The 144179-nt window shown below is 44.7% G+C and overlaps 3 protein-coding genes, 2 long non-coding RNA genes and 1 other non-coding gene across 8 annotated transcripts in view; 3 read left to right on the top strand and 3 right to left on the bottom strand.

Moving 5' to 3' along the window:
• The window catches only part of SIAH2 (siah E3 ubiquitin protein ligase 2), a 16424-nt gene extending 5874 nt beyond the window's left edge, over positions 1–10550 (top strand). The window contains exon 2 of the mRNA XM_014731540.3: positions 9932–10550. Coding sequence (XP_014587026.2) covers positions 9932–10489 — 558 coding nt within the window. The 3' untranslated portion in view covers positions 10490–10550. The remainder of the gene's footprint in view (positions 1–9931) is intronic.
• LOC111768452 (uncharacterized) overlaps positions 1–47515 on the bottom strand; it is a 47677-nt gene extending 162 nt beyond the window's left edge. Inside the window, exons 1-2 of the long non-coding RNA XR_002800848.2 lie at positions 47259–47515; positions 1–306 (exon numbers count right to left, since the gene is read on the bottom strand). The exon at positions 1–306 is cut by the window's left edge and continues 162 nt beyond it. This is a non-coding gene — a long non-coding RNA (uncharacterized lncRNA). The remainder of the gene's footprint in view (positions 307–47258) is intronic.
• A 3998-nt stretch (positions 47516–51513) lies between these two features.
• ERICH6 (glutamate rich 6) lies at positions 51514–81657 on the top strand. Of its 2 annotated transcripts, XM_023621107.2 has the most exons (14): positions 51514–51823; positions 52352–52409; positions 56492–56583; positions 59294–59356; positions 59660–59715; positions 59822–59938; positions 62634–62747; positions 63682–63839; positions 64484–64554; positions 65428–65573; positions 71468–71553; positions 72983–73138; positions 75581–75809; positions 81328–81657. In XM_023621107.2, the coding sequence occupies exons 1-14, from the start codon at positions 51553–51555 to the stop codon at positions 81589–81591; spliced, it is 1881 nt and encodes a 626-aa protein (XP_023476875.2). In that variant the 5' UTR covers positions 51514–51552; the 3' UTR covers positions 81592–81657. The 2 variants fall into 2 exon arrangements, with proteins under 2 accessions (XP_023476875.2, XP_014587025.2); XM_014731539.3 differs by lacking the exon at positions 51514–51823 and having other exon boundaries at positions 52352–56390; positions 81328–81653.
• Positions 81658–96730: 15073 nt separating this feature from the next.
• Positions 96731–118261, bottom strand: SELENOT (selenoprotein T). 2 transcript variants are annotated; one of them, XR_011427089.1, is made up of 6 exons: positions 118008–118248; positions 104706–104816; positions 103796–103922; positions 101887–101974; positions 99767–99867; positions 96731–99264 (listed from the first exon to the last, which is right to left on the bottom strand). XR_011427089.1 is itself a non-coding variant. In XM_023621106.2 (6 exons), exons 1-5 carry the CDS (start codon positions 118142–118144, stop codon positions 99796–99798), a joined length of 588 nt encoding a protein of 195 aa, XP_023476874.1. In that variant the 5' UTR covers positions 118145–118261; the 3' UTR covers positions 96731–99264; positions 99767–99795. The 2 variants fall into 2 exon arrangements, 1 of the variants encoding a protein (XP_023476874.1); XM_023621106.2 differs by having other exon boundaries at positions 99767–99920; positions 118008–118261.
• An 842-nt stretch (positions 118262–119103) lies between these two features.
• Positions 119104–133886, bottom strand: LOC138918100 (uncharacterized). Its single transcript, XR_011427088.1, has 2 exons — positions 133692–133886; positions 119104–122348 (listed from the first exon to the last, which is right to left on the bottom strand). It is a non-coding gene; the product is annotated as an uncharacterized lncRNA (long non-coding RNA).
• Positions 133887–139815: 5929 nt separating this feature from the next.
• Positions 139816–139888, top strand: TRNAK-UUU (transfer RNA lysine (anticodon UUU)). Its single transcript has one exon. It is a non-coding gene; the product is annotated as a tRNA-Lys (tRNA).
• Positions 139889–144179: the final 4291 nt, after the last annotated feature.

Genomic DNA, 144179 nt, shown 5'->3' with positions numbered 1-144179 from the left:
GTCCCCAGTCTGAGACTGATTAAATTCTCCTGTTCTGTGTGAGAGCCCTCCAGAAGCCCCATATGAAGTGTGACGTACTAGGACCATAGTAAGACCTCCTGCAAAATGTCTGTAGAACCAGACTTGCACATCTGACAAAATTTGTGAATGGCATTTCTCCTTTAAACCCATAATGTCACCACTCCTTGAAAGGCGCACATAGTAGGTACACATTTGCTGAAGTGAGTGCCGGCATGTGTATTGCGGTGAGTTGTGCAGAGCGTGGTCATACACGGGGCGTTGGAGTGTGACTCCACTCCGGACATCCTGAAAAGGAAAATAAGAAAGCTAAGACGTTTTCCTGATCAAATGTATCTTTACATTAAATCTTAGAGTGTGCTTTCTAAGGCTTAGGAGAGATACTGAAAATTCTCTAGCAGAATTTCATCAACTTTCCCCAGATGCCCATCTTTCTCCATTAATTTCTTAAAAATTGGGAAACTTGTCATTCTCGTTTCCAGTTGGGTAAAGACTGTAGGTGATGAATATTAGACTGTATGTTGTCTGTGAGACAAAAGGTTACCCTCCCAGTGTTAGCCACAGACGCTGTGGAGATGGGTGGAAGGTACACCTGTGTTAAGTGTGTGGGCCTGGGCCCAATGTCACAACCTTGAGTCAACAAAGGAAGTGTCTTTGGGTCACTCCTCCCCCAGATTACCTCTTCCTCAGCTAGTGTTGAGGGCAGGCCTTTCTCAAGTCTCCTGGTCAGATCCCCATCTGTCCCCACTGTGACAAACTGGTGACCTCTCCCAGCCTCAGTGGCTCATTGGTAAAATGGGGAGATGATTAGCTTGTTCAGAGGATCAAACTCAGCATTAATTCATGTGAAGCGCCACACACAGCCCAGCACAGAGTGAACCCTGAATAAATGTCACGGCGAGAGGCTGACAGAGAGCACATGGCCAATGTCTGAGGTCAGGCCCAGGCATTAACTTTAAAAAGAAAAACTGGAATCTTGCTAATTTTCTTCCGTGGATTCCCTCTCCGAGATTCTCTTCCCCGCTCCCGATGGGGGAGGGTTTCCTCGAGCCGGCTGAGGTGGCCCCGGCATTGGTGTCCAGTGCTGAGACGTTTTATCGTTTCTTCAATGCTTTTAGAAGGGAAAGCCAGTTAGACTAGGCAGCACTTTTTAATTGTGTATTTTATTTTACACATTATAAAATATATTTTTTAAAGTCATGATCTTTAGTTTTAAATGTCGAACATATAGAAAGTAATAAAAAATTAAGATCTCCTGTAATCCCCCACCTGGAAATAACCCCTATACCATTTTTGTGTATGTCCTTGCAAACTTACCTCTACATCAATGGAGTTTTCACTCAAAACAAAGCAGGTAGGACAGGAAATCCACAGGCTATTTCATAACCTGCTTTTTCATCTGACACATCATGACTGCTTCTCCACATTGTTAAATAGTCTTTAAGGTCATGTTTAAGAACTGTGTAGTCTTAAAATTCCACAATGGTATCAGAGTTATTTATTCAAGCTCCTGTTTGTGGTCATTTAAGTCATTCTGTCTTCTTAGTGTGATTAAAAAAAAAAAGGTACTGCTAAACTGAATCCTTGTGCATAAGAAAATAATTATTTCCTAATGACAGATTCCTAGCAGTTGAGTGGTGGGGCCACAGGGTGTATGCAGAAGTGCAGAGCTTCTGATAGTAGAGCCAGATTGCCTTCTCCCTGGGAGTCATTGACAAGTGCGGCCCACTCTCTCAGCACCCCACAGTGGGTGTTGGCATGCTTGTTTCTTGTGCTCCTGCCTGCTGCTTCTCCCCGAAGTAACCTCAGGCCACAGTTGGCTCCTCCTCATTACCCACTCACTTTTCATCTGCCTTGGATCTCCGGCAGCCCCGAGCCCGCTCCTTCCTACACACCATCTGCCTAGCCAGCCATTGCCTCCCGTCCGCCCTCATCCTTCTGAAACTCTGAGTCTCTCGGTGGAGAGAGAGGTGCCAGTAGAGCCCTTCTGAAGTCGGGGGAGCAGAGCGGCCTGGAGACCTGCTTGCAGAGGTGGTGTTGGAGCGGCATTATGAAGGATGAGCGGCAGGTTGCTGGTGAAGAAGGATGATCCCGATGGGATGAGGTGGGGAGGCCAGTGGAGCTGCTCAAGAGGACGTTGTTTACCTGTCTGAACTAGGTGTACTATCTCATGTTATCCTGCTAATTACTCTGAACAGGAAATAGGACACGGTTGGTATCCCTCCCCAAGAGACTGGCCCACACTCATGCAGCTTGTGAGTGTGGGGAGCAGAAGCTCCAGAATGGCCTTGTAATGACATGTACGGTGTCTCCCACCTCGGCCTCCCACCGTGTCTGCTGCCCACTCCACCCTGCTGAGGAACAGTGAGCCCCAGACTCACGTGGTGGCTTTGGCAGGGACAGCAGTGGTACCAGAAGAGCACTCTTTATTAGGATTGCCAGGTAGAATACAGGATGCCCAGTTAAATTTGAATTTCAGATAAACAAATAATTTTTTTGGTGTAAGTGTAACCCAAATATTGCCTGGGACACACTGGGCATCTTGTATTTTTATTTGCTAAATCTGGCAACCCTACCACTTAAGTCTTCTGGGGAATTGGACTGCTTCAGTTGAGGAATAAAGACTGCTGAGGGATGTGGCACTGTGAAGAGTGGTCAGGGCCGTCAGTGTGATGACGCAGGTGGAGGCCTGGCATGGACGGGTGAGGGCAAATCGAGAAGGTGGCCAGGGTGCTGGTAGCATGGCATAAAGCCACTCACTCTGAAGGGACTTAGAACTGGTTCTCCAAGACAGTGTGTGGCCACCTGCTAACTCTGGCTATGGTCAGATGAGAAGCAGACTTGGTCAACTCAACTTTTGTTTAAAGTTTCTAAGATTTAAAATAAAGCCTTGCCAGCTCAGGGGGTCTTCATAAGGCCACACGCCACCACCCCCAACAGCAGGATGTTCTCAGATCACTGCAAAGTGGGGTTTGTCAACTTTCTCTTAAGCAAAAAGGAGGAATTTTTGAGCCTGAGATTTTCATTGGAATTGCCTTCTCCAGAACAAAGTTGATAAAGTCCAGTGTCAGTATTTTTTTAGTCTCACCACTGTTGGACAGTCCTGGTACTGAGTGACATTGTCTTCTCATTTAATTATCTGTGGAACCCTTACTGCACTATTGGTTGATAAATATCTCTTTGCGCTACTTCACAGCATACGTGAGGAATCTGCCATTTGAGTTAAGTGAAAATTCGCTAAGATTCTGAGAGGAAAGATACTAGACAGATACAGGTTAAGTACGAGTCACAAGAAGAGCTTTCACTTTGTCCTGTTGTCCAAGCCTGAACTTCTCCATGGCTCATGATACTCAAGGCATGAGTTGTAGGCAGTTTTACAGACCCACTCAGAAGTGACATGGTAGGCTCAGTTCAAGGTCACACAGGACACTGGGCACTTGAGTTCTAATCATAGCTATTCGACCAGTGATCATAAACACATTTTTAGCAAGAGGGACATAGAGCTGTCAAAATGACAACAGTGTCATCATTTCCCCATCTGTGTAAGGTTTCAGAAAAGCTATAAACACCCCCACCCCAAATAGTTTATGTAAATAAAATGTGTGAAATGCCTTTATCAAAAATTATAAAACAAACCCATAGTGACTGAAGTCTAAAATAAGCATTTTGCCTTGCATGATCTCAAGGTGTATTGAATCTTTTTTTTTTAATTCTAAGTTCCACAGTAAAACTTTTAATTACAGTAAAATTAACATGGTGGAGAACAATCATCCTCTGCAGATAAACCTCATATTTATTCATTTACCAACAAATATTGGGTGGGTGGGAAGCAGACAATAAATCAATAAACCAATTAACAAACTTAATAGGCCCATAAATTAACTGGAAAATAACCTGCGATCATTCAGTGATATTTTGAGGGCAGATAAACACATTTTTAGTAACAAAAGAGCTAACTTGAATTGCTAGAAGTCCTTTTAAGAAGTGGTAAAATTTAACTGCTGGTTAAAATGTAAGCTTTGCCCTGATTTTGGGTCTAAACCAGGTATAGCTACAACTCCTATTTGAACAAGTCTAAAGAATGTTGAGGAGAGAGCCTCCAACCAGTAGGTCCCTATTGTACATAAAAAGTTATCCAGCCAGGAAGTCATCCTTCCAGCTGGACTCACAAGCTCTGATTCCATCTCTGGGTTCACCTCTACCCGTGTAGAGGACAGAGGCGTGGGCAAGTCATTGCTGGAGCTCCTCTTCAGATGTGGTCCGCCGTCAAATAGGAGTTCTCCTTGGACCACTCAGGGTGGTGGGTGAGGAAACCGCGGAGCCTGGAAACCATAGTCCAGGGCCCCAGATTTGTCAGGTGCCCACAGACCTTCAGAAGGATCAGAGGAGCAGTGGAGAAGACTTTGTCTTCTGTGGAGGTGAAAGAAGAGTTGGTTATTGCACCAACTGACGTCTGCACTGCACAGCTATTGGTTCACTAAAATGTGTCCCAAGAGCTAGAAAAAGAAAAACTACTAACTTAGTTGTATTTCCATGTGGATGTGGAGTTGAAAGTAGGTTTTCTTTAAAAAAAAACAAAACACTATTATAATAAAACTTAATTCATTCAACCAACTTTGCAAAAGGAATCTCTGTCCCATAAGGATAAATATGCCAACTCAACCCCTGGATTCTTTAATGTTTTTATTTTTATATGATTTCAAATTTACATAACAACTGCAATAATAGTACCAAAAATACCCATATACGCTCTATCCAGATTCACCATTGTCTCCTTTTTGTCCCATTTGCCTTACCACTTGTGTGCTCTCCATTAGTACGAGTGTTTTTTAAACCATTTGAATGTAAATTGCAGGCATGCTGCCCCTTGACCCACTGTGTTTCTCCTAACAACGACAAGGACATTTTCTTACTCATTATGGTACAGGAAGTGCGACCTGCAGGAGACACTATTGCCTAATCCTCAGGCCATATGCAGATTTCGGTGGTTGCCCCAGTAACGCCCTTTGTAGCCACTTTGGTTTCCAGTCCAGGGTCCTGCGTTGCCTACCGACCGGTGCGCATTTTGGATCTTGACAGCTCATGCAGACTGAAGGAAAGTGCGGTTTGCTTTTTTGCTTACTCCAAGACCAGGGCATTTCTTGGATCTAATTCAAAAGTTTATGAGCATCAACAACAAAATATCAATTGTGCTTTGTTTTTCTTGAGACATTCTCACTTGGGGCGCTGGCAGACACTTAGCTAACACTTTTCACTGTTTCCCGGGAGGTGAGCAGGTGGCAGCGGGAGGTGACCTCAGTCCCCCGAGGGACCTGCTTCTGCACGGAGCTCACAGCGCCCCCATGGGGCGGGGTTTGGCAAATTGTTCTTGAATCACAGAGAGTCAAATTTAATTAAATAGGTTAAGTGACTTGTTCTAAACCAGTCACAGGACCCATGACCTTCACAGCACCGTGGCTAAGAAGGGTTATTCTGTTTATATGGTCATACATAAACAAGTATAATGTGACTGTGGTTGTTAGGTAACTAACAGCTGTGTAGTATTTGACTGTGTTTCTGACCTATCTTGTCATGTTTATTTGTGAGTAAAGGGGTTTCTGTGTCAAAAAGGGAAAAACCCTGTCCAAATTCCAGCTTAAATATAGCCTTCAAACCCCATGCCGAGGAAAAGCACTGGCACTATTTACTGCTCTCTTCAAGGACTTAGAATGAGGCCCCAGGTCACACATTGCCTTTCGTGGCAGGACACGTTTGCACAAGACTTCTGAGCCCCTGCAACGCGGAAAGCTTCCAGAGAGAAGTCACAAATGTTATTTCAACCTTTCTTTGTTTCTCCTTCTGCTGGGCCATCTTCCCTGCCCTCCTTTCATTAGCTTTGGGCTTCTGTGTGTGGTTGTGTCCCTCTCACCAGCTGCCCTCCCCCCCAGAGGTTTACTTACAGCGAATTCCCATTGCGCCCCACCCCGGGGACAGGAGCAGAATTTCCCTGCGGAGAAGCTCGTCCGCGGCTGTGGGCCATCCCGGAGACAAGGCAGCCCTCCTCGAACAGCCCGAGGAAGAGTGGGCAGCGGAGGGCCGGGCGGCTCCTTGGCCCCTGCACGCCTGGTGGCGAGCCCTTTCAGGCTGTGCAAAGTGGAGCCTCAGGACCTCCTTCGAGAAGCCAGAGAAGGCGGGGAGGGCTCCCTGGGGGTTATTTATTTGTGAGGCGCTGCTGCCCCGTTCCTGAGGGAGAGGCTGTTTTTCTCGTGGCAAACCCAGGAAGAAGTTAATATTAGAAGGCTGTGGGCCCTGGGTTTTCCAGGCGCTGGGTTGGGGTCAGGGGGTCACGGCAGATGTAAATTGTTTCTTTTTCTCAAAACATTGATTCTTTGTTTGACTCTTAAGCAGTTGGTGCAGTGAGGGAGCCCGAGGAGGAGCGGGGACGGCCGCAGGCTCTACCCCTGGCGTGGCCACGAGTGACCTGTCACTCTGTAAAACTGGCCGAACCAGCTCCCTGGCCACCTCCGTGCTCCAGTGTCTTGGGCCATCCTGGGAGTGCACATGGGGTGGCAGTGACCGGCCGGGGGAGGGGGGCAGGACGGCGCTCCGCCAGCTGTGGTTGTATGGCCTGGCCAGGTTTTGTCATTCATTGAAAAACTAGTGGCTCTCCACCAGGGTGATTTTGCCCCCCCAGGAGACGTTCAGCCATGCCTGGTGACATTTCTGGTTGTCATAACGGGGGGTGGGGGGTTGGCACTTGCTACTGGCATCTAGCGGGTAGAGGCCAGATATGCTGCTAAACATCCTACAGTGCACAGCAGAGCCCCCAGCACACAGAATTATCTGGTCTAAAATGTCAGTAGTGTCACTGTGGAGAAGCTCTGACGTAAACTAAACTGTCAGTCAAGGCCCTGGCAGTCTAGGCCTGCCTTCCCAGTTAGGTCTTATCCCCACCCAGCCTGTGCTAGACAGAGAGAACCACTCCACCCACACTCCACTCCGTCCAGTGAAAGCTTCCTTCCCCTCCTCACTGTCCCCACTGTGAAATCACCTGTGCCCCTGGTCTTTTGCTGTATTTGAGCTGTCTGTGGTTGCACACAGGCAACACAAGGGTGGGATCTCGGGCTGATCTGGAATCTCTGTGTCCTAGGATGGAGAGTCACAGCCCTTAGTAACCCCTGGAGCTTGTCAGGACAACACCGGCCCAGGGGCCAGCGCAGTCTGTGTCGCTGCTCAGAGGCCCCTGGCCATACGGTCTCAGGGAATTCACAGGCCCCGAAGCCTGCCCTCTGATCTCTCCGATGACAGCCCCTATTGTAGGCGACAAGAACACCCACCATGCTGTGGAATGTCATTCCAGGAATGCTGAGACTGTTACCAGTTTGAAGTGTGGCAGCAGCGTGTGTGTGTGTGTGCATGCACGTGTGTAAAGTCTAGATCTTTTCAGAGATCATCTCTAGTCCAGCCGTCATAAAGCGGCCCCAGTAGTGATGAAGACACGCCCTCCCTCAGGATGGACAAGGGAAGGAACAGATTGACGTTAAAGTTCAGCTTTAGAACAAGCAGAGCAAAGCAGTCACCTGGCACTGCAACAGTATGTTTGTTTGAGCTCACAGAGGCTCGGCAAGGTCTCTTTCACAAGGTCGCCGTCCACACAGACGCTAGGTGATCCCTTTCCTATTGGTGTAGTCTGCGACGGTTCCCTGCCCTCTAGACTTGAGTTGAAGGGAGAGGGTGTGACTTCTAAGGCAAACCAAATACAACTCAGAATCTAAATATTCTACTGGAGTTACTCAAGGAAAAGTTCTAAAATGACTGCTAGACGATAAATATTTGCATACGCTGGAGCTCGTGAACGTGGAGTGGTCGGGAGACGGGGGTGGTGCTCCTCCGGCCTCGCTGCCAAAGTTCATCTCGTTCCCGGAACTATCCCTGGGCAGCTGTGGGAAGCAGCCCATTCTGAGAGGTCCTCAGATCCAAATACTGATGGCCTGTTTCAGCCAGAGGATCTGCCAGGCTCTGGGCTAATTCTTGCTATTTTTATGGTGCATGTGTGTGTTTTTAAACTCTGGGCAGAAATGCCTCACCGTCACTCACAGAAGAACATCGGGAGGCTCTGTGTTCTTAGCTGCGCCCGAGACTTCAAACACAGTTAACAAGAATGAGTGTTTTAGGGCCTTATTCTTGTCAGGAACACAAAGCATCAATATATATGGATAAATAAATAAATTTGTTTTGCCTTCTGATTAAGTTTTTTACACCTATGCTTTTAAAATTAGTCCATGGTTAAAAAAGATGAATAAGCAATTCCTTTGGGCAAAGTAAGTAACAGTGAGATGGTTCTGCCAGTTTCTGTTGAAGATTACTGTGACCCGCTTTAGGTACGGGCGAGGAGCGAGCTGCATTTCCTTCTCTAAGCCACTCTCTTCTTCCTTATTAGGGAGACTCATCTCCCTAGGAGTGGAGACCGGCTTCGTTGCTCCCGCCCTCTCAGAGACTCGAGCTTCGGGTCTCCTATGGAGAAGGTGCTCGGCGCCTGCACATTGCTAGTGATAAATTCAGCCGCACAGGTTAGAATTGGACCCGCTGGAAGTCCGTAAGGGGTTTATCCCCGAAGGCAGGGTAGGGAGAAGCAACAAGAGCTGTGGGGTTGCTTGGTTTTGTTAGTAATTGGACACTGCATCTTAGAAAAATGACCTGGCCCTGCTCTCCTTTGGTGTCCTCATGTCTCAGGAGGGGGTGGGAGAGTCCAGGTGGGGCACGCAGACAGCAGTTTACCTGCCACTGTGTGCTCGAGGGGATGAGGCTGACATCTGGTTTCAGCCAAAAAAGGTGATTCAGGTTTCCTTCTTCTTTACAAGACGCCAGCGTTATGCGCTGGGCAAGTGTCTACTTGTGGCCGATTCTCCCCCGGCACCTGGGACTTCACACGGTCGTTCCTGTGGGCTTTCCACGATGGGTGTGATTTATCCACTGGGCACGTCATTCCGGGTGCTAAGGGGAAAAAGGGGTTGTTGCTACCCTGTTAAGGCAGCATTTGAGGGGCTGACTGACCATGTCCGAAAACTCATCTCGGACAGGCGCCCACTGTGGGGCGCACTCTGGTTCCCCTTCCTCCTGGGCCTGCCATGAGGCCCTGACATCCCTGGTCATGAAGCGAGGTGCACTGGACTTGAGGGAGCGGCCTGGGCAACGTCCAGCGGGCTCAGGCCGTTCGCACTTTAACCTCCACTGGCTGGAGGCAAACTGGCCGCAGTCTCCTGAGTTGGTCAAGTAGCTCTTGGATGTGATTTCCTTTTACCCAAAAAGTATGTTTAAAGCCCCTGGTGGGGGAGGGTTTAAAAGGTGAGGAAGCTGAGGTGATACTTTAGCCATGTCAGGGGCCTCCAGCCCTCTTCTTTCCTGGGGGGTCCAGAGGGCAGCCTTCCCCACACTCGGCCTGCCAGTCACCACTTGAAGCCGGGAAGAAGTGCAGAGGACAACCAAGAGGAGTTAGGCTATTTTCAAAATGGTCTTAGGTGAGAACTAGTCTGGAGATAACCCACATTCCTTGCCCAGCCTCAGCCCTAAGCAATTTTAAATTGCTTAAAAAATTCTTTAAACTCACAGAAAATAAGGGGGCAGGTCAGGCTTTCCAGGGCTGGCTCAGCGATGTTGTCTGAAGTGTTTATAGTATGAGCACTTTAGTTCTCACATTTTTAATGCACGAATGGGGGGCATGGAATGCAGTACCTTGCTGGCTCAGGAGATGCCCCTGATTTCATGTCTGGCAATACTGATGGTGAATAGGAACTGAGACTTTTATGTATTTAACTCATCTGGAGCAAAAGTAGCTGACATGAGAATACAGGTTAAGCCCCGGAAGCCTGAGGTCTGCACCTGTGGAGGCTCTGAGGCGGCCCAATGGCTCAGTGTGTCTCTTTCCTCCTTGCAGTATGCCACCACGGGCTGCTCCCTGACCCTGCACCACACGGAGAAGCCGGAACACGAAGACATCTGTGAATACCGGCCCTACTCCTGCCCTTGTCCTGGTGCTTCCTGCAAGTGGCAGGGCTCCCTGGAAGCCGTGATGTCCCATCTCATGCACGCCCACAAGAGCATCACCACCCTCCAGGGAGAAGACATCGTCTTCCTGGCTACAGACATTAACCTGCCGGGGGCCGTCGACTGGGTGATGATGCAGTCGTGCTTCGGCCACCACTTCATGCTGGTGCTGGAGAAGCAGGAGAAGTACGAAGGCCACCAGCAATTCTTCGCCATTGTCCTGCTCATCGGCACCCGCAAGCAGGCCGAGAACTTTGCCTACAGACTGGAGCTGAACGGGAACCGGCGGAGACTGACCTGGGAGGCCACGCCCCGGTCCATCCACGACGGCGTGGCCGCAGCCATCATGAACAGCGACTGCCTTGTGTTTGACACAGCCATAGCACACCTTTTTGCGGATAATGGGAACCTTGGAATCAATGTGACTATTTCTACATGCTGTCCCTGATGCCCTGAAATCATTCGGGCATCGTGCTCTCTGGTTAATAAAGGTTTTTATAGATGTTTTATTCACTATGTCTTCACACCTCGGGATCCAGTTACCCTGTGTTCTGTCTGAACAGCAGCTTCCCGTCTGGCATCGGCCCAACAGAGTTCATTAAACTGGGATGAATGGGGTTGGCCTGTTAGTCATTCGGAGGCTGCCTTGTGAGCTAAAATCAACTTGATTATTCACTTTTATTTACTTGCTGAACAGCACTTGACAGGTTGCTCAGGGCTCCTGTAGACCAGTCTGTCGGGAATCGGAGGCTCCTGCCCCCCTATGTTGGTCCCTCCAAGTTGACAAAAGCACAGTGACTGTCAGCAGATTCTTTAACTTTACTTTTATCTTGTTTTTAGGGGCTAGGGATTGTTTGAATGCATTTTAAACGGTGTTTCTCAAACTGGATGACTAACCAGCGTGCACAGAAGCACCGGAGTACCCATCTTCAATAGGAGGGTTTGTGGGGCCTGTGAATTCGGCAGTCCCATCAGGTGATTCTTTCACAACAGAAGAGTTTGAGAATTGCTGGGTTAAATTGTGGAAAAGGGTCCAGATTTTAAAGGTGCTTAAAGATTGCCCTCTACTGACACTGTCTGTCTACTGTTTGATCCCCCGACCGCCCCCACCCCCACATTAAAACCAGAACTACAGCCCCGGGACACATGCCTGAGGTTGGTCACTCTCTTGTGTTTGGGGCGGATTGCCTAGGAAGGTGAGTCATGTGGCCACTGACAGTGCTCACGTCATGAGGTTTTGCTCCTCACGAGTACCGATGACCTGTTCACACGTGGCTCCCTTGGAGGCCCTCCTTGACTGTAGAGGTTGGGAGAGACTAGATCAGTAGAGTTGAAAACGCTTTATAACCAGTGTCATATGCTTGCTATTTAAAGGTTTGTGTTGGGTTTTTTTTTTTGCCACATTCACTTTAGTTTTTTAATAAATATTTTCCAAAAATGAATGGCGTGCTTCCTTTTGTGACCTGAACGATGTATATTAACTGGGTGCCTACTGTGTGCAGGTGCAGCAAAGCTCCCCCACCACGTGGGCTTGGAGCCTCCCTTTTTCCGCCCGAGCACACAGTCCTTCGTCCAAGCTCGGAGCGCAGGTCAGCGCAGCACTGGGCTCCAGACTCGCTCCTCTGGACGATGGAGTGTCGCTGGTCTCCCTGGAGCTGCCCGTGCTGTCTGAGTGTGCTAGCGCGGGGGAGAGAAGAGTATTTCTCCTGCCCTGCAGACTCAGAAGGAAGAGACTTGGCTAAGCTGATGTCCTGAGTACTGGGTTTGAGCCAGGATGACCCACTCCCTCGGTCCCAACCCCAAACTCTCAAAAGAATTCTGAATATTAGCGCAAATGCTCAGTGAGGACTGAAGACTCGACCTTAGCGGCCGGATGGCACTGGAAGAGTGCCAGGTGGAAGATGGCATTACAGTCGTTTTGGATTTTTAGGTGAGATAATGTGTTGAGGCTGTTTTTGCCTTTTTTTAAGATTGGCACCTGAGCTAACAACTGTTGCCAGTCTTTTTTTTTTTTCTGCTTTTTCTCCCCAAATCCCCCCAGTACATCAGTGTATATTTTAGTTGTGAGTTCTAGTTGTGGCATGTGGGATGCCGCCCCAGCATGGCTTGACGAGTGGTGCCATGTCCGTGCCCAGGATGCGAACCAGCGAAACCCTGGGCCGCCGAAGCCAAGCTCACGAACTTAACCGCTGTGCCACGGGGCCGGCCCCTGTGTTGAGTTTTTAGCCAGGACAGAGTTCTGGCAGTTAAGGAATTGCTAAAGCAACTTATCTTCTAGGATATTCTTCAAATAAAGCTGAAAAATAGTGTCCTAAACAAAAAAAGGTATTTATAATATGTTTGGTAAAAGAAATGAAAACCACAACTCTTGGCACCACAACAGTCACGTGTCAAGCCGGTATCTAGCGGGAGCCATGGGGGTGAAACCAGGATCCAGGAGCAGGTGGACTTGGAGCCCCAGGGGCAGAGCTGGTCCTGTGTGCGCAGGACACCCAGCAATGGGTTGTGTGCATAAAGAAGCCTGTCATCTACCATTCGTGTTATATGTGATGGGGAATCAGGACCCATTAGTACACGAGGTACAAAGGGAAAAGCCATAATCAAAAGACCTTGAAGATGGAGATAGTGGAATCACATTATTCTAAAAGCCCAAAAGGTTCGATTTTCAGCCCCAAGAGGTAAAGCGATGGGCCAGCAGCCATACAGTGCGTGGGTGGCAGCACTGATTCTAGAATTCAGGCTTCCTGACTCTCAATTCAAAAATATTTCTAGAATTTAACAAATGAAAATATAGTTTTAGGCAACAAAACTCTGAACTTTTACTTTCCACAATTATTCAGCTCCCTTTTATCTCTCACTGGAAAATCTGTAAACTTAACTTTTACTCTGTGGCTTTTTTCAAACTAAGCATTTTCTGCCAGAAAACAAATAAAAACCCCCCAGGTTATTCCCTGTTTTAAGAGGAAGTGAAAACAGCAAAAAAAAAAAAAAAAGAAAGAAAGGTTATGTAAATTAAAATGTCTTTTTATGTAGTTCCAGTTGCAAATGCAATTTAAAACACAGCCATAGGCATTTGTCAAAACTCATCCCACAGTCCACTCAGGTACCATATTTTTAATAAAACAAATTTTTCTTTCCTATCCTACTTCTATATTCTGATTTGACAGAAATCTGGCTGATCAAGCAAGACGGTAGATTCCCCCTGTGTCTTACGATGCCTGAGCCATTCTAAAGAAAAAAAGATTCTCAAAATACCTTGGGAGAAAAGATTACTAGTCATTAATTCTGGGTGGCAGGAAGCTACATGGGTGTATGTTCGACTCGTATGTGCATTATTCTGTATTTTCAGAAGTTTTCTAAGCCAATCAACCTTGAGATCAGGGGTTCCCAACCTTTCTGTAAAGAGGAACTGGCCTTGGTTTCCCTGCATCCTTAAGACGGTAGAGGATTAAGAGGGTGGAGTCCTCGCAGCGAATTGTCCGTTGCCAACTACGGGACCTTCAAAGGAGAAGTCACTGAGGCCTCCGTCATCTCACAACTCCTCCCCGAGCAGAACCCGGAACTTCAACAGATTCAAACTCATGGCTGAGTGACTCTGTCTTAGCAGCAGAATCCTGCAACTCCCTTATGAGACCATCCCAAGGACGTTTTCCTTGTACCTAACTGCAGGTTCTTGGGACTTGCCACGCAGCCAGCAGTGTGACCTCAGGTTGATCACTTGACCTCTCTGGTCCCAAGTTTCCTCCCCTGCAATATCTGAAGGTTTATTTTCTAGATGTTTTTACTGGAGTACTAACTTCTGTGAGACAACTGAGCTATCTAAATTTAAAGTCCAGGTAAAGAGGTCATTCCAGCCAGGCTTCGAAGGAGGCGGTTCTGAGAAAGGTGTGGCCCAGCCTGCGTCAGTCGGCGTTAGCAGGTGGATCGTGCTCCGCTGCCTCTCAGATGCCCATGGCTTAGAGCTGCGATGGTGCCTGGGCATCAGCACCAGGTTCGCCCTGTAGTTCTGGCTTGAGGGCCCTGCGGCCTTCGCCTTTCCTGACTCACGCATTCTGTGCTGGAAGGATGATTATAACTTCACTGACCCGTGCTGGCCGGGAAGAAAGGGAGTCAAGAGTTCTTAAAGCTCACTGTATTGTTAAATCTTTGGCTTCTGCTACTAATTTGAAGCTTAAAATTTCTTATCGGCGAATACTTTTAATTTGTGCTGGAGTCCCCAAATAACAGGGCAAAGAAGAATGTTAGACCCTGTTGACACCAACACCGGCTACCACCACCACTATTTTACAGAATGAAGAATGAATGAATGAATGAATGAATGAAAAGGCCAACAGAGGGAACACCATTGGCCCAAAACCACATAGCCGGTTAGAATTTTTGGTGATGATGACATACTGTCTTCTGTATCAAGTAAAAGGGGGGGAATTATACACCCTGACACTTCATGATAATTAAGCAAATGAAGGGCATTTGCTCCCAGTTTTGATTCCACCAACTTCTCCCCAGCTCCCCGCCACCACCCGGGCCCGGGCCACCATGAGAGCCCCTGTCTGTCCTCCTCCGTCTCGCCCTGCTCCAGCCCAGTCCACACAGTGGCATCTGTCAGAAGGCGCTTCTTAATGGAAGTTGATGGTGTCACAAGCTCTTAATATTCTCTTTCAGGGTACCCTGTCGTTTTCCTTCATCGCACTTTCCACAATTGCAATTGTGTCTTTTATTTGTTCAACATTGACCCCCCACTCAACAAACTCCAGGGTGACAGAGACTGAGAAGTTTTTCATCCCTGTGTCCTGGCACCTGGGCACCCGATGAATATCTGATTGAATAAACGACCACCGATGGTCGGTCTGAAAACAGCACTGAAGCCAACACCTTACGAGTTAATGTTCTCTGTTTTTATACCAAAACTCACTGGGGAATCTGCCGCAGGTAGGCAGGGAGGAGCCATGGGGAGATAATGTGACAATCCAGAGAAGGGAGGAAATGAAAAGTTCCTCCATCGCTGTCATTCTCAAGGCAAGGACAGACGCTGGCCTGAAGGCTCTGGGCCCTGAAATTCCTTATGTCGGAGAGTCACCTGACATTCAGACCAAAGGCAGACTTTGCTCTGTGCTTGGTGATCCTTGCAGAGGGCACAGATCAAGGTTCCTCTGACCTGCAGAGAACTGGATGACAAGATGAGATCAGCTGCAAAGTCTACCAGGATGACAGCACTGGCCGTTTATTAGGCACCTTTTGGTTCAAAGTCCTTTGTCTATATTAACCCAGTTCATCCTCCTGATATCCCAAGACACTAAGGGTTTATGATCCTCAATTTGAAGTTGAGGAAATTAAGGCTCAGAGAGATTAAGTAACTTGCCTAAACTCACACAGTTGATAAGCAACAGACCTGGCATATGAACCCACTGCACATCCACGCCCATTCACTCTGTCCCATGATCCACCGTTACTGGCGTTTGGCTTTCACATATTTTGTCCATCAACAGAAATACTGCTTATGCATAGCAGATAAGGATGAAGAGGCTACAGCAATGCGGGACGCTCGGTGGACACAGAACCTGTGCTTCAGAACAGCTTTCTCCATCGTCACCGCATGTTGGAAGGGGACAGAAACCTAGAGATCATTCAGACCCTCGCTACTCAGCATCACCTGGGAGCTCGTTACAAGTGCAGCATCTCAGGCCACACCACAGACGTACTGGATCAGAATCCGCATTTTAGCACAATCCCAGGGGCTGTGGATGCAGTGCAAGCATCAGAAGCCCTGCTCCAGACCAGGGGGCTCTCAACCCACTGCCCTTTCGAATCACCTGGGGAGTTTTAAAGCACACCGGGAGCTGAGTTCGAGTCCTTGGCAGTAGGCCGAGCGTCTGTTCTTTTCAAAGCTCCCCAGGAGAGCTGGACATGCAGCCGGAGCTGAGAAACACTGAGCTAGTCCAAGCCCACTGCCTAATTTTATTTTTCCCTTGTTTTGACCTGCAGTTGAAACAGGTGAAGTGACCTACCAGGTAAGATGAAAAGAGCGTGACTGTAGAGAGGAAACAGATCGAGGTCTGGATCCTGAGGCTGCTGCTTATTAGCAGTGGGGCTCTAGGCGCATCACCAGCCCCACTGGGCCTCAGTTTCCACATTTATCAACTGGGGATGATAACCCCTCCTAGACACTCCCTGGGAGAAACACACAAAGCAGGAGGAAAGCACGTCTGTGCGAGGTGGTACCCTGATAAATGGGGGCTCCCCCATCCTCCTGAGGTGGATCACGTGGGGCAGGTGGCGTGGGAGGCGCAGGCAGCGTGGGAGGCGCAGGACCACAGCATCACAGGGCCTGCCCAGCGTGTTCTCCAAGATGGAGCCTGCGGTTGAGACCATGGCCATGAGATGCAGGAAGAACCAGTTGAGAGCAAGGTCCACAGAGAAGGGAGTCAAAGGGGACTCCTGTTCCATGCCCCACCTCCAGCCCCTGCGCCCCGCCCTGGCTGCTCCGCCGGCCCCAACTTGCTGCCCTGATGGTAGACCCAGCTGGTGACAGTGGTCAAAGATGGATAATCACTGTTAGCATTTTAAAAACATATAAACAAAAAACACTTTCCATACCACATTTTGACTTGCACTTACTAGAACAGCGAAATCAACACAGGCAGAAATAGCCCCTTTGGAGAAATGCCTTCACTATGGCTGAAACTACACAAAAACACAAAATGTGACTTTGCACCTTTACCTGAGAGAGCCCAGGGCTCAGCGGGCTGGGGAGGGAAAGAGGAGTTCTCTCTCTCCTTTTAGCAGGGTTTTTCTTCAACATTTTTTTTTTTTAGTAAAATATACTTAACACACAATTACCATTTTAACCATTTTTAAGTGTATGGTTCAGTGGTTAAGTACATTCACACAGTTGTGCATCCTTGTAATAGTTTTATTCGCATACTTCCTTTTCTTCTTGCACACACGGACACGGATGCGTACACAGCATCTTCAGTATCTTCATAATTTTGCGGCTTTGGAATGTTTCACATTTAAAATTAGAAGTGATCTGCAAAGAGGTCCCAGGGAGCCATGCATTTTCTGCTCATAGGAAGGAAACTGATCTGGCGAGTGACTGTCATGTGTCAGGTGCTTTCCTTTATTTATTCCTTTATTCCTAACAACCCTGTAAGGGAGGGAGGAGGTGTCACACCCCTTCTTTACAGAGAAGGAAGCGGCGTGGACACAGACACAGAAAGGACTGCAGCGAGCCCTCCCACCCGCCTCCGTGAGACTCCAATGGCCATGCTCTTTTTTTCTTAAGAAAATTTTTTTCATATTATAGAAGTAATATATGAGTTATTCTTTAAAAAAAAACTTTTTAATACGGAAAAATGTAAAGAAAAAAATAAAAGCCACTCACAAACTGCTCTCTCAGAAATAGTGACTGATGCCCAGTGAGACAGTGAGGTCTCCTTGTCCAATTCTGCGCATACACCAGTACATTTACTGTACTGTCACAGGGTCCCACTGACAGTGGCACAGGAGAGGGGACGCTGGGGGCATGGGACGCAGAACTTGCATGTGTTTTTTCTCTATATTTGTGTGTTGCTTGAATCTTTTTTTTTTCTTTTAAAGATTGGCACCTGAGCTTACATCTGTTGCCAATCTTCTTTTTTCTTCTTCTTCTTCTCCCCAAAGCCCCCCAGTACATAGTTGCATATTCCAGTTGTAGGTCCTTCTGGTTGTGTTATGTGGGACACCCCCTCAGCATGGCCTGATGAGCGGTGCCAGGTCCACACCCAGGATCCAAACCGGTGAAACCCTGGGCTGCCAAAGCAGAGCGCTCAAACTTAACCACTTGGCCATGGGCCGGCCCCCTGCTTGAATCTTTCACAGCAAAATGTATTCACATATTAGTTGTATGGTCAAAGAATAGAAAATAACTGCAAGTAAAATCCAGAGAGAGAAAAATCATGTGCTGATCAAACAGGGAGAACTGTCAACCCCAGAAACACGGAAAAACGAGAGTCCAACAGGCAGACTGGCTCCTAACCAAGAGCTCTTTAGGATACAGCATAGGCTCAAGCTGACCTGTGTTTCTAATATGAGGACAGGAGCGTGAGGCTTCCAAAGCAGGATGCCATTAAACCTCCCTATCACCTCGTCAGCCTCTCGTAGGTGGGGTCTAATCCTGTGCCTCCTGACAAATTTCTGTATTCAATGTAACTCCCCATGTAGTTTGCTTACAGGGTGCGAATGTTCTGGGCAGACAACTGCAAATGTTCTAACTATCTGATAGTTAGACCTTTCTGCTAATTTTGGTTTTCAAACATTTCTTCATTCTCTAAGAGCTCTGTTGGTCAGTCAGCATCACTAAGTTATGTCGACCCAGGACACTGTCAGTGTAAACTTTCCAAATCTGTAAGTCTGGACTCTGGATTATGGGAAAGGTGAATTTAATGCCATTTCATGGAGTCCGTTCTCGGGTGAGGAGTGAGAGGGCTGAGCAGACACCCCTGGGCTGGCACATCCAAGATGTACCAGAAAATGCCGTCGTCAGCACCACTGCTAACACTCCTCTTGTCATGTGCTGGGACGGGGCCAGCCTTGGGCCATTTAACAGCAATGCAATGTGGTGGTGGGGCGGGGCAGATTCTGAGGCACAGACGCAGCCACAGACGCTGGGGGAAAGCCCATCCAGCAAGCAGACGATGGTATCTGGCTCAGGCAGTAACGGAAGATGCTACCAGTTTTAGCATGTGTGCGGCCTCAGTCAGTGCAGGCAGGAGTGAGGCATCGTGAGGGCTGAGGAGAGCAGTGGTAGAAGAGAATCTAAGAGGTAAGTGACCCGGGCAGGTGTTGACCTCAGGTGAGTCCATCTGCAGGCATCAATACCTGGTACCTGGCCACTAGGCTAGGTTTCTTTCATTCATTCATTCAACAAACATCTACCATACACCTCTTGGGAGACACCCCTCCATGGGACTCTCATGCTCCTACACACCTTGCTGAGTATGCCAAGGATACAAGGCCTGACTGCTCTTTACCTGGGCCATTTCTCAGGGTAGCGTTGTCAGCAAGCAACCTTGAAGGATGAGGTCATGTCTCCTCTGGGGACAAAGAGCAGGCTTGCTTACTGCTTACTAGAAAAGTCGTGGGTTCCCCAGGCTCAGCGTTCCTCACCTGCAGCACGAACTCGCTACACGCACAGCCTCCATGTGGCCTGTCTCCCGCCTCCCCCGTGAGAGCCGGAGGCCAGGGGAACCTGATGCAAACAGCTGATGCTCAGGCTGCTTACTGTCCTGGGAGTAACAACGTCCTTTGTTTCTGACCCTGGGGTCTCACGTCTCTGCCATTATCCATGGAATAGTAATAGACTAACTTACTAGCTTGAAAGTTGGGTGGAATCAAACTCAGACCTGACAGCACCCAGTGTGTGCGAAGCCCCATATAGGGTCTCGAGGATAAAGCAGGGCACAAAGACAGACCCTGGTCTCATGGAACGTACGTTCACGTGGAGGAGACAAACAAACATCAGAGAGTAAGAAGTGCTCTGCAGAGAACATAAATGGGGTCACGTGCTAGAGATGAGCAGGCAGCTACTTTAGACGGCCAGAGAAGGCCAAGGAATGCAAAGAATGCAGACAGCACCTGGAAGGAGGCACTGCGGCAAGAACTGCAAGTGAGGCGGCCTGAGGCGGAACCAGCAGCACGGAGGCGCCCGAGCCGGGACGTGGGGAGGATAGTTGGAGGGGAGGTCAGTAAGGAGCAAGTCCTCTCTCTGTGAGGCCAAAGCAAAGGGTTTGGATTTCTTTTCAGGTGCAAGGGGAAGCGACTGGAGAATTTTTTTTTTTATGTGACTGCAGAATTTTAAGAGGGAACGTGAATGATCTGATCTAGATTTTTTTTTAAGATTTAATTTTTTTCCTTTTTCTCCCCAAAGCCCCCCCACCCCGTACATAGTTGTATATCCTAGTTGTGGGTCCTTCTAGTTGTGGCACGTGGGACGCCACCTCAGCATGGCCCAATGAGCAGTGCCACATCCGTGCCCAGGATCCAAACCAGGAAACCCTGGGCCGCCAAAGTGGAGTGCACGAACTTAACCACTCGGCCATGGGGCCGGCCCCTGATTGAGATTTTTAAAACCAGCTCTAGCTGCTCAGTGGAGAGGGGTGACTGTAGTGGGCACGAGTGGAAGCATGCAGGAGTCTGTCGCATTAGTTCAGCTGAAACATGATCGCGGCTTGGACAAGGACATGTGGAGGAGAGCTACACAGAAGTGGGCAGACTTGGGCTGTGTTTAAAGGCGGCGTTGACCAGAATTGCTAAAGGACTGGATGGGGAGCCGGCGAGGAATGCTGGTTATAGGAGTAAGAAAAAGGAAGAAGCACAGGCGACCATTCCTGGGAGTATACCCAGAGTGACCAGGTCAGTTCCACCTACTGAAGGGAAAGAGAAGAGACAAAGCCGGTTTAGGGGAGAAATCCAGAGAGACACTGGGCTGAAGGCAGCAACCAGACAGTTGTTTGCTTGAGTCCGGAGTCCCAAGGAGAGGCCGGCTGCAGGGCCCTCCCAGGGCCATCACCACATGTGTCAATCTAGGCTGTGGGGTGGGACTCGGCCTGTGTCCCAGGACTGCCAACCTTGTAGGGCCTGGACACGAGGCTGGGGAGGGGCTGTCACGGTGGGGGAGCTCCTCAAGAACGCCCAAGACATCGGGTTCAAGGAGAGAGAGGGTGGGCTGTGACAGCTGCTGAGAAGCCTGTTGGACTCCATTTCCCCAGAGACCAGCCCCGAGCACAGCTCCCAGTCCCCGGACGGGGACACCAGGACAGTGACACCAGGGAAGCAGCAAGCTGCAGCTCAGCAGGCAGTTTCCATTACGCCAGACGAGTGCTGGGGCTGCCGAGTCCTAGAGTTACAGTGGCTTCTGCTGACAACACAGAGAGAGGTCCCGTCCAGCGTGTGGCATGCTGTCGGGCTGTCCATCCCCTAGCCAGCTACACTCTTGCTTGTCCCCTGAGGGATGGGGGCACACCTCCGTGACACACTTTTCTTTCCCTCATCTCTCTGGCTGTGCTAATGCTCCTTGCCAAGACCTAACTCGTTTCTTCTCATTCAACACACATCGCTCTGTGCATGGTCCTATGCTTGTACATCCTTGATATAATCTCAGCCTCAGAAAACACTTTGAGGTGAGTGTTATCATTCCCAGGAACAAATGAAGAAAGTGAGGCTCAGAGAAGCTAAGTAACTTGCTTAAAGACACGCAGCTTGCAAGTGGTGGAAATGGGATTCAAACCCAGGACTGTAGCTCTTCCAATAGCCCTGCTGCCTGCAAACGTGGCTGGGATCCAGACTCTACAGTCTAGCAGAAGTCTGAAAGCATAAGACAAAGAAGCAAATTACAATAACACACAATATGCAACTACGACTACATAAACCATGTCATTACAAAGTAAGGTAAGAAGACAGACAAATTGCTGCGGGGTTCAAAGCGGGATCAGAGGGGGCTGCAGGAGGCGGTGCTGTGTGCAGTGGGCCTTGAGAGGGGGAGAGGATTTTGCAGGCTGAGGCGGTTGGGAGGACGTGCAGAGAGAAAGCAGCAGGCCCTCCCTGACCACCCCTAGTCCACCCGGTGCATGATGCAGCCTTGTCCCCTCACCGTCCCCTTCGCAGCCTCCTCCCTCTCTCACGTTTCCATTCTCCCTACGTCCCAGCGCCCAACCCAAGGTCAGAGACACAGAAGGTGCCTCGTGACCATCTGAGTCCTGCAGTGCCCTGTCTGGCCTCCTAAGGCTGGGGTCTCCTTTCTCGAATCCATCCCTGTAAGAGCTCGGTTTCACGGCCAACCCCGCCCACAATTAAACCTACTCCCAGAGAATCTTCGTGGCCCATAGTTTCTGGAAAACTTCATGCAAACCCCAATAATTCACACACCCCCAAACTCACAAGGCAGGCCATCGCCGATATGACCTAGCTCAAGGCCACCTGTTCAGTGGTGAGCAGCGACCAACCATGGTCTCTTGAGAGAGTGGAAGAATGGTCGCCTGTGCTTCTTCCTTTTTCTTACTCCTATAACCAGCATTCCTCGCCGGCTCCCCATCCAGTCCTTTAGCAATTCTGGTCAACGCCGCCTTTAAACACAGCCCAAGTCTGCCCACTTCTGTGTAGCTCTCCTCCACATGTCCTTGTCCAAGCCGCGATCATGTTTCAGCTGAACTAATGCGACAGACTCCTGCATGCTTCCACTCGTGCCCACTACAGACAGACAGTGGTGGGCACTGGGCCACCTGACCTGCCGCCCCAGGAAGTCAGGACTGTACCAAGATGAGAGAACAAGCGAGCACGGGAAGCAGGGCCGGGGAGCAGGAGGCCTGAGAGGTGCGGGGAGCAGCCGCACTGCCGCCTTCCAGGTCCCAGTCCCACCCACGAGGCCCAGCGACCCTTTTCCAGTTGTGAGGGGTCAGGAGACGGCCTGCTGGGCCCTCCCAATTAATGCCTGTTACTCTTCCCCATTCTCAATTTTAGCCGGTAACTCCACCATCAAAGCTGAAGAAAGTAACACACTTACGCTTTCTCCTTCTTTCTGACTTTAATTCTGTGGTTATAGTTGTCAAGATTTATAATGTTTTTAAAAAATCTTTCATTATGTCAATTCTCAAAAGTAGGAAGGGAAAATAATGTGATGCATTTGACGGGCCATCGCAACTCCCGACAATTATCGGCTCTTGGCCCATCTGCTTCATCTCTGCCTTCACCTCACCACACGTGGATTTCCAAAATCAAGGCCCAGGCATCGTACCATTTCATCTCTATATGTTTCAGTATGGAACATCCAAAGATTAGGACTTTAAAGTATATGACAGTACTGTTATCACACCTATAGAAATTAATACTAACGCCTTAATATAATCAAACATCCAGTCAGTGTCCATATTTCCCTGGTTGATGTATATTCTGTTTGTTTGAATTGGGATTCAGGTAAGATCCTTACAGTATGGGGCCGGCCCCGTGACCAAATGGTTAAGTTTGCACACTCTTCCTTCGCAGCCCAGGGTGCACACCTAGCACTGGTCATTAAGCCATGCTGAGGCGGCGTCCTATAGAGCAGAACTAGAAGGACCTACAACTAGGATATACAACTATGTACTGGGGGGCTTTGGGGAGGAAAAAAAAAGAGGAAGATTGGCAACAGATGTTAGCTCAGGGCCAATCTTCCTCACCAAAAAAAAAAAAAAAAAAACCCCACACACCTACTCTTTGACCCAGAAATTCCATTTAAAAAATAAAAATACGAAAGATCCTTACATTACTACTGATGAAATGGTTACATCTCTGTTAATGTAAAGATTCTCTCTCCATTTCTTTTCTTTCCCTGAAATTATTTATTCAAGAACCCAGGTTTCCAAAGCAGAGTTTCCTATAGTTACACTGCATTCCCAGAAAATCACTTAAAATGCTCCTCTGCCCCTTGTATTTCTTTGAAATTAGTCATTAGGACAAGAGGCTTGATCAGATTTGATTTTCTTTTCTTTCTTCCTAACAAGGCTGCTTCACAGGTGGTGGGGTGTTGTGTCCTTCTGTAACAGGAAGGACAGAATCGTCCCCTCTCTCTCCATTTTGGTGACATAACCAGCCACTCATGTCCGTATTCATTTACTAGTGATTACAGAATGATCTTCCAAACCTATCATTCCTTCTGTATTACCTGGGAAACTTCCATAGTGAGAAACCTCCCCTTTTCAACTATTTGTTACCCTGAGGTACCTTTTACAAGGGAAAAGTAAGAGAAAGGCTTGCTTTTTTCCTTCATCAGTTTACAAAATAATGAGGCGATTTCTTGGGATCCTCCAAAAGTCAGCAATGAAGTCACATTTTTTCAAATATTATTATGAATCATGAATTTAAACATTTTTTATGTATTTCAATCCATTGCAATTATTATCCTTATTGATATTCAGACCATTCCATCCAGGTCTGGTGAATGCTCACTCACTTGGGTCCAGGGTCCTTCGGACGTGACCACAGATAATAGTCTTTGATGGTCCAGGCTCATCTTGTTCTTTTCCTGCCCTCAACCTAGAATCAACTATGTCTCCAAGGAAACTTGGTTTCTTTTAGTTTCTTTTAGGAAATGATGACTCAAGATCACAGTCTAATATTCATTACAGCATTATTTACAACAGCCAATACACAGAAACAACCTAAATGTCCATCGATGGATATGGATAAAGAAAATGTGGTAATATAGTAGAATATTATTCAGCCATAAAAAAGAATGAAATCTTGCCATTTGCAACAACGTGGATGGATCTTGAGGGCATTATGCTAAGTGAAATAAGTCAGACAGAGACAGACAAATACTGTATGACCTCACTTATATGTGGAATCTTAAAAAAAAAATCCTAGCTCATAGATACAGAGAACAGATTGGTGGTTGCCAGAGGTGGAGCTCAAGGGCAGGTCAGCAAAATGGGTGAAGAGAGTCAAAAGGCATACATTTCCAGTTATAAAATAAGTAAGCCCTGGAGATGTAATCTATACCATGGTGACATAGTTAATATTGTATTGCATATTTGAAAGTTATGAATAGAGTAAATCTTAAAAGTTCTCATCACAAAAAAATTTTTGTAACTATGTATGGTGATGGTGTCAACTAGACTTATTGTGGTGATCATTTCACAATGTATACAAATATTGAAACATTACCTTGTACGCCTGAAACTCATGTAATGTTAAATGTCACATAACTCAGTTAAAAAAAAAAAGCTAAATCATAAAAAAAAAAATCACAGTCTAGGCATTAGGAGCATTCTCTTTACTCTTAAACCAGGTGGAATGGATTTCTGCCTTATACGTAAGCAGACTTTGACTAGAATTCTCAATGCTCCCACCAAAATAAATCACAAAGAAGCAAATCTGATCACACAAATCTGATTTAAAATTTCCCCATTTTAGACAAGGGTGCCAAGACAATTCAGTGGGGGAAAGAAGAGCTTTTTCAACAAATGGTGCTGGGACAACTGGATATTTATATGCAAAAGAATGAAGTTGGATCCCTACCTCACACCATATATTACAATTAACTCAAAATTAATCAAAGACCTAAATGTAAGAGCTAAAACTATAAAACTCTTAGAAGAAAACCTAGGCGTAAATCTTTATGGCTTTGGGTTAGGTGATTGTTTCTTAGGTATGACACCAAACGCTTAAGCAACAAAAGAAAACTGAGGTAAATTGGACATCAAAGTTAAAAAGGTTTGTGCTTCAAAGGACACCATCAAGAAAGCTAAACAGCCCACAAAATTTTTTGCAAATTATACATCTACTAAGGGTCTAGTATTTAAAATATATAAAGAATTCTTACAACTAACAAAAAGACAACCCAAATTTAAAAATTGACAAGGGATCCTCCAAAGAAAGATATACATATGGTCAATAAGTGCATGAAAAGATGCTCCACGTCATTAACCAGCAAAGAAATACAAATCAAATTCACAAAGAAATATTTCATACCTCCTAGGATGGCATAAGAAAGAAAGATACAAGAATTGATGAGGATGTGGAGAAACTGGAAATTCATACATTGCTGGTGGGCAGTTCTCCAAAATGTTAAAGATAGAGTGTCATATGACCCAGCAACTCTACTCCTAGGTACATATCCCAGAGAAATGGAGACAGATGCCCACACACACACTGTACACGGACGTTCACAGCAGCATGACTCCTTATAGTCAAAAAGCAGAAACAACCCAAATGTACGTCAACTGATGGATGCATAAAATGTGCTATATCCATATAACGGAGCACGATCCATCAATATAAAGAAATAAAGTACTAATACGTGCTATAACATAGATGAACCTTGAAAACATTCTGCTAAGTGAAAGCAGCCAGATACAAAAGGTCACGTATTGTATGATTCCATTTATATGAAGTGCACAGAACAGGCAAATCTGCAGAGACAGAAAGCAAATGCATGGCTGCCTAGGGCTGGGCTGGGGCGGGGACGCGGGGTGGGAAGCAATGAGAGTGACTGCTAATCGGCACGGGGCTCGTTTTAGAGCAATGGAAATGTGCTAAAATTGGTATTAGTGATGGTGCACAACACCGAGTACACTAAAACTATTGCACTGTACGCTCCAAATGGGTGAGCTGTATGATACATGAATTATATTTCAAAAAGCTGTTTTATACATATATTTAAATCTCCCTGGTAACCTGCTACCTCCAGGACTCGAGGCAACATTCATTCATTCATCCGTTTAGTCAACACGTATTTACTGGGCATCTACTATTCAGTCATTCATTTACTCAACAAAAATATATTGACTACCTACCCTGTGCCAGGCACTGTTCTATACACAGAGGATCCAGCAAAACATACAAAAAAATCTAGCCTTTGTGTCGCTTCCATTCTCATCAATGAAAACATGTAATAAACAAAATACATACAAAGATTCTCTACAGTGTAACACACTGAAAGTGATGGATGCTATGGGGAAAACGAGGCAGGGAAAAGGATGTCGTGGGGTAATGGGGGGGTGCAGTTATAAACAGGGGGGCAGGGAAGGCCTCACTGAGGAGGGGCCATCAAGGCATAGACGTGGAGGAGGCGAGGGAATGAACCACGCAGAACCTGGAGGAAGAGAAAATAGCAAGCGCCAAGGTCCTGAGGTGGACAAGCCTGGTGAGCTCAAGGACTTTCTAAGGAGCAGAGGCAGGAAGAAGGAAAGTGGAGGAGATGGAGTTAGAGAACGAAGGGGAGACACAGACTGCTATTCTGTCGAGGGAGAGCACATCTAAGAACAGCAGAGATCACTCTGGACGCTGGCTCCACGTGGGGCATATGCAGCTTGCCTGGCTCCAAGACGAGGCCACAATCACTGGGGGCTGAGCTCACACGTACAAGTCGTAAGAGAACTGTTGAGGAATCCGGAGATCCAGGGGATAAACACAGCTATTATTAAATATGAAATTATATAAATTTACAATTAAACAAATGGTATGAAATACACCTCCTGGATGATTTTGCCACATTTCACGAGTATCTGGCCGTGCAGGTTATTTATGTCGATCGCATCCATAAGGCGGAAACGCTTTAAAAGGTGAGCTGCTGCACTTCTCTGCCCCACTCTGCATCCCTCTCAGGGACGTCCCCTCGTCCCCTCGGTAACCTGAAACGGGCCAGGGCAGGAGGATTCACCACAGAAACTGGCAAATGCTATAAATTGGGTCTTGACTTACTGTTTTGTTTGTCGTCTGCACTTAAAGTGAAGGAGAAAATGTTAATAGTGCAGCTTTAACTTAAAAGCGTGTCCTATCTCGAATCATTGCATTGCAAACACAACAAAAAAGAGAGGAAATACTTCTCCAGCGCTCAAAAACCATGACCCAGTGCAGCAAAGAAGTCATCACATCACGGATGACACTGACGAACTCGTGAAATCCTGACAAACATCTTTGCTGGTCCACGTGGTTACCTCGCTGGAATCAACCAGCATCCACGTCCCAGCCACACACCTTCCTCAGTTTCCCCCACAGGTGGCTACGGATAGGTGTGTTCACCAAAAGCAACAAAAACGTTCCGAGGGAATCAATGGGCTCTAGAAGTTACAATAAAGAGTACTTCTCGTTTGTAAATTTGTGCCGCAGGTCATGGCATCAGTAAGATTTATATTAAATTTGTGTGTGTGTGTACATCGGGAGCTGGCTGTTAAACCTTGACCAGCCACAATCCAATCTCAAACCAGCTTTTCTAGATCTTAGGGCCCAGGGAGACAGGGGGAGAGAGGCTGCCAGCCCACTGAAAGGGGTGCAGTGAATTCAGAATCGTTCTGCTGGAGAACTCAGAGTCGGCCCGGCTGGAGGCGGGAATCCAGTTTCTACGGATGGCCCCTTACGGATGGCGGGTGAGTCCAGCTCTGCATTCACGGTGCTGATACAGCTTCGTTTCAAACCCAGCTGTTCAAAGTACAAAGAAAGTCTATTTCAAAATAGATAGATAGATAGATATTCGGTAAATGATAATACAGGTAGGTAACACAGAGGCAGCACACTTTCCGATGCCGGCCTGCGATGAGCACGCTCTGGGGACGCCGAGTCAGAGAGCACCGGCCTCGGAAGACGCCCGCGGGGCTGAGTCCACCAGGCCAGGGCCGCTGGCTTGGCCGCAGCTTCCTCTCCCTACAACGGCGCGCCACCCACCCCACGGGCCGCCTGAGGGTCGGGGTCAGGGCACAAACCGGCGGACTATGGAGGGACCTGCGAACAGCCTGGGCCTAGCCTCCTCCCAGCCAGGCACCGCCTCCAACTTCCACCCTCGGACCGTGTCAACTGCAGACTTTCACAGCAGCGGTGACGGTGTGACGGCGACCGTGATGGCAGCCCCACCCCAGCACGGCGCAGCCGCCCCATCCCAGGAGCAGCCGGTTCTGCGGGAGGCTAGCCCTCCCCCGACCTCCCATCCCCCCCATCCCCATCCTCCCCCCACATCCCATCCCCCCTCATCCCCATCCTCCCCCCACATCCCATCCCCCCTCATCCCCATCCTCCTCCCACATCCCATACCCCCCTCATCTCCATCCTCCCCCCACATCCCATCCGCCCTCATCCCCATCCTCCCCCCACATCCCATCCCCCCTCATCCCCATCCTCCCCCCACATCCCATCCCCCCTCATCCCCATCCTCCCCCCACATCCCATACCCCTCACCCCATCCTCGCCCCACATCCCATACTTTCCTCATCCTCCATCCCTCCCCCCACATCCCATCCCCCCTCATCCCCATCCTCCCCCCACATCCCATCCCCCCTCATCCCCATCCTCCCCCCACATCCCATACCCCTCACCCCATCCTCCCCCCACATCCCATCCCCCCTCATCCCCATCCTCCCCCCACATCCCATCCCCCCTCATCCCCATCCTCCCCCCACATCCCATACCCCCTCATCCCCATCCTCCCCCCACATCCCATACTTTCCTCATCCCCATCCTCCCCCCACATCCCATACCCCCTCATCCCCATCCTCCCCCCACATCCCATACCCCCTCATCCCCATCCTCCCCCCACATCCCATACCCCCCTCATCCCCATCCTCCCCCCACATCCCATACCCCCCTCATCCCCATCCTCCCCCCACATCCCATACCCCCTCATCCCCATCCTCCCCCCACATCCCATACTTTCCTCATCCCCATCCTCCTCCCACATCCCATACCCCTCATCCCCATCCTCCCCCCATATCCCATACCCCCTCATCCCCATCCTCCCCCCACATCCCATACTTTCCTCATCCCCATCCTCCCCCCACATCCCATCCCCCCTCATCCCCATCCTCCCCCCACATCCCATACCCCTCACCCCATCCTCCCCCCACATCCCATACCCCCTCATCCCCATCCTCCCCCCACATCCCATACTTTCCTCATCCCCATCCTCCCCCCACATCCCATCCCCCCTCATCCCCATCCTCCCCCCACATCCCATACCCCTCACCCCATCCTCCCCCCACATCCCATACCCCCTCATCCCCATCCTCCCCCATCCCATACTTTCCTCATCCCCATCCTCCCCCCACATCCCATACCCCCTCATCCCCATCCTCCCCCCACATCCCATACCCCCTCATCCCCATCCTCCCCCCACATCCCATACTTTCCTCATCCCCATCCTCCCCCCACATCCCATCCCCCCTCATCCCCATCCTCCCCCCACATCCCATCCCCCCTCATCCCCATCCTCCCCCCACATCCCATACCCCTCACCCCATCCTCCCCCCACATCCCATCCCCCCTCATCCCCATCCTCCCCCCACATCCCATCCCCCCTCATCCCCATCCTCCCCCCACATCCCATACCCCCTCATCCCCATCCTCCCCCCACATCCCATACTTTCCTCATCCCCATCCTCCCCCCACATCCCATACCCCCTCATCCCCATCCTCCCCCCACATCCCATACCCCCTCATCCCCATCCTCCCCCCACATCCCATACCCCCCTCATCCCCATCCTCCTCCCACATCCCATACCCCCCTCATCCCCATCCTCCCCCCACATCCCATACCCCCTCATCCCCATCCTCCCCCCACATCCCATACTTTCCTCATCCCCATCCTCCTCCCACATCCCATACCCCTCATCCCCATCCTCCCCCCATATCCCATACCCCCTCATCCCCATCCTCCCCCCACATCCCATACCCCCTCATCCCCATCCTCCCCCCACATCCCATACTTTCCTCATCCCCATCCTCCTCCCACATCCCATACCCCTCATCCCCATCCTCCTCCCACATCCCATACCCCCCTCATCCCCATCCTCCCCCCACATCCCATACTTTCCTCATCCCCATCCTCCCCCCACATCCCATACCCCCCTCATCCCCATCCTCCCCCCACATCCCATACTTTCCTCATCCCCATCCTCCTCCCACATCCCATCCCCCCTCATCCCCATCCTCCCCCCACATCCCATACCCCCTCATCCCCATCCTCCCCCCACATCCCATACCCCCATCATCCTCCCATCCTCCCCCATCCCACCCCCACACCCCAGCCGACAGCAGAGAGGAAACCCACTCAGCAGAGAGGAAACCCATTGCTTTAGCCACCATTGATTATGTGGGTTTTGCTCTTTTAATCTTTTTTTTACTTCCCCCAGGGGGCTTAAAGGGCACTTTCTGAGGAGGTAAAATAAACTTGCATAGACACATACAGTGAAACATTGGTTGTGAGCGTCTTCACCCCTCTCGATTGGCTTTAGGGCGAACCACACAGTGTGCATTTAAATAAAAAGGCCTGAGCCTCTTGCAGGTTCCTTCAGCTCTGGCCCCACAGAGCCCTGGGGGCCGTTCCTGCTCCTGTGCTGGGCGCTCGGGATACGAAGCAGAAAGGGCCCCTGTCCCTGCCCGCACAGTCTGACCAGCCAGTGAGGGAGAGCAGCGGGCACAGCCCAGGGGGCCCCACGGCTCCCCCCCGTGTCCTCTCTGATTGCTGGCCTCCCTGTTGGGCCACTTTGCTTGTAGGAACGGAGACCAGTCAAATCCTAAGTGGCTGGCATTTACTGTGACAATCACATTGGCAGCAGCCACACCAGCTGGCATTCCTGCTGGGGAGGATCCCCCGTCTGCCCCCCCCCCCCCCCCCACCCGCCCCCCGCACCTGCTCTGGGCCCCAGGCACTGACCTCTGTGCAGGTACCAGCCCCAGGGGCCCCACCATCCTTTGTCAGTGTCCCTGGGTCTTACCCATACCTTTGCAAATGGTCCCTTACTCTCCTCAAGCACCCACCTGAGTGTCCCGTCCAGGCCCAGAGGCTGTGGTTCTAGAGAGCTTACCACGTGCCAGGGGCTTCTCTGCACCTTATATCCACAAACCCACTCGGTCATCACTGCAGCCCTGGGAGGGACACTCCAGAATTAGTCCGGTTTACAAATGAGGAGACCGAAGCACAGAGAGGTCAATTACTTGCCCAAGTTCACACAGTAGTGAGTGGCAGAGCTAGCATTCAGACCCAGGCTGTGCAGCTCCTGGCACTATTCCGTGTTGGATATGTAAGGAACAGGGAAGCGGATGTGTCTCTTTTTGCTTCCTGGGCGCGCAGGCCCAGCCCTGGACATAGGCGCCTGGAGTCTGGACTGCAGTGCGGAAGGATCCTCCAGGCACTCGAGGACCCCTCGCTCTCTCACAGCTCCTGTGCCGCCGCGGCACCGTGGCTCGGCCACCTCCTCTCCACCTGTCCTGGCCCCAGCACCCCGCTTCTCTGCTCTCCTCTCTCGTCCTCAGTGCTTCTGCCTGGTGCCTTCTCGGTGTGTCCTGTAATGTCTACCCTCCACCGACTGTTGCTGACTCAACATCCCCAAGAGACGGTCTGCTTGATTGGGCCGCCCCCAGTTGGTCTGCCCCGCTCTGGAAGTCACTGGACTCAGGTCCCTGAGTCGGGAGCTGCCTGGCTACCACAGGACAGGGGTCAGTGGAAAGACACCAACAGCCCCACTGCTGTGAGTTTGCTTCACAGCAGAGAAAACAGAAACAGACACGGTCTGCTCCAGGGCAGAGGGACAGGTGCTCCCCAGGGGGTGCAGGACAGACCCTCCCCCCGCTTCCCGGCTGTTCCGGAGACCCCAACTGCATGCTGGCCCTCCCCAAGAGCAAGAACCTGATGCAGACCAGTCCTCGCACATCCCTGTGACCTGGATTTCCCAGGAGCACCCGCAGCAGACTCAGGCCTCAGGCCGGTCCCCAGTCCCTCCCCGCAGACATCCACCCTGGGAAGAGCTGCAGCCAGGTGGGAAGGCCACCTAGCACAGAAGGACAGAAGCAGACGGCGACACATAGAAGCCACCGAGGCCCGTCTCTGGCCTCCCGGGGTGTGGCCGGCACCCAGATCTCGCAGACTCCTGCACGCCCACTCCTCGGCGCCCTCCTCTCCAGCCTCCCTGAGCTTCCCACAGTTTCCAAACACTGTGTCCTGGACCGTCTCTGCCCAGGTCATTCTCTCAGCCCACAAAGTCCTTCTCCACTCTCCTCCAGTAAATGGCTTCCCACTCGGAAAGTCCCCGCGATCCCCGCCCAATCAGGTGTCCCGAAGCCCACGTCCCCCTTCTTGGTTCTCTGGGATCATGCTCGCCTCATCCCGGTTCTCAGCTGTCTCCTCGTAAACCACGAGCTCCTCAAGAACGAGGCCTGGGTCGGGTTCCCTTTCACATGTCAGGGCCCTTCCCCAGACCAGGAGCATCCTAGCTGGTCCCCAAGTGAGTCTTCAAGAAATGCACAGATGGAGGGGACCGCCCCGTGGCCGAGCGGTTAAGTTCGCACGCTCTGCTTCGGCGGCCCAGGGTTTCACTGCTTTGGATCCTGGGCGCAGACATGGCACAGCTCATCAGGCCATGCTGAGGTGGCATCCCACATGCCACAACTTGAAGGACCCACAAGTAAAAATGCACAACTATGTACTGGGGGGCTTTGGGGAGAAAAAGAAAAAATAAAATCTTTAAAAAAAAATGCACAGATGGAACATCAGAAAGTGGCAGACAGGACGGGGACAGTTGCTTCCCCGCAGAAGGCGCAGCGTGAGAAGATGCTGAGATGCAGAGTGGGTGGGATGGTGATCCCAGGGGACGGGGTGAGGGAAGGCCAGCACAGGGTGTGTTAGCTGGTCTGGGGGCTTCTGAGGAGCTTGTAGAAGGGCCTCAGAAATGCCCACCTGGCACACAGAACAGGGGGTCTCATCCCTGGTTTGTCAAAGGCTGCCCCATAGCACAGTAAGTCCCGGGCACGTCCAGAAGGCCACCAGGAAGCAAGTGTGTTCACACTGCAGGGTCAGGGAGACGTGAGGCAGAAAGTGAGCGATTCCCAGTACACCTAGAGCGAGAGCTGTCAGGCCACGTACGCATGAAGCTGGTTGCCACAGCAGTGGTGACAGTGGCTGGGCCAAAGGACACAGGTCTGCGTGGGGGGGGGGCGGGTGCTTTAAGGCTGAGACAGCAGAGGGCCTGGACTATCCACCCAAAGCTGGTCACCAGGAGCCACTGCGGACTCCCGTGCAATGCAGCCACATACATGGCAGCACCGGCGGGTGGCCTGAGTTAATTCAGTCCCCTCCCCCATAAACCAATCAGGTCTTCACTAACACCTCTCCAAGGAAAATGCAATCTTAGTAAACCGAGAGCAAGCCCTCTACCCCACTCCCCTCTCCCAACGGCCACGCCGGAGCCCCTCTGTGGAGAAATACGAAGCCCCGGTGGGTACGGCTGTCTCTCTCTCCCCTTCCACAAAGAAATTCCATGAATATATCTTTAAAGGTTTAGTTGTTCCTTAGTGTGTGTCTGTAAGACCTAAAGAAAGAGGAGCTTGGGAACCTTTAAGAAAGATGCCAGTTAAGAGGGACGTCCTTGTTGCAACCCATAAGAGTCTTCAGATGATGGGGAAGCAGTTCCATTCTAATTTCCAAGAAGGCTTTGAAAACTGAGGGGTGAAAGAAAAAAAAAACACCTTCAAATTGGAAAAGAATCCAGAGGGATGGCCCTAGAGAGCACACGTGGTGCAGTGACACTGCTTTTTAAGCAATTCCACCAGGACACAGACAACGAGAGCTGCCGTGGGGCTCCCCGCCGTAGGCTCTGATGACTGCCTGCTCCAATCCGCATGGGAAGCGGTTCTCTGCCCTCCTGACTCGGGTGGCGCACTCATATGAATATCCTCCAGGGTCGCTGTGTCCTTTCATGGTAAATTAGACTTTCCTGAACAGCCCAAGATCAAAGGCAAGATGAGAGATGAGATTTAGTTTCCTGTGTGAGTCATTGCCTGGATCACCAAACACGGAGTTCACCAAGTGTTCTGAGCGGTGACGACACTACGGAGACAAGACCACAGAGTCTGGTGTGATGTTTAATTAAGAATTTTCATCTGATCAAAGGCACTGTCACTGTTGGTGACACTGTGAATTACCCGTCACCCAGAATTCTGCTTCTGGGAATTTATCCTGAGGAACTAATAAAAAACGTGGGGCAAGATTTAGCTACAAGGATCTTCACCACACTGCTCTTCAAAAGAGCAAAAAATTAGAAACAGCCTCAACTCCCAGAAGAGGAGGATTGGTTAAGTAAAGAAAGTGCCATCACGTGACGGAGCGCTATGTCCCACGCTGGCATAAATGTGAACACTGTACCTACATGTACCCACACGCCTTCACATGCTATGCTCGACAGACACAAGGGGAAACAATCTGTGCATTCCCCAGGTCTGGGTGGATGGGATTTTGAGTATTTTTAAGGTTCTTTCTGCTTGCTTTTCCCATTATGAGCTGCTTTTGTAACATAAAAGAAATAATTAAGGAAACTTCACTGGGGGAGCCCCTTCTCATGCACAAGCTGGTCGTAATTTTCCTTTTTCCAGCTTCCACCCATGCAGCCGTTTAGTCCAGGAGACAGTTCTCCAGCTTCCCCACGACATGCCAAGCAGGGCAAACTTGTGGGGACACAGTGGTGAAGACAGGGTACAGTCCGTGCCCTTGATGGACTCGTGTGAAATGGGGACACACACACCCTAACAGAAACCCCTCAGCAATGTCAGGGAAGCCCAGGGTTTGAAGCACACTGGGCCTCCCAGAGACAGAATACTACCTTATAGTGCTGAGAGGCAGCGCGGTACTAAGGCGGGGTCCCCGATGCCTGCGGTCAGGGGACCAGCTCACCAGAGAAGCCGCGCTCAGCAGAACGCACCAAGAGGGCAGCTGCGAGCAAAGCGTAGATGCCCTTCTTACAGCACTCAGGTGCGGCAGAATCTGAGCGATGCTGCAGGCATCCTTGCGGAAGCACACCCCTCTGGCGAAGCAGTATTTCCCTCCTATAGGAAAACACTACAAGACACGATATTAAAGGAAGACATTTCACTTTCCTCTGATACTAGACATTTTATATCTTCTGGTCTGAGTTTCAAGTGTGCTGACTTTTTTTATTGCAAATGCATGCTGCCCCCTAGTGTTCATCTACATTATTCCACCCTGTTGTCACAGGCGAGGATGGAGTGGAGGTGGGTCTGTGCCCCTCAACTTCCCAGAAGGGGAAAAATAAATGTACTGAATATGTGAAAGAACTTTCAAAAGTACACAAACAACAGCCCTTTAAATGGAAAAACATAAGCCATGGCTCTCTTTTTTCTTTAACATTAAAAATGTTGCTAATTTGTGGTCAGGATAATAACAACAGGTAATATTTAGAGGACACTCACCATAGCCAGGCACAGTGCAAAGGGCATGGCATACGTCAGCTCAGGACGACAATCCCAAGAGGGGAGAGCTGCCAGCCGCTCTGAGTTTGTGCACTGCCTCGCAGTTCAAGGGAGGGGACGGATACAAAATGTCCAGCAAACACAGCAAGGGGCCCGTGGTCTGCAGAGAGGACACTGAAAGGAAGACCCACATGTGGACGGCGGGGCCAGGGCTCCACCGTTGTCACGTCAGCCGTTGTTTATCATGTCCAGGTGGGGCGCTTTCAGTTTACCCTCAAAAGTAAACCACCTTTTTTAAACAGCTGTATGGAGATATAATTCACATACCATACAATTCACCCACTTATAGTGTACAATTCAGTGGCGTTTAGAATGTTCACAGAGATGTGAACCGACACCACAATCCATTTTAGGTCATTTTCACCACCCATAAAAGAAACCACGCGCCCATTGGCAATCACTCCCCATTTCCCCATTTTCCTAGACAACCGCGAGCCTACTTTCTGTCTCTACAGATTTGCCTATTTTGCCTCTTCTACAGTTCATAAAAATGGAATCACACAATACACGGTCCTTTGTGACTGGCTTCTTCCGCCCAGCATAATATTTCTAAGGTTCATCCATGTTTCAGTGTATATCACTACTTCATTTCTTTTTATGGCTGAATAATATTCCATTGTATGGATACAGCACATTTTAACTATCCATTTATCAGTTTATGAACGTTTGGATTGTTTCCAGTTTTTGACGATTATGAATAATGCTGATACGAACAGAGGTTTTCATTTCTCTTGGGCATATGCCTAGGAGTGGAATTGCTGGCTCATATGGGGACGCCATGTTTAACATATCAAGGACCCGCCACACGGTCTTCCAAAGTACCTGCACCATTGTGCATTCCCAGCAGCAGTATATGAGAATTTCAATTTCTCCACATTCTTCCCAGCATGGCTTTTTTACTGTAGCCATCTTAGTGAGTGTGACGTTAATATCTCACTGTGGTTTTGTTGTGTAGGTCTCTGATGGCTAATGATATTGATTGTATAAAACCACTTATTTGGGGCCAGCCCCATGGCATAGTGGTTAAGTTCGCATGTTCTGCTTTGGCGGCTGAGGGTTTGTCAGTTTGGATCCTGGGTGTGGACCTATGCACCACTTGGCAAGCCATGCTGTGGGAGGCATCCCACATATAAAGTAGAGGAAGATGGGCACAGATGTTAGCTCAGGGCCAGTCTCCCTCAGCAAAAAGAGGAGGACGGGTGGCAGATGTTAGCTCAGGGCTGATCTTCCTCAAAAAAACAAAAAAAACACTTCTTTTTGATTCCAGTGATACAGTAACCACAGAGGCCAACTTAACATAATCTAGTCTTACTTTTATTAACAGTCTAACATGTCAGACAAAATATGAGAAAGAGGGGCCTGCCCAGTGGTGTAGCAGTTAAGTTCTCACACTCCACTTTGGCGGCAGGGGGTTCGTGGGTTCAGATCCCAGGTATGGACCTACACACCACTCATCAAGCCACGCTGTGGCAGCATCCCACACACAAAATAGAGGAAGATTGGCACAGATGTTAGCTCAGCAACAATCTTCCTCAAGCAAAAAGAGGAAGATTGGCAACAGATGTTAGTTCAGGGCCAAACTTCCTCACTAAAAAAAAAGAAATATATATATATCTATATATGAGTAAGGAACAATCAGAAGAGATAGATGAAAATTCTGAAGATGGCAAGTCATCAATTTATTCATTTATTTGAGTCCCTGTTAGAGACAAGAGACTGTTCTGGGTGCTGGGAACAGGGCAGATAGCCACACAGAGGCAGTCTCTGCCCTCATGGAGCTTAACATTCCGTCACAGGAGACTGACTAAGCAACTATTTACATAACGAAAGAATTACAGTCATGAAAAGCCCTGTAATCCATCTAACAGCAGCAGCATACACATTCTTCTCAAGAACACGTGAAATATTCTCCAGGAGAGATCACACGTTAGGCCACCAAACAAGGCTTAACAAATTTAAGAAGACTGAAATCATATCAAGCATCTTTTCTAATCACAGTGGTATGAAACTAGAAATCAACTACAAGAAGAAAACTGAAAAATTCACAAATATGTGGAGATTAAACAACATGCTACTGAACAACCAATGGGTCAAAGAAGAAATCAAAAGAGAAATCAAAAAATACCTTGAGACAAATGAAAACGGAAATACAACATACCAAAACTTATGGGATACAGCAAAAGCAGTTGTAAGAGGGATGTTCAGAGTGATAAATGCCTATACCAATAAACAAGAAAAATCTCAACTAAACAACCTAACTTTACACCTCAAGAAACGAGAAAAAGAAGAACAAATGAAGCCCAAAGTTAGTAGAAGGAAGGAAATAAGAAAGATAGGGGCCAGCCCCATGGCCAAGTGGTTAAGTTTGAGTGCTCTGCTTCAGCGGCCCAGGGTTTGCCCAGTTCAGATCCTGGGCGCAGACATAGCACCACTCATCAAGCCATGCTGAGGCCGCGTCTGACATGCCACAGCTAGAAGGGCCCACAACTAAAATATACAACTATGTACTGGGGGGCTTTGGGGAGAAAAAGAAAGATCAGAGTGGAAATAAATGAAATGGAGACTAAAAAGACAACAAAAAAGATTAGTGAAACTTAGAGCTGGTTCTGTGAAATGATAAACAAAACAGACAAACATTTAAGCTAGACTCACCAAAAAGAAGTGAGTAGTCAAATAAATAAAATCAGAAATGAAAGAGGCATTACAACTGATAGCACAGAAATACAAAGGATCATTAAGAGAATACTATGAACAACTATATACGAACAAATTTGACAACCCAGAAGAGATATGGATAAATTCCTATAAACATACAACATAAACATACCAAGACTGAATCATGAGAAATAGAAAATCTAAACAGACTATTAGTAAATAAATTGAATCAGTAATCAAAAATCTCCCAAGAAACAAAAGTCCAGGACCAGATGGCTTCACTGGTGAATTCTACCAAACATTTGAAGAAGAATTAATACCAAACCTTTTCAACCTCTTCCAAAAAAAGAAAAGAGGAAACACTTCCAAACTCATTTTACAAGGTCAGCATTACCCTGAAACCAAAACCAGATAAGGACACGACAAGAAAAGAAAATTACAGGCCAATATCCCTGATGAAATTGGATGAAAAAGTCCTCAACAAAATATATGCAAACCAAATTCAGCAATACATTAAAAGGATCAAGTGGGATTTATTCTAGGGGTGCAAGGCTGGTTCAACATCTGCAAATCAATCCATGTGATGTACCAAGTTAACAAAATGAAGGATAAAAATCACATGATCATCTCAACAGATGCAAGAAAAGCATTTAATAAATTCAACATCCTTTTATGATAAAAACTCTCAAAAAAGTGCGTATAGAGGAGACATCCCTCAACATAATAAACGCCACATATGACAAGCCCTCAGCTAATGTAATACTCAATGGTGAAAAGCTTAAAGCTTTTCCTTTAAGATCAGGAAGAAGACAAAGATGCACACTCTCGCCACTTTTATTCAACATAGTATTGGAAGTCCTAGCCAGAGCAATTGAGCAAGAAAAAGAAATAAAAGGGATTCAAAATGGAAAGGAAGAAGTAAAACTGTCACATTTGCAGAAGACATGATATTATATAGAGAAAACCCTAAAGAATCCACCAAAAAACTGTTAGAACTAATAAATGATTTCAGTAAAGTTGCAGGATAAAAAAAATAAAAAAACAAATAGCTGTTGCATTTCTATGCATTGATAACAAACTATCAGAAAGAGGAATTAAGAAAACAATCCCAGTTACAACTGCATCAAAAAGAATAAAATACTGAGAAGTAATTTTAACCAAGGAGGTAAAAGACGTGTACACTGAAAACTATGACATTAATGAAAGAAATTGAAGAAAACTCAAATAAATGGAAAGATATTCTGAGCTCATGGATTGAAAGAATTAATATTGTTAAAATGTCCATACCACAGCAATCTATAAATTCAAACAATCCTATCAGCATTCCAATGGCATTTTTCACAGAAATAGAACAAACAATCCTAAAATTTGTATGGGACCATAAAAAACTCTGAATAGCCAGAGCAATCTTGAGAAAGAAGAACAAAGCTGGATGTTCTGGAACAATGCGTGATACACTCTGATTTCAAATATATTACAAAGCTGGAGTAATCAGAACAGTACGGTATTGGCACAAAAACAGACATATAGATCAATGGAACAGAATAGAGAATCCAGAAATAAACCCACACATATATGGTCAGTTAATTTATGACAAATTAGCCAAGAATATAGAATGGGGAAAGGACAGTCGCTTTAATAAATGGTGTTGGGAAAACTGGACAGCCACATGCAGAAGAATGAAATTGGACCACTATCTTATACCATACACAAAAATTAACTCAAAATGGGTTAAAGACACGAACATAAGACCTGGAACCATAAAACTCCTAGAAGAAAACACAGGCATTGTGCTCCTTGATATTGGTCTTGGTGATGATTTTTTGGATTTGACACCAAAAGCCAAGGCAACCAAAGTAAAAACAAACAAATGGGACTACATCAAACTAAAAAGCTTCGGCACAGCAAAGAAAATCATCAACAAAATGAAAAAGGAGAAAATATTTGCAAATTATATGTCCAATAAGGATCTAATATCCAAAATGTATAAAGAACTCATACAACTTAATAGCAAAAAAAATCCAAACAATCCAATTAAAAAATGGGCATGGGGCCAGCCCAGTGGCGCAGCAGTTAAGTTCGCACATTCTGATTCTTGGCGGCCCGGGGTTCACCGGTTCGGATCCCAGGTGCAGACATGGCCCCGCTTGGCAAAAGCCATGCTGTGGTAGGCGTCCCACATATAAAGTAGAGGAAGATGGGCACGAATGTTAGCTCAGGGCCAGTCTTCCTCAGCGAAAAGAGGAGGATTGGCAGTAGTTAGCTCAGAGCTAATCTTCCTCAAAAAAAAAGAAAAAAGGGCAAAGGATCTGAATAGACATTTTTCCAAGTGAGACATACAGATGCTCAACAGGTACATGAAAAGATGCTCAACATCACTAATCATCAGGGAAATACAAATCAAAACCACATTAAGATATCACCTCACACTGGTTAGAATGGCCTCTGTTAAAATGACAAGAAATAACAAGTGTTGGCAAGGATGTGGAGAGAAGGGAACCCTTGTGCACTGTTGATGGAAATGCAAACTGGTGCAGCCACTATCAAAAACGGTATGGAGGATCCCGAAAAATCAAAAATAGAACTACCATATGATCCAGCAATTCCACTTCTTGGTATTTATTTAAAGAAAATGAAAACACTAACGAAAAGATATCTGCAGCCCCACGTTCACAGCGGCATCATTTACAACAGCCAGACATGGGAACAACCTAACTGTCACTGATGGATGAATCCATAAAGAAAATCTGGTAGGTAGATAGGTAGGTAGGTAGGTAGATAGATAGACAGATACATAGATAGATAGATAGACAGACAGACAGATATAAGAATGAATTCTTGCCTTTTGCAACAACATAGATGGCCCTTGAGGGCATTATGGTAAATGAAATGTCAGACAGACGAACACAAATACCGAACACAAATACCGTATAATGTCACTTTTATGTGGAATCTAAAAAAACAGATCTCACAGATACAGAGAACAGATTGGTAGTTGTCAGAGGGAGGGAGTAGGAGGTAGGCAAAAGGGGTCAAGAGGATCAAAAGTATACTTATTTATATTTATAAAATAAGTCCTGGGGATATATTATGCAGCATGGTGACTACAGTTAATAATACTGTATTGCATATTTGAAAGCTGCTAAGAGAGTAAATCTTAAAAGTTCTCATCACAAGATAAAAATATTTTTGTAACTACATACAGTGATGGATGTTAAGTGTCGTGGTGATCGTTTTGCAATATATACAAATATCACTATGTTGCACACCTGAAACTAATATAACGTTACATGTCAGTTATATGTCAATTAAAAAAAAATTTGTTTAAACATATAATAGAGGGTCCTGTCTTCATCTGAAGGTGAAGGGAGGTTTCAACGGACGTTTCAGAGAAGGGACGTTTGAGTGGAGATCTGCAGGATGAGTTCGGCGTCAAAGAGGGGGCGGTGGCAAGAGAAGTCACTGAGTGGTGGGGGTGCGGGAGCTGAACAGATGCGAGGGATTGATAGTTGGTGGGTGCGGCTGCAGTGCAGACACCAAGGAAAGGAGGGGCTGGCAATGCAAACCAGATCATGCATGGCAGGACAACTTGTGTTGAGTTTTGACTCATTTCCCGAGAACAATAAGAAGCCACTGTTTACAGGGTTTTAAGTTGGGGAGCTGGGTGATAGGATCAGATTTTCACTTTTAAACATCCCTCTGCCTGCGATTTGGAGAATGCAGCGATAAGAGGGAACTAAGCAGACCTTTCCGGAAGCGATATTAACGAGTCCGGGCCACAAAGGTAATTTACGTGTAGGGGTGAGGATGGTAAAGAGACTTGCGAGATAATTAGGTGAAATTTGAAGAAACTTAGTGAATGCTTAGATTTGGGGGCTAGGAAGTGGAAGACGTCAAGGATGACTCTGCAAGTGCATAGATGATGGTGTCACAGACTTCATACTGGGAACCCCAGGCAAGGAGCAGGGTGGGGATGGTGGAGATTATGAGTTCACTCCTGAGAAGCTAAATTTAGGTGCCCAAGAAACACCAAGCAGAGAGATGGAGTGGGCAGTTTGATACACAAGTTTGGAACTCCTAGAAAAGATCCAAGCTAGAGGTACACATGTGGGATGCTCAGAGAGTAGATGGTGAATGTGGTCTTGGGTGGAGATGAGCTTATTTAGGGAAAAAGTACGGAATTAGAAGAGAAGGAGCCCAGGGATGAGGCAGGAGTCACTGCAAGGTTTAAAGGTGATATAGCGGAGGAGCCTGAGGCAAGATTAAAGAGAGAGGATGAGAACTGGGAAAGTCATTCAAGTCAAGAGATAAGAGCGTTTCAAGGAGGGAGCGATGGCAATCCTGATGAGAGATGTTCACCATGATGACCATTGGATTTAGCAGCAGAGAGGTCACGGTGACCTGAGCAAGATCTAATGAGGTTGAGTGGTCAGGGCTGAAGTCAGGCTGGAGCCAAGTGAGGAGAGTGGGTGAGGTGAGGAAACAGAGAGGAGGCCAGAGGCAACTCCTTCAAGAACTAGGGAGGGAAAGGGCAGATGAGGGGCAAGCACCTGGAAGGAGGCTGTGGTCACGCGAGAGGGGAATTTAAGCGCACAAGATGAGGCCTGTTCAAATGTGGATGAGATGGATCTGCCCTGCGGGTGGAGGTGGAGGACGAGGACACGGAGGCAAGAGAGCTGAGCGACAAAGGCCTCAGCTCCCGGGGCCAGACCACCTGGGTTCAATTCTGGTTCCTCCACCTGCTGCCTTTGTGGTTTTGTCACCCAGAGAAGTCCCTAAAACATTTTCCACGTCTAATGCTTTGTTTTTAGTTATGCTTGCTTAGAGGAACCAAGGCAGAACACTGCCAGATGGCCAAACCGCAGACCCGATCCAAACCAGAAAGGTCCAAAGCGGCCATGGGGTGCCGTGCACAAAAGGAAACGTGCAAAAGGTGCCGTGTGCAAGAAGGGAAGATCGGCGCATGCCTCAAATGCGCCACCCCGAGCAATGACATGGAGACGCCCCCCAGCCTTCACATCCCATAAGAACCCTGCCGACTTCCCTTCCGGAAGATGGTGTTTTAGATCAGGAGCTCTGCCTCCTCCACTCACTGATCAGTGAATGATGCTTCTCCTCTGCTGTTCTGAACCCAGTCTCGCTCTATTGGTGTAACTGACTCTGGGCAGAAGGACCCACTTGCAAGTCACTGGTCCCTTAGGGCTCGGTGACAGTTTGAGGCAGGATATCTGGCCTCTCTGTGCCTCAGTTTCCTCATCTGTAAAATGGAGAAAAAGCAGAACTGCTATTGGGAGGGTTAAAGAAGAGAATGTGTGGGAAGGGCTGAGCGTTGATCGAGCCGCTTTGCCAATGCAGGAGTCCAAAGCCACATGGCCCATTGGCACCTGTCCTCTGAGCTCTGCCCTTAGAGACCCCGTCTGAGCCCCTTTAACTCCTCACACAACTACCAGACAATCCTGGCTCAAATGGGGTGTTGGGGACAGGAAGCTATTTCTACAACTAAAAATAAGGTACCAACAGAATGTGGTGTATGTTCTCCAAAAGTCACAAACAAGACGGTTCGCAGCAGCGTGACTCATGATGGCTTCACACTGGAAGCTGCCCAAATACCCATCAACAGAATAATGACAAATAAACTGGTATTTTCAGACAATGAATACCACACAGCAATGACAGCGCAGAATTCACAGCCACACGCAGCAGCAATGGCCACAGAATCCAGACACCAAAGAGTATATGTTGTACGATTCTATTTAGATGAAGGACAAAAACAGACAAAACTCATCCATGCTGCCAGCTGTCAGGACAGGGATTCCCCTTGGGGGTGGGTGGCGACTGGAAGAGGGCAGGGTTGGACAAACGGGGAGTTTCCTGAAGGGCTGCTGATACATACTCTAATAATCATTTTTAAGAAAATATTAAATAAAGAATATATTTGAAAAAAATGCTTGATACTCCCCACAGCCGTCTTTCAAATTCAAGTTCTTTTATCAGGCCAGAGAAGTGAACACAGACATTTCGAAATGCAAAGCAACAACAGGTTTTTGCATTGTTCCTGCAAAGGCAACGACCCCAGACTCCATAAAAGGTGTTTAAGAGGCACCACTATTCAGAGGAAAAGACACGGTTTCTCGGGATCTGAGGTCTTCCTAACTCAGGACATGCTGGACGGGGAGCTTTAAAGGCAGCGTCTTCCTCACTCAGCCTGGGTGACCACAAAGCCTCAGCCCCAGGAGTGTCCGTTGGTCAGCCGGGCAGCGTCAGCTACCTGTGTGAAACTGCATGGACCTCCCAGCAGCTGCCCTGACCCTCCACGGCACACTTGCCCGGAAATCCAGTGCAGCCTCAGTGGGCAGTTCTCCCCATCGACGTCTGAATCCTGGACTGCTTCCGACATGGTGTCAGGCGCAGCCAGAGTCCTACCCGACCTCCTCTCGCCCGGGTCTCTTGACCTGATTTTTCTCTCCATCAGAGTCTTCTTGTCTGGATTTCTGACAGAATGATCCGAGTAACCCAGCTCTGAACCAAAAAGCAAGATGTTTGCCAAACTTCCTCTGCAGATCTACCGCAGCTTGTTTCCACCATGTTGGATTCCCCGCGACTGGAGAAAACCAGACCTGCCCGTTGCCCGGGGTGAGCCGCACGCCGCCTGGGCCGGACCTGCATGGCGCTTAAGCACCTTCTCCTAGACTGCTATGGAAGAGAGAAGTAAACACACTGATTTTGTGTGAACTACTGTATCTCTCTTTGTTACAACCGAGCCTGCACCACCTTTCAGAGGGCAGAGCTTCCTTCCTAGAGCTTCAATCCTATTTCCCTTCCTAACGCTGAGATTTCATGTACTCATTCCCATAAATCCACCTTGTATATCTATTCCCACCCAAGACAGTAGCCACTTTACATAAAGGACTTCTACTCCTAGAAATGATGGGCCAGATTCTCCGGACCAACTTTGCCAGTGAGGACCTCTACAGAAGCCGGACAAACGTCCTTAACTGAAAAAATTTACTCAAAGGCAGTGAGGAGCTGGGGAGGCAGTTAAAGTAACTAAGCTAAGCTAACGGAGAAGAGGGGCGTGTGGGCTTGCTTTTTTCCTGGGCACCTGCCAATTCTAGAAGAGGCGATTGGGAGGCTGAGCAAGATTGTTGACAGCCTTGAAGGGGCTAAGGGGGAAAAAAGTGAGAGTCAAAGCCCCCCAGGTATGGGAGAGAGGGGCTGGTACCCCCGCAGTGGGACTGGGACCCTGGAGGATGCATTCTAAGCACGGTGGGAGGTGGAAGACGCAGCCTTGCAGGGACTCCATCCAGCTCAGAATCAGGTCATCACTGAAACTGGGGTAAGGTGGGCCTGGATGACCAGCACGCCTAGGCTCCTTCCAGGAGGAAAGGTAAGTCTCTCCACAGATGATATAAGCCCAAACTTCCAATCACTTCCACAATTTTTTCAAATAACAGTGTCTGGCACGCATGAAAAATAACCAGGTGACTAGACTACAGGAACAATAACAGAATGAGCAGAAAAATAGACAACGCTGATACTGGCTTAAAACAACTCTGTTTACAGTGGGAAAGGACACAAAAGACAAGACTGAACATTTCAATTAGAAAACACTCAAAAGGACAAAGCAGATTTTCCATATATATATATATATATTCTATTTGTATATAATTTCCCAGTAGAAATTCCAGAATCAGGAAACCAAGCACTGACCCCTGATTATGGAGAGAGGTCCTGAGAGGTCATCCTCATCTGGATCCCACAGAATGGGTCCTCCATAGGAGAGAGGAGTAGAGAGAAGAAAGGCTGGACAACCAAACACAGTCCCTGTCCGCCTGGGGGCTTTCTAACTACGAGAAGAGAGAGAGTGGACAGCTAATGAAATTAAACAAGGAAAAATGTCAACTTTCAGAGAGTTCCCAAAGAGAACTCATTCCTGTAGAGAAAGTCGGCTCCCAGATTCTGTGCCTTCCTCCACGGCCCTCTGCTGCTCCCTGTGTGTCTCTGGAAATGGCAGGCTGCACCTGCCTACAACTTTCTTCTCTGCTCCGGAGATGCAGCTCCCTCAGCGTTCCACTGAGTCATCCAGCGAGTAAGCAAACGGGCTGATGGGCCAGGCCAGGCCAGGCCCCTGGGCTCTGCCCCCTAAGACAGGCTATTTCTTCACCTCGGAAACCGCAGAACCTGTTTCTCCCCCACCTTCTCTCCCCCACCCCACACCCACCACTCACCTCCTCCCACCAGCAGAGGCAGGGGTCAAATGGCGCAGAGCGCCCCCTGGTTGCTGGGAGGCCTACCACATTTTCTCCCCTCCTGAGAGAAGGGAAACCCCACAGCGCTGTGGTGTGGGGAGATGGGGACGTAGACCTCCGGGCCACAAGCTGGGGACACGATGGAAGCTCCTCAGCATGATGTGGGTATTTATTTAACTTTAAGAACAACTCAGGTAATACTGTAAATATGTATTTTTTGCAAGAATGTCTGTATAGAGGTGTACACAGAGCTGAAGTTAAAGGACTTCCTCACGGCCCTGACCCCAACTCATTCCCACTCCCAGAGGTATTCATCTTTAACAGTGAAAACTCAAGCCCGCTCTCGTGTGCATGTGTCCACGTGTGTGTGTGTGTGTGTGTGTGTCTCCATCTGTATCTGGTGCCGCCCTACCTAAGGGGTTCCTAATGTGTGTTCTTTAGAAAAGGTCCAGCCCCTGCAGGATCTAGGCTGGAACAGAAAACCACTTTAACTCGGCCATCTATTGCCATGTAACTAACACCCCAAAACTGAGTGTTAAAAACAAACAAAACGCTCACCGTTCTATTTGGTTTACAGTTCTGTAGTTCCGCTGGGCAGTCCTCCTGCGGCCAGTCGGTGGGTGGGCTGGAGCGCTCACTCCATCAAGCTGGTTGGCACACTGGTGGGTGCAAGGCCGTCAGGTGCAACAGCGGGTCCCCGCGTCCTCCAGCAGACCAGCCCAGGCTTCACCACAGGGAACCCCAGGCTCCCAGCAGCAAAAGCAAGAATCCCCCCCTCCGCGTGAGTGCTCTGGGGCTTCCGCTTACGTCACATCTACTAACGCCCCATTGGCCAAAGCAAATCACGTGACCAAACCCATCTTCCAGGAGTGGAGAAATAGATTGCGCCTCTTGATGGGAGAAGGAGCAAAGTTGCATTGCAAAGGACTGTACCTATAGGGAGGGGAGGACAGGAAGTCAGGGAGGGGAGAGCAGGAGGACTCAGGGACCTTGGGCGGACAAGAGTGCTTGCTACAAGGCCTTTTCGCAAGGCCGTCTCTGCTGGCTGCATAGCAGTCGGAGAGAGGGCTCCAGATAGAATAATTAGGGAAGGCTAAAGTGGATGTCACTGCTAATTAACAGGCAGTAAACGTGCTTTCAGAAATCATCTTCTGAAAGGAGTTGTGGGAAAGGAGGGAAATCTGACATTTGGAAAGAGGCTCCTCTTAGCTAAATGCTATGGTGTGAATGTTTGTATGCCCCCTGAAGTCATGTGTTGAAATCCAAACACCCAATGAGATGGTGTTGGCACGTGGGGCCTTTGGGAGGTGTTTAGGCCCTGAGGGTGAAGCCCTCATGAATGGGATTAGTGTTCCTATAACAGAGATCCCACAGAACTCCCCAGCCCCTTCCACCACGTGAGGACAGAGCAAAAAGAGGTCTATGAAGGAGGCTCTCACCAGACACCAATTTGCCACCACCTTGATCTTGGACTTCCCAGCCTTTAGAACTGTAAGAAATAAATTCCTGCTGTTTGTAAGCTACCCGGTGTCCGGTATTTTGTTACGTCACACTGAATGGACTAAGACCCCACTGCAGCCAGGCCCATTCTTAGTGGGCCCTCATCAAGGCAGCGTCCTCTGCTATTGCTCTTCCACTGTGGGGGGGATGAGAGCAATGCTTAGCAAAGGCATTCTGCGGAGACCCTGTGCTTTCCTCCTGAACAGAGAGCCACCCACAGCGTGCTCAAAATATTCTGCATGCAAATAGAAGTGTGCACTGGGCGAAAATTCATTCTTGCCTTTCTCAAAGCGGTGTGTTCATGGAAGTCTTTACAGGGAAAGCGGTAAACAGAAAAGAAACAAATACCAAAGGATGACAGTGGAGAACAGTTACACAATACTTTATACTTTGATAAGAAAAACATGTTTCTTAAAAATCCGCTTACATTGGAAGCACCTAAAACATTATTTTACAGACTAGAGAAGTAACATTATTTCCTAAACAAACTATGTGGTCCTAGAAAATAAAAGAAAAAATACAAGATCAGTTGTCAATAAGAAAATAAAAATATAACATATATATTTATAAGATAATAAAAATAAAAATAAAATTTTATCTCAAAATAGCCATATGAAGTAGGCAAATCAGGGGTCTCAGAGGAGGGAACGAGGCTCCACAAGCTCAAAGTCACAGTTAGTGAGGGGGGTGCCTGGCCCTCAGATCCCAAGCCCCCCAACTCCACTGAGGCCCTGGGCATGGGGGAGGGGAAGCGCTAAATGGCCCAGCATCAGCTGGTCTCTGAATGGCTAAAACACGATAGTGATTCTATTATGGGGAAAGAAGAAATGGTTCTTTGTGGAGTAAGTAGATCCGAGGGAACGAGCTTTCCTAAGACTTTCAAAAAGGCCTTCATGCCGGCTCTAAATAAGGGGTACCTTAAAAACCTAGCTCACCATGCAATTAATAAAATGCTGAACCAGTCACAGAACGGAGCTGGGGGCAGGCCACTCAGAATAGGCACTTTACCCTTCTCTCTCCCAGCCCCCATCTCACACTCGCCTGCATCCTGACTTCCATTCCACTAAAGACCATGGGAACAAACTTGCCGCCTCGAAAATAAGTCACTTCCCCTATGTAGAAGTGGCTGGTTGAGTTTCATGACCTCTAAGACTCCTTCCAGCATCAAAATGCTTTTATTGCCCAGAATAGGGGTGGGCTGTTTATTTTTTTAAATTCCACTTATCTTATTCGCACCTCATCTCTACCCAGCTCGCCTTTGCTGGCCCTGTTTCCTGCCCTGAGCCTGTTGGACTCCATGCATTTTCCCTCTGACCCCCTGGAGCGCACGGGCAGTTTTGTGCCTCTCACTGGTAGCTTGCCGGGCGCAGGCGCTGTGGTCGGGTAGTGAGGGCAGGGACCACATCTCTCTTCGTCGTGGCCACGGCCCAGCACCAGGAGAGGGCTGGCTCACAGTGCTCAATAAAGACTGCTTTCATTTGACAGTCATAAAATATTGCTTAGTGACTCTAGTCACCTAACTTCTCTCTTCCCATTGACGGCCCTGTTAGGTCAAGTCCCCTGGGCTGGAGAGCTCATGGCTGGAAGTCTCTGACACCAGCAACTGACCTGAAGGTCACAGCTTCACCTCAAGGTTATTACAAGCTGAGCTGACACTCACAGCCGGGCCATTTCGTTTTCCTGTTGGACGTAAACATTCTCAAAGAGCAACAACTGCACACAAGGTGCTACAGACTGAATGTTTGTGTCCCCTTAAAATTCATCCGTTGAAACCTCGAGGTGGGGCCTTTTAGAGGTGATTCGGTCCTGAATGCCGAGCGCTCTCGAACGGATAGGTGCCCTTATAAAAGCAGCCCCAGAGAGCTCACTCACCCCTCCTGCCACGTGAGGACAGAGCCAAAAGACAGGGGTCTGTGAACCAGGAATCGGGCTTCACCAGACGCCAAACCTGCTGCCACCTTGATCGTGGACTTCCCAGCCTCCAGAAAGGTGAGAAATAAATTTCTGTTGTTTATAAGCGACCCAGTTTACGGTATTTTATCATAGCAGCCCAAACGGAGTAAGACACAAAGTTACTCCGACACTGATAAAATGAAAAAAAACAAAGCCACTTCACCATTCTGTTTAAGCACAGACAAAAGTAAGGTCACTGTGCCACCACAAAATAGCCATCACAGAATCGCCCCGCTTCCTGACATCATCCAGTGCAGAGCAAAACTCTGCTTCCTCAGACCCTCTCCCAAATCACGTGACCAAAGCCCAAATCCTGTAGGTTCTTTCTCACATCCTCTTACCAAGGCGCCTGGCTGCAACAAGTGATACACCCAACTTACTTAACTACACGTATGTTCCTGGTGGTCCCCGGCCGAAATGCGCTCACAGGTGTAGGCAGTCATTTCACTTTCACTGATATGCACCAACATCTTATGGGTAAGGACTGGTATTCCCAGTTTACACCCAGAGAAACGGAGGCTGAGTGGGAAGGTGATTTAACAGAGACCACACAAGGGGACTTCGAGGCCTCACCCTGGTCACCTAATGCAAGGGTCAGTCCAGGCCCTTTTCACAACACCCAGATGGCCTCAGCCACGTGGAATAACGCTGTCTTTACCTTAGAGGTGAAGGCAAACAGCAGGAACACGATCCCTCCCACCAGGAGCATCTCTCAGTCTTAAGGGGCTTTTAGAAGGAAGCTGAACTCCACAGTGAAGGTGTATGTTCCAATCTGGGGAGTCAGTAAACGGATGGCCATTATATTATTCTGTATACCTGTGGGTATACAAACACTTCACAGAAATTTTAGTAAGGACAGTGAACTGAAAACAAAGCCCAGAAAGACGCCGGTCGTGCCTAGATGGCCAGCCGCCTCCGGCCTTTCCACCTGCAGGGCGGATGGATGGATGGAGCATCAGCAAGCAGGACCCCGACTAGAGCGAGGCACTTGTCCGGGGCGCAAAATTTACGGGGCGCCAAAAATCTCACTAACCAAGATAGCTATGATTTAGGGCAATATTTTAAAACATCAAATCAGCAAATTACGACCTAAGGGCCGGTGCCCTGTTTTGGTAAATAAAGTTGTGTCGTTAAGTCCAATCAGCATGTATCCACACAAAAACCAGACTCGAGCGTCCGCAATCCCGCGGCCCCACGGCGTCCACTGCGCAGAGGAAAGGGGGCGCCTCTCGCCCCCGGCCGCAGGCCCGGCGCAGCCCCAGGCCCCCGCCCCTCCTCCCCCGAGGGGCCCGCGCCACCCCAGGGCCCGCGCCCCACCCTGGCCCGCGCCAGCCCCGGAGCCCAGGCGGCCCGCGCGTTGCCCGGGAGACGGACGCGCAGCCGGACCGCAGCCGCCGCCATGGCCGACCCGCCCGCGCACCGCAGCTTTGAGAAGCCCAGGAGGGAGGAGGAGGAGCAGGAGGAGGAGAAGGCGGGGGACAGGGAGGCCGAGGGCTCGCACGGCGACGAGGACTTCTGGAAGGCCCTGGACTGGAGCGACACCCTCGACGACGAGCCGAAGGCCCTCCGGCCCCGCCTGACCAGCGTGGTCAGCCCCAGCCTGAGCCCCACGCCCTCGCCCGGCTTCACGCCCCGCGCCAGCTCCTCCTCGAGCGTCTCCTCGCAGAGAAGTAGCGCCCCCCGCCCCGCCCCGGCCCTGGGTCCCGGGCGCGGGCTAGGACGTCGCGCGCAGAGCCCGAGCCGGGCGGCGCTGTGCCACGGGCTGGTTCTCACGACCCTCTGCGTGCATTCGCGCAGCGCTCGCGCACACGCACGTGCCACTCCTGGAGGAGGAGCGGTGCCTTAAGGGTGCTGTGCGCTGAAACAGTCCTGCACAAAGCACCTCACCTCTGTGTCTAACTTCCTGTGCTGGAACCACTCCAGTCACTCCTTTAAAAGAGAGGCAGGTCCTCAGTCTCCCAGTAGTGACATTCCGGGCGGGACCATTCCTTGTTGGGGCGGGGGGCGGTTGTCCCCCGCATTGGAGGATGTTGGCAGCTTCGCTGGCCTCTGGCTATGCCGTTAGCCCCTACCCTCCTTTGTGTCAATCAGAAATGTCTTCAGACATTGCCAAATGTCTCCTGGGGGGCCGAAACCGCCCTTTTGAGAACCGTTGATTGAGAGGGAGTGGCTAAATTTTTTAATGTTTCATTCAACAGGTTTTCCTAAAATATTTCAGACATTTAAGAAAGACGTGTCTAAAAGGAGTTTAGATGGGTAAGAAAATGTTTTCAGTTTTCTTTTTTTTTTGAAGCTGATGATGTTTACATTTTGTATAAATGTCAGGAAGTAGACTAAAATCATCCAGGGCATTTGCAACTAATTCATTCAAACATTCAAAAAGGTTTTTTAAAAAAAAAAAAGTCTGCACTGTTAGACACTGGAGGAGAGAGAGAGACCAGGGCCCCTGCCGGTCTCCAGCCTATTACCCACTTTTGAGACGACCTGTCACTGGTTACCATAACATGAGATACACCTGTGTGCCGTGTGCACAATGGTAAGTGCTGTGAACTTTTAAAGTCTTAAGCATAAGGAGAATTGTTCTGTCCCATTACATGTTTTTATTTATCCTTTTAATTTAATGTTTTAGTAAAAGATAATATATGCACATGATTAAAACATTAAAAATATACAAAGGTATAAAATTAAAAATCGCCACGCCCTCCTCCACCCCTGCTCCACTCCCCAGAGTTCACACACTCTTAACAGTTTTGTTTCCAGGATAATTTTAAATCGCATATTTTCATTCCTTGATTTATCAATTTTTGATACAACTACTGACTTCCTCCCGCGAAAGATGAGGAATGTAGCTCATGCTACAGCCCCACCCTCTCCATTTTTGGTCATTGTATTACTTTTAGTTTAGGACCTTTATTTTAACCTCTAGGATTTTAAAGTATTTAAACCTCTACTTCTTGATTTATCAATTTTAGTGACTATCTATTAACTCTATTATGAAAAGTTAACACATTAATGCATTTCTACTTCCTTCTAGCTCTCCTCACTCTTCCTCTCCCAATTAACAATGAATTATATATATTATATAACAAACTATATTGAAATATGTGGTATATATTCATATAAAGTCATATTACTTTGCCAAGTTTTCTTATGTTTGTATTTTGTTTCATAATTATAATGAACTCAGTGCTTTGGGTACAGATTGATTCTAAAAATTGAAAACCAATAAACAACATTTGTAATTTCATGCTAAAGAACCCAAAAGTGTGACTGAATTCATGCACAAGAAAAGGAAATCCTATGTCTGCAAAACTTGGCTCCCGAAGGAAGAACTGTTCAACTCTCCTGCTGTTTTCAGCTGTCTTCGATCTTTCTGAGTTGGGCCCAATGACCACACTTTCTTGATTCCCATATTGCTTTCTTTCTTTAATTCCTTTTTTTTTTTTCTGGAGAAACTCTGCAGAAATTATTTCATGTAGATCTAATGGGTAGTCAAATTTCTGAGTTCTTGCTATCTGGAAATTTCTTCATTTTGCCTCCATACTTTGTTAATAATACAACATGGCATAAAAACATAGGTTTACCACCATTTTCCCCCAGGGCCATTGCTCCATTGTCTTCTAGAATCCAGTACTGCTTAGGCTGATTCCCAAACACTTCTGAGATTTGATTATTTCCTCCCCTCAGTGTCTGTAGTTTCTTCTGAGCCTCCTGCTGCATGGCCGTTGGACCTCTTGGATATGGTCAAGATTTTTGGTGTTCACATGCGACCGTGCAGCCCTTGCACAGCACTTTTTATTTCAGGATTCATATTTGTAATTTCCAAGAAGGTTCTTGTTCACTGATTGTTGCTGTTCAAATAGTTGGGTTTTGTCTTTGAAATCTCTTTAAGGGTACTCATAATATACTACAGTTCTCCTCTGTTCTGTGTATTTCTTCCTTTTTCTCTCGGGATCTGGTGTTCCGTTTGTTTATCTTGGTCCTTTCCTTCCACGCTCCTGGTTCTCCTCCAGCGACTGGTAATCCTTGGTTATCCATTTGTATTTATAAATGAATGAATGGTAGCTAGAACGGAGGCCTTCCACAGCTGAGAGGTTCCCCTTCCCGAAGGGCTGCCTGGAGGGTTGACTGAGGGGGTGGGGCCCATGTCAGAGCCAGCTTCCTGGGGGCTGTCGGCGGGAGCAGGCAAGCTGGGCGACCCACATAACTAGAGTTAGGATAAGGACACTTCACTGGGGGTTGGAGTTCTCTAGGCATTTCTTTCCCAGGTGGAATGTCACTTCCCCCTTTCTTATCCAAGCCTGCTGGGCAGGGCCCGAGAAACTTCAGACTGCGCTCTGCTTCCCTGAGAGGCCTCAAACCTCCCCGGAAGGCTGCCCACCCTTTTTAGAAAGCGGTTCTTTGGGCTTCCTCTACAAATACAGACAACTGCTGCCAAGTGCCCTGGAGCAGGGGACAAGAAGGGGCTGCCGGCCACCTGTTCCAGCCTCACCCCGTGAACTCCTCTGGTGACAGTCCTGGACCCCTCCTCTCTGCATCCAGCTGAGTCTGAGCTAGCAGCTTCTCCTGAGTTCCCTTCAAGAACTTACTCTCCTCTCTCATCTTGAGCTACGATGTTCTCCCTTCTGTTTTCTATCAGCCTAAGGCCATTTATTTTCTTCCTTTTAAGGTCGTCTTCAATATTACTTGTCTACTGATGACGCCTGTCTTGTCTTCTAGGGCTATTTTTCCTGGTTGGTTCGTTTTTAAGTGTTCGTTATTTCAGCAAGACATGGAAAAGAAGGGAAGGAGGGTTGTGAGCTCGGCTGCCATCTTGACCTGGACTTCCTATTATCTGGGAACCTCTCTTTTCTAGATCAGGTTCTTAATTTCTCCTCATAAATCTTCCTAAGGAGATGCCTCTTTTATATTTCGAAGCGTTCTCTGGTGAATTTGGTGAGAGAGTGTTTTTAAGAAGATCTATCCTAAAAAGTCATAAAAATGCAACCGATATTGATTCAACTTCTATTTTTAATTGCCCTGTTACTATTCTAGTTGCAAATGGGGCAAACTGGAGGAGGCAGATGCCTGTGGAGAAGCACAGGTTTTGGAGCTGAGCAGGTCCGGGTTCCGTCTGCGTGGGCCGCGCGTGACTCGAGCTTCCCTGGACCCTCAGTTTCCTGGCCTGTAGAAAGGGAATACTGTCACCTGCCTTGAGGGGCTTTTGTAAAGATAAAGGAAATGATGGGAGTAAAGCAACTACTGTGTACCTACTACCACACAGTCAGTTCTCAGTAAACATTCCCTTTGTTATTGTCCTTGGTCGTCTGCCATCTTTACACAGAATTTTGGAAACCATCTTTAGAGCTGGTTTAAGGAAAGCAGAGAGACCTAGATGAATAGCATACTGACCGTGTTAACTGTTGAATTGGAAACAGCAAGCATTAAGTGTTGTCTGGGAACTGCTCTGTCATGTTCCCTTCCTCCTGGTCCCTGTCACACGTCTCTCTGGGAGCCTGGATAGACAGCGCTCCCTCAGAGACTTCACAGGTGGCTTCGGCAGATAGTTCTTCGCGTGTTACAGGACACGGTCGTTCCAGAATTAGAACACCCCACTGCCGCAGTGTGCCAGGGAACGAAGCATCCAAAAGGGGAGGTGGAGACAGCAAAGAACTGAGAAGCGTGAAAAAGTGACAATCCTGAAATTGACTACATTATTTGGAAAACTTTTGTTTGATGATTTTAGAAGATCCAGCAAATTATTACCAAAATATTGAAATTCAAAGCGGTAAAGGAACTTGAAAAGCACTAGTTATTGCTCACTTGTTGCCCGTGACAGTCATCTTCACTGGTAGAAGTCAGTAAGTTCCTGCCTTCCCATCGTGTTGATGATAACTCAACTCGTTAAACCACTTGTAGAAAGAATCCTGACTGTTTAGCTACAGTGCATTCAACTTCAGCCCTGGAGAAAGAGTTTGGATTGTGTTTAACCTATTTAAAATGAACAATATGTTCTCGTTTAGATTCAAGTAAATGTTTAAACACACACACCATCACTGCCACCACCACCATCACACATGCGCAGACAGAGTGGTAGTAATTTACTCCCTGAGGGAAATAATACAGGATTGGGAGCCCCTGGGATTCAGAAAGGAGTATTTTCCAGAGAACAGATATGATGTAAACACACTGGGCCTGAATATACTGAGGAGATATGAACGGAAGAAAATATTTCAAAGAAACAGAAATCCGGATCTGGTATGTATATTTGTTAATTGACTGTTAAATGTACTATATTTCGAGGAACTGCTGACAACTATATAGGGGTCCTCAAATCTAACATTTTGTCTAAATTTCAGGAGTATCTTTCCCAGTTTTTATTCAAGAATTCCGATATCAGTACAAACAGAAGAAAGCTGGCTTCGAGAATTGTCTAGCAAAAGGCAGCAGAGTGAGTGCTTCGCTCCCTTAGCTCCTGCTGGGAGGTGGGGTTGCTCAGTGGAAAGAGCACGGTGGGTGGCCGGGGAGGGGGCTCGGTTGGAGTCCCAGCCCCACACCAGCCAAGGCTGTGACAACTGGGCAAGGGCCTTCACCTTCCTGAGCCTCGGTTGCTTCCTCTGTTGGCAATTATAGTACTTCCATCCCCGGATTGTTATGAAGGTCAAAGCGAGATGAAATATTTAAACTCCTTGGCGCTTGATCTTTAATAAATGGTAGCATTTATGTTCACGTCAAGAAATAATCTACCATTATGTTTTGATACATTATCTTTATTTTTTATTATAGAAGTAATATATGTATGCTGTTTTTCAAATGTCAAAACATTAAGAAACATATAGTGTAAACATTAAAATTTTAACTAATCCCAGCATATTCCTCAGAAGTAATCATTATGAATAGCCTTTCCTTTCAACTTTGACCTTTTTTGTGTGTTGTATCACTTCTCCATCAGGTGGTCGCTGAGAACCTCTCATAGGCCAAGCTCTGTTCTAAGAAACAGCAAACAAAACAGACAAAACGCTCGTCTCAGTGATCTTCTGTGGAATGGAGGGAGGTGGAGGTGATGGGGAGTAAATGGCACACAAAATAAGTCAATATGTAATACATCTGGTGATGTACGTGCTCGGGACAAAAAGCGGGGAAAGAGACGGAAAATGCTGGGCGGAGGAGGTGTGAGCTACACAGGTCTCTGGGAAGTCTTCACGGGGAGGCTGGGCTGTCTGAGCAGAGACCTGCAGGAGGCAGAGAGCGAGCCACGATGGTCTCTGGGGGAAGAGTGTCCCACGCACGGCGCACAGCAAGAGCCTCATTCTAGAACAAGGAGGCGGCTAGTGTGGCTGCACTGGAGTAAGTGAGGAGGTGCATCCTGGGGGATGAGGTCAAAGAGTCAGTGAGGACCAGATCTCTTTCAATGGGAATGAAGTGGGAAGTCACTGGAAGGTTTGCCCAGAGGAGTGACAAAATCCAACATAAAAGTGGACCAGAGATTAAAAAGATGCTAATTAATCTGTTGAGTCAGTGTAATTCCGATGGGTTTTTTCGATGGAATTGACAAATTGAATCTTTGGTCTTGCTTTGCAGTGTTAAAAGATAAACTGAGGCATTTGCAAATTTTTAAGAGTTTATTCGAGTGAACACGGTTTGGAATCAGGCAGCACCAGAAAGGAAGTGGTTGGGGCGCTCCACCGACGAGAACTAGGGCAGTGGTTTTGGTAGAATAGACGCAGGAGCCCAGCAAGGAAATTATTTGATTGGCTATGGCTTCAGCGCTTGCTTCATTTGGGAAAGGCTCGCCAGCTGTTTGTGACGGCCGCTCCTCCTCTGGCCCCGAGGCGTCTGCAGGAATGGACGCCAGCCTGGGCTTCACTTTGCTCTTCAGGCCTCCGAGCACTGGAGGCACCTCGTCTGTGACAGCAGGAACCTAGCAAACCTGTCCATTGTCTTCAGATCTTCTTTTATGGTGTTTTTTTTTTCATATAGGACTCATCTGCAGCTCTTATTAGTTTATTCCTGGGTATTTTATAGTCTTTTCTTGATGTAAAAATTGGGATCTTTTTTTCCTGTTATATTTTCTAATTGGTTATTGTCAGTGTGTAGGAAAACTATTGATTTCTATGTATTAATCTTGTATCAGAACCCCTTGCTGACTTTCTAATTAATTCTAATAGTTTGCCAGTTGAAAGTCTGCTGGACAATCACATTTCCAGTGAATAATGGCAGTTTTCTCTCTCCTTTAGTGATTTTCCTTAGCAGCATATCATGGATGTCTTTCCATGTCAGGAGAGATCGGTCTAATTCTTTGAGACGACTCTGTAGTATTACATGCAGTCACTGTCACTCAAGTAATAACCTGATGCCTAGATATTGCAGGGTTGGTGGGTTGGCTTGGTTTTGTGTTTTGAGCTCTTCTCTGTAACAAACAATGCCTTAGTGAAAATCTTTGTGCATTCATCTTTTTATACTTGTGCTAGCGTTTCTGTTGGACACAATGCCTCCAACGTATTTAAAATGTTTTCAGATAGTCCACGTGGGAAGAGCATCATCTTCTGAAGCCTCTCTCTTTCTCCTACAGCAGTCCTTGCTGCTCCAGGCTGTGCTGGGGAAATGGGGCAGCCCCTCCCTTCGGCTCTGCCCCGTTGCCTGTTTCTCTGATTGGTTTTTCATCATTCCAGTCTTACTCACTGAAATCTTCTAGACATTTACTCAGAGTTGCTGGTGTGTTGACGGCTGCCTTGCCCATTTCCGGTGTGGCCCTGGAATAGTCCCGGTGGTTTAGGTCACTGTCTTGAAATGGAACCCCCGCACCCTTGCACCTGAACACTCTTTTCCAGAATGACAGACACCAGGTGGAAAGAATAGTACTTTAAAAAAGCAGAAAACAAAAGGGTCTGCAAACCGTGGTTTGATCAGGTAGAAGATGCGTGCGTGCCGTGTTCCAGGAGCGGGAAGGAACACGGAAAGATTTTAAATGTGATACATCAGTGGCATTTCCTCTCTTGGTTCCTTATTGTTGATAAAATGTCGTTTGGGAAAGGCAAAACATGAAAAGATAAAACCAACACTGTAAAGGTACTTATTTTTCCAAGAGGCATATTTTCTTTTATATTAAACTTCTTTCCTACTTTGTCAGGATTGATGACAAACGTACACACTTTTCACAGGGAAGAAACTGCCCTCTGTGATGAGGGAGCCTGAACCTGAAAACCCACCTGCTCAGATAAGAGGTAAATAGGTGTTTGGAGGCCTCATCTCTGCTACCAAAGGCAGCCCGCCCACCCGAGGGACCCGCCTGCACTTGGCCGGGCCACCCCCTGAGAATGTGTGCAAGGAGGTGGTGAGAAGTGGGGTTTCAGGGCATTTGAACAGCGTGTGCGTGCGCGTGCGTGTGTGTGTGTGTGTGTGTGTGTGTGTAAGAGAGAGAGAGAGAGAGAGAGAGCAAGACGGGTTAGGATCTCTCAACTAGAGAAAATGCAATACTCTGCACAAAGTTTTTCACTTTCCCTCTAAATCTATCCTTTTCTCTTCAGGAAAATGGGTAATTAATCCAGAAGAGCCAAATCTAAATATTTTATGTGAGCTGGAGGTAAGAAATGTTTATCAGTTCAGGAAGACCCTGTGCTCATAGTAAAAAAAAAAAAAAATCACTTGTTCAATCTTCAATTTTCTCTCTCTCTCTTTCTCAAATTTAGTTTGAGGAAGACTTTATAAGACTGTTCGAGCCTTCTCTGAGAACACTGCCCAGCATCGGGCCTCCGTCCATTCTGGCATTCAAACGGGAGACTTCCAATTTAGACATTAAGTTCAAGGTGATTTTAATTCATATTTTTTTTACTTTTACTGTAACAAATGATGTGAAAAGCCACATGACGATTTGTACAAAAGACAGTGAACATACTAAAAAGAGAAAAAAAAAACAAGCAAAGAGCTCGTTACTTGGAAGAGCGCTGAGGTGGCTGTGTGAGGCCCCTGGGGCTGCTGTAATGAGGGACCGCAGACTGAGAGCTTAAGATGACAGAAACCTGGTGTCTCGGGGTTCTGGAGGCTGGAAGCCCCAAATCAAGGTGTCAGCAAGCCCACCTGCAGGGCGCGTCCTCCCGCTCCTCCTGGCCTGGTCCTGGTCCTCGATCCTGGGCTTGCAGCTGCATCACTCCAGTCTCTGCCTCAGATGTGCCAGCATTCTCTGTGCCTCTGCATCCAAATGTCCCTGTACTCCAAAGACACCAGCCATACGGGATTAGGGCCCACCCCAACTGACCTCATGGGAACGTGATTACGTCTGCAGAGACCCCGTTTCTAAAGAATGCCACATTCACGAGCACCAGGGTTAGGACTTAAACATTTATTTTGGGGGGACCCAACTTACCCCGTAACAGCGGCCATAAAGCCTGGAAGCCTAGGTGAACGTTTGCCGTGTCTGATCGGGTTAAGTTACCAATTAATGCCTGTGCCGGATGGGCAAGGGAAAGGTCACCTTAGGGCTTGCAGCAGGATGGCACATCCCTGGGGCCCGGAGTGGCGGGGGAATGCCTGGGGTGTGATGATTTCCACTCTTGGACAGCACGGCCGTGGGGGGTGCTGCCCACTCCCCTGGTCAGGACCCCCGGATTGCTTCCTCTAAAGGCGCAGCCTCTCCCCTGAAAAGGAGACGCCGGCCGAGGGAGGAGGCGTGACACACGGTGCGCAGCGGCTGGTGGCAGTGCTGTGCGGCGTGCTGAGCTGGTCGGCGTTCATTGCCATTTTCTGCTGCACGTGGAACTCTGCAGTTCTAACGTGGGCCACCCCGTAAACACATCGTGTAATGTAATACAAGTCGACACTGACAGTTTATGTTCGCCCGGGGTTCTAAACTTTACGGCCACCTCATAGACTCTTCAGGCTGAAGGGCTTTCTTTATTCAAACACACCACCTTCCTTTTTCTGAACCACAAAGGCTTCTATCGGGGCCGTTTCTTGAGCTTTCTTCCCCTGACACCCAGAGATGGGCCTGAACATGGGGAAGGCCTTGTGGCCTTTCTTCCGGGGAATGGTCCCTGCACTGGCAGCAGGCAGGGCTGGGTCCTCCTGCACCGCATCTCGGGCAGATCCTTCGGGTCCCCTGAGATGAGGCCTCACACTAGAATAGTTCGGGGGCTGGCCAGCCCTCCTCTCCAGCCACGCCCTCTTCAGGGGCACATTCCACCCCACTCAGGGTCTTTTGAAGCATCTCCACCTTGCTTCACACCCCGCCCCCCGCCCACCATCCGCCAGGGAAGGGCTGAAGACACCATGGGCTGAGGAGTTCATTACTAAGACCCTCGTATGGAACAGGGGGGAGACAGGCTGGCGTTGCTGAGCCCGCTTTCTGCCGTGCCCCGTCGTTTGGTAGCCATCCTAGATCCCTCACCACCGTCTCTCCATGGCAAGGCTTTCCTCCCCAAGTGTCCTGCTTCCAGTGCTAGGCACTACTTACCATCATGTGTTTCAAGGGCCTAAAGATGCTGCACATTACTCTGGGGTGGTGAGTGCCTGGCTGCACTGGCCACCTCAGTCGCTCTTTGTCCCCACAGTGGCCAATTTGCCAGTCCCAGAGGATGGGCTCCATGGCAAACAGGTGCCCTGGTAGCATTCATGACCTGCAAGTCATGTGCCATCTGGGTCTTTCCCTGGAGGCCTGTGCCGAGGCCTGGCCGCTCTCCAGCCCAGGGGCCTTTGCAGTCACAGCCACTCCTCCTGTCACAACGTGGTCCTAGCACATCAACCCCGCACGGAGTCGCCCAAGCCCCCAGCTCCCGGTCTCCCTCTTGTTTCTCCTGCTCTCCCCACACCCCACCTGAGTTGCCTTCACAGCAAGACAGGAGAACTCAGAGCCCCAACCTGGGCTTCCCCTTGAGAAAGGACTCCACCTTCCTTTAGAAGTTGGTCATTGTAAATGGTGGCCTACATAGAAACTTGAGACGTTTTCTTACCTGCCACTTCTTAGAGAGTTTATGTCCTCAAACCCCTTAGACCATTTGCATAGTGTCTAGTGTGTGTGATCCTTTCTCTTGCATCTGGTTACACACTGTGCATCCCCCCATCCCACAAGGAACTCTAGGGTCAACAGTAAAGTCATTTCTGCAACTTTCTCCTTGCACTGAGGAGGCACCCCAAGGACTCACGCAGCTCCTGAAGGGCTCAGCTGTGTCCTGTGAACTGTACCCACAGAGACCCTCAAAACACCACCTCAGCCCCCTCGGGCCTCCCCAGCCCTTGGATAGCTGGGATATCTCATTCCTGGAGTCTACAGTTCTTGCTGGCGTGGTGCCTTTCCACAGAGGCTCTCAGCCCCCCAAAATTCCCCACCAGCTATTGGGGAGCCCCCTGGGGGTCTGAAGGAGTTCTCAAGCAGGTTTGCCCACCCCCCACCCCCAGCCCCCGCCGTCCTGCTGGACGCTTGCTGGCCCTGCCAGAGCCCGGCTCCTGCCGCTCAGAGACTCTGGGCCTCCTTGCGGGCACGCCTTCACTGTCTGCCCCTCTCTGAAGGAAGAAGACGAAGAGCTGTCGCCCAAGTGTGAATTCTGTGGGAGCGATCTAAGAACCTTTCTTTCCAATGTGGACGTCTCCGCCGACAACAGTGGCTCTGAGTGGACAGAACATGTAAGTTCCTGAGCAGGCTTACTGAGGAAAGAGTGTCATTTTTAACCGCTGCTTTTAAACATAGCCGGTATTTCTCCCTGCATCTTTCCCATGCGTTGCCATTCTGAAAAGAGTTGTGCTAGCCGTGGGGGAAATGCAGATCACAACAACAGCGAGACACCACTTCGCACCCCCTGTCACAAAGACAAATGATGACCAGTGTCGGCAAGGACCTAGAGACCCTGGAACCCTCATCACTACTGAAGGAGAAGACAAAAAAGTATGGGCGCTCTGGAAAACAGCCTGGCGGGTCCTCAAAAAGCTACCCCAGCAGTTCCATCGCAGGTGTATGCCTAAGAGAATTGAAAACTATGTCCACACAAAAACTTGTACACAAACGTTCATAGCAGCCAAAAAGTGAAAACGACCCCAAATGTCCCTCAGCTGATGAACAGGTACATAAATGTGGTGTATCCACACAATGGGATATGATCCAGCCATAAAAAGAAACGAAATACTGACACATGCTACAACATAGAGGAACCTTGAAAACATTATGCTCAGTGCAAGAAGCCAGTCGTGAAGTGCCACATGTTGTAGGATCCTGCTTATAGGAACTGTCAGAATAGGCAAATCTATAGAGACAGAAAATAGGTTAGGCGCTGCCAGGGGCTGGGCAAGAGGGGGATAAGGAGCAACTGTTAATGGGTACAGGTTTCATGTTCTGAAATTGACTGTGGTGATGGTTGCATAACTCTGCGATATGCTAAAAACCATTGAACTGTACACTTGAAATGGGAGAATCATTTGGTACGTGAATTATGTCTCAATAAAGCTGTTACCAAAAAAATTATGATAGGTTGTTATCCAGACCCCGTTAGCCGCTTTTGGTTTTTTTTCTTCAGTTATCTTCACCTGGGACTGATGAGATGAAAAGAACCTCCCTGTTTTTCAGGCCTCCTGTTGCGATTACTTCCAAAACCTGCTGGACTACATCTATGAGGAAAAACAAAACATCCCAAGCTCTGAAGCCGAGTTGATCTGCATCAACCCTCATGCAGCCCATGGCAGTGAGACGGACAGGCTCAAAGCAAAGGAGAAAGCCCTGCGGAGGTAACTGGCGCCTTCGGCCCTGAGACTCAGAGGGCCCCCTGCAGCAGAGAGCCTTTTGTGAAATGAGCCTTGTTTTCTCAAAATGTATCATTTTGAACATTTGTTCCCAGTGAAGAAATAAAAATTGGCCAAAGCCAACCTATTACAATTCCTGGTGGATGTTATGAGATTCGGAAACTCAGTGAATACACTGATTTAAAGTATAAATTTACCGGGGCCAGCCCAGTGGCGTAGTGGTTAGGTTTGCACTCTCTACTTCAGCGGCCCGGGGTTCGCAGGTTCGGATCCTGGGCACTGACCTACACATCGCTCATCAAACCATGCTGTGGCGGCATCCCATATGCAAAATAGAGGAAGACTGGCACAGATGTTAGCTCAGGGCCAATCTTCCTCACAAAAAAATAAATAAGTGAAGTGTAAATTTACCAATCCAAAATTCCCAGGGCAATTCAGAATTCCTAAATCAGAACAATTTGTCCGCTAAACAGAGCAGCAACCCAGGCACACTTCTTCCATGACTGATTCACAGGTCCTAACAGATGCAAATAACAAGGGATGGCATTTAAATAGTTAAAATTTATAGTATGCTGTTTTAAGCTTCAAACACATTTCAGATTTATGTATCCTACTTTTTAATTTTGTAGAAAACAGGAGCGACAAATGGCCAAACATCTTTCAATAATAGCAACTCAACAGCCGAATGTCCCTGAAGACGGTAAGTTCGTCAGCGCTGATGTGATAGACGGGTTGTACATCAGAAAGCTCCTACGTTTGACCAAGATCTCAAATTGGCATATTTTAAAAATAATATTTAAAATTTTCATTTCAGTCAATGCATCAGTCAAAGTGGCTCAGAAAATCCGGTGTTTCAGTCATCTGGCTTTTGAAGTTTTTAGTCTTCAGCTCATTATTGTTATTGATTGAAATAAACACCAACATCTAGAGAGCACTTTCCAGATGGCTGCCAAGAGTTTTGAGTTCATTGTCTTGTCTCACTAAACACACATTCCGTTTTGTTTCCAAGCTGGAATGTGGAAAATCTGTCAAAAATGAATCAGATGCCTTTCTTCACCTATAGGTTCCATCAGCTGGCTGGCCAGTCTAGCTATGGTACTGGTACAACTGAGGGAGCATGGATTTTAGAATCAGAAGTTCCAGATTTCTACCCTTGGTTTTCTCCTTTATAGGTTGTCTGATTTGGGGTAAATTGCTTGCACTTCCTGAACACTGGGCTCCTCCTCTACCACTCAGAGCTACTGAAAAAATGCAGAGGGAAGATACATTTATACATATTTTTCTCAAACTAAATCCTAGTATCAAGTTCCTTGATATTCAACTGTTTCCTACTAAACATAAGGCCAGAAAACTCCACTTAATGAAAATCATCATTTTTCTTCTAACAAAGGAATGTTCTCATATTTTAACAAAAGAAGGCCTTCACTTTGAGGAAGATCCTCATTTTTCTCCCATTAAAAAAATGTCTGATGAATCAATGCGTTTGTAATAGGGTGTGAAATTTCATTTTAGAAGAGAGGTTTTAGAAAATTTAAAACATATATTTACTTTCCTGTGATTCTTTTCCCATTAGATCCAAAGCACTTAAAAACAATTTCTTATCAACTTTCCGCGGATATTCCAGAAAAAAAGCCAAGTGATGACAGACTATTTGATTTCCAACTAGACCAAAAAGACGTATCCATTGTTTGTTGTGATTCCAGGATAGCGTGTGGAAAGGTAAGGAGCTTGTCATTTTTTCAATTGCTACTCTTTAAAGATGAGTTTTACCTAAAATTATAAAAGCTGTCATAATGAGTATAACAGTTTTGCTACAGGACACATTTAACCATTTGTCAAAAAGAATGGGTACAGACTTGGCCTTTTAACTTCTACTGGACTTTCTAACAATGCTGTACATACGTTTTATGGGGGGCTATTTTGGTTAAAGCCTTTTTACTTTACAATGGGATAATTGTACATTAAGGAACATTTGGGACTCTTGGAAAACTAAAAAGAAGGAGAGAAAATCACCAAAAGTCTAAAGCACTTCCCCAGAATTACTACTAATATTTCAATATTTTCTAGATCTGCACTACCCAATATGGTAGCAACTACTACACATGGCTATCTAAATATAAAATAATTAAAATTAAATAAAATTTAAAATGTAATTCTTTAGTTACGCTCACCACATTTCAAGTGCTAAATAGCTGTGTGTGACTAATGGTCACCATCTTGCAGTACAGATATAGAACATTTTTATGGTCACTAAAAGTTCTGTCAGCACTGTTCTGGTCTTTTTTTATGCATGTGTTTTTGTTAACACACTTCTAGTTATATTATATATGTAATTTTTATCTTTCTTAACTTAATTATAAAAATATTTTCTATGATATTATATAGCTTACATTAACATCATTTTAATATCTATGTGCTTTTTCATTTGGTTTGTTTAACCGTTCCCCTTTTATTGGACATACAGGTTATTAACAATTTTTTTGTTAATACCAAATAATATTGCTTTGAGTATCTTTATGTATAAATTTATTTTTATATAAGTATAGCTTCTCAGAATAGATTCTTAGAAGTTAACTTACTGAGACCAGGCTTGTTTCTCTTGGTGATACAGAATTTAAGGGGTGGCAGTGAACTGAGGTGCCTGATGAAATAAAATCCAAACCGTGTCTAGAGGAAGGTCACTCATCTAGCCCTCAGATTACTCCTACAAATTATCTTTCAAGTTCAATTCCAGCACATGGTGAAAAATAATCAAGAACACAAGGAAACTCAGACACAACTGAAAACCAAGAGGAATGATATCCAATAAGACCTGCAAAGACTTTGAAAATTGAAGTAATCTAACTATGTTTATGAAAATAAAAGATCAGCTTGAAGATATATGGAGGGAACAGAAAATTATAAAGTGATATAACAGGTGTTAAAAGAAAAAAAATGAACTTATAGAGGTGAAAAGAAAACAACTGAAATTAAAAACTTAGAAGATGAGAGTTAAATGCAAATTAGACCAACTAAAGAGAGAACTAATGACTTGGAAGAAATGTAAAAAAAATTATCAAAATTCACCATGGGGGCAAAAAAAGGTTAGGAATATAGAAGAGAGTGTATGAAATGGGGAGTCTAAAATGTATTTACTCAAAACCCCAGAAGGAGAGAAGAAGGATAATCAGGCAGAGGCAATATCTGAAGAGATAATGGATAGTAATTTCCTAGAACAGATATGAGAGACCAATCCACAGATTGAAGAAGCCCACTGAATCCCAAGCAGGGTGAATTAAAAAGGAAAAAACCCTAAACATATCATAATCAAACTGCAGAACACCAAAGACAAAAAGAAAATCTCAAAAGCAGCAGAGAATGGAAGGTTCCATTTACACTTAAAGGAGAAGAATTAGACCATCCAATGACCTCCCAACAGCAACAATGGAAGCCAGGAGGTGGTGGAATGTCTTCCTTGTGCTGAAAGAAAATAGTCAATCTAGAAATCTACGCCCACTTAAAATATCTTTCAAGAAAATGTGCCCCAAAAAGACATTGTCTGGCAAAAACAAAGAGAGTTTATCAACAGTAGCCCCTCACTAAAGGAAATTTTAAAGACTGTGGTTTATGTAGTTGGACAGTCTGAGATTCTAGAAAGGTGAAGAGCAAAGAAAGTGGTATGTGGTATATATGGATTAAACTAAAAGTTGGCTGATAAAACAGTAATAATTATAATAATAATGGCCCATGGGGTTTCAAAAAGCAGTCTAGAACAAAATTGCATGACAGAATAGTACAGAATGGGAAGGAGGCTAAATGCGGTTTCTGTTTTCTAAAGTCCTTGGTTTGGAAAAAGGGCAAATACATAGCTTAACTTCAGACTTTGATAAATTAAGTTTGCTTGCTCAAATTTCTAGGGTAGCCAGAAAAATAACAGGAGCAGAGAATATAACTTCCAAGCTAGTAAAGATAGAGCAAAAAATAGAATAACATTTTAAATCCCCCCCCCCCAAAAGACAGGAAAGGATAAAGGAAAAGAAAAACATATAAGAGGGGACAAATGGAAAACATCAAGGAATGTCAGTAACTATATTAAGTGTAAACAGACTAAATACACCAGTTAATAAAGACTATCGGACAATTTTTTTTTAAAAGAAAAAATTCCGTGGCCGGCTCCGTGGCCAAGTGGTTAAGTTCGCGCGCTCTGCTGCGGCGGCCCAGGGTTCGGATCCTGGGCGCGGACATGGCACCGCTCGTCAGGCCATGTTGAGGCGGCATCCCACATCCCACAACTAGAAGGACATGAAACTAGGATATACAATTGTGTACAGGGGGGGTCTGGGGAGATAAAGCAGAAAAAAAAAAAAAAGATTGGCAACAGTTGTTAGCCCAGGTGCCAATCCTTAAAAAGAAAAAAAAAAGAAGAAGAAAAAATTCCAACCATATACTGTTTACAAGAGACATGTCTAAAATATAAGGATTCAAAAAGATTAAATGTAAATAAATAAAAGTGATATATCCTGAAAATTCTAAAGAGCAGCACTGGAAAAAAAGAGGACCACTTTACAGAGATAAAGGTTAACCCACCAGGAAGATAGAACATTACAGAATTTTTCCATATTAACATAGCCTCAAAATATATAAAGCAAAATTTCACCAAAGTAAAAGGAAAATATTTAAAATCCATAATCATAATGGGATACTTTAGCCTACCTTTCTCAATAACTAGAAGGATTATTAGACCAAAAAGAAAGCAATAATACAATAGAATATTTGAACATCACATTGAACAAATTTGACCTAATAATGGTCCTGGAGTGGAAGATTAAATATTTTAAAGATGACGTTCTTCCCAAATTGATCTATAGATCCAATGCAATTGTAATTAAAGTTAAGATTGTATATTTGTGTTTGTTGGGGGAAGGGAGGTCCTGACAAGTCGATTCTAAAATTTACGTGGAAATATAAAGAATGTAAATTGCCCAGATGTTCTCAAAGAAGACGACGGGGGGGAGGGGATCATGTCCTACCAGACATTAAGATCTTTTACAAACTGTAGTAATTAAGACAGTGTAACGTTGAGGCGGGGATAAACAAAGAAATCCATGACACAGAATAGAGGCCAGACTCAGACTCATGCATACAGAAACAGCTGACTTATGACAGCAGTGGCACTGCACAGTAATGGAGAAAGGGAAATCTTTTCAACACAGCGTGCTGGGATAACAGGGTATCTATATTTTTTTTTAATGAAATTGGAACCACTACCTCCTTGTATGTAAAAATCAGTTCCAAGTGGATTAAAGACCTAAACGTGAACTGCAAAACTACAAAGATTTCTTTGATCTAGGAGAATAGCTTTATTATCTCAGGTTAGGGAAAGATTTACTAACCAACAAAACAAAAGCAGTATCGGGGCCAGCCCTGTGGCCGAGTGGTGAGGTTCCCGCACTCCTCTTCGGCGGCCCAGGGTTTCACAGGTTCGGATCCTGGGCGCAGACATGGCACTACTCATCAGGCCATGCTGAGGCAGCATCCCACACACCTCAACTAGAAGGACCCACAACTAAAAATATACAAATATGTACCAGGGAGCTTTGGGGAGAAAAAGGAAAAAGTAAAATCTTTAAAAAAAAAAAAACAGTATCCATAAAGGATTTGATAAATTAAAATTAAAACTGTGAAAGACAAACCAAGAAAGGAGAAATATTTGCAGCACATATGACATGCAAAGGTCTTGTATCCTAAATGTATAAAGAATTTTTATAGATCAGCATAAAAAAAATTCTACCTAAGGGGCCAGCCTGGTGGCATAGTCGTCAAGTTTGCGTGATCTGCTTTGGCGACCCAGAGTTTGCGGGTTTGGATCCTGGGTGTGCACCTAGCACCGCTCATCAAGCCATGCTGTGGCAGCATCCCACATAAAACAGAGGAAGACTGTCATGGACGTTAGTTCAGCGACAATCTTCCTTAAGCAAAAAGAGGAGGATTGGCAACAGATGTTAGCTCAAGGCCAATCTTCCTCACACACACATACACACAAACAAAAGTCTACCTAATAGAAAAATGGGCCAAAAAAACTTGGACACTTCTCAAAGGAGAAAATTCAAATGGTCAATAAACACATGAAAAGGTGCTCAACCTCATTAGTAACCTGGGAAAGAAAAAGTAAAACCACAAGTAGAGATCCATGCGTACCTACCATATCGGCAAAAAAAAAAAAAAAATGTAAAGTCTGCTGGAGCTGAGCATTGGAAAGGATCAGAGCAACAGTCGCTGCTACGCCTCCAGTCGGAGACAGGCATCTCTTGGAATGCAGCAGTTCCACCTCTGGGTATAATATCGAGAGGAACTGGGTACCAGCATACGTGCATAAGAATGTTCACAGTATCATTTTTTATAATAGCCCCTAACTGGAAACCACCCAAATATCCATTCACAATAGAATGGTTAAAAGAATAGTGATAAATTCCTACAATGGACTACTATACGCAAATGAAAGTTATTGGACTACAACCACGCACTGGGACGTGTGTGAATCTTACAAACATAATGTTGACAGAAAGAAACGAAATACATAATGTACGATTCTATTAATGTAAAATGCAAAATGGGAAAAATTAAACTGTATTGTTTAGAAATTTAAAAAATGTAAAGAAATATGAAATCAGGCCAGCGGCTGTGTCTGGGCAGGAAGGAGATTGACTTTGGGATCGACGCGCAGAGGCTTCTAGAGTGTCAGCATCGCTCTTTCTCGACCCAGATGGGGATGACAACGGTGTGCACTTTACAATTACTCCTAACAAAACAGCATGTTTTAGCACTTACCTGAATGTATTTCATATTTCATAATTTTTAGAAGTGAAACAATGTATTATCTTCCAAAATAAATGGCAACATTTACATGACGATTTAAACTGTCTCACTGTTTAGCCCTAGGATTTCTTGTATCCATTTTATTACAATTCAAGATTAGGAATAAGTAGAATTAAATTGAATCTCCAGCTTACTGTACAACATTACTGGGTACCAATTCCTCTCCCTCTTGAGCATTACATATAAAGCAGTTACACTGGGAGCCGTGAGAAGGCATCTCTCCCGCGCGTCTCTCTTCCTCCTCCTGCGCTCCACTCCTGTTCGGCTCAAATGAACTTCAGGGGCTTCCTTGTAGAAACATCAGATACTGCAGCTTCTACTCGCGTTTATTGCATTATAATTTACATACCGCAAAATTCACCTTTTTTAGATGGACAGTTCTATGAATTTTGACGGAGTTATGTAACCACCACTACAATCAGGATATAGGGTATTTCCATTCTCCTGGGGCTGGTTTTTATCTTCTTTTGTTTTTATAATAATATGTGTATAAACTAAAAATAAATAAATTTTTTAAAAAACCCTTCAAACAGACATGTAATGTCAGATTTCTTCTGGAAAGTTTTTATCAAGTTATCTGCAGGGGTTAGCGACCATCATTAACGATTCCTAAGGATTGTTCCCTGTCGCTGAAGCAAGGCCCCAGATTTAAATTACGAGCTGGTTTGCATCACTGTCTAGCAAGCAAAGGATGTGTGTTGTCCTTAGTGTGTTGCATCCAAAATAGTTAGTGTCCTTTTATGTTCTGTGGTGTGTAGATCGTGAGGAATGAGCTTTTAGAGAAGAATTACAAACATGGGAGCAAGTTTCTGACTTCGTTTCCAGATGGGACAACGCAGATATTGTATCCTTTCTTTCAACAAGTTATTCCTGTCAGGGTTATTTCTTCACAAAAAGATAAAGGAAAAATACGTAGGAAAACATAAAGAAAAAATAGATATTACCCACAAACCCTACCACCCAGAGAAAAGCTGTTAACACCTTTCATGTATCTTTCCTTCCTTTTTTTCTATGAGCATGTATATATATATATATAACTTTTTACAAATCAATTCTTCAACTAGTTATTAATAGTTTTTAACTTTCCCACTTTACATGATAGCGTTATACAATAAATATATATATTATATATGTGTATATATATTGTATATATCTTGTATATAACATGCAATAAGTATAGAGATATTTGCGGACGGAATTATTTTCTTAATTTCATTTTCAGAATGTTCACTGCTAGTGTATAGAAATACAATTTATTTTTATATATTGACCTTATCGCCTACGACTCTTCTGAGCTCTTTTGTTAGTTCTAGAATGTTGTTTTGTGGCCTCCTTGGGATTTTCTATGTACAAGAGCTTGTCATCTGCAAAAAGAGAGAGTTTTACTTGTTCCCTTTCCAGTCTGGATGCCTTTCATTTCTTTTTCTTTCACAAAATTTCCCTGCCTAGACCCTCCAGTGCAATGTTGCAGAGAAGTGGGGAGAGTGGACGTTTTGTTTCGTTCCTCATCTTCGAGGGGAAACCTTCAGTCTCTCCTCGTTAAGAATGATGTCAGCTGTGGGTTTTTCCCAGACACTTTATCAGGCTGAGAGTGTTCCTTCTATTGCTAGTTCTTTGAGTCATTTATCATGAAAAAGTATTGGATCTTGTCAAGTGCTTTTTCTGTGTCTGTTGAGATGATCAGGTGTTTTGCTCCTTATTCTATCAATATTATTATTTATTTTTTTTAGGAAGATTAGCCCTGAGCTAACATCCCCACCAACCCTCCTCTTTTTGCTGAGGAAGACTGGTCCTGAGCTAACATCTGTGCCCATCTTCCCTTACTTTATATGTGGGATGCAGCCACAGCATGGCTTGACAAGCAGTGCATAGGTCCACACCCAGGATCTGAACCGGCGAACCCCGGGCCACCAAAGCGGAACGTGCGACCTTAACCACTGCGCCACCAGGCTTGCCCCACAATATAATATGTTTCATGAATTGATTTTCAGATGTTAAACTGACCTTGTATTTCTGGGATAAACTCCACTTTGCCATGGAACATAATCCTTTTTATATGTTGCTAGATTCCATTTGCTAGTATTTTGTTAAGGATTTTTGCGTCTCATGAATATATTTTGATCCACACAAAAAACATAAAATGCTCTTATAATATCAGTACCTCCCATTTTCAGAATACTTTATAGTTTCAGAGGACTCTCTCATAAATTAAATTTATTCCCAGAGTAGTCAAGGACCATTAGAACAACTCAAATGACCTTATCTGACCTCAGCTATCCATCTGGAAACCTGGCCATCATTCGAGTGCCCAACAAGACAAATGGTTTCACTTGTATAGTCCAAGAAGACATGCCCACTAACCCCGCGATCCTGGCAGTGCTGGATTCTTCTGGCAGAAGTTCCTGCTATCATCCCAATGGAAATGTCTGGTAGGCCTCAATGTTTCTCCTGCTGCCATTTTGTTTTTTGGGTTTTGCGAAATTTTATTTTTCCTTTTATTTTTCTCCAACTTTATTGAGATATAATTGACATATGACATTGTGTAAGTTGAAGATGTACAATGAGTTGATTTGATACACTTGTATATTGAAAATGATCACCACCATAGCTGTCGCTAACACCTGCATCATGTCACACCATTACCATCTCCTTTTTGTGTTGAGAACAGTTAAGGTCTACTCTCTTAGCAACTTTCAAGTATATAACATAGATTATTAACCAAAATCACTATGCTGTACATTCGATCCCCAGAGCTTATTCATCTTATAACTGGAAGCTTTATTTTTCCTTTTAAGTGATAAAAATGGCTTTAAGAAGATTTATTTAAGTTAGTGGTTTTTAAATGGTAATGTTCAACTCAGAGAAATTTGTGATTTATGCTATTCCATATGCTTCTCAGTGGGAAAATCTCAGGCAACCCTACAAAACAAAGCTCATCATATTCTTTCTGTAAACAGCAAGAAAATATAAACTATACAATTTCAATGTTAGAAAAAAGATCTTTCAATAAATTGCATGGTCCCCCTGGGAGTTTGGGGTCTGAGCCTGGGGTCTCTGTAGAGCCCGTGCCCTGAGCGTGTTATTCCGCCTTGTCTGCGGAAGCGATTTGCGGCGGCCGCTGCTGCACTGCGTGGTTGTCGTTTGAGATGTACTCCTAACGAGTGAGCTTCCTGGAGCCACAACCAACAGCAATGACAGACACACAAAATCCCTAGAGAGCTCAGGATCCTAAGCCCACTTTGATCTACCCACCCCTACCCTCTGTGACTTTGTATTATTTCACTTAGCCCGCGGAAGGACGATTTGGGTTCTAACTTCAAATACAATGTAAACTTTTGGGGCTTTTCAGAAAGAGATATTCACTCCCTTTAAATTATTTACAGGTATAACAATCTCATCTGGAGAAACTCTGGCAATAACCGCCAAAGTGTGGACACTCTGCCAGTACTGGAGAGAGTTAGCACACAGGGAGCTATCTGTGTTTTTTAGACCAAAGCAGTAGTCAAATCTTTAGCCCCATGGATATTGGAGAATTTCTGCTAATGCCTTAGGGTTCAATGGCAATTCTGTATTACATTTGATGGGGCACTACATTAATTGTCACCAGATGCTCATTGGCTTCTAGAACTTTCCCTTTTCCAGTGAAGCCCCGTGACCCTCCAGCTGAACTCCTGGGCCCTCTGAGACGACTCCTTGATACGCTCACAGCCCCTTCTGGCTGCCTCTTGTCTAGCGAGCCCGTCTCCCCCGCTGGACTGAAGTTCCCTGAAGGCTCACCCTGAATCTTCGCCACTACATGGCATGTCTCTGTACGTGGTATACACTCAAAGAATGCTTATTAAATAAACCATTTATCTAAGTAATTTTAGCCAAATGTTATTGTCACCCACGTGTCAAGATAAAACTAACTTTCCCTCTCCCCAGTTACGATAGGATAATCCCCTCAATTTCTCATTTGTCCTTGTGCTATTAGTTTACTGCCACTAACACTGGGAAATAGAGGTCAGTCATCTTACTTTGGGGGCCTCATGGCCCATGCATCCAGCTTTAAAGAAACACTTCACTATCAAACTAAGGCAACTGTCTATATACCTGGAACTGTTCCTATTCTCTGTCCTCAAGAAAGAGATGGAGATCCAAGCTGGAAAAGGATGAGAGAGCAGGACAAGGAGATAACTGAGTGGAATGGCAGTCATTGCTGCCCCTGGATCTCAGACCATGCACGGCTGAATGGTGTGCAATGTAGCAAAATGTGGCCTTGGCGATGCTCAGACACTGGGCACGCCGGGTGGTCTAAGCTCCACCTTCTGCTCCGTCGCAGAGCTCTTCTCCACCCGTGACCTCAGAGCTGCCCCCGAGCCTCTCCTCGCACACCCAGCCCTGACAAGAGGCCTCCTAGAAGGAGTCCTGGAGCCCGGTTGCTGGGTGCTGTTAGAAACCAGCCCTCTTATCCTGAGGCCAGGTCGGCCTCCCCCAGAATTTACACCCGCTGGTCATCGTTTTGACACGAGGCCAGTCCAAGCCCTGGTCTTCTCCCCTCTTTAGGGGATAGCCTGCTCTCCTGTGTTTCTTCTTGTCCACACTAAACCTCCCCGGCTTCCTCGGCATCCTTCTCAGCACATAATTTTCCAGACTCCTTTATTACCTGGTTCCATCCCTTGGACCCATGTTGGTTTATCAACAGGTCTTGAATTGCACCCAGTACCTCAAATTAGTAGAGGATTCAGTCACAGTGTTTTTACTCCTAAGACTTCCTGAGGTTTTCCACCATCCGCACGCTGTTGGCCAGCCTAAACAGTGAGTGGCGGGGCCAGTTTCAAGGTTGACTTGTAATGTTACTGTTGATGGTTTCCAATTTCGTTTCTGCCCAGGGTGTACATCAATATCTTGGGAGGTCAATATTCGGATCAAGCTGGCAACAGAGTGAGGGCTTGGAACTGGTCCAGTGCTGTCGCTTCCTCCCACTTCGTCTCATTTAAACCCGTCTTTCTGGCTCTGAACCACTATGTCGGCGTTCGCATCTTAGAACAAGACAAGGTTTCCATCACTTTTCTAGCGATGGGCCAACAGGCAAGAATCAGCGTCGGCACCAAAGTGAAGGTAGGTGCGTCTTGCCTTAAGCAACTTAAAGCATTTAGAATAATAAGAGTAACATAACTTCTGTTAGTGTTATTACCGGTCGATTATATTTGTGTGTAAGCTACCGTCCACAAAGAATTTTGGAGTCCAAGGAAAAAACAAACCCATAGTGCATTTCATATGTAGTTGAGGCAGCCCTATGAATTGTTTCTTCTTCCTCAGATATTCCTGTTAGTTCAGTCCTGGATCCGGGTCACATTCTCTGAGTGTTTACTCGGTGGCTGAGGAGTGCTGCTTTGGGGGTTTGGCTGCAGGATTTTATATTGCGTTTGTTTTCTCCATGCCACAGTAGAAAGCCCTGGGTTCTAAGCATGTTGAAGACCAAGCATACGTCTAACCATGTTCAAGACCAAGCATACAGGGCCAGCCCGGTGGCGCAGTGGTTAAGTTTGCGCACTCTGCTTCGGCGGTGCAGGCTTTGCAGGTTCAGATCCCAGGGACAGACATACACACAACTTATCAAGCCGTGCTGTGGTAGGCGTCCCACATATAAATAGAGGAACATGGGCACAGATGTTAGCTCAGGGCTAATCTTCCTCAAAAAAAAGACCAAGCATAAGCCCCATCTTCTTGGAGACACTTCTTGGACCTCAGAGCCCTCGGCCCAGTTTCTCCCGGCTGTCTGTGTACTCCCCCTCTCTGTGCTTGCTGAAGCCTGCGGCCTTCCTTGCCCTCATGGCTGCCTCCCTTACTGGAGGGTGAGCCCCTGCGGCCAGAGCCTCTGACTCCTCTGCCCGCCAGGACGCGGCCCAGAGTGCACTCTGCGTGACGGCGGCCCTGCACGATGGTTAAGAGCACGGGCTTCAGCTCTCAGAGAGGTAGCTCGGCCCCTCAGCCCTGCCACTCAGCTCAACGGTGAACTTGACTTCCCCCGACTATGAAATGGGGCTCAGGATGCCCACCATGGGGACTGCTGTGACGATTCAGTGAGAATGTACAGCACTTAGCATGGCGCTCAAGCCGACTGAGTACTCAGGAAAGGACGGCTCAGTGTGGACGTAGAGTCTGTCAACTAGACCTCAGTAGAGCTGAAATACAGAGAGATGTAGAGAGAGAGATAAACAGAGACCTGTGTGTCCCCATAGAGCACACAGACAGCATATCTAGTGTGTGGCTTTGAACAAGCCCCTTCCACTCTGAGGACCTTCATTTCATCATCACTATTATCATTATTTATCTTCTCCCAAAAGCCCCCCAGTACATAGTTGTATCTTTTTTAGCTGTGGGCCCTTCTAGTTGCGGCATGTGGGATGCCGCCTCAGCGTGGCCTGATGAACGGTGCCGTGTCCACGCCCAGGATCCGAACGATGGAAAACCTGGGCCACGGAAGTGGAGTGCACGAACTTAACCACTCGGCCACGGGGCCGGCTCCACATCACTTATTAAAGAAAGAGACCGCTCCAAAGTTGAAGGTGTCTTCACGCTCTAAAAAGTCTATACTTTCAGTAAGAGGAAATCTGACCTCCATATGCAGCATGGGCAGGAGTGTCTCATAAACGCCAAACAAAAGGGAGACTGCGGGTTTGGCCACGGTCGTGAGGGTCCACCATGTGCCCCGCTCTGGTTGAGCTGCTTTCCGCCAGTCTGGCCACTGCAGTCAGCTGGTTAGGCTCCAGACAAGCTTCTTTGTCAGTTAGAAATATGCAAGATAGCCTCCTTTGGATACATTACACTCACGATAAATGCATTCTTACCAAAAATGCAAAAAATGCTCTCTCCACCCTTCCCTCCTTAGAAATGAATTCTAATCAGAAAAAGAGCATTTTGATGCAAAAGAAAGAATTTGTTAAGTTTTTACTTTTCTCATTGTCCTTGTCCTCATGATCACCCTTTGAGTTTTTTAAAACTAAAAAGTGACATGTGATCACATTGTCATATTTGAAGATTCAAATCATATAGAAAAATAAAGAGTAAAACAATGAGATTCCACCTTCAATTCTGCCCCCTCTCCAAAGGAAATCACCACCCAAAATGTATTGTGTATTTCTCTTTTCTTTGTTTTCATAAATTATTCACATACATCTTTCTTTTTCTTTTTCTTTTTCTTTTTTTTGGTGAGGAAGATTGGCCCTGAGCTAACATCTGTTGCCAGTCTTCCTCTTTTTGCTTGAGAAAGATTGTCACTGAGCTAACATCCATGCCAGGCCTCCTCTATTTTGTATGTGGGATGCCACCACAGTGGAGTGCACGAACTTAACCACTATGCAACCTGGCCAGCCCCCACATACATCTTTTTCAATAAAAATTGGATTATACTGTATTAATTGTACTGTTAGTAGGGTTCTATTTGTTTTTGTTTTCTACTTAACAAGTACTAAAGGTTTTTCCATTTATACATTTCCAAGCATATTTGTCCACTTTTTTTTTTTTGCTTAGGAAGATTAGCCCTGAGCTAACATCTGTGCCAGTCTTCCTCCACCTTACATGTGGGTCACCGCCACATCATGGCTGATGAGTGCTGTAGGTCTGCCCCCAGGATCCAAACCTGCAAACCTGGGCCACCAAAGCGGAGTGCACTGAACTTAACCACTATGCCATGGGGCCAGCCCCTGTCTACTTTATTTTTAATTGCTACCCAGTATTTCCAATGTCCCATAGCTAATTCATGCTGAATCCAGTGGCCTCTCGGCAGTCCTGGACCAGCTGCTCACTGCCTCCTCCTGGCAGCATTGCTTCCTTGCTCCCAGGACACTGCTCTCCCCCAATTTTCCTTGTACCTCGGGGCTGTTCCCTCTCGTTTTTCTCTGCAGGTTCCCTTCACTTCCCCTCTCCTCCCCGTGGAGGGGCCCAGGCTTCCTTGGGCTCCTCTCGTCTGTCTACACTCACTTCCAGGTGACCTCCCCGAGCCTCTGGTTCTTAAGCACTGTCCACATGCTGGTCACCTTTGTCTGCTCTCCCGGTGGGTCCTCCATGTACTCGACTTGTAAACCTCGGGTCCAACCCCACATCTCCATCTGGGTGTCTAAGAGGGCTTTAAAAACTTAACAGAGCAAAATCAGATCTGCGAGCTGGCACCACCCTCAGTCTTCTCCATCCCAGAGAACAGCAGCTGCCTCCTTTCAGGTGCTCAGGCCCACAACTTTGGAGTGGTCATCCTCCCGTCTATCACGACCCCACATCTATTATCTGCAGTGCTGCCAACTCTGCCTCCAGTGTATCACCAGACTCTGACACTCCTCACATCCTCCAAGCCTGTCAGCCTTGTCTGCCTCCTGTGCCTGCTCCCTCGCTCGTTTACACGAGCCTCCTAATGACTCTCCCTGCTTCTGCTCTTCCCTACGTCTATTCCAACACAATAGTTGGAGTGATACTTGACAACATAAGTCTGGTCAAAACCGCCCAGTGGCTTCCAGTCTTACTCAGAGTAGAAGCCATGGTCCCATCCTGTGAAAACGGCAGCTCCATCCCCCCTCAGCCCTGGCCCTCGAGGGCCTTTGGCCTATGCCACAGGTTTTAATATGTAGCGTTCTGGTTTCCTCTCACCTCTAAACAGGTTATGATTTCTATTCTGATTTCTTCTACTCAGTAGTTACTGAATTTTCAAATAGGTAAAAAATGTACTATCCTTTTCTTGTTAATTTCTAAATGGTCATGGAGTACAGCTTGCATTTTTTCCTTGCTGCTTAAAATGTATTGATAGTTTCTTTGTGGTTGATTATATAATTTTTATGACTGTTCCATGTATATTTGACCCCCCCAAAAGTATATTATTGTCTATGGTTAATTGTTCCGTTCACACTTCTCTCTATATCCTTTTTATAGTGGTGGTTTATTCCTGAGAAATGTGTGAATGTTGCCCAATAAGATTGTGGATTTGTCTGTTTTTCCTACTGTTTCTATCGGTTTTGCTTTCTGTGTCTCGAAGCTCTGTGGTTAGGAAGCTAAAGAGGTCGGCAGTCTCTCCGTGAGCGGTTCCTTCCACGCCCGTGCCTGCTCCATCTCCTGCCTCCCTGACTGGCTCTTCAGCTGTGCCCATGATGTGACTCAGTGTATCACTGAGGGTTTTGGGTTTTGACAAAAAAATTAACATTATCAATTATGCATTATTCCAAATTTCTTTATTAATGGTCTTTGCTATTCCATCTGCTGTTAAATTGCTGCACCTGCTTTCTTGTAAAAGTTAGCATTTGCTAGGTACATTTTTTTATCCTTTCATTTTCAACCTTTTTACGTAATTTTGAGTTAGATGTGTCTCTTGCAAACAGCCTACCACTGGGTTCTGTTGCTTTCCTCAACCTCACAGACTCAATCTTTTAATACGTTATATTTTAATGGTTACTGTCAAACTGGTAACATATCTTTTTCTCTATATGCATAGAATTAACTTCCAAGTCTTCTAGTTATTTCTTTCCCTCGACAACAATAATTCTTTCAAATCCCTCAGAGAATGTTAACTATATTTTCTCAAGTCTTCCTCTGGCTGCCCATTCTGTTTCTGTGAGTGTTAGTGTCTCTGAGAGAGAACTCCAGGGCCTTTCTTCCAGGGCCTCAAATTCCCCCGGATATCTGGCGATTCTTGGTTGTGTGTTCACTTTTGTACTGAGAATCCCCGTTTTCCCGTGTGTTCTGCTCACTGACGTTGGTCTCGGATAACTGTGGAGAAGTGGCTGTGCTGGTGAGGGGAGGTGGCCAGCCCAGGGCCAGGCTTCCAGCCAGCCTGTGGGCAGCGGGCTCACAGAGGGCGGCGAGGGGCCTTCCCACCGGGTCCTGCTAATACTCACCTCGGGGGCCCTGCTGCTTCTCATTGCCCTTGACTGTGAGCTCAGAATGGGTGTGTTCGGGGTTTAGTGGTTTCATTTGGTCATTTCTCTACACGGATATAGCAGTCCCATCTGCTTTCTGATTTTTAGGAGTTCCTTAAGATTGTTCCTGCGGATAAAAATCTTTCCTATTTCCTAGAACCATTATTGATTTACTCTCCAAACAAGTTTTCTGTCATTTTATGGGATTTGGGATTGCAGGGAGGTTAAAAATGAGATCCATTCTTCGTTATCCATCCATCTCATATTCCTCCCCCCTTCCTCCCTCCCGATGGGAGGAGGGATGAAAGTGCAGAAGGATGCCGTGAGTTGCAGCTAGGTGGTCCCTCTGCTTGCGCAAGTAGTTCAGCTTGCCTTCCACCGGCCAGCACGCGCCACGCCTCCCCGACGGGCCTTTCCCAGGGCAGGGGCGGCGTTTGCAGCATCTTTGCGTGCCCTCAGGATGTGCGGGTTCAATTACTTAAGGAAACTATACGCGTTTGAAAGTAGCCAAATTCTGTTCGGGCTGGGCTGCTCTGGTCTCTCGGGTCTCCGCAGCATTTCGGCTCGTTCCCCGTTCAGGTTAGAGTAACACCACTGCCCGTTTGTAGATAGATAGACTCGAGAGGGAACCTGCCCCGAATCCGGCCGCCACTCGCAGCTCCCGCCTCCCCGGGGCCGCGGGCACCGTTTCCTCTCCCGGACCCTGAGCTTCCCCTCTCTCTGTCTTTGCTGGAAAGCTCCAGAACCCGGAGGAGATCCCGGTGCTCCGGTACCTGAACCAGGACGACCTGCTCCTGCTGGCCAGTCTCATCAAGATCCGGCGCCTGTTCCACAAGCTGGAGGGCTGCGCGCTCTTCCCCTCCAGCCAGGCGTGGGACAGGCTGCAGCCGCCTGCCTACCTCTCTTGCCTTGCTGTGAGACTCCTCGCCCTCTGCCACAACTCCGGCATGAGGCAGGACACCATAACCACCATAGCAGCTATAATAAACGAGAAGATTTAGCCAAGCACCGCGGCGCTTCCGTTTTTTCTTTTTTTGAGAGGGGATGTGGGAGACTTCAAGAAAAGCGGATGAAACGACTAGGAAACATCAAGAAATATGCTGCTATAAACATAAAGCACGTCCTGAGTTTGGTGGGAGAACTAAACCGCGCGCCCCCGGGACCCCGCGAGCGAGCACAGCGGCCGAGCGCCCAGGGCCCGCGACCCTCGGGACGGAGGCGGCCGGGGAGCCAGCGCGGGGGTGGCGGCCCGGGGGACCGCCGGCTGCCCGAATCCGGGGTGAAGGGAGAGAGGGGCCGTGGAGACGGGGGCTGCGGCCTCACAGCAGGGCGGGCGCGACGAGCGGCGCCGTCACCCACCCGTCCAGCCCCGCTGCCGTCCTGGAGGCGGCGGCCGGCGCCTCGCCGCGGAGGCACAGGGGGAGCCGCAGAGCCCTGTGGCCCACCGGGCCTGTCCCCTTCCGAGGGAGGGGGTGTCGCTGAGTCTGCAGACGGCCCAGGCCAGCATCTTCTGCTCGGGGATAAAGGCAGAGCAGAGGGTGGAGGCGAGACCTCAGAAGGCGCTTGCAGCGCCCGCCCGCTGCCGCTCTTGGTCCCCCGACGAGAGGAAGGCCTGCAGACTGAGGGGCCGTTCCCGACGGCGAATTCCAACTCCGGCGCTAATGCGCAACAAGAGGGAATAAGCCGCCCCACCGTGCCCCATCCGCCTGGAGCGCTCACACCGCTTCCTCCCGCGGGGCCGTGAGGAGGGGCCGGGCGGGCGGGGAGGGGGCCGCGGGGGCGCGGGGCGGCTCCTGGGCGGGGGGCCTGGGTCCTGCTCTTCACCCACTCTCCAGCCTGCTCGGTTTGGTTTTGGTGCCTTTAATTAGCTTGCTTTTTAGGAACCGTGTTAACGCTGAGGATTCAGTTTGGTTCCTTTTTCATTCCCACTCTTACTAATCTCCACTGCAATCTTTGTGAAAGAGAAGCTCCTGGGCTCATGTCTTGATCAACGCTAAATGTCTTTTTATTTTTGCCTTTGCCTCTTCCGCTTCACCAAGTGAACTAAGACATGGTGTATTCACGTAGTGGAATTCCATACAGGCGTGAAGATGAACTGGAATACCTGAGTCAACACGAACCACCCTTACAAACATTTTCACCTCGAATGAAAAAGTCAAGAGGGCAGAAGACAACGTTCAGTATCATTCTATCTATATCGAGTTTCAAAACAGGCAGGGCCATCCGCGTGTCACTTAGGCGGCCGTGGCCTCCGGGGCTGGGCCCCGCGCCAGGCATGGGGAGACGGCCAGGGGCTCCGACTGTTTCTCAAGCGAGGTGCTAAGTTCACGGGACTTCATTAATTGCTCTTCATCTATTTTAAATATCCAAACTTGTTCTTTTCTCCTTTTTTAAAAGACGAGCCAGAAGCAGGCGAGCAAATATAGGAAAGACCCTTCACTTGGGGAGAAGCAAGGATTGAGTCCGCGCAGGCTTCCACTGAGTCCTCGGAAGTGAGCCGCCGAGGCTGCAAGTTAGAGCTTCCTTTTCTCCTAAGAGAACGAGCGCCGTTCCTTTCATGCAGACTGGATTCCTGTACTTTAGCCCGCCCCCCCTTACAGCAGTCCCCAGGGTCAGAGTCCAGGGTCAGCTTTCCGTGAACAATGTAGACGCTCTCTACCTGAGTTCGGGCAATTCGGGATTATCTGGAATGCACGCAGGTGGTTTTTCTCTAACACGACGCGCTGCATTTTCCTGTGTCCACACTCCCTGACTTCCTTCCCCAGGGCCGAAACCAGGCGGGGACACGCCCCGCTGCCACACGCTGCCAAGCTGGACCGCGCACTCCCTGCAGCCTGCAGCGCAGACAGAAAACCCACCCAGTTCCAGCGCCACACAATCACCCGGTTACAGCGCAAGTCTCACGCAATCCTGCTAATGTGCAACAACACTCGGATTAAAGGATGGCTAGCTGGCTTCTCTGCTCTCACAGCTCACCGGGGAGAGGGACCGAGAAGTGAGCCGGGGCTTCGGAGCCCCCCCCCGCCCCCCACCGTTCTTCCCGCCACTCCTCACCCTGCGCTCTGCGGTGCTGAAGCGGAAATCATCAGACAACCCAGGGCCAGGTCCCAGCTCTCTGCCAACCAGCTGTGTGCCCTTGGGCTAGTTACTTAACCTCCCCCAGCCCCTGTTCTCTCAGCTGTAAACTGAGACAGACAGAATCCACTTCCCAGGGTTCCGGTGACTGCGGGAAACGGGTGCCCGCACCGCGGTGACCGCTGCAGAGACCCGGCAAAGACCAAGCAGAGATCCCAGCCTCTCAGCCACACAAACCAGGGAACAGACTCACCCTCCTGAGGATTAACAGAACTAGAAAGAGATTAGAGAGTCAGGTTAGATAGATTAAAGAATAGGAACTGAAAGCTGATGTCAGAATGGAATGCTTTAATTATTACTATAAAATAAGCTATATTAATAAGTATTAACAATAAAGTAACTGTACCACACAAACATGTTTGTTTCTCCTTCACTGACAGATTACAGATAGAAAGTGCTGTACAAAACACATCCGCAATTTCCATAAGCACATATTTAAGTTCTGTAGTGCTATTTATCAATCCTAAAACAAATGAAGTTGTAAAGTATGAATCAATTTCCGCTTTATTAAACTACAGAGACAAGGTTTAAAATAAATTACATTCTAGTGAGCGGCCCTTGGCCTTCCAGACGTGAACAAAGCAGTCGTTCTAGACCACTCATCTTTGAACTTCTCCCGTCTCAAGCCCGTAAAGGAAATGAACGCATGCTCTCCCGCGCACACTTTTCCATCGACACCTATAATGACTCGTCGTAAGTTTAAGCAGATGCAAAGAAAGTGATTTCCAATGTACTGTAAATCTTGACATTTTGAAATAAACCACTACTTTCTGAAATGAATCCGATGGAATCTAAATGCCCGTCGTTATCCATTTCAATACTACGGAAACCAGCTCTTCAACAACATTCCTTTTTTTCTTTTTGAACTTACACTTTCATCCTACTTCCTCCAAAGAAGTTTATTGGACAGTGGCCTCTTTTTATGCTGAAAGATCTATTCCTGATGACCTGCTCATTCTTCTCGACTACAAAAGTATATATTTATTTCAAAACTTTGAACTTTACTGCCTATGACCTTAAGGCTCTAAGTATTCAAAAAACTTCTTTCGATTGTGTTAGCATTACAATTACTAGCAGCACAGACTTGATAAAAACATGACAAATTTTGATAAATTGAAAGTAAAATTTTAGTGGAAATTTATGACTCACGCTTTTAAAATCTAGTTGAAAGCAGAGAATCGCAAACCACTCAACAGTGATCCTCAAACCGGCAGCCGGCGATTCACCGGCAGGCCCCAACCGTCAGGACCCAGGACCTGGGCTGCCAGAGGAAGAGCTTTCCTCCCAACGACGGTATCTGTTTCATGACCAAGAACTACCTCCATTTTGCACCTCACGTAGGTGGGGAAATTGGACAAAGCATATGGGGTGTCACCTCTATCCTGGATAGTCAGCTAACGCTGATCCCCTGGAGAAGCCTTCACCCCTGGGGGTCCTCACACCCCCAGTTTGAAGATCACTGTTCTCTCCACTTTGGTATATATTTAAATTTCCATATAGTAAGTAAACATACATAGATACCTACATATATATTTTATATTTTTATATATACATACATATATTAATACACACACACTGTCTCTCTCACACACACACACTCGGCCTGGTTCCACCACCAGATTCTAAACATAAATTGGTCTGGGATAGAGACGGGTTTCAGTTTTTTCAAGTTCCCCGGCTGATTCTAAAGTGCAGCCAAGGTTGATAACGACTGGATTAGGGCTAAAATGAGAGAAAAAAATATTCCCCTCAAGCAGCATAATCAGCACAGACTCCTGCTACACTGGGACCAGCACCGTGGGCAGCGTCTGCAGGGCACGCTCTTTTTCTGTTACCCTTTGTGCTGGAAGGAGAAACCCTCACCTCTGCCACGAAGAGTCCGGGAGCGGGAGCAGGGTGGGAACTTGGGGCGAGGAAGCACCCTGCCTCACGCAGAGAGCAAACTGACAGCTGGAGACTCGAAGGAGACATGCTTTTTTTGCTTTTTTTGTTTCATCAACTTTTTAAGAGAACCCACGCAACCACCATAAGTGTGGCATTGTTTCACTGTCTACTGCACTGCAGGGCCTTCTCTTCCTCTGTACACAACGTGTCCTGTTTTCCTCTGGCTGCTTTAAAGAGTTTTCTTTTCATTAATGGTGTTCAGCAGACAGAAAAACAATAGAAAAATATCAACAAAACCAAAAGTTGGTTCTTTGAAAAGATCAACAAAATGCACAAGGTTTTAGCTAGACTCACCAAGGAAAAAAAGAGAGGACTCAAATTACTTAATACAGGAATAAAAGAGGACACTTACCAACCTTACAGAGATTAAAAGAAAAAAGGATTACAAGGGAATACTATGAACAACTGTAGCTAACGAATTAGATGATTTAAATAAAAGGAACAAATTCCCAGGAACACACAAAATGCTGAAACTGACATAAAAAGAAATGGAAAATGTGACTTGGTCTATAATAAGTAAAGAGATCACATTAGTAACTTAAAAATTTCCACAGAGAAAAGCCCAGGCCCAGATGGCTTCACTGATGAATTTCACCAAACATTCAGAGAAGAATATCAATTCTTCACAAATTGTCCCAAAAAACAGAAGAGTATACACTTTCCAACCCAATCTACGAGGCCAGTATTACCCTGACACCAAATCAGACAAAGATAACACAAGAAAAGAAACCAAATATCTCTATTGCTTATAAATATAGAGGTAAAAATTCTCAACAAATGCTAGGAAACCAAATCTAGCAACATATAAAAAAGATTATACACCATGGCCAAGTGAAATTTATCCCAGGAATACAAGGTTGGTTTAACATCTGAAAATCAATTAATGTAATAGACAACAGGATAGGGTAAAGGGCGGGGAAATATGGTCATTTCAACAAATGCAGAAAAAGCAGGGAAATTTCTCAGCATGATGAAGGACATCTGTGAGAACTTCACAGCTAACGTCATACTTAATGGTAAACAACAGAACCCTTTCCCAAAATGAGGAACACGCAAGGACGTCTGTTCTAGCCACTTCATCACTGCGCTGGAGGTTCCGGTCAGGGCAAGAAAAAGAAGTAAGAGGCGTCCAGATCAGAAAGGCAAGAAGTAAAACGGCCTCTATTTGCTTTGGAAAGATCTTATACAGAAAACCCTAAGTAATCCACACAGATACACAAATATTAGACTAATAAAGAGTTCAGTAAAGTTATAGAATACAAGATTAACATACAAAAATAAATTGTATTTCTACACTCTAGCAATGAACATTCTGAAAACAAAATTAAGAAAACAGTGCCATATACGATACTATCAAAAAATAAAATACCTAAGTACAATTTTAAGAAAAGAAGACATACACTGAAAACTACAAAACGTTCAAAGAAATTAAAGTTCTAAATAAATGGAGTGACACCCATGTTCACGGATCAGAGGACTTGATATTGTTAAGATGGTAATTCTCTCCAAACTGCTGTACACATTTACCACAGTCTCTACCAAAATCCTGGCTTTTCTGCAGAAACTGACAAGTTGATCTTAAAGGTCATTTGCAAATGCAAGGGACCCCAAATAGCCCAAACAATCTTGAGAAGGAAGAATAAAGTTGGAGGACTCATAGATCGATCCCTATTTCAAAACGTACTGCAGAGCTACAGTGATCAAGACAGTGTCACACTGGTGTACAGCTAGACATGTACAGATCAACGGAACAGAACTGAGCATCCAGATATCAACTCTTCCACGTGTGGGCAATTGATTTTTGACAAGGTGACAACACAATTCAATGAAATAATAGTCTTTTCAACAAATGGTGCTAGGACAACAGGATATCCATATGCAAAAACAAAGCTGGACTCCGTCTCATACCATATACAAAAATTAATGCAAAATAGATCAAAGACCCAACTGTAAGAACTAAACTATAAAACTCTCAGAAGAAAACAGAAGCATAAATCTTGATGACCTTCAATTAGGCAATGGCTTCTCAGCTATGACACCAGAGGCAAAAGTGACAAAACAAAAAAGAGAAATTGGACTTCATCAATATTAAAAACTTTTGTGTGCTTCAAAGGACACCATTAAGAAAGGAAAAAGAACCCACAGAATGGGAGAAAATATTTGCAAATCATATTATCTGATAAAAGCCTAGTGTGCAGAATATATAAAGAACTCTTACAACTCAATAAGTAATAAGACAACCCAACTAAAAATGGGCGAAAGATCTAAATAGCTATTTCTCCAAGGAAGATATACAGATGGCCAATAAGCACATAAAAAGACGCTTAACATCATTAGCTATCAAAAAAAATGCAAATACCACTTCACAACAACTAGGGTAGCTAGAATGAAAAAAGTCAGATAAAATGACAGGTGTTGGTGAGGATGGAGAGAAGTTGGAACACTCATGCTGGTGGGAATGTAAAATGGTGCAGCCACTTTGGAAAAGAGTCTGGCAGTTCCCAAAATAGTAAACATAAAGTTAGCATGACCCAGTAATTCCACTCCTAGGTATATATCCAAGAGAACTGAAAAACACATTTCCATACAAAAATCTGTACACAAATATTTATAGCAGCATTCTTCTTTTTTTTTTTTTAAGATTTTATTTTTTTCCTTTTTCTCCCCAAAGCTCCCTGGTACATAGTTGTATATTCTTCGTTGTGGGTCCTTCTAGTTGTGGCATGTGGGATGCTGCCTCAGCGTGGTCTGATGAGCAGTGCCATGTCCATGCCCAGGATCCGAACCAACGAAACACTGGGCTACCTGCAGCAGAGCGCGCAAACTTAACCACTCGGCCACGGGGCCAGCCCCAGCAGCATTATTCTTAATAGTCAAAAGGAAACAACCCAAATGTCCATCAATTGATGAAATAAAATGTGGTATATCCAGACCAGGGAAGTGATTCAGCAATAAAAAGAAATGAAGTGCTGACACATGCTACGACATGGATGAACCTTGAAAATATTATACTAAGTGAAAGAAACTAGCCACAAAATACCACGTTATATGACTTCACTTACATGAATTGTCCAATAAGCAAATCTACAGAGACAGACGTAGGTCAGGGGTTACTTAGGGCTGGGGGCTGCAGAAATAGGGACATGACAGCTAAAGGGCATAGGCTTCCTTTTTGAAGTGATGAAAAATACTCTAAAATTGACCGTGGTGATTGGAGGGGTTTGTTTCAGGGAGGACAAAGCTGTTGTAAAGTTGAGTTGGATGAGAGTTGCACAAGCCTGTGAACACTAAAAACATCAACTTGTACACTTTACGTGGGTGAATCGCATGGCATGTGAATTATATCATAAAACATTTTTCATCATTATTTTTCAACTATTTTCTTCTCCCTGCCCCCTCTGAGATTCTAGTTATTCAAAAATTATATTTCGTAATATTGTCCCACAGGTCACTGACGCTCTGTTCATTCATTTTTCAGTCTTTTTTTCTGTTTAGTTTTTGCTACACTTTCTAGTTCACTGATCTTTTCATCAGTGTCTAATCTTCTTTTAAACCTTTCCAGTGAATTATTCATATAAGATATTGTATTATTTCATTGCTAGAAGTTCCATTTGGTTCTTTTTTTATATCTCCAATTTCTCTCATCATGGTATTTGTCCTTTTCTTTAAATTTTTGAGCATATGTATAAAAATTGTTTTAAAATCTTTGCTAATTCCATCATTTTAGTCATTTCTGGTTGGTTTCTATTTATTGGTTTTTCTCCTGGCTATGGTCACATTTTCCTGCTTCTTTCCAGGTGTAAGTTTTTACTGGATCAACACGGTAAGCACTACACTGTGGAGTGAATTTTGCTGTTTCCTTCAAAGGGTGTAAGACCGACTGTGAGGCAGATAGGTTCCTCGTGAATCATGCTGAGCCCTCAAGGCTGTTGTTAAGCCTGTAGGTGAGTTTACGGCAGTCTTTACTCTGGGCTGGTTCAGCCCTGTGCCAAGAGGTGGCCTGTCCAGGGTCTCTGCTGAATGCCCTGAATGTGTGCCTCTCCACTCCGGCAGCTCAGGACACAAATGCTTCCCAGCCTTTGAGCTCTGGGAATCGTTCAGCTGACAACTCCCCATTCTTGGTCCAGCCTGATGGAGTTTCAGCTGTATACTTGAGGAACTCCTACAGAGACTTCTGGGGGTCTTCCTTTGCATAGGTCCCTCCTCTCTGGTCATCTGCCCTACACATTCTAGCCACCTCTTTGAACTCCAGTTGGCCTCTTCAACTTAGTAAGACCACTGTGCTCTGCATGGGATGCCCCTCTCTGCACCTTAGTCTGGAAAGTGCCTCATTATGGATGGAACTGTGTTCTCCCAAAATTCATATGCTGAAGCCCTCAATGTGACTATATTTGGAGACAGGGCCTTTAGGGAGGTAACTGAAGTGAAAACAGGTCTGAAGGTGCGACCCTAATCCCAAAGGACTAGTATCCTTATAAGAAGAGGCACCAGAGATCGATCTCTCCCCATAGGGGCACAGAAGAAAGGTCATGTGACGACATGGAGATGACGGCCAGCTACATGCCAGGAAGAGGCCTCGCCAGAAACCAACCCTGAGAGCACCTTGATTTTGGCCTTCCAGTCTCCAGAACACGAGAACATCAATTTCTGTTGTTTAAGGCCCCATCCGTGGTATTCTGTTAGGGCAGCCAGGCTGACACAGCCTCCAAGGAGAACGCCTGGCCCACCGTATGCAGGTCCTTGCTATTTTCCTTTCTCTTGGGGACCAACGTCCTGCACTGCCTGTTGTCCAATTTCTGAACGTAGTTGTTTCACATATTTTGTCTACTTCTAACTGTTTATTCAGAAGGTTGTTCGCCGGGTTTCAGTTACTCCATCATGGCCAGAAGCAGGAGTCCCTGTGCAGCATGTTTTTATCTTTTAACTAAATGATTTTCAGAAATTTCTGAGAAGGGGAAAAGCTGGAGTCACAACCCCATCCCAGGGACCCTTGAGAAACCTTCCGTCACTGCCCACTGCCTGGGGTGGGAGTGAGCGTCCTCTATTTCTCAGGCAGCCCAGCACAGTCCTGGCAAGATTTCCGATGCCAGCAAGACAGCACTGCTAGGTTTTACTCACACTTGTAGTGACATGCCATTCTCATTCAGTCCAAGAGGGTAATCAGTTTAATTTCCATCATACAATTTTCCTTGTAATTAATAAGAAAAATTAATCCCCTAAGTGCTCAGCACCCTTCCTGAAATCAATTCACACAGGGCCTAGAGTGTTGTCCCTGGAGACTAAAGCCTCGGTCACATGCTGGACGGGGCCACAAAGGGCAAGGACGATTTCTCAGAAAAACAAGACAGAGCAATCACACCAAACAACTACGCACTTGAATTACAGTGAAACTCATGCTCTCAGGGCAAGAAGGCAGGCTCCTCAGCCAATGAGCAGAAAACAGTTACCAAGAGGACGCAGATGAGACTCAAAGGTTAAAAGTTAAATTGTAAACATGAGACTTTAGATTTAAGGAGGATAATTCTAAGGGAGTGTAAGTTTCAGATGACACTGAACCCTAAAGTAAAACTCCAGAACTCTGACCACAAAAGCTGACACTGATGTTTTGAAATCGAATAAATTCTGTATATACATCCAAAGTCAAAGATGTCTGAAGAGTGAGATGCTATGAGGATGCCAGAATGTCTGACCACCTCTTCTCCCTCCACTCCCACCCGTATATCCTTACTGCAGCCAGAACCACCTCGGAAAACCCAAATCCGGTGCTACTGCTCATCTGCCCCAAAGCTTTCCTTGGCTGTCATCTGGAGAATGCAGCCCAAGCCCTCCGCTCTCAATGCCTCAACCACCTACCCACGACCACCCACATCACCCATCGCTCCTCCCTCCCAGATGCTCTATGGTCCAGCCCCTCCCCCTACAGGAATTCTCACAAAGACTCTGCCTGCACCCCGTCCCCCGCCCCCGTTTACTGAGCATCGTGTCTTCAGGTGCAGGCCACGGCCCCCACTCTCCTCCTGCAGCCCTCCTGGAGGCTTCTTTGCCAGGCCTTGGCCCATTCTGCTTTAACATTTGTGTGGTTCTCTCTCCTGCTCCGCTCTAAGCTCCCTGAACGCAGGAATTGTTACATATCTTCCCGTGTGTTGCCCTCCAGCTTCCTAGCACAGCAACTCATGCTTTCAAGAAACTAAACGGAAACATTATTCTGAAGTTGGAAAATGCAAGAATAGGAGTGACTGTCAAGTTACGGACTTGCTTGGCCCTCGGTGAGACTCCAAAGCTATTTCTCCCCTTCAATCAGCCTAAGGAAAGGTGGAAGCCCAGAGGATTACAACGCAGGCTATTTTAATTGTTGGAAGACATTTCTGGACTCTACTGATCTGGATGTTAATCAACTCTTACCACCCAACTCATTAATACAGATGCCTCAGGGGGGAAAGAAAACCTCCTATGCCAAAGCCAGTCTTTCTTCCTTTTTTAAGTTATATTTCAAAGCTGTTTCTGATCACAGCTTCACTTTTCCACACAAGTTCCAAGGAAACAGGAACTTCCCTAGAACAAACTGTGAAGCCTCTTTCTGTACCCGTTCCGTCCTCTGGGGCAGCACATTACCAGCGACAAGCCCTCAAAATCCTCCTCTGACATTTTTCCCTAATCAAAGAAAGGACTTAATAAGAGCCATTTCTTTGTTGGATTGTTACATTTGACAATCCCACAAAAATGTCCGTCACTTTCAATTTAGTCTTTTTTCAATGTTGGAATGAAAAGCTTCCTCTTTAAAGGAATTTTAAACATTAATAGGAAAAAACCACTCAGGGAGGTAAAAGAGACGCTTTGAAACCACATCCGGCCTCCTTGATAGCAAATCCTGCAGGATCGGCCAGGAAAGAAGAGCCACCCTCTACCACCCCTGGGCCGTCAGGCTGCGGCTCTGTTCCCCAGGGCCAGCTGGAGGCTGTGGTTACCAGGCTCCATTCCAGGACCCAAGAGGCCACTCTGCCCGGGCATGGGTCCACTGACTGGTCTCTATCTCCCAGTCTTTTCTTCTCCTTTCCCAGCGCCCTCCTCAAGCTCTGCAAACCTAAACCGAGGGTTCTCAATAGCAACCCTATTAACATTTTCGACCAGATTCTTCTTTGACACGGGAAGCAGTCTTGGACATTGTAGGATATTTTGCAGCATCTCTGGCTCTACCCACTAGGTACCAAGAGCAACACACCATTCCCTACCAGTCACAACAATCAAAAATGTCTCATCTCTGGGGCCAGCATGGTGGCACAGCGGTTATGTACATACGTCTGCTTCGGCAGCCTGGGGTTCACCAGTTGGATCCCGGGTGTGGACATGGCACCGCTCATCAAACCCTGCTGTGACGGGCGTCCCATATATAAAAGAGAGGAAGATGGGCACAGATGTTAGCTCAGGGCCAGTCTTCCTCAGCAAAAAGAGGAGGATTGGTAGCAGATGTTAGCTCAGGGCTAGTCTTCCTCAAAAAAAAAAGGTCTCCTCACCAATGTCCTCCAGAGAGTAAAAGGCCCAGTTGAGAACCACTGTCTCAACTAAACACATTCATCCTCCAGCCATGTGTCCACAGGCAACGCTCACAGGACCGCCACTTCAGCCTTCCTCAAGCCTTTGGGGGCCTTCTGTCCTCAGCATGTTCGTCATTACTTTCCTCTGCACAGTATTTAATTAGTTTTTGGTATTGTAACTCTTTATGTAACATTTTAAAACTCATAGCTATGCTTCTCCTATTATCTTTCCAGATGCATCTTCTAGATACAAATCTCCTGGAACACGTCCTCTTCAGTCACTAATAATTCTTAAGCATAGTGCTTTACTGCAGATTATCCACAAAGTCTAAGTTTAAAGGAAATGGCTGTAGGGTAGATTGCTTTGTTTCCTGAGATAGTGTGTGCACACGCCCCGACACCCCCCAAGAGGAATACGATGCAATGGAGGAGTTACACAACCTCAGGAGAAATGCAATTTTCTGAAATACGCATTTTGCCTGAAGATTTAGGAAGTTATTAAGAATAATAAAACGAAGTTATGTTAAAACCCACATGAACAATTTGGAGTGAAATGAATTTTTTGCATGAATTTCAAAATAAGAGACACCAACAAAATTGCATTTTGCAATGGGTCACATCAAGCATGGTCCCAGGCAGACTGATGCTTCAGCAGAAGTGATGGGAAGCCCCAGCTTAGTGGAATGGAGCATCTTCATTAAATTAAAACCGCAAAACTTCAAGAGAACACAGGAGCCAAACTCCAGCTCAGAGGCAGGTGTGGTGTTTTTAAAGCCGTCTCATGGGTGAGGTAACTGCCTTGCCTGGGGACTTGTCACTGGGAGTCTCTGTTACACACTCTGCAATTCAGGGTGAGAGGGGTCAGGAAACTGCAATTCCTAAACCCACTTTTGGGGAAGGGTCTTTCCAGGTGGGGAAATGGGCTGAGTCGACCTGCAGCTGGAACTTAGTTATGCCAGGACAAGACCTTGTCGTGTAACCTCGCCCTCTCCTCTGGGGTCTCCTGTACTCCCTAGCCTTTTTTTTCAGTTTAGTTGATTTGACAAATTCCAGTCCATCCTAGCTAACGTAAAAGTAAACCAACAGTTGTGCAGTGAACCCAAGCTTACATTTTCACGTTGGCTTTGCTACTGTCTCTTCTCTTCACACCAGAGCACCTGACAAAGCCCTCTTTGCTTTACCCTCCCCTCCTCCTAGACCCACCAAGGCGGCAGGATTTTTTTCTTGTTTCAGCATTGTCACAAGCTATAGAATCAAGGGCAAGATACTTAACCTCTTGTGGTCTTTTCTTTAGAGTACAGAGATAGATTGCAAATCTCTCACAACACCACATATTCATATATCTGTATAACATGTTATAGAATTTTACTGGCAGAACCACATTTATAAACAACCTACTGTTTAAATACATTATATATTTTAATACCTTAAAAATAGTGTCTCATCTCTAGATCTTACAGGCTATTAAAAGATAAAATCCAGCAGCAGTTTCTAATACACTTCAAAAAATGTTTAGGGGAAAATGCCATCAGCACACTTTCGTGCAAACAGACCTGCTCTTAGCAACTCGAGTAACAACAAAGGAGCAATAATTGTTTTCTTCTCCAGTAAGAGTTGCTAATACACAAAGTAAATGACTAGAGCCAGGGCCCAAGGGAGTGTTGGTAGCAACCTGCGGTGCAGGTTCTAACACTTTTCTTTATTAACCAGGCCAAGTGACCCAATGTTGGCTCTATCCACTCCAGATGACTCCCCAATAGCTAAGCATTGATCTAAGCAGCTTGTAACCACAGAGCCACAAACTTAAACAATCATGATCCTGAATAGGAAGAAGGTTGGGTGGAGAGAGTAAAGTCAATAATTAGAGGAAAGGAAGGGTTAACACATGACAAAATTAGTAGAGTGGCTATCAAGGGTGAAACAGAATCCAGAGGAGTGTGACCGAAATTGTACAAGAGTACTTTTCTGGGACTTTATCCATGCTCTCACCCCCCCAGCCCCACGCAGTCTTCTCCCCATTATGGTGGAGGCACTGGAGAAACGGGGCCAACTTAGATGGAGAGTTCTGATAATCACATCTGAATCCCTGAGGCCAATTCTGCACCGGACTTCTCACTGACACACACCGATAAATCCTTCACTTTTGGCGGGACTGACTTGTTCAGATGGGTTTCTCTAGTGATTTAAAGAGTTCTATTATGGTTACTACAGAACAACTGAAACTATGCATTTTGTCTACTCAGAATTATAAGAATTTAGATAGATTTGTTTTACGTGAAAATCGCGATCAGCTGTCACTATAAAACATAAGCATAATGTAGGCCTGTTGCCTGCTTTATTCTGAGAAAATCTAGCAATTCAAATCAGTTATTTTATACTCAAAGATTCAACATTTCGTTTTAAAATATCCATCTAAAAATTTTTTAAATACTAACCAACAAAGAATAATGTGTTGCATTGATAAAATAGATTAACTGGGACAATTAAGTCCTCAATTTGTTTTCTCCTCTCTCACCTCATTCTGTTTCTCTCCTCTTCCGAGTTCCCATTTTCCTGAATTCTTGTTCTTAGTAAGTCACTCTATAAACGTGAAGCAAATGTGCAAAATTTCCTTCTGCTCCACGATCTACATTTTCTTCCAGGTTGAGTCGTAGTCTTTTGCTTTCTGCTCTGTGGTACAGCGCTTCTCAGTATAGACCACAGACGGACAGCACCAGCGTTATCTGGAAGCTTGGCTGAAATGCAAATTACTGGGTCCCATCTTAGACCAACTGAACCAGAACCTCTAGGGATGGGACCTAGGAATTTGTCCCAATGACTCTCAGAACACGGAAGTTTTAAAACCAGGCTGTAGGACGGCTGCACGGCTGAGGTTGTTTCTTCACTCTGCTCAGGCTTAACACAGGCAACAGAAGGCACCCTGTAAGGCTTCAGGGAGGAGGGGTGCCTTAACGCTCTTCCCACCATAGCTGAAACTAGCTTAGATTTTTCTTCAAGATACAGTTCAGAGCTGGGTCTATTTCTATCTGCTTTTCTGAAGCCTAGGGAAAAGGAGCCAGGGACCATAAAGGGAAAGGCCTATCTGAACTCTGTTCTCTCCTCTGAGATTGTTAAATTGTCTACACCAGTCAAGAGGAAAAGCCTTCATTTTATTTCTCTCCAAATTCGGGGATGTTAGTATGACTTTCTCAGGAACTGTCAAGGTTGGGGGCAAAGATGGACAACGATGGGAACCACTCCTCTCTGCGCCCCCAGCAGAGAGTACATCACAGAGCTGGGGACAGTTAGGTGACACTGAAGCACACGCGGACATGAGGCTCAAGAAGGAGTCAAGGGCCAAGAGGGAGATCTGAGTGCCAGTGAGGAGGGGCGACCCGGGGTGCCAGCACTGGTTGGTTTAAGCAGCTATTAGAAAGTAAATATATTATTTGATGACAACAATTTTACAACATAAAATTTCCTAAATACAGTTATCATATAAAGTGCTCTAGCACAGATTTAATTCCACAAAGGAGGGGTTCCTTTCACATCAGCTTAATAAAAGTTTATTTTAACAATGCTAGGGAGGTAAAGCCCCAAACTTTACAATTCCTCACATTTCTCTCAAAAGATTTAAAAAAAACCTTAGTATTAGATATCAAATCATGCTTAAAAATTGTGTAGGCTATTTTAAAAATCTGAATTATTTAAAATTATGACAATGATAAAATGCCAACCAATTGAGGTCCCAAACTAAAAACATTCAAAACAAGAAAGAATCATCATTTGGACTCTGTTATGTTTTCAGAGTGGTAAAGGGTGACCAACTCCTGTTGCCACAACGCTAAGTGCCGGAAGTAAACAATGCATTTATAATCTGAAAGCAAATTTATCTTGCACATCTTGATACTGATGTATAAAGCCATGTTTCGCCAACTTTTTTATTAACATAACAAATAATTTCTTCCACAATAGCAACTGCAATAAAACTCCAATAACATTAGCCAACTTGCTGTCATGTTCTATGGTCTTCTAAGTAATACAGCACACAGACATTTATAAACTACAGAGCCACATCAATTTGTAAGCAACGAATAAATTTTGAAATGTTAGGAATATAGTAAAACTACATTCTAAGTAGTTTTGTTTTAACTTTCCCTTTTTCCTGAAATTTTCTTTTTTATATTCATGCTTCCCACTAATTTTTTCACTAGACTCAATTAAATCCTAGATTTAAATATGGCCAAAGAGAAATCAACAATATTGGGATGAGTGTCAACAAAACAGCTTTTATCAGAGTCTAAGCCACTTAAAGCTATTCTCCAAAAGAAAACTTATTCACCCCAGGCATACATGGAAAAAGCTAGCCTCGAGTTTCAGGTTCACCATGGCTGACCTGTCAGATATCAGGGAACGTCCAAGGCTCAAGGCTGGAAGGGCTAAATGCCAAAGGCTGTCACCAGTGGAACGTCCCTCAGCTGAAGAAAAGACCTGACACACTGGGCAATGTGTTCAACTTGCAGAAGACAGGAGTCTGCGCTGGTACCAATCGAGTTAACAAGGTTTAAGCCCTAGTCACAGATAACAAAGTGTTACCACGCTTGAATAATAACCTCTAAGGAACTTCCAGCTTACACTGCACGGACTCTCGCCACTGCACGAACTCAGGGAACAGCTGCGCAGTCTTTAGGAGAAGGACAAGCCGGTGAATCAATTCTCTGCAGTGACTGATTAGACTGACTTCCTGTCAGCTGGAGATTATAGTATGTTCACAATCATGATCATTACGACATGCAGTCAACACATACACGGTGACACACCAAGTACACAGTGGTGGACCCAGTGCTGAATTATCTCCTAACTTTTCCTCAAATCCCTTTACTGCCAGTAAAAAATCTACACCTACCACTTCTAGTCCTATATGGAAGCTGAAGTATGACTGTTGCTAAATGACTGATTTTCTACATTGTGGTCCTATTTCTGCTAAAGTACTCTTATAGTCTTTATCAACTGAAATTGTTTTTTTTTAAACTATCTTTATAGAACTCTGAAAGATAGTAAATTCACTGAATAAAAATTTTTTCAATTTTCTTCCTCAAATATAATAAAATTGATATATGTTAGACAAGTTATCTCCATTCTCCTAATATTAATGTTGTAATGAGGTTCCACTGAACTTCCCTTAGTGAGGCAAGTTTCAATTATCCTAAAAATGGTAAATGATCTATTATTTGTGTGTGAATCTAAAGTGCGTCCCTTATCAAATTATTTATCTGCAGGTCAAAAACAAAAATTTAGGCAGACTGTTAAATATAATGTTAACAGGTACGCTGGGCAAAAAACTCAAACTTTTTATTTAACTTCCATCTGCTTAGTTTTTTATTGAGTTAAGTATAAAGGCCAAGTTAATCAACTCATTAGACTGGTCAAGGCAAGACACTTGAACTACATAAGGATTTAAAAAGCGGTTGGTCTTTTAGTAATTCTCTAGTAATCACACACGCACACACACACACATACACACAAACTGGTAGAGTACTCTGGATATAAGATTTCCCCCCATAATCTTGTATAATGCACTGTTCACAATCTGCAGTATTTTGAAAACTATATAAATTTGACATGACCAAATTAAAGATGTCTGATAAACTCTTATAAAGTATTTTGGGAACTTCAGGTGTAATCCCCAGATGATTGATTTTAAACTATAAAAAGGGAAAATTCATATAAAATCACAACAGATTTAACAGACATCTTTGAAAAGAAATCAAATTGTAACTCAATTTTCTACTTTTTAAAATATGACTAAGAAAAAAGGTATAAGCCGCAATGTCTACATTTTTTAAAAACTATTAACTGAGTGGATTTGGGGAAGACAAAGAAAAGCTATACAGTATTATTGCACTCCACGAATGTGCAGAATTCCAAAATGTGCCAGCACTGAAAAACTGTCTTGCATTGAGGTTTTCCAAGAGGTACAACGAGCCTGCCAAGAAAGCATCGGGTCTGTACTAACAGCTTGCTGTCTTCAGTACAGGCCTTCATACTGTCAGCCACGCTGCTCTTGCAAAAGTCCCTTAATGTCTGAAAGAGACACAGAAAAAAGAAAGTTTTATTTCAAAATCTACTCTTGTAAAATCAACTCATCGATCAGAACATCTCTGCTAAGCAGAAGTTAACTAACGCTCACTTCTCCAGGTTCACACATTTGCTTATAAATTTTCCATCTTGAGCTGTTAAAAAGACTTTGCACACTCTTAGGAACTAGTTACTTGATGGCAAGGAGAAGCTACGTATATAAACATCCTAGCACAATATACCAATTCTGGCCATTAAGAGTTCACAGCCAAAAAGTGATGTTACAGGCCCAGTTACTAAGCCTTGAAGATAAAATTATTAGCACAATCTCACTTCATTTTGGCAGGTCCAAACTCTCTTGATCAATTATAAATTTTAATGAACAAAACATCCATCTGTTAAATCTCAAGTTGGAAACTCAAGTGATAACATGTAATATCTAGAATCTTGCTGATTCGTGATAAGAACTGGTACCGATATGTAGTTACTATATTTTTAAACTACTTACAAAAGGGTTTTCAGTGCTGATAGGTGGGGCTATGATCCATGATGTGGGATTGGATCCATATGCACATTCAGCTTCATTTCATTGTCCAGAATTTGAACAAGCTGTTGCATGGATGGAAGGTGACCAGATTCCAGCTTAGACCACACTGGTACATCTATAAAAATAAGCGGTAGCACCCCCCCAAAATTAAAGATGATTCTGTAAGATACTCATCCTACAAATATTTATTGTCTATGTACACAGCTGGGGACATAAAAGTGAGCCAAAGAATTAAGGTTCTTCCTTTTATGGAGTTTACATTATAGAAGGGGAAATACAAAAAGCACTACATAAATAGCTACAAAAGCACAATTGTGTACTAAGAATTAAAACTAGAAGATGCTGACATATGAGAGAGAAGAAAGGAGCCTTTGCACTTATTATTAAAAATGAGCGGTATTCTTAAAACTGAGAGGAGGTATTATCAGAAGTGAGAGAGGGCTGAAATACAGAGGAGAGTGGGTACAAGAGAGGCCGGAGAGGTGAGCAGGGACGAGAGGAGGGGTCAACAAACTGCAAAGGGCCTGAGAGCAAGCATTTTCAGCTCAGCAAGATACAGTCTGCCACAGCTACTCAACACTCACTGTAGCCTGAAAACAGCAGCAGGCGATACGTGAATGAATGGGCATGGGGTGTTCCAATAAAGCTTTATTTACAAAACAGGCAGCAGGGGATACGGTCCACAGGGCCATGATCTGATTCCCCAGGCTACATCATGCAGGCCTTTTGGCCAGGTTAAGTAGTCTGGTCATTATCTAGAGAACAAAGTAAAGTGACTCAATGAATCTGAGGCACTGTAGCAACACGATGAAATGCACATTAAAAAAAATCACTGTACTGTTTGGAGCAGGTGTCAAACAAATTTCTCTGTAAGAAACCAGATAGTAAATACTTTAGGCTTTATGGAGTAAGAGGTAAAATCAAGGATATTGTATAGGTACTTATAACTAGAGAGAAAATTTCCACAAATTTTTCGTTGATGAAACTGAAAACTTTAGGTATGAACACAGATATGTGAATTTCACATGACTTCCACATGTCACAAAAAAATCACTGTTAGCTCATGGGACTTACTTCTCAACCTCTGGTTTAGAGAATGTATTAGAGGTTGGTAACAAGATAATTGTGGCTTGGACTAGGGTGGTGGCAATGAAGATAAATATAAGTAGATTTTTTTTTTTTTTGAGGAAGATTAGCCCTGAGCTAACATCTGCTACCAATCCTCCTCTTTTTGCTGAGGGAGACTGGCCCTGAGCTAACATCTGTGCCCATCTTCCTCTACTTTGTATGTGGGACGCCTACCACAGCATGGCTTGCTAAGCAGTGCCATGTCTGCACCTAGGATCTGAACCAGTGAACCCCGGGCCGCCGAAGTGGAACATGCGCACTTAACCACTGTGCCACCAGGCTGGCCCCTATAAGTAGATTTTTAAGAAATATAGAAGGTGGGGCTGGCCCCGTGGCCGAGTGGTTGCGTTCGCGCGCTCTGCTGCAGGCGGTCCAGTATTTCGTTGGTTCGAATCCTGGGCACGGACACGGCACTGCTCATCAAACCACGCTGAGGCAGCGTCCCACATGCCACAACTAGAAGGACCCACAACGAAGAATATACAACTATGTACGGGGGTCTTTGGGGAGAAAAAGGAAAAAATAAAATCTTAAAAAAAAAAAAAGAAATATAGAAGGTACAATCGAGAAGGCTTGGTAATCCACTATATATGGAGAGTAAGGGAGAAAGTGATGTTATCCTAGGTTTCCGACATGGGCAACTGTGTAGAATGATACTTGTGCCATTAAATAAACGAGAAATGCCAGAGAAAGAGCAAACTGGAATATACAAGAATTGCAGGAAGCTGAGGGAATCAACAGTTTGGGAGTGGGTAATGCTTAAGATTCCTGGGTAGAGCCCGAGAAGAGAGGTCTAGAGCTCTCGAGAGCTCTATACTCAGAGGTCATCACACAAGCGTTATTCTAAAGCCACAGGAGTAGGTGAGGACCATATAAAGAGATAATTTAGCATATTATGAAACATAGAAAAGCCTGACGTTCATTATACGTCTTTTAAACTATGCAGAACCCACCGTTGAAGGTTATCTCAAATGCGCCTGTCGACATGCACTGGTTCTCAACCATGTTGCTCAGGAAGAACACCATCATGCACGCATAGACCTACGAGAAAGTGCAAGTAAGGACGACAGGCAAAGTCACGGTGAAATCAAAACAACATGACATCTTAAGACAGTAATCTTTAAGTATGTAGTCTCATTTATTTGGTAATTGCTTAATCTACTTGAAAAGTTTCTATACAAATTATTACGGCTATTCCCTACGTTCAGATAATGTACCAGAACAAGAAAAATGCAACATTAATTCACAGCTCTATACACACTGAAGAACTTATATATGATATCCACAACATAGAGATAGAATTTCTAGAGATCTCATAATAGCCTTAGTAAGTTAAACAAAAGAATATCAGAATAAGAAGGGTATATTTCACTGTTTTTATAACATAATGTACAAATTCACAAGAGACTAGTCATACAATAATCAGCAACTCCAGGTATTCACTCCAACCTGTCCATGTTCCAAACAAATCATTTTAAGTCAAACTAAGAAAAAAAAGTAGGTTCAAAAGCACTGGCATATTAAACTACAGTCATTCACATTTTGAAGGTAAACCTATACCCTCCCAAGAGACTAGAAGCTCCTTGCTGGACAGAAAGGTTTTAATTTAACAAAATCACCTGACTAAAAGTAGCGTGTAGTGAGGATGTTAATTCACAGCAAGCTGTTTCACACAAATCAGTCAAAATGCCAATAGCAGATGAGAAAGAGCTCCGCGCCCCCTTCCCCTGCCCCAGTCCCACTTGAGCTGGGAGGGCTCTGATTTCATAGAGGTTACCCTAGCATTCGGGAATATACGTCTACTTTCATGGGCACAATGCACAAGGAAGTGTCATAAAAGCGACAGCTTTCAGGCATGTCAACAACAGTTCTATGTCTATGGAAGTAATATGCACTAAAGATAATTTGGAATTACCAGAATTAATGAATATAGCCCAAAACATTATCAATAAGTTCTTAAATTCCAATTCTTAATCCTATGCAATCGGTATTTTGTTAGTGACAGGGTACAGACACACGGCACTGAGTGAGCACCTGAGGGTGTTTACGTTAAAAAGCCTCGCCTGCTACTGGAGGTCAGTGGTTCCCTAAGAAAAAGAACTACAGCTGCGTGGGAGCCAGCTGACAGCTCTCTCGGCCCAGCACCCAAGGACAAGACCACACAGGACTCCGAGAGGACGCTTCTCAGAAGGCAACCCAAGCAATCTCATCTCACTTTACCTCTCAAGAGAGAAATAAAAATTAGTCCTATTTCTCACAGTAGAAAGGTGGACCCTCCAGAAAAGATGATTTTAAGTAAAACAGAGGAAAGAGAGATCTAGAATGTTTGCTGCAGCAAGATCCTATAAAAGAAGAGACAGCACAAGATCCTCACGTATATTTAAATTGATTGTTTCAGTTATTCGCTAAACAGATTCCCCATGAGCAGAAAAGTCAAAGGACAAATAATAAAAACAGAGTTTGGATAAGAACAAACCAGTGGAAATCCCATTTTTAATGTGACTAAACCCATTAATACTCACCTCAGTTGGTAGAAAACCCCTGTATTATGTATTGCTGAATACGGTTTGGCCTAAGTTGTATAATCAAAGTCAGATATTAAATTACTTCATGCCCAGGTTCTACCACACACCTCCCTATCCTTCAAATACCCAAAAGGTAAGATTTAATCATTCTTAATACACAAATATGGAAACTAAGTCCAAGGCAGGTCAAGTGCCTTCCCAGTGATAAAAAGTGGTTGCAGTTGAAACAATACACGTAAACAGGTGAATTGGCAACAAGTACTTAAAAAAAATCCACTGAAACATTTTCATTGACAAACTAAAAACTTCCAGCTGGCAAAGCTATTACGTTACATACCTTATTTTCCTGGCCCCACTGCCAGATGCTAGGAGCTTGCATGCCAAAGAAAGCAAAAGGGTCCTTGCCAACAATTATTAAGCCTATTAACACTAGTTTGAAGACTGACAGGAAAGATGCTATGTGTCTATCAAAAGAAAAGAAACAAATTCATCAGAAGCCACAATTTCTCATCTACTTCAAAATTTCCTAACTCAAGTGTATGTGTATGGACACTTTCTAGACACCAAATCCAAACATTACTAACTATAACTAGCATTTGAAAAAGATGGTAACTAAAGTTTATTGTGTGGTTTTAAAACAAAAACGCTTAATATCTTCTAAATCAATCAAAGATTAACTTATAAAATTATATAGCAATGGCCTTTAAAAATATTATTATTTGGGGGGGGGCCGACCCAGTGGTATAGTGGTTGGGTTCACTCGTTCGGATCCCGGGCATAGACCTGCACACTGCTCGTCAGGCCATACTGTGGCAGTGTCCCATATACAAAATAGAGAAAGACTGGCAAAGATGTTAGCTCAAGGCCAATCTTCCTCACCAAAAGAAAAACAAAAAAATAAAATAAAAAAACTATTATTTTAACAGTACATAATTTTATACCATTGACTTTCTAGAACATTTGGGAGTTCTTGGTCTATTTCCACAATAAAAATTACATAAGAAAACACATCTTTAGAAGGATTGCCGTCTCTGAAATGATCCTCCTCTTTTCCTTCTTACAGAAAAATTCTGTATCTGGATCAAATAAACTTGCTATTTATAAAACAGTGTTCTCTGAATATTATAATCAACTAAAGAAATCATAATAATCAAGGAAAGTTAACTGAACTAATTCACAAAATTTATTCAAAAAAGTAAAAAAAATTCACTTAAAAATTCCTTTTTAAGTTAGTGAAATTTACTTACCTATATATGGGCTGAGGGAGGTAATTCTCTCCTTCAATGCGGATGTCCGGGTACCGCTGGCTAATAACCCGCATGTACTCCTCAAACACCCGCCTGTACCCTCAGGAAACACTGCAGAAAAATAAACGTGCTTCCGGTAAGTCGTTTAGAACATGGCTAGACTTATGTTGCAGTTACACAAAGCCTAAAATACATTACCAAGATTCAAAGTGTTTCTCAAGAACAGTCACAAATTAAAAATGATTCATGCTGGATGACAGGGACATGGACGTTTTTCACAAATTCCACATAGTTAAGTTACTCCTGCCCAAGGAAATCCTTCCATGAGAACATTCAACTCTAGACTTGGGTTATTGCTGGACAGCAGGAAATACCCATTCATTTATGGCAGCACATTTTGAGCTCTCAAATCAAAATGCCTTTCTTTTTGAGTATCAATCACTGTATAGACACTGAAATGAAAATAACTCTTATTCATCTGTAATAGGGACTTTCAAAAGTGGGGCACAGGAAGTATAAAACCACCAGACATGGAACTGCTTGCTATCCCCACGCAGCCCTTAAGCTGGCCAAGCTGCCTCTCAATCACGACCAAAGAAACGTCACTCGCTCTTAGATTCACTCTGACTCCATAATTTGATTCTACTTTGCAAAGAAAAACCAAGACTGGGAAGATAATTTTTAGTAATATGACAGCAATCCGTATCATTACTCCAGAAATTCAGTTGACAGTCTCCAATCATCTCCACTAAAATCTCTGAACAACTAAACAGCGTGTGATAATACGCTGCCCAAGCAACAAAAGGGAAATATGCCACCAGAGCGCATTTATAGGGGAAAAAAGATGCATTGAAAACTTTAAGACATTGATGAAAGAAACTGAAGAAGACACAAATAAATGAAACAATATATCATGTTCATAGATCGGAAGAATTTATGTTGTTAACATGTTTATAATACCCAAAGCAACCTAAAGATTCAAGGCAAGCCCTACCAAAATTTCAATGGCATTTTTCACAGAAATAGAACAAACAACAGTGAAATTTGTATGGAGCCACAAAAGACCCGGAATAGGCAAAGCAATCTTGAGAAAGAACAAAGGTGGAGGCACCACACTTTCTCATTTCAAACTCTATTAATAAGCTATAGTAATCAAAACAGTACGGTACTGGCATAAAAACAGATACATAGATCAATGGGACCAAATGGAGAGCCCAGGAAAAAACCCACACATATATGGTCAAGTAATTGACAATGAAGGAGACAAGAATACACATGGGTAAAGGACAGTCTTTTCAACAAATGGTGTTGGGAAAACTGGATAGCCACAGGCAAAAGAATGAAACTAGCCCACTATCTTACACCATACACAAATACCAACTCAAAATGGGTTAGAGGGCTGAGACTAAGCCAGAGACTTTGTGATTGGGGATCCAGACCCTTTCCACTAGACCTCAACCCAACAGTTAAATGATGCAAGCGCCATCCTCCCTGTGTCCAGGAAGCAAGTTCCCTTTGCCAGCAACGCCACAATCCAGTACCCACATAGCTGGCCTCCTGCTGGCAGAGATCTCTGAGGTTCTTCCAGGAAGACAGCATAGACTTTCCTTCTGGGAGAACCAAGACTGCGGGCCCCAACAAATCCCTCATATTTGCTCTGGGAGTTTCAATCCCTCGCCAAGGGAAGCGCTGAGAGGCCTAGCTGGAGAGGTGCGTCTGTGCGCGGCAACACTCTGGATCAGACGCCTCCTGGTACCTGCTTCTCTGGCTACTATGCTCAGAAGCCTAACTCCATCCTCAGTTCTAGTCCCAACTCTTCAGCTGAGTCTCAGATCTCTGCATCAAACTCCAAACAGAGTCAGCCTCCAATCTTGAAATCCAAAAAGGACACTGAAACTGTACCTTTCTTTAAGTTTCCAGTTACAAAACAAATAAGGCATGGGGATGTAACATACAGCATGGTGACCATGGCTAATAGCACTGTATTTCATATTTGAAAGAAGCCAGGAGAATGGACCTTGAAAGTTCTCATCACAAGAAAAAAGATTTGTAACTATGTATGGTGACGGATCTTAACTAGATTGAGTGTGGTGATCATTTTGCAAAATATACAAATATTGAATCATTACGTTGTACAACTGAAACTAATATAATGCTTGTCAATTATATTTCAATAAAAAATTTTTAAAAAGGTACCTTTCTTATTTCTGAAAAATAAGCGGTTTATAAGACTGACACAACATACTTTTAGACACATTTATAAATACATAAGTAAACTTTCCTCCCTATATTTGCCTCTAGTCTTGTGAAGAAAAAAGAACTAAGTTTTTCCTATATAATCATTTTCCCCAAAACAATTTCCTGTTTTGAAACAGCAGCCACTACTGCTGACAGACGTTTTGTGAAATAAAACATACCCAGTGTTTACCGAGGTGGGCAGAATGTTAAATTAAAGGCACATGTGGTAACAAGCCAGGAATCATTCCGCCTCTCCCAGCACACTCGGCTCTTTCAACTCAGTCCATTCCTTCCAGGTCAATGAGTGAACCTACAACGTCCAGCGGACCTCCAACACAGAAATATGCGAACATGCTGAAAATATGCTGCAGCAGCTGCCTGTCCTGCTGCTCCTGGACCAAACGTCCTCAAGAAGTAAACTGAAACTCTGAGAAGAAATCTTAAATTGAAGTCCTAATCACTTTGCAAGTCTCTTTCTAGTGATACAAAAATATCTTACTATATGGAGCTAACTTCTGAAATTGCTCAGTTTAAAATATTTTTCACACAATACTTTTCTAAAAGAAAGAATTTGCATACGAATTAGAAGATAGAAAGGAAATTTAGAAAATACAGAAAAATCCCTTGTCCATGCTAACCATTTCAAATCAATTCTATGCTTTTTTAAGTCCATCTTGTTTTCACTCTCCTAATTCATGGTGCCAAGCATCCCACTTTTGCCTTTTCTAGACTATATCCGCCCCCGATCGTATTTAAATGCCTCCGGATATCAACCTTGAGCCTATCACAAACCCCAGTCTCTCACATCTCCTTATTATGAGAAAACCGGGCAACATCTCAGACATTTACTGTTATGAAATAAAAATCTGTGATTTCTATTTTTAGCATCTCTTGAACTCACTTTCCCCTTTTCTTCACAGTCACCTCCCCTCCAACTGTCCTGTCACCCACACACAGGATTGGATCCTATTTACACAATGAGATCTAACTCCTTGCCAGAACTGATGTTCCAGAAAAGCGAACCTGTGACAGGAAGGCTTGAGTTCTCTCTAAAAATGAAGAACTGGGATCTTAAGAAGTAACTATCTCCATGCAGGTGAACTTTTAACATTTCAGGAGACTGAAAACATTTAACTGTTGTGGGTAGAGGAGAGTGGTAATCTTTCAAAAGGACCGAGGCGAGAAGTCAACTTTCAGAGAAAGAAAAACGAAGTGCATTTTACCGAGAAAGCACAGATGTGAACCAGCGGAAGGGTGAAGGAAGTCTCCTCAGACTTCCCACTTTCCCTTCCAGTCGGTCTTGAGGCCCTGCTGTAGTCCAGCCTTTGGATTCTAATACCACGGCTGTAGCAATTTTTAAATGCATTTCCAAATGTGTTGTTTAAACAAATTCAGGTGGGTTTCCGCTACTTGCATTCCAAGAATTTCAACTAGTATTTCCCCCTCGCTGTACCAAGAAAATCAGGAAGATATTTTGTAAATACTATGCTTTCTGACTTTCCAAAGCACTGACCAGTCCAACAGCTCGGTGATGAGTGAAAACCGCGTTTTCAGATGTAAACGTCATTTCTCCCTGCTCTGTTCAGCAGGCAAAGCAGTAACAGGCACTTGTCGGCACTGCCCATTCTAAGAGCTGTGAGCGACGAAATCTGAACAAGGTACTCTATAAACCACACAAAAGACAAGACATTCAGGGAGTGAACAGACTAATCTGATAAATGTTTTCTTAAAAGACTGCAAACAACTTAATGTCCCAGAACTGTACACTTAAAAAATGGCTAAGGGCCGACCCTGTGGCTGAGCGGTTAAGTTTGCGCGTTCCGCTTCGGCAGTCGAGGGTTTCATGGGTTTGGATCCTGGGCATGGACACGGCACAGCTCGTGAGGCCATGCTGAGGTGGCGTCCCACATAGCACGACTAGAAAGACCCACAACTAAAAATACACAACTATGTACCGGGGGGATTTGAGGAGAAGAAGAAGAAAAAAAGATTGGCAATAGATGTTAGCTCAGGTGCCAATCTTTAAAAAAAATGGTTAAAATGGTAAATTTTATGTTATGTATATTTTACCAAAATAAAAAAGCAGCAGCCAAAAAAACCCTGCAAACAGGAAGTACTCATACACTTTGAAGATCAAAATGTGGGCTAGAACTTGCTCAGCTTTTGTAAAAGGTGTAAAAACGGCACTAAAGAGGTATCAGCTTGTCAGGTTTGGAACCGTGGTACGTGAAATCCAGCGGCCTGCTTCCAGCCCCTCACTCCGGGAGCACGACAGCAGCCACCACAGTAAAACACACACACACTCAAATGGCTTCTAAGGTTCCTGGCTTCTTTACTGAGTTTATTCCAAAGATCTGATAAACCTAAGGTTCAATTAACGATGTGTTTATTCTCTTCATTCTTTGTGTCTTATTCCTGAGGTCACTGGCTTCTGGTTTCCCTATACCTTTGGCATAACATTTCAGGACATCTTTTGCTGTAGACTATTCCATCAAGAATTTATAAGTTGCGTAAGTTCCTCAGCTCTTCCTGGGGAAAGAATTTTATCTTTTTACTCTGGAAAGCATTTTTTATTAACAGATTTATAAGGTATATAGCTACTCAATAAAGGTGGCTTGATAAAGGCATTCCAGAAATGGTGACTTACCCATAAATTTGGTGACATTCCATTGTGTAATTTCTTTGTCTCATCTTAAAATACTTCATATAAGACTTCGTGCTTTTATTCTTTTCAATATATTTTTAAAAACTGAGGTACAATCCACATGCCATAAAATTCACCCTCAGTGCATTTTTATAAACTGTTAGAGAGACTGATAAAAAATAAAACATAGTGTGTTCTATGCTAATTCCTTGGCCAAACTAGAGACGTGTCTCGGCTGTTCTGCTTATTGCTCTCCTGTCTGTCTTGTATTTTACTTGGTTGTACACTGATTTCATGTGATGTTATAATAAAATCAACAAAAAAGCCAGGAATCTTAGGGAAAAAAATCACCCCACAAGGTAAGCAGTGAGGGTGTGTCGGGGTGTCAAAGCAGCAGGAAGAGGCCTCGGGGAGCAGGATGAATTCGGGAAGTCTGGCCCCCAGCAGAGGCACGGAGCTCAGGCCAGGAGGGTTACTGATGCAGAGAACGTGCAAAACCGAAGTTTCACAGGTATCACACTCTATGCTTAACAGCCACCACACTGAAGCAGAGGCCGAGCAGGGAAAAACCTACCAGAAAGGAAGAGTCTCAGGAGCTATCCATCTCTACTCCAGGTAGGAATTTAAAGGGGGGACAAGGAAGACAGGCTATCTCAGGGCCACGCGCAGTGAACTGCAGCAGACTGTGCTCACTTTCTCAACAAACACTGACGACAGGGACTGTTCTAGGCTCTAGAGACAACAAGCAGCAGGCAAAACAGACAAACGTCTATGCTCTTCTGGAGCTGGCAACATTCTAACGAAGAAGAGAGTGAGCTGGTAACAGTCAAATGGAGAGGATACAGTTCAACAATTGATAATATCTGAAGCTATTTCTCTTGTCTTGCTTGAGAAACTGGGAAGAGAAACAGAAGGAAAAATACCTGAGGGATTGTGGAAAAAAAGGTCACAAATCGAAAGAGCAGAAACAGCAAACAGAAGATTCAAAGTAAGAGCCCAGACCCAAAAATATGCTGCAAGAAGCAGAAGAAAAGGATGATCAGAGTTACGGAAGGACTGCCAAAGATCTCAAAACCAAAAAGCAAAATTAAAAATATATTTTGAGGCATTAAAGAAGAAAATTGATGAGTGGAAAACTGAATCAGTGATAGAATATGAATAATAAACAAAAATTACGGAAGATGTCAATAGTACATGAATAGACAGATTTTAGAGATACATCAGTTTCTTCCCCATAGAAAATATCCTCTGAGAGCCCACAGAACATTTACAACAATCGACCCCCTACGTTAGCTCACAAAGAAAGCCCAGTAAGAACGGCAAATGTCACATTCTTTGATGACACTGCAATAAACTAGAAAATTTCAAAAACTCAACCTACTTTAAGACCTTTCAGCAGGAGTATTAACTAACTACAGTCAGGCATCGCTTAACAATGGGGACGTGTTCTGAGAAAAGTGTCATTAGGGACCTCATTGCTGTGTGAACATCACAGAGCTCATTTACACAACCCCAGATGGTAAGAGCCTACTACAAACCTTGGCTACGCGGTACTAATCTTACGGTAGCACCGTTGCATATGTGGTCCGTCACTGACCCAGACGTCATTATGTAGCACATGACTGTATGTCAAAATTTAAAATGGGATACCCTTTGACATAACCATAACATTTTATTTCTATGGATTTAGTTTATGGAAATAATTGGACACGTACTCAAGATATTTGAGGATATTCATCTAAGTAATTTTGTGAAAAAATTAGGACCAACCTAAATGTTAAATAAACAAAAAGTTCACTGGTTAAATAAATTAAAGAATATCATCTTATGGAATTCTATGCCTGCTGATGCAGAACTATATTTACTGACATGAAAAGATAAGTGATGGAGGGGAAGCAAATTTCAAAAAAAGCATACAACTCTGAACTCAGTGATACAAAGTTACATAATACAGTGTGTGTCTGTGCAGAGTTGGCCTGAAGGAGGTTCTTCAAAATGTTCATAGAGGGTTACAAGGATTTTTTACTTTCTTCTGCATGCATTTTTATTATTTTCACAATTAACGTATTATTTTCATAGCTAGAAAGCTATCGTCATTTTTTTAAGTTGAAAGAGTAAAGCTTTTGAGGGTTTATTTACCAATGTTCTCATCACTAAAGACGCTACAAATAATAAATTATAATAATGAGCACTTGACAGACGGCAGCAGGTGACACTGTGCTGGGGGTTTTTAACTGATTATGTGACTCCAGCCTTGCTGTTTCCTGTCCCCTCCGGTCCTCCATGCTGCGTCAGGATTCACTTGCATAGGTCCTTCCCTTAGCCTGTAAGCTCTTTCTAGAGTAAGCCCTGGTCAAGTTCCCCATAGCCTTCAAGATTTCAATTCCTCGGCAAATTAAATCCACAATGAGTATCACCTCACGCCTGTTAGAGTGGCCACGAAAAAGACAAGAGATAAGGAATGCTGGTAGGATGTGCAGAGAAGGGAATTCCTGTGCACTGCTGGTGGGATTGTAAACTGGTGCAGCCACTGGGGAAAACAGTATGGAGGATCCTCAAAGAATTAAAAATAGACCTTCCATATGATCCAACAATTCCACTTCTGGATACTTACCCAAAGAAAATGAAAACACCAACTCAGAGATATCTGCACCCCACGTTCAACTGCAGTGTTATTTACAACAGCCAAGACATGGAGACAGCCTAGTGTCCATTAGTGGACAGATGGATAAAGAAAACGTGGTGTATATACACAGACACACAGACACACAGACACACACACAGGAATGCTATTCAGCCACAAAAAAAACAAGGAAATCCTTGACAGACCTTGAAGGCATTATGCTAAGTGAAATAAGTCAGAGAAAGATAAGTACCGTATGACTTCACTTACAAATGGAATCTAAAAAGAACAAAGAATAGAGCCAGTCCCAATGGCCTGGTGGTTAAAGGCGCTTAAAGTTCGGGGTGCTCAGCACTTCGGTAGCCCCAGGTTCACTTCCTGGTCCACTTCCTGGTCATGGAACCATACCTCCCATCTGTCAGTTGCCGTGCTGTCGCGGGGGCTCACATGGAAGAATTGGAACAACTTACAACTAGGATATACAACTGTGTGCTGGGGCTTTGGGGAGGGGGAAAAAAAAGAGGAAGGTTGGCAACAGATGTTAGCTCAGGGTGAATCTTTCCCTGAAAAAACAACCACAACAAACAAACAAAAACCAAAAAAGTAACTCATAGAAAATGAGATCAGACTTGTGGTTACGAGAGGTGGGAGGCCAGGGGAGGGGAAATTGGGTGAAGGAGGTCAGAAAGTACACACTTCCAGTTATCGGATAAATAAGTCCCATGGATGCAATGTGACATGATGACTATGCCCAACACTGCTGTGTGATATACATGTACCCTACGTACATCCTCCTGTGGACTTTAAACCATCTCTAGAGTCTTATAATCCCTAACACAATGCAAATGCTACACAAATAGTTATTTACTGTTTCAGGAATAACGACAGGAAAAAGTCTGTACAGTACTGTACTGTATGTTCAGCACAGATGCAACCATCACAGGCCTTTCCATCTCGGCTGGTTGAATCCGTGGATACCGAACCTGTGGATACGCAGGGCCGACAGCAGAGGAAAGTTAGAGTAAATCCTAAGAATTCTCATCACAAGGAGAAAATTTCTCTTCCTTTTTTCTTTCTTTTCTTTTTATTGTATCTATATAAGACAGACGTTAGCTGAAACTATTGTGGTGATCATTTCACAATATATGTAAATCAAACCATCATGCTGTACGCCTTAAACCTATGCAGTGATGTATGTCAATCATCTCTCAATAAAACTGGCAAAAAAAGAAAAAAAAAAAAAAGATTTCACTTCCTCGTCTGCAAAGCCGTCCAACTCCCCCTGAATGGGTAATCTTTCCTCCCTCTGGGTTCTTAAAGCCCTCTATTATGACTTCTCTTAGAACACGGAGAATGTTTTACTCTAACACTGTTTACACAGCTGTCTCTCCCACCAGACAACTGGTTTTCAAATGTTACTGTAAAAAACAAATTCCTATCTTCCTAAAAACTTGACAGAAGGGGAAAACAAGTGGCATGAAAAAAAAGAGCATAAAAAACAAGGCCGTGATCATCAGCAGGTCTTGCTAAAACCTACCAGCAAGACTTCCTCCTCGCCAATCCCAGGCTGCACCCCAAGCAACGTGAGATGTGAACCACGATTTCCCTTTCTGGAAAGCAGGCAGGGCGACAATCAAAGAAACGGAGGGCTCCAACCACACTCAAGTGACGACCACAGGAATGAAACACACATGCATGCTTTCACTTCTTTCCTTTAAGCTCCCCAAGAGAACAAAATAGAGTAACAGAATATTAGAGGTAATTGGAATGCAACCAACATCCTCACTTGACAGATGAACAAGCTGAGAGCTAAAGAGATTAAATAATTTCCCAAAAGTCATTCAGAAGATAAGAGGCAAGATGGAATAGGAACCTGGGCCTCCAAACTGCTAGTCCAGTAAATGCACCGTTTGCCAGTACCTATGTGATTCAAAATTCATGAGGTTATCTTGGTATTTCTAATATATTCAATTTGATTTCCACCACTTACCTTAATGGCAAAGTGCAGGGAAACAACGTTTCAGTTTTCCATAAAAGGAGGTAAAACCTTTAAAACCATTCACATTTTACTTACATCTAAAAGCTCTGAACTAAAGTACTCTGTTCATTATTAAGTAGAAACGACTATGTGCACAGTACTCATATACTGCAGTTATTTGTTGTTTAAAATGGTAAAAAAAAAAAAACCCCACAAAAACAAAATGATAACTAAATTCTATGTAAACATAACAGAACTTTTAAAATCTAACAGTGGCAGTGTAGCCGCCACTCTGTTACCTAGTAACACTCTGCCACCCCACTGTCTGCACCAACTTCTTATCACTCCTGTATTTCACTGATTCCAAGAAGTCCACTTCTCCTATTTAGCACTTAAAAATAATCAGGATTCATCTAACAATCATTAGTGTCACAATTTAAACGGCAGTATTTTTTTCCTTCTGAGTGGTATATAAAACAATGGTGTATCTTACAATCCATCGGAACTAAGGTTTCATGAAATAAAGTCAACACTTTTAGTTTCAGCTACTGTGGCTATTTTCAGGAAAGGAAAATTTCTTTGTAGGATTTTCTCCTGGCTACTATGCTTTCAGTTTTAAAAATTCAGAATCTTACCCTTCCCTCCCACCAAAAAAACCCCCATAAAATGTGCCTCCTTTAATTGTTCATCATTCCAGTGACTAGCACAGCATCGTTCCAGAACTCAGGAGTCATCTCTCACACCTCTCACTCCATGCTGCCTCTCCTTCCCCCAAAATATGTAATAATCCCTCAGCAAGAACTGCTAAATTTATCTCCTAAAGAGCTCTTAACCCTGTCCCTTTACTCTGTACTCCTACCTCCCCTTTCGATCCAAGCTCTGCCGTCTCTTGCCTGGGCAACCCCAAAGCTCCCCTACACGGTTTCTGCACATCTACTCTTCGTCCCCTGAAGGTCTTTTCCACAATTATACCAGCTAGTCTTTACTCAACATGGCTGGCTAGACCCTCCAGCATCGTGCCACCTCTCTGGTCTTTGAGGTCAGTAGCGTGGCCTCCTTAAGAAATTATGTTCTCTCCTATTACGAGGCCATTGAACATGCTAGTCCCATTGCTTGAAAGCTCTCTCTAAATCAAGCTTATCCTTAAAATTTCAGTTCAGAGTTCATTTCCTCATGAAAAGCTTCCCCGATCCCCAGATGAGGTCTCTCTCATACAACGCTGCCTCGCAGCACTTGACGGTAATTTTGTGTGTGCTGTCCACGGATTAACGACTGCCTTCTGCTCTTGCCTGTAACTGTGAGAGCAGTGAATTGAATTCTCAGCACCAAGCAAAGAGCTTGCACGGAGTAGGTGCTCAATATTTGTGGAACACGCAAATATTAAGTCTACAGTAAGCAACGGGATCTCTTTAACTCACAATTTCTCAGATTTCTTCAATTCAGCATTTTACTAATCTTGACCAGCATCAACATCCAAACCAGTCTTAGGTCTTTATTTTCTTGCCTCCATACCAAGAAGGCCGAGTTGGTATAAATCTAAAGAAAGCTGTTCTTGTCGTAGTTGCTTCATTTACCTCTTAAAACTCCTTTTACAAGTTGGCTGTCCTAAAATTACAGCAGTGGATTCTCAAATTAACAAAAATTGGGAAATTTTGCTATATTCTTGTGTTTTGAAATCATAACTTTAATGTACTATTCTTAGTAAATCATTTGTCAAACGTTCAAACAAGAATTAACTAGAGAGTTGTAACCAGTAATCTCTTTAAACTGCAACAACTGATTAAATGCTGTAGGTCTGACCACAAATAAGGGCAAAACAAAGCATGGAGACACACGATCACGCCGAACAGTACCTGCCAGAACATATTCACACACACAAATCACGAGAAAGGAAAATGCAACAAGGACACTTCATTTTAGGCTCTGATTAGAGAACTTGCTTTCTTATGTTCAGTATTTAAACGTCCAAATAAGCAGGATAAATTTTTCCCCCAAATATGAACTGAATGTCATCAAACTTATCTAATTCTGCTGCTGAATCAACTGGCATGACAAAGCAGACACTGGGTGCGTAGGGCGGGACTGCGCCAGGTCCGCAGGCTTCCCGCGGGCCCGTGCGTCTGCCAGCTCCTGGCACAAGCAGGTGGTGAATGAACATTTGTTGAAAAAATACATGAGCACAGGCCAGCAAAGCTTGTTTTAAGCTATTTGCATGCCTGATCTCTCTCCCTTCAATGCCATTCCTGTGTTATGTCGCTCTTTTCTTCTATTAGCAATTACAAAAGGTGTACAATTAACAGATGTGATATTGAGCTAAAGTTAAAGAACCAGTACTCATAATAAATACAAAATAATAAGAGACAAAAGCGAGGGAAGGTAAAAATAGCTCTCCTTTGTTAATAGTGGTAATTAATGAAAAACTGCATTTTATAGCACTCAGATTTCAAATGGAATTAAAAGAATTTTCACATATTTATCCTCAATTGTCTTAGCTTCCTCTCCTTTCCCAAACACACTTGCAAATGAATGTTCAAGAGATTCTACTAAAACCAGAAACTCAATATTCACCTTGAATGCAAAAGAAAACTTTTATTAGACTTTTCGGATAAGTTTGTACATAAAGAAAAAAACCCAAAAAGTATCAAAAAGTTCAGCTGAAGTACTTAACACTTCTTTAAAAGTTTAATTTGAAGAGCTGAATGCCCTTCGTTACATCTGTTTACACATTTTGAAAACTTTGTTATGAATATCCTCGGTGGACGATACAGTTATTAAATTATTGTGACAAGTATTCCGATAAGAGCCACTGTGTGAAAAGCGCAAGTGAAACCAACATTAGGAAAATAGAAACATTAGGAAATAGAAACATCTAGGAACATCTAGGAAATAGAAACATTAGCTAACTCGGAAACTGCAGTCTTTCTTTAACTACTTAAGTCCAAAAGTATCACATTTAAACCTTAACAACATGCATAGGTTGGTAAAATATCTGTCACCTTCTAATCTTTAAAGACTAAGCAAAAAAGCTAGTTGGATACGTGGAAAGATCTAAACTTTAGTACACACGTTAATAAATGACGTTTGAAAAAGCTAATTTAAATGCATGATGGCCAACACCAATACTCCAACATTGTAAAGTGTCGGGACTCTGAAGATTTACAGATCTGACCATCCTATGCTGAAAAAACGGCATCGTGCGCGGTACAGGATTCTGGCTTCGCAGTTTCACAATTCTGGTTTCTTCTTCTAATCTGAGCCTTTCACACCCTCCCCAACCCCAGTCACCTCGTTACACGCATCACCGCTCTGCTTACAAGGACAAACTCACTCACAGCACAAGATCCAAAACGGCCGGGTGTGTGTTTCGGGTTTGTTTTTTTTTTTTTTTTTTGCCTATTTGTCTGAACGCACAAGTAGGCGAGTGGAAAGGAGGAGGAGGTGCGGGGCGGGCAGCTCCCGGGGAGCCGGAGCAGGGCACGAAGACGATCCCGCGGTCCGGGAGCGAACGTTGTCCGCAGGCAACCCGCTCCACCCCGAGGCGCTTCGGGAGCCGCAGACGGGGCGGGCGCGGCCTCTCCCCGCCTCGGCCCTCCGCCACCCGCCGGGCCGCCCCTCCGTGTTTGGCCCTCCGCGCCCCTTCCCGGGCCGCGCTCCTCGGAGCCCCGCGGCCCGGCCGCCCGGGGAGGCGCGGAGTCGGCCGGCGGCGCCGCTCGTCCGGGCCCGGGCAGCTCAGCGCGCCAGGCCGCGAAGCCGGGGCCTCGCGTAGCGAGAGGCGCCGGGCAGAGGCGCTGCGGGGCGGCGGCGGCGGCGCAGACTCACCAGATCTGGAACTTGAGCAGCGGCCCCGTGGCGTACTGCATCTTCAGTCTCTTGCCGGGCACGCCGCCCAGGCTGCCCGACGCATCGCTGCGGAGCACGGCCGACGCCGCCACCGCGAGCAGCAGCAGGAGCCTCATGGCGCCGGAGCCTCCTCGGCCGCCCGCGGACGGAGACTGCAGCCGCCGCAGGCCGAGCCGCGCCGCGAGGGCGCCCCACCGCGCAGGCGCGAGCCGCCGGGGCGGGAGGGGCCGAGTGCGCCTGCGCAGCCAGCCGGAGCGCGCTCCCGGGGCGGGGGCACCTGTCCGCCGTCCCGCCACCATCTTAGCGGTGTGCTGGGGCTCGGGGATGGAGCGAGGGAGACAGGCCGCGGGGGGCTCGAGGGGGCGGTCAGAGGAGCCTGTTAGCATCGGTCCCGGCACGTCCGGGCTCTACCTACCAGTTCATTAATTCGGACATTTATCTGCCTGAGACCCTTAGGAGCACCTGTTGAGCAGCCTTGATTCAGACGTGGGGGCTAGAGGGAAAGCCCCCGTGACTTTTTTTGGGTCCCTTGCTGTGGCCTTTTTGATCTTACAGTATTGCTCTCTCCTAAAAGAATATATACATATATATATATATATATATATATATATATATGTATATATATATATATATATGTAATTTAAAAGACCTTTGGAAGGTTTCAATTATATACAGGAAGTGAATAATTTCCTTGCTCATTAACGATCTTTAACAGTTACTGGCATTTTGACGATCTTCATTGTCTATAGCTCTAGCCACTTGTCTCAGGGAAGCAAGTCTCAGACACCGTATCATTGCATGTATAGATATTTAAGCACGTATCTCTAAAAGTATAATTAGTATTCTTTGTAAAAAAAAGAAAAAAACTGACCACAATACCGTTATCCTACCTTTAAAAAAAAGTTACTGCTTAATAGCAATTATCCAGTGTTCAAATTTCTCCTATCTTAATAAATATTCATTTTTCTATTGTTCATTTGTTCCAGTCAGGGCCAAAATGAAATTAATCCATTGCCATTGGTTGATATGTCTTATGATATGATAGGTGGCGTCAAAGCCTTAACAGCCAAGAGTACACGAGGAAGCCAAAAACCTTTATTGTTCATTGCAGCAAAGAGAAATACACACCACCGGAAACCAAGGGAAGTCTTAATAAGAGGGTGTTAGAAAGAATACTGTAGTGTCTGGGCTTTGATTGGATGACTTGGGAAAGGTTGGGGGTGGCAATGGAAAATTTGGTCATACTTTTTAAATAAAGTCTCATTATGAATAAATATCAGTCATTCTGGATCATTTAGCCCAGGTATTGCAGTTATGAAATACATCAGATATGAGTTCGAGAAACAGTGAATGGGAAGTTCTCAATAAATGTTTGCCCAGAATTCCTCATATCCAATAGCTCGAATATAGCACATGATGAAAATTTTTTTTCCTAATTTAGGGATGCAGTGAAAGTCGGAAAACATTTCACAACTGTTAATTTCAGCTCACTTAAACTTTAAGTGACTAAAACAAATCTTAGGACAAAAGGAACTTCAAAATCTTAAACCGTTTTCAGTAATCACATTGATAATGATACTATTTTGTTTGTATTATTATTCTAAGACTGCTGCATATAAATGTTTGATAAAGCAAATGAGTGATTATATTGGTGTCAATGGGAAGGGAACTTCTGGAATGGGAGAAAGGAAATAGATTTAAGTTAATTTGTTAAAAAAATACATCATGAGAAAGTGGAGATAATTTCAGGGTACAAGAATTTTTTTAATTAAAAACATGTATTGCAAATTCTTTGCAATAATGAATTAAAGGAGAAATATCATGTGATTATTTCACTAGAATTTGATAAAATTCAACTCATTAGTTATAAAGTTTCTCAGGAAACCTAGAAGGAAATTTCTTTAACCTGATAAAAAGTACAAAAAGTGCAAACATTGTACTTAATTTGAAACATTAGAACCTCAGGAAATTCCTACTTTAGTCAGATACTGGTCACATATACCCACGCTCACTGCTCCTATTCAGCATTGTGCTGAATTGCACAATTATGCACTGTATCTAGCAAATTTAGTAAGACAAGAAAAAGAATTAAAACATGTAAGGACTGTAAAGAAAGAAACAAAACTGCCATTGTTTGCAAACAATATGATTATGTACAAAGAAAACCAAAAAGAATCTACTGACAAACTTTGAGTACAGCAAGGTTGCTGGATACAAGCTAAATTTACAAAACCAGTACAGGCATACCTTGTTTTATTGTGCTTCATGGATATTGCATTTTTTATAAATTAAAAGTTTGTGGCAGCCCTGTGTCAAGCAAGTCTTATTGGTGCAATTTTTCCAACTTCATTTGCTCACATTGTGTTTTTGTGTCACATTTTGTAATTCTTACAATATTTTAAACTTTTTTTCATTATTCTATTTGTTATGGTGATCTGTGATCAGCGATCTTTGATGTTACTATTGTAATTGTTTTGAGGTGCCACAAACTGTGCCCACATAGGATGATGAACTCAAATGATAAATATTGTGTATGTTCTGACTGCTCCACCAACCAGCCATTCCTCAGACCTCCCTATGCCCTAAGACACAACAATATTGAAATTGGGCCAGCTAGTAACCCTGTAATGGTGTCTAAGAGTTCAAGTAAAGGAAAGAGTTGCACATCTTTCACTTTCAATCAAAAGCTAGAAATGATTAAGCTTCATGAGGAAGGCATGCTGAAAGCTGAGATAGACTGAAAGCTCGGCCTCTTGTGCCAAACAGTTTGCCAAGTTCTGAACACAAAGGAAAAGTTCTTGAAGGAAATTAAAGGTGCTACTCCAGTGAACGCACAAATGATAAGAAAGCAAACCTTAACACTTGATATGGAGAAAGTTTTAGTGGTCTGGATAGAAGATCAAATCAGCCACAATATTCCCTTAAGCCAAAGTCTAATCCAGAGCAAGGCTCTAACTCTCCTCAATTCTATGAAGGCTGAGAGAGGGCAGGAAGCTGCAGAAGAAAAGTTCAAAGCCAGCACAGGTTGGTTCATGAGGTTTAAGGAAAGAAGCCTCTCCATAACATGAAAGTGCAGGGTGACACAGCAAGTGCTGATGTCGTAGCTGCAGCAAGTTGTCCAGAAGATCTAGCTAAGATCATTCATGAAGGCGGCTACACTAAACAACAGATTTTCAATGTAGACAAAACAGCATTATATTGGAAGATGGCATCTAGGACTTTCATAGCTAGACAGAAGTCAATGCCTGGCTTCAAAGCCTCAAAGGACAGACTGACTCTCTCTCTTTTTTTTTTGTGAGGAAGATTGACCCTGAGCTAACATCTGTTGCCAATCCTCCTCTTTTTTTTTTCTTCCTCCCCAAAGCCCCAATACAGTTATATATCCTAGTTGCAGGTCTTTCTAATTCTTCTATGTGGGATGCCGCCACGGCATGGCCTGATGAGCAGTGCATAGATCCGCACCCAGAATCCAAACTGGCGAAGCCTCAGCTGGCGAAGCAGAGTGCACAAACTTAACCACTTGGCCACAGGGCTGGCCCCCGACTCTCTTGTTAGGGGCTAATGCAGCTGGTGACTTTAAGTTGAAGCCAATGCTCATTTACCATTCTGAAAATCCTGGGGCCCTGAAGAATTAGGCTAAATCTGCTCTGCCTGTGCTCCACGAATGTAACAACAAAACCTGGATGACAGCACATCTGTTTACAACATGACTTACTGAATATTTTAAGCACACTGTTGAGACCTACTCCTCAGAAAAAAAGATTTCTTTCAAAATGCTACTGCTCATTGACAATGCGCCTGGTCACCCAAGATCTCTGATGGAGGTGCACAATCAGATTAAGGTTGTTTTTGTGCTTGCTGACACAGCATCCATTCTGCAGCCCAAGGAGTGATTTTGACTTTCAAGTCTTATTACATATTTAAGAAATACATTTTGTAAAGCTGTGGCTGCCATGGATAGTGATTCCTCTGATGGATTTGGGCAAAGTAAGCTGAAAACTGCCTGGAAAGGATTCACCATTCTAGATGCCAGTAAGAACATTCATGATTCCTGGGAAGAGGTCAAAATATCAACATTAACAGGAGTTCAGAAGAAGTTGATTCCAGCCCTCCTGGGTGCTTTGAGGGGTTCAAGACTTCAGTGGAGGGAGTATCTGCAGATGTGGTGGAAACAGCAAGACAACTAGAAGTAGAAGTGGAGCCTGAAGACGTGAGCGAGTTGTTGTAATCTCATGATGAAACTTGAACGGATGACAAGCTGCTTCTTAGGGATGAGCAAAGAAATTGGTTTCTTGAGATGGAGTCTACTCCTGGTGAAAACTGTTGAAATGACAACAAAGGATTTAGAATGTTACATAAACCTAGTTGACAAAGCAGCAGCAGGGTTTGAGAGGATTAACTCCAGTTTTGAAAGTTCTACTGGGGGTAACATGCTATCAAACAGCATCGCACGCCACCGAGAAAATGTTCATGAAAGGAGGAGTTGATCAGTGTGGCAAACTTCATTGTTGTCTTATTTTAAGAAGCTGCCACCGTCACCCCCACCTTCAGCAAGCACCACCCTGATCTGTCAACAGCCAGAACATCCAGGCAAGCCCCTCCACCGGCAGAAGGATTAGGACCCACTGGAGGCTCAGAGGATGGTTAGCATTTTTTACAATAAGTATTTTTTAATTAGGGCATGTAAATGTTTTTTTAGACATAATGCTATTGCACACTTAATAGCCTGTGCATAGTGTAAACATCAGTTTTATATGCACCAGGAAACCAAAAAATTCGTATGACTCACTTTATTGAGATTATTTGCTTTATTGCAGTGGTCTGGAACCAAAGCTGCAATATCTCTGAGGTATTATCCTTTATCGACAATTAGAAAATGCAATGTTAGGACAGGTATCTCTCAACAATATTTCCTAGACTAAATCTAAAATGAAATGTGCAGAACTTCTACAAAGAAGAAGAAAAACCTTTCCGCTCACTCTTCAAGGCCAATTCACTGTTTCCTCAGTGACGTCCACCCTCAGCCCTCCCCGTGCTGCGCCCCTGAGGACTCAGCACCGACCCCCCACTTAGCCGTCATTTGTCATCGTCATTGGTTATACTACCTCAGTCTCTTCTGCTCTTAGCTGAGCTTGGCAAGGGCTGGGACTGTCATTCCTCCTCGTAGCCAGGTGACCATGGAGTTCTTGCAATAACAATGAGAAGGCAATGAGGACAAATAATACCAGCTGCTACTTATGGAGTGCCTGTTGTGTATAAGCTGCTGCCAAGGGCTTTACCTACGTTATTTTATTTATTTATTCATTACTGACACAGAGTAAATAATGTTTGAATGGATGCATCTCATGGATGGTTAAGATTTTAAACAATGAGGAAACATAAGCAAGGGCCAGGAAGGCGGTCACTGCATGAGTGCTGTGCGGGAGCGCTGGTTCCTCCAGGGTGAGAATGGGAAACCAGGCTGGGGATGCAGTGGGGCAGATTGTGGAAGGCCTTGAAAGCCAGGCTAAGCTGGTTGAATTTTTTTCCTATAGAAAATGGGAGCCATTGAAGATTGGTGGCGTTATCAAAGCACTGTCTTAGGAAAACTGATGTCGTAACTGTGTGCGTTCAGACTGCAGTTAGGAGAGTCTACAGGTCGGGAGTCGAGCATCACCGGGAGCCAGTCACCACAGAACCGTCGTCGTAAACCACCTGGCACAGTGTGCGGCCGCGGCACAAGGGATAATTAGGCCTGGTGGGTCCTTCAAGAAAGGCTTCTTTTGTTGTTGTTGCTGTTTTGGTTTGTTTTTTGTTTTCATGAGGAAAATTGTCACTGAGTTAAGATCTGTGCCAATACTTCCTCTATTTTATGTGGGACACCACCGCCACAGCACGGCTGGATGAGTGGTGCTTGGTCTGTGTCCGGAACCTGCAACCTACAGGGGTTGAACCTGCAACCCCTGGGCTGCTGAAGCAGAGCAAACTTAACCACTATGCACTGGGCCGGCCCCAGAGGAAAGGCTTCTTGAAGACGATCACTGTAAGGCAAGAAAATATTTCAAGTGGGACCAAGCAGATGTGCAAAAGTAGGCAAGTGAAGAATCTCATCAAGCCTAGGAGGTTTCCACTGCTGGGGCTCAGACGTGTGGGGTGTGGCTGGCAGGTACACAGACGTGCGTCTGGGTAGGTGTGGGGGGACATGGAATGAATCCCTCCAGGAATTAATGCATTTTAAGAGAAGGGGACAAGCAGTAAGAGCCCAGGCAGCAACAGAGCATAGGCCTCTCGGGGAAAGATGATTCCAACCCCAGCATAGTGACTGGCACTCAGATTGCATCCCCATCCAGCCCAAACACACTCAAAAAAGTGACAAGTCTAAAAGTCCAAAAATGTGGCACAGCATTGGAACCCCAGAAGCACAGCTTTCAACAACCCTCCTCCGACAAAAGAGTATGATGCAAAGGGAAGAGAGACATCCTCCATCTTATCCAGACACACAAGCTGTGCAAAATGAAGGCTCTAGCATATTAGGGTTGTGATAGGCCAAACGCGCCCGGATTTTGAGAGAGACCCCCATGAAAATACTCTGTAAGATGCTATATCATATTTCAAACTCTGCATGATCTATAATGGAGGATACATGTCATTATACATTTGTCCAAACCCATAGAATGCACAACATAAGGAGTGAGCCCTGGAGTGAACTATGGACTTTGGGGAATAATGATGTGTCAAGGTAGGTTTGTCAATAGTAACAAACATACCACTCTGGTGGGGACGTCAATAATGGGGGAGGCTGTGCATGTATGGGGGCAGGGGGCATATGGGAATTCTCTATACCTTCCCCTCAATTTTGCTAAAAATTTGCTAAAAATGAACCTAAAACTCCTCTAGAAACATCCCCCTTCCTCAGCGGCTCCCAAGCCGCATACCGCATCAGTCTTGCTAGGTTCAGCCACTGCTTCTTCCTCCTCCAGGGAGCAGGGGGAGGTCCGGAAACAAAGTAAAGAGTCCTCTTCTAGATCAGAGGGAGCTGGAATTCCAGTCACTTCTAGGCAGGGTTGTCCTCATGGATGTGCAACTGTGCAATTGCACAGGGCCCAGCGCTTAGAAGGGTTCTGCACTGGGTTTAATGCTTTGCTGTCACAGTCTTGAAATTCTTAATTTTTGAACAAGAAACTCCATCTTTTTATTTTGCACTGGGCTCCACTGCTTTATTTCCAAGGCTGATGACTTCTCTACCATCGTCAACACCACCAAACTCTAAACTAAATTCCTTGAGAAAGTCTGTCCTTGCCAATGTTTAAAATGCCAATGTCTGCTTGAGTTTTGTGGTCCACATGTATCATTTCAATCAATAAGTGTGAATGGACTGTCTCCGTTATACGATTGGGGGTTTGGGGGAGGAGTCACAAGCCAGAGACTTCAGGTTCCTTAAGTGAGTGCCAGTTGTTGCTGCTGGGAAGAAGAGGGGGAGAGGACGCAAAAACAAAACAGGCTGGGCGTAGCAACAGCTTCTCTCCAGTGATGTCACAATTCCAGGATTTGACCTGTTCACCTTCAGCTGAACACTGACAAATAAACAACACTGAGCCTAGAAGGAGTTTTGCCCAGTTGTGTGAATACAAGAAGCTCTGCTTTGCCAGGTCTTTTAAAACTTTAAAAATACAGCTGAGTTTTCTTTTTTCTTTTTTTTTTTTTTTATTAATGTTATGATAGATTACAACCTTGTGAGATTTCAGTTGTACATTTTTGTTAGTCATGTTGTGGGTACACCACTTCCCCCTCCTTACCCTCCCCCCACCCCCCCTTTTCCCTGGTAACCACCTATCAGATCTCCTTCTCAATATACTAAATTCCACCTATGAGTGGAGTCATATAGAGTTCGTCTTTCTCTGACTGACTTATTTCGCTTAACATAATGCCCTCGAGGTCCATCCACGTTGTTGTGAATGGGCCAATTTCGTCTTTTTTTATGGCTGAGTAGTATTCCATTGTGTATATATACCACATGTTCTTTATCCAATCATCGGTTTCTGGGCATGTAGGCTGGTTCCACGTCTTGGCTATTGTAAATAATGCTGCGATGAACATAGGGGTGCAATGGACTCTTGAGATATCTGATATCAGGTTCTTAGGATAGATACCCAGTAATGGGATGGCTGGGTCATAGGGTATTTCTATTTTTAACTTTTTGAGAAATCTCCATACTGTTTTCCATAGTGGCTGTACCAGTTTGCATTCCCACCAACAGTGTATGAGGGTTCCTCTTTCTCCACAACCTCTCCAACATTTGTCGTTCTTGGTTTTGGATGTTTTTGCCAATCTAACGGGGGTAAGGTGATATCTTAGTGTAGTTTTGATTTGCATTTCCCTGATGATTAGCGATGATGAACATCTTTTCATGTGTCTATTGGCCATATTCATATCTTCTTTTGAGAAATGTCTGTTCATGTCCTCTGCCCATTTTTTGATCGGGTTGTTTGTTTTTTTGTTGTTAAGCAGTGTGAGTTCTTTGTATATTATGGAGATTAACCCTTTGTCGGATAAGTGGCTTGTAAATATTTTTTCCCAATTAGTGAGCTGTTTTTTTGTTTCAATCCTGTTTTCCCTTGCCTTGAAGAAGCTCTTTAGTCTGATGAAGTCCCATTTGTTTATTCTTTCTATTGTTTCCCTCAACTGAGGAGTTACAGTGTCCGAAAAGATTCTTTTGAAACTGATGTCAAAGAGTGTACTGCCTATATTCTCTTCCAAAAGACTTATTGTCTCAGACCTAATCTTTAGGTCTTTGATCCATTTTGAGTTTATTTTGGTGTGTGGTGAAAAAGAATGGTCAATTTTCAATCTTTTGCATGTGGCTGTCCAGTTTTCCCAGCACCATTTGTTGAAGAGACTTTCTTTTCTCCATTGTAGGCCCTCTGCTCCTTTGTCGAAGATTAGCTGTCCATAGATGTGTGGTTTTATCTCTGGGCTTTCAATTCTGTTCCATTGATCTGTGGACCTGTTTTTGTACCAGTACCATGCTGTTTTGATCACTGTAGCTTTGTAGTATGTTTTGAAATCGGGGATTGTGATTCCGCCGGCTTTGTTTTTCTTGCTCAGGATTGCTTTAGCAATTCGCGGTCTTTTGTTCCCCCATATGAATTTTAGGATTGTTTGTTCAATTTCTGTGAAGAATGTTCTTGGGATTCTGATTGGGATAGCATTGAATCTGTATATTGCTTTAGGTAGTATGGACATTTTAACTATGTTTATTCTTCCAATCCATGTGCAAGGAATGTTTTTCCATCTCTTTATGTCATCGCATATTTCTTTCAAGAAAGTCTTGTAGTTTTCATTGTATAGATCCTTCACTTCCTTGGTTAAGTTTATCCCAAGGTATTTTATTCTTTTCGTTGCGATTGTGAATGGGATAGAGTTCTTGAGTTCTTTTTCTGTTAGTTTATTGTTAGTGTATAGAAATGCTACTGATTTATGCACGTTAATTTTATACCCTGCTACTTTGCTGTAGTTGTTGATTATTTCTAATAGTTTTTCTGTGGATTCTTTGGGGTTTTCTATGTATAAGATCATGTCGTCTGCAAACAACGAGAGTTTTACTTCTTCGTTACCTATTTGGATTCCTTTTATTTCTTTTTCCTGCCGAATTGCTCTGGCCAGCACCTCCAGTACTATGTTGAATAGGAGTGGTGAAAGTGGGCACCCTTGTCTTGTTCCTGTCCTCAGAGGGATGGCTTTCAGCTTTTGTCCATTGAGTATGATGTTGGCTGTGGGTCTATCATATATGGCCTTTATTATGTTGAGGTACTTTCCTTCTATACCCATTTTACTGAGGGTTTTTATCATAAATGGGTGTTGGATCTTGTCGAATGCTTTCTCTGCATCTATTGAGATGATCATGTGGTTTTTGTTTTTCATTTTGTTGATGTAGTGTATCACGTTGATTGACTTGCGGATGTTGAACCATCCCTGTGTCCCTGGTATAAATCCCACTTGATCATGGTGTATAATCTTTTTGATATATTGCTGTAATCGGTTTGCCAAAATTTTGTTGAGGATTTTTGCATCTATGTTCATCAGTGATATCGGCCTGTAGTTCTCCTTCTTTGTGTTGTCCTTGTCAGGTTTGGGGATCAGAGTGATGTTGGCTTCATAGAATGTGTTAGGGAGTTCTCCATCTTTCTCAATTTTCTGTAACAGTTTGAGGAGAATAGGTATTAAGTCTTCTTTGAATGTTTGGTAGAATTCTCCAGAGAAGCCGTCTGGTCCTGGACTCTTGTTTTTGGGGAGGTTTTTGATTACCGTTTCTATTTCCTTACTTGTGATTGGTCTATTCAGATTCTCCATTTCTTCCTGATTCAGTTTGGGGAGATTGTAGGAGTCTAGGAATTTGTCCATTTCTTCCAGGTTGTTCAATTTGTTGGCATATAGTTTTTCATAGTATTCTCTTATGATCTCTTGTATTTCATTGGTATCTGTTGTGATTTCTCCTCTGTCATTCCTGATTTTATTAATTTGCGATTTCTCTCTTCTTTTCTTGGTGAGTCTGGCTAGGGGTTTGTCAATTTTGTTAATTCTTTCAAAGAACCAACTCTTTGTTTCATTGATCCTTTCTATTGTCTTTTTTGTTTCAATCTCGTTTATTTCTGCTCTTATTTTTATTATTTCCCTCCTTCTACTGACTCTGGGCTTTGTTTGTTCTTCTTTTTCTAGTTCTGTTAGGTGTCATTTGAGGTTGCTTACGTGAGCTTTTTCTTGTTTAGTGAGGTGAGCCTGTATTGCGATGAATTTCCCTCTTAGGACTGCTTTTGCTGCATCCCAAATGATTTGGTATGTCGTGTTCTCATTTTCATTTGTCTCCAGATAATATTTGATTTCTTCTTTAATTTCTTCAATGATCCATTGTTTGTTGAGAAGCGTGTTGTTTAGTCTCCACATTTTTGCACCTTTCTCTGCTTTTTTCTTGTAGTTGATTTCTAGTTTAATAGCGTTATGATCAGAAAAGATGCTTGATATTATTTCAACTCTCTTGTATTTATTGATGTTTGCTTTGGTTCCCAAAATATGGTCAATCCTTGAGAATGTTCCATGTGCACTTGAGAAGAATGTGTAACCTGCTGTTTTTGGATGAAGTGTTCTATATATATCTATTAAGTCCATCTGGTCTAATTTTTCATTTAATTCTATTATTTCCTTGTTGATTTTCTGTCTGGATGATCTGTCCATTGGTGTTAATGGTGTGTTGAGGTCCCCTACTATTATTGTATTGTTGTTGATGTCTTCTTTTAGTTCTATTAAGAGTTGCTTTACAAATTTTGGTGCTCCTGTGTTGGGTGCGTATATATTTATAAGTGTTATGTCTTCTTGGTGGAGAGTCCCTTTTATCATTATATACTGTCCCTCTTTATCTTTCTTTATCTGTTTTGCTTTGAAATCTACCTTGTCTGATATTAGTATAGCGACACCTGCTTTCTTTTGTTCATTATTAGCTTGGAGTATTGTTCTCCATCCCTTCACTCTGAGTCTGTGTTTGTCTTTGGAGCTGAGGTGTGTTTCCTGGAGGCAGCATATTGTTGGATCTTGTTCTTTGATCCATCCTGCCACTCTGTGTCTTTTGATTGGGGAGTTCAATCCATTTACATTTAGAGTGATTATTGAGACGTGGGGGCCTACCACTACCATTTTGTGTCTTGTTTTCCAGTTTTCTTCAGTTTCCTTTGTTTCTCATCCCATGGTTTAATCTGTTCTGATGTAGAGCTGCTACTCTCTGTTGTTGTCCTTCTACTTATCTCCTCTGCTCTTGGTTTTGTAGCCCCTTTCCTTTTTTGGATTTTTCAGGAATGAGGGTTTTCCTGAGGATTTCCTGAAGAGGAGGTTTTGTGGCAATGAACTCCCTTAATTTTTGTTTATCTGGGAAAGTTTTTATTTCTCCATTGTATTTGAAGGATATTTTCGCTGGGTAGAGAATTCTTGGCTGTAGATTTTTGTCCTTCAGATTTTTGAATATATCATTCCACTCTCTTCTAGCCTGTAAAGTTTCTGCTGAGAAATCTGCTGATAGCCTGATGGGGGTTCCTTTGTAGGTTAGTTTCTTTTGCCTGGCTGTCCTTAATATTTTCTCCTTGTCGTTGACTTTTGCTAGCTTCACTACTATATGCCGTGGAGTTGGTCTTCTTGCATTGATAAAGTTTGGAGATCTATTGGCTTCTGTCACCTGAAGATCCATCTCCCTCACCAGATTTGGGAAGTTCTCAGCCATTATTTCTTTGAATAGGTTTTCTGCCCCTTTCTCCTTCTCTTCTCCCTCTGGTATACCTATAATCCTTACGTTGCATCTCCTAATTGTGTCTGATAATTCTCGGAGAGTTTCTTCATTTCTTTTAAGTCTTGCTTCTCTCTCCTCCTCTGCCTGCAACAATTCTATATTGCCATCTTCCAAATTGCTAATTCTTTCCTCCATATTATCGGCCCTACTGTTCAGAGCATCTAGAGTTTTCTTAATCTCCTCTATTGTGTTCTTCATTTCCAATATTTCTGTTTGGTTCTACTTTATCGTATCAAACTCTTTTGTGACATAGCTCCTGAACTCGTTGAGTTGTCGGTCAGAATTCTCTCTTAACTCATTGAGAATCTTAATGATGGCTGTTTTGAAGTCATCATCATTTAGGTTATATATCTCATTTTCTTTGGGATTGTTTTCTGTGTATTTGTTACTTTCTTTCTGTTCTGGAGATTTAATGTATTTTTTCATATTGCTTGATGTTGTTGATTTGTGCCTCCGCATGGAGATAGAGTTTAGTTGCTCCTTTCACTTGTTTCAGCTGCTGCGGTGGGGGGAGCAGCTGTTTATACTTCACCAACCAGGAACCCTGTCCGTAGTTGCTAACTGGGCCTGGGCCCCTCTTCGTAGCCACAGTGGCCCTTTGGATTCCCTCCTCTGCCGTGGGGGCTGTCACAGGGGGGCTTCAGGCTGCAGGTGCCTACTGTTGCAGCCCACCTAGATGTGCTCTCTCCTTGGGGTCTGCAACGGTGTTATGGGCTTTTCCAGCGGCCAGGGGTGGGATCACTTATATTTGTCACTCCGTTGCTGTCGGCACCCACCAAATCTCACTTGTCCTCTATGGGTCGCAGGAGAGCTATTGGCATCTTCTACAGTCTGTGGTTAGTACACCTAGCTATGCTGCTTTTGCCCTGGGGTCTTCCAGCCTTGTGGCTGGCGGCTGGGTGCCTTCTACTGATGCAGTGCAGAGGCTTTCCCTAAGGCTGCTGTGAGCCTGTAGGGTTTCCCCCTAGGCTACTAAGCTGGGTCTCTGGAACTCTCTCCAGCCCCAGTCCTCTCCGAGATCTCTGGAAATCCCTAGTCCCACGGGGCGGGCAACGGCAGCTGGGGGTCGCCCCGCCCTCTGGGCTTCTCTCCGGGCCTCTCCTGGGAGCCCTGAATGCTGGGCGTGGCCCCTCTGCTAATAGCAGACAGAGAGTTTTGTCTGCTGCCTGGCGGAACTCCGGCGCTTCCCCTCCGGGTTGCAGAACCGGCCTTTGAAAGTTCCCCCAGCCCCGGTCCTCTCCGAGATCTCCAGCAATCCCTAGTCCCACGGGGCGGGCAACGGCAGCTGGGAGACCTCCGTACCCTCTGTGACTCTCTCTGGGACCCTCCGGGCGCCCCGAGCACCAGGCTGGGTCTCCCCACCAATGGCGGGGAGAGACTCTTCCCGCGGGCTCAGGTGTGCAACTCCAAAGTTTCCCTCTGCGTTTAGGAGTAATTGCGGGGGGTTTAGGTAGGGTTCTGGTCACCTGTTTCCACCGTCGCTCCTCTGTTGTGTTCTCGCTCCTGCCCTAGATGTGTGTGGATCCTCTGGGGGCGTCCGTTGGAAGAAAGCCGCTTGCGGGTACTAGGCTGCCCGTCGGGGTCGGAGAGTTTTCACCTATTTCCACATCCTCCCGGAGGAAAGTCCGTCTGCCTTCCGATGTATAGTCGTGTGGGTGTCTCAGACGTCCTGAGATGCTGTCTGGATATCCTTTGTCAAGCGATAAGTGTCCAAATAATTGTAGACTCGAAGGGCGAGAGACAAAGAGGACTACTCATGGCGCCATCTTGGATCTTCTCCCAGCTGAGTTTTCTTTAAAAAGGAACTTAAGCCCTAAGAAAGGCATGGAGGTATTCCCAAGTCACATGGTGCCTGGTTTGCAACCGTCCTGGGTTCCAGAGTACCTATTTCCTCTTCCAAGAGTGCTCACCACCCCCCATCCCCCCAGCTCGGACAAGAAACTGAGATGGCCTCCTGGGTGTGACCACTCTGACCCAACTCCAATGTCTCTTTCCTTCACTTCTCCCTTGATTTCTCTTTCTTTGTCCATCTCAGGTACACCTTTTTCTCTGTAGTGCCTTTTTCTCTTTTCCTCTTGCTTCAGTTTTTTGCTTAGTGATCTTAGGAAAATCTCTCTTCTTTCTTTCCCTCTGTTCATTTCATTTGTAAACACTGAATGACCTCAATCATGGTTAAGTTTAAGAATAGTGAAAACTTATTATCAAGGAAAAGAGAAAATAAGTTTATATGTATGCAGTAAAGAACCTGCATCTAAAGCACACAAAAATGACCAAAAGCATCCATAGGAATCTCCTAAAAATGATTTTCTTCTACTTTTTCCTTCATTTAAATCTTTTTAAAAAAAAGTTAGCATTCAAACTTTCAAAAAGAATTCTCATTTTATTTTCTTATTCTGGCATTAATTTTTAAAAATTAATTTTTAAACTTTTTTGTTAATGACTCTATACCCAGTTCTTCCATTTAAGGTTTTCCTGAGCTCACCTCAGCACCAGTAACCACTTATATTATTACCTCTATGGGAAAACGCCTTCCACTCTGCAAACAGTTGACCTACAAACAAACTCTTGGGACAGACTCCTTTGCAGCCACAGGAGCTTACTGACAGAACTGCGGGAAGAGCAGGAAGGAGTCTGATGGCAAGGGGCTAAAGATGATGGCTTCAAGGAGTCGGGCAGTGAAAGAAGAGTGAGCAGCAACCCGGGCTATTAAACTGACAACTTTTAAGTGAGTGAACATATTTTCCAGATATGTTCTAAAGTGTCTAATTTCTTATTAATTTCCCCGTACTCTGATCTTTGGAACCCTCTAGTGGCCATATCAGGACGTGTGTTCTGGGTGAGACGAATAAAATGATTTTCATTTTCAAATTCACTTAAAATATAAAGATATTATATATATATCATAAAATATGAAGAGCCTTTAGAAGTGTGCTTTTCTGGGGCCGGCCCCGTGGCGGAGTGGTTCAGTTTGCACTCTCCGCTTGTGGCAGCCCAGGGTTTGGATCCCGGGCACGGACATGGCACCACTTGTCAAGCCATGCTGAGGCGGTATCCCACGTGCCACAACTAGAAGGACCCACCACTAAAATATACAACTACGTACCCGGGAGCTTTGGGGAGGAAAAAAAAAAAGCAGGAAGAAGTGTGCTTTTCTGACTTCTAATTTAAGATAGCAAAATAAGCACATGCATTTGCCTCTCTCTTTTTTCCGGATCTCAGAGAAATGACAGAAGAGCGGTAAAGCAATACATCCATGACAACGTTGCAAAGAAGACAGTGGTCTAGAAACTGTAAAAACTCTAGAAAACAGAAAGTACAAGGAACCGTACTGTCTTACTATCATTCCCACAGCATACCAGGAAAAGGAGAAGCGAAGACAGGAGTTGGTGAAGCCGAGGGAGGCTCCAGGAAGCCGGTGGAGCAGAGAGGGAGGGCGGGGCTAGAAGCGGCACACGGAGCAGCTAATTCCAAGGGTAGGCAGCGGGCGGTCAGGAGAAGCCCTGTGTGAACAGGTCCGCACAGCCGCAGGGGGTGCCTGACCCTGACCTTGTGGACTCCACAGAGCTGAGCTGTCCCTGTGGAGTCGTGACCTTATTGTCACTAACCCCTGACATGATGGATGGCTACAGTGTCAGCAGGACTGTGGCTGTTGAAGGATTGAGTCTTAGGCAGACAGCTGAAGAGCCAAGAATAGAGTGCTCACCCTACAATTTACTTTTGGAAAACTCAACACCTTACTTTTTTCACATGTTTCACAGACTTTCTGATACAAAATTTCTTTTGGAACTTATGCATATTAATTTTTACTTGGCAGGGGTGTAAACTCAGGCAGTATTCAATTTAGTTTAAAAAAGTGGTATAACAGTTGGTCTAAAGCAAGTTGGTGGCCTATGAACTCCTTTCATTAATTTTTTGAGCAATAAATGTTTAAAGAGTTCGATCTACATCAAGATCAATCTGGCCTATTGCCTTATTCCTTGAAAAAAAAAAAAGTTTAGGTGTTAGGATGCCGATCTGCAGAGTCATTCACCAGGTTTACTTCAGTAACTTGACCATACTTCCACTAAATACAAACGGTCTCAGAGTGAGAGCCCTACCAAAAACGAAAAGAGACTGAGCAAAAAAAATACCCGCAAAACAGGTGAGGTTGGTGAGGGAAAAAACAACAAAAGGAGCATTGAAGTGTTTTAATATGGTGTGGCCCAGCAATTCCACTTCTAGGAATTTATAAAGTGGAGAATTCAAGAAGCAAAATAACTATTATGAGGATATCCATGTTATTTTCTGTTCTTCTAGAGTGGCAGTTAGGAAGCTTTTTCTGTGAGGGGCCAGAGAATAAACGTTTTAGACTCTGTGAGCCCCGTGGTTTGTTGCAACTACTTAATTCTGAAATTGTAGCACGAAAGCAGCTTTGGCTGTATTCCAATAAAACTTTAAGGACACAGAAATCTGAATTTCATATAATTTTCATGTCACCAAATAATCTTTTGATTTTTCAACCATTTAAAAGTGTAAAACCTACTCTGTGCTGTGCAGGATTTAGCCCAAGGGCTCTAGTCTGTTGAGCCCTGGTCTACAGCATCGGGTTTTTTTTCAGGCTACATGGTATTCCATTCTATTATTAAAATTTCCACGATTATGAACATCATGAGGATTAGCATTTTTTGTAGTACGGTTTTACCCCCATCCCTACTCACTTCCTTAGGATGAAGTTCCAGAGGTGAGCTCCTGGGTCAAGAGGACGTGCCGAGGTCTGACACCGCGGCCCTCTGAGCTGTGTTGCCTCCCTCTGACTTTGGTCTCCCTGTCTTTTCTCCACCTCCTGCACTCTTATTCGGTTGTCTTCCTGTTCCGGGTCTTGTGACTCACCTCTCTTAGGCTCCCTTTTCACATCCAAGGCCAGTGGACTTGTCACTGGCCCAGCTGCTCAGCTAAAGGTGAGAAAGGCTGTGAAGCTGACAGGGTTGCTGTTCCTACTTTCACAGAGTTTACAGTGAAAGCTGAGTTACTCTACCCAAACATGTGTGTGAGGCCAGGAGAATAAAAACGTTATGGTGACACACAAACGACAGGGAAAGGACCGGGGCTGTGAACGTTCCCGTTACTGCTTACGTGGGAGGAAGTCCAAACGTTGGCTTCTGTCTCAATTTGGCCCATCCTCTCTTTAGGTGTGAACCATCATAAACATAATGGTAAACGTGATAACCTTAAATTGAGCAAACTTTTTCTGTCCATAGCGCACTCCTAACAGATATATATTAAATCTCAGTGTTTTTTTGCATGAAGTCTTCCGTGATTGTCTTTGACTTTTAAACAACCTGAAAATTATACACCTGCCCTGTATGAGTCTACTTGGGCTACCATAACAAAATATCATAGGCTGGGGGGCTTAAACAACAGAGATTCATTTTCTCACAGTTCTGAAGGCTGGAAGTCCAAAATTAGGGTGCCAGCATGGTGAGGTTCTGGTGAGAGCTCTCCTCCTAGCTTGCAGACGGCTGCCTTCTGGCCGAGTCCTCACCCTCATGACCTCATCTAACCCTAGTTACTTCCCAAAGGCCCCATCTCCTAATGCCATCACATTGGGGGTTAGGAGCTTCCACACGAACTTGGGGGGACACATACATTCAGTTCAAAACAGCCCAATTTACCTTTCTTATGCCAATTTCCTTTGAAGTGCCCTGATGGATGAATGAACATTTTGAACAGTCACATGGGGCTGCTCCCTAACAATCAATATTTGTTGCCTTCTCAGTCTACTCACCAGTGTGTATGTAATTATCTATTATTTGTATCTAAGATCTCATTACATTTTACTCAAATGATTGAAGAAAGAAAAAAAGTGCTGATGCTTAGAATAAGAATCTTTAGTCTTATAAACTTAAAACTGAGAAAAGATGGAATTCATTAGGTGTGCCCAAAGTGGGAAATATTTAGCACTAGGTCTCCACTGGATTGTTGATGTGCTCAAATGTAAATAAAACAGAACATTAAAATCATATGAAATATTGCAAATCGTATGTTCTTAAGGCAAGATGTCAAATATTTATATTTGAAATTCTATAGGGATGAACACACCCTACAACAGAAAAAACTCACTTGACTTTCACCCAGATTTCCAGGACTGTATTAATACTGTAGGAGACGGAATGGCATAGGCTGGGTCTGTGGTTTCCAAACTTTGCTAACACACTGGAACCACTGGGGAATCTTTAAAGAATACTGATGCCTGATTTCCACCAGCAGACATTGTTATTTAACTGGTACGAAGGGAGACACGGGCACTGAAAGTTTTAAAAGCTCCCCAGGTGATTTTAGTGTGCAAGAAAATTTGGGAATCACTGGATTAAGTTATCCTGGGAATAAAATAATCTCCAAATTCTCAATGGCTTATAAAACAGAAGTTTATTTCTCAGTCATGCTAAAGTCCACAATGAGTCAGCACGGAGCCTGCTTATCCTAGTCACTGAAGAGACCCGCCATCTATGACGCTGCTGTCACAATCCCAGGTCTCAGGGTCCCCTACAGCAGGAGGACAGGCATCAAGAATCGTGCACTGGCTCTTAAATGTTTTTGCTCAGAAACGACACACGTTACTTGCCCCTAACATTTCATTGGCTGAAGCAAGTCACTAAACCATGCCTCACTTCAAGAGGATGGGGACGTGTAATTCTCCCAAATGCCCAGGAGATGAGAACAATACTGGTAACCACAGTGATATCTTCCATCTTTTTATATCCGTATACATTGAATACTTGTTTTTATGATTTGCCTGGTGCTAGACTGAATGTTTGTGTCCCTCCAAAATTCATATGTTGAAACCTCAGGCCCAGTGTGATAGTATTTGGAGCTGAGGCCTCTGGGAAGTGATTAGTGCCCTTATAAAAGAGGCCTGAGAGCCCCCTTGCCTCTCCAGCCACGTACGAACACGGTAAGAAGATGTCTGCCTATGAACCAGGAAGTGGGCTCTGACAAGACACCAAATCTGCCGGCGCCCAGATCTCAGACTTTCCAGACTCCAGATCTGTGAGAGACACGTTTCTCTTGTTTATAAGCGACCCAGTCTATGGTACTTTGTTATAGCAGCCCAAATGGATTAAGACCCCCGGCCACATTTTTTGGGACCAAGTCTTGAATCTTCAGTTGTCTTCTACTTCATTTCATGAACCAATCTTAATTTGACATTTCTAAATGATACACAGTATTTCATTTGTAACCTGCACTGTTCCCAGTAAACACTTGATTAATTGATCTAGGTAGCTTAAAAAAAAGTGTGAAGGTTATTCTTGCTAAATCTAGTTTTGATTTTATGGTCTCAGTAGCCAAGGATGACCCCGAGAAGCAGGCACCTGGTGTGGGCCTATTCCACTACTCCTCCGTCTTCCAGAACAAAATAAAACACTTAATTTTGGCAAGACTGGAACAACTAGGATGTCACGGTCATTCCTGTCATTTTACTACTTATAAATTCTTGCTAGTTTGCCCTGCTCTGGACATTAATGTATTTACACAAGTGGATGAATCCAAGAACTGATTTGAAACCTCACTTTAATAAAATAAAAATTCTTAATATTCCTGTCTTTTTTAGTATCTCATTAACTCAAAGAAATACACTGCAAAAATGACCACCAGTTCGGGGGCTGGCCCCGTGGCTAAGTGGTTAAGTCCGTGCGCTCCGCTGCAGGTGGCCAGTGTTTTGTTGGTTCAAATCCTGGGCGCGGACATGGCACTGCTCATCAAACCACGCTGAGGCGGCGTCCCACATGCCACAACTAGAAGGATCCACAACTAGAATATACAGCTATGTACCGGGGGGCTTTGGGGAACAAAAGGAAAAAATAAAATCTTTAAAAAAAAAAAAAAAAATGACCACCAGTTAAAATGAGCATCCATGGAATTAATTTATCAAAACATGCAACTTAATCCCAGAATACAGATACATCTATACTTTGTTTTTGTTTTTAAGCTCATGTATATGTGTGTTTAACTGAGGTTTTATAACCTAAATGTGCATCTGAGTGAGCTGGCTAAATAACCCTATTTCCACATAATGGGTCATTATGAAGTTACATGTCTATTTTTTAAAAAAGGCAATGTACTGATATGGAATGATCTCCAAGATATGTTAAGGGGAAAAAAGGAAAACATAGTGCATATATGCTACCTTTTTTAAAATATGTGTGTGTATTCTTCAGTATATGCTATCTATCTTTAGAAACGTACACAGGAAACTGTAATTCTTGCCTCTAGAACAGAAGTACTTTTCATTGAATGCCTTTTTTGTACTGCTTGAATTTTTAAAAAATCTCATGCATGTACTTCCTACTTAAAACTTTTTAAAAAAAGGATTTTATGTATTTCCACATAGGACACTCTTACAAATCAATAAGAAGAAAGCCAAACTGCAAGACAGAGAAATGGGCAAAGGAAAAGGAGAATCACTTCACTAAAGAAATACAAACAACCATCAAATGTGAAAAAGTACATAACACATCCCTAATAAAAACAAATGAAAACAAACAGTATCATTTCCCCTCTCTCAATCTGGCAAAAATTCAAAAGTCTTGGGGCTGGCCTGGTGGCACAGCGGTTAAGTTCACACATTCTGCTTCGGTGGCCCAGGGTTCACCAGTTCAGATCCTGGGAGCGGACCTACCCACCGCTCTTCAAGCCATGCTGTGGCATGCATCCCACCTATAAACTGGAGGAAGATGGGCACGGATGTTAGCTCAGGGCCAGTCTTCCTCAGCAAAAAGAGGAGGATTCGTGGTAGATGTTAGCTCAGGGCTAATCTTCCTCAAAAAAAGAAAAAGAAATTCAAAACCTTTATAGATCTGAGAAGAGTATGGGAAACTTTCACTGGTGGAAGTATAAGCCTTTACAGAGGGCAATTTGGCAGTATCCATGATAATTTTTATGTGCACAGTCCACGATCCGGCAGTCCTGCTCATAGAAATCCATCCTTCAAGGCAAGGGCACAAGGATGTATTAGCTAAGGATACAGAAGCACGGTTATCAGAGACCTAGAGCACAGGCCCTGGCGTCAGACTGCCTGGGTTCAAATCCCACATCCTGGCCTTGTGATATTGACACATTTCCTAATTTTATGGCCTTTGTATTGCATATATTATCATATTACATATTATAGAAAGATCATACAGGTACCTATTAATAATAAAAATAATTGTAAGTGAATCAATGAGTGTGTGAAGTAGGAGTCAAACTCATTTTGTTTTTATATTAGGTAATATGCCAGCATAAAATGTGGAAATCAAACTTACTAGGCAGTTATAAGCAAACACAGCATATTTTCCAAATCTACCTGTCAAAGTTCCTTAAAAAAATCACAGACATTTTTGCAGACATTTACCTCCCTCTCATGCTGCCTCAGATATTAGGTGATATGTTGCAAAGAGTAAATGAATTCCACCCAATATCCATAACATTTCATCCTTATCTTAGACATTAGAAGTATATAGAGCCTGGGTAGCTCAGTTGGTAGAGCATCAGACTTTTAATCTGAGGGTCCAGGGTTCAAATCCCTGTCCAGGCGCTAGGGTTTATTATTGGGGCCTGCCGCGTGGCAGAGTGGTTAAGTTTGTGTGCTGTACTTTGGCAGCCCAGGGTTTCACCCATTCGAATCCTGGGCATGGACGTGTGCCACGTGTGCCACTCATCAGGCCACGCTGAGGTGGCATCCCACATGCCACAACTAGAAGGACCCACAATGAAGAATATACAACTATTTACTGGGGGGCTTTGGGGAGAAAAAGGAAAAAAATTTAAAAATCTTAAAAAAAAAAAAAGAAGTGTATGGAAGTCATAAAACTGAACTGGAAGCAGACATTTCCTATTCTGAAGCCTAGTCTCAGTCAATTATAATTTTTAAATTGTGCAAAACTATATTATCCTTTATATAAAAAAATTAAACATTGCAAATAAGTCTAAAGTTCCTTTTGACCACTTCCCACTCTAGTAGGCAATGTCATCCATTTAGTGTATACCCTTACCTGGCTTTTTTCTATAAGTTTACATACTTAAATGTACCCACAGAAAAGACAGTTTGTTTGAAAATATTCAGTCTTATTGTATTTGGCAACATACATAAGCATGTTTTGACATACATTATATCTCTATTTCTTTTCTCAGAGGAGACTTCCTTTCTTTTGGGTAAGAGAGTTGGGTTTTCTCCTTTTTCTCTGCCCTCACTGGGAAGCTCCTTAACTCATCAAAGGTAAGCAGAGCCTTTGTGGCTACTGAAGTGCATGCCCTCAAGCTTATAACGCCCTTCAGAGACACAAATGGTAAATGCCAAATACATTACTGAGATGATTAAGGAGGGAGATTTTTATGAGAATCCAAGATTTATAACGAATACAGCAATGTATTTAAAATGTTGTTTTTCCACCACCCAAAGTATAATTGCCATCTGTCACTGCACACATGTGCCCTTTTACCCAACTTTTGCCCTCCCCGGTCCCCTCCTCCTCTCTGGTAACTACCAATCTATTCCCTGTGTCTATGTGTTTGTTTGTTGTTGTTCGTTGTTTTCTTTTCTTCCATATGAGTGAAAGCATATGGTATTTGGCTTTCTCTATCTTATTTCACTTAGCAAAATGCCCTCAAATGCCATCCCTGTCATCGCAAATGGCAAGATATTATCTTTTTTTATGGCTGAGTAGTATTCCATTGTGTGTGTGTATATACACATGTGTGTGTATATATATATACATATATATAAATCTTCTTTATCCATTCGTCTGTGGATGGGCACAAGTCTTGGCTACTGTGAATAATGCTGCAATGAACATACGGGTACATCTTTTTGAATTAGTGTTTTTGTATTCTTTGGATAAATACCCAGAAGTGGTATAGCTGGATCATATAGCAGTCCTATTCTTAGGTTTTGAGGAATCTCCATACTGTTTTCCATAGTGACTGCACCAATTTACATTCCCACCAGCAGTGTACAGGGTTCCCTTTTCTCCATATCCACTCCAACACTTGTCATTTCTTGTCTTTTTAACAATAGCCATTCTGACAAGCATGAGATGATACTACATTGTGGTTTTGATTTGCATTTCCCTAATAATTAGTGACATTGAACATCTTTTCACATGAAAAGATATATCTTCTTTGGAAAAATGTCTGTTTAGATCCTCTGCCCATTTTTCAATTGGGTTTTTTTTGTTGTTGAGTTGTATGAGTTCTTTATATATTTTGGATATTAACCTCTTAGATATATGATTTGCAAATATCTTCTCCCTATTGTTAGGTTGTCTTTTAGTTTTATTGATGGTTTCCTTTGCTGTGCAGAAGCTTTTTAGTTTGATGTAGTCCTATTTGTTTATATTTTGTTTCTCTTGCCTGAGGAGATATGATATTCAAAAAGATGCTGCTAAGGCTGATATCGAAGAGCAAACTATGTTTTCTTCTAGAAGTTACATGGTTTCAGGTCTTACATTCAAGTCTTTAATCCATTTTGAATTAATTTTTGTGTAAGATAATGGTCAACTTTTATATTTTCTAAGTGGCTGTCCAGTTTTCCCAACACCATTTATTGAAGAGACTTTCCTTTCTCCATTGTATGTTCTCAGCTCCTTTGTCAAACGTTAGCTGTCCAGGGCCGGCCCGGAGGTGCAGCGGTTAAGTGCGCACGTTCCCCTTTGGCAGCCGGGATTCGCTGGTTCGGATCCGGGGGCCGACATGGCACTGCTTGGCAAGCCACACTGGGGTAGGCGTCCCACATATAAAGTAGAGGAAGATGGGCACAGATGTTAGCTCAGGGCCAGTTTTCCTCAGCAAAAAGAGGAGGATTGGCTGCAGATGTCAGCTCAGGACTAATCTTCCTTAAAATAAAAATTAGCTGTCCATAGATGTGTGGGTTTATTTCTGGGTTGTCAATTCTCTTCCATTTATCTGAATGTCTGTTTTTGTGCCAGAACCATGCTGTTTTGATTACTATAGTTTTGTAGTATATTTTGAAATCAGGGAGTGTGATGCCTCCAGCTTTGTTGTTTTTTTCTCAGGATTCCTCTGGCTATTTGGGGACTTTCGTTGTTCCATATAAATTTTAGGATGCTTTGTTCTACTTCCATAAAAAATGTCATTGGGCCTTTGATAGGGATTGCACTGAATCTTTAGATTGCTTTGGGAAGGATGGACATTTTAACTATGCTAATTTGTCCAATCCAAGAGCACAGAGTATCTTTCCATTTCTTTGTGTCTTCTTTGATTTTTTCAACGTTTATAGTTTTCCATGTACAGGTCTTTCGCCTCCTTGGTTAAATTTATTCCTAGGTATTTTATTATTTTGTTGTGATTGTAAACGAGGTTGTATTGATTTCTATTTCTGCTAGTTTCTTGTTAGAGTATAGAAATGTGGCTGATTTTTGTCTGTTGATTTTGTATCCGGCAACTTTACTGTATTTGTTTATTATTTCTAATAGCGTTTTGGTGGACTTTAGAGTTTTCTACATATAAAATCACATCATCTGCAAATAGTGAAGCTTTACTTCTTGCTAATGTGGATCCCTTTATTTTTCTTGCCTGATCGCTCTGGTTAGGACTTCCAATACTCTGTCAAATAAGGGTGGCAAAAGTGGGCATCCTTGTCTTGTTCCTGTTCCTACTGGGATAGCTTTCAGTTTTTCATCTTTGAGTATGTTATTAGCTGCAGGTTTGCCATATTTGGCCTTTATTATGTTGAGGTACTTTGCTTCTATATCCATTTTATTCAGTTTTTTTTTTTATCATAAATGGATGCTGTATCTTGTCAAATGCTTTCTCTAAATCAATTGAGATGATCATGTGATTTTTATTCATTTTGTTAATGTGGTGTATTGTTGATTGATTTGTGGATGTTGAACCATCTTTGAATCCCTGGAGTAAATCCCACTTAATCATGGTGTATGATCCTTTTAAAGTATTGTTGTATTCGATTTGCTAATACATTATGGAGGATTTTTGCATCTATGTTCACCAGTGATATTGGCCTAGTTTTCTTTTTTTGTGTTGTCCCTGTCTGATTGGTATCAACATAATGTTGGCCTTGTAGAATGAGTTAGGAAGCTTCCCCTCCTCTTCAATTTTTTGGAAGAGTTTGAGAAGGATAAGTACTAAATCTTCTTTCAATGTTTGGTAGAACTCACCAGGAAAGCCATCTGGTCCTGGTCATTCGGTTTTTGGGAGGTTTCTGATTATTGTTTTGATCTCCTTACTAGTGATCAGCGTATTCAGATTCTCTATTTCTTGTTGATTCAGTTTTGGAAGATGGTATGATTCTAAGACTTTATTAATTTCTTCTAGATTATCCAATTTGTTGGCATACAGCTTTTCATAGTACTCTCTTATAATCCTTTGTATTTCTGTGGTATTTGTTGTAATTTCTCCTCTTTCATTTCTGATTTTATTTATTTGAACCTTCTCTTTTTTTCTTAGAGAGCCTAGCTAAAGTTTTGTCAATTTTGTTTATCTTTTCAAAGAACTGGCTTAGTTTCATTGATCTTTTCTATTGTCTTTTAAGTCACTATTTCATTTATTTCTGCTCTGATTTTTATTATTTCTTTCCTTCTACTGATTTTGGGCTTTGTTAGCTTTTCTTTTTCCATTTCCTTTAAGTGTATTGTTAGATTGAAATTTTCTTGTTTCTTGAGATAGGCGTGCATTGCTATAAACTTCCCTGTTAGGACCACTTTTGCTGTATCCCATAAACTTTGGTATGTCATATTTTCATTTTCATTTGTCTCCAGGTATCTTTTTTTTTTTCAGGAAGATTAGCCCTGAGCTAACATCTGCTGCCAATCCTCCTCTTTTTCTTGAGGAAGACTGGCCCTGAGCTAACA

The sequence above is a fragment of the Equus caballus genome, chromosome 16, assembly GCF_041296265.1.
Source record: "Equus caballus isolate H_3958 breed thoroughbred chromosome 16, TB-T2T, whole genome shotgun sequence".
Classification (NCBI taxonomy): Eukaryota; Metazoa; Chordata; class Mammalia; order Perissodactyla; family Equidae; genus Equus; species Equus caballus.
This window is presented reverse-complemented; position numbering and strand designations above follow the sequence as displayed.

Excerpts from the sequence above, each read along its gene's own strand:
- ERICH6 (XM_023621107.2), top strand. The coding sequence starts at position 51,553 with ATGGCCGACCCGCCCGCGCACCGCAGCTTTGAGAAGCCCAGGAGGGAG. Across the intron at positions 59,357-59,659 it reads CCCACCTGCTCAGATAAGAG|GAAAATGGGTAATTAATCCA; the intron begins GTAAATAGGTGT and ends TTTTCTCTTCAG. Across the intron at positions 59,716-59,821 it reads ATATTTTATGTGAGCTGGAG|TTTGAGGAAGACTTTATAAG; the intron begins GTAAGAAATGTT and ends TCTCAAATTTAG.